Source organism: Megascapheus bottae, chromosome 6, assembly GCF_031878675.1.
Source record: "Megascapheus bottae isolate mThoBot1 chromosome 6, mThoBot2.hap1, whole genome shotgun sequence".
Taxonomy (NCBI): Eukaryota; Metazoa; Chordata; class Mammalia; order Rodentia; family Geomyidae; genus Megascapheus; species Megascapheus bottae.
Genome location: NC_143514.1, coordinates 3,767,110 through 3,909,915, shown reverse-complemented (window position 1 = coordinate 3,909,915; position 142,806 = coordinate 3,767,110). Strand labels below are relative to the sequence as shown.

Below are 142,806 nucleotides of genomic sequence, written 5' to 3'. Positions count from 1 at the left end.
TCCTAAGCTTACTCAAAGCCTGCTCATGCCTGTCTTGTTCAAGGTCACCTTAAAAAAAAAAAAGTTACTACATAATTTACTTATTGCAATCATGAGGTGGTATTATAAACTACTACCATTATAAATTACATTTTCAAACATCTGACCGTACAGGTGAAAATTTGTGTAAGTTGAGAAGTGCTCTAGTTTTACAAAATTGAAATTACATTCTTACCCAGACACTTGATTGAGAACACTGGGTTGAGGCTCCGTGGCGGTAACACCACCACAGATAGCATTGCTACTGTAGAGAATTTTCACACTAGACATGGTGTGCCTGGTTAAAAATATTCAGTTCTTGTGTAATGATCCACACTTCAGTCTTGTGTACACGGTCTGTGATTCTGAAGCAACCGGACTGTCTTGCTGCATACCGTTTCAAGTGCAGAGTTTCAGACAATGTAAGTGGCTTAGGTCCTTTCTTAGGTGCTGGTGACTCTTAAGACTCCAAGCCTCAACCAGCCTGTACAGATGACTTCTGCTCTGGTGGAAGCAGCGACTTCCTGCAAAGGCTTCTGAGGGCAAAGGGAGCCCTGTTCACTGATATGTCGAGCAGTCCCAACTCTAAAGGCTGTCGGTAGAATTCTTCCCTCATCTTGGGAGGACCAAAGGTCAAGAAGATTGACCTCTTCTAGAACAAAACCACTCAATCAATTTAACTTCAGTTTTTTAAAAATAATACTAAGTGGGTATCAAAGTCAAATACATAGAAAGCAGGAAACTCTTTTCTAAATTGAGTGCCAAAGTGTTTCAAATACATCATATGCCACAATTTCCTTGTAAGCAAACTCGCTGAAGACCTGCAATATATGACAACACAATGTAGAAAGAAGTGTGACTTGATTTCCTTTCATCTTAATTGTGGAAACTATACTGCCTCTGGTATAAGGGCAAGTGAATTGTAATCTACTTGTAAATCAGAATTTGCAAATCTGCCTGCCTGTGTGCAACTGAGCCTATAAAATGATGGATGCTACTAAAGTTCTGGGGAAATTTTAAAGCAAAATCGTTCCACATTGGCTTAACTGGTCTTTCTCTGACCTTTCTTATCAGATGCACTGTTTTCTACTGTCCACAGGACTGGAAATTAAGATGAGCTCAGAGGCTAATGGGATCTTTCTACTTGAAACCTGCATTCCCCACCCTAAAACTAACACACACTCCTGCTGCATACTCCTGTTGAGTGAGAGCAGCAGGCATTTGGGGAGAGAGAGCAAAGAATTCTGGGGAATGTACAGAGGAGTTACAATGATGTAGCTTTCTCCCTCTCTATCTGAATAGAAACATGGAACAGGAAAGAGTGTAAGCTAACAACTGGGCCTATGTTAACAGCTGAATTCCGAACAAGTCTAGGCTGTGCACACTTTTTTCTGGAGAGCAGGGGACTGGGGCACCGTTTAGTTGGGAGTCCTTCAGACTAGGGTTCTGTCTAGACCTTGGAAACAAGATGGAATTGGAAATGCCAGCACAGGGAGTCACTACTTTGAAACCTATGGGTCTGAGGGTCCTAAGAAAAGCTCTTAAATTTTGTCAAGATGGTTCCCCCAAACCGAAAGAGGTTGTATCTGAAAAAGCTCTCCTGGCTCTGTGTTAAGGGGGTGTGGTCAGTGCCTGATTGCACCTGCAGACTGTCACCTGTACAAGTAGACTAGAATCATCACAAAGGTTTATTCCCTAAGAGATTTCAGTGGGGCTGCCAAATCCTTGTTTTTAGAATTGATCCTTTTCTGAGGCAGAAGAGAAACCTCGGTGGAGGAAGACAACCTTTAAAGTACATGAACAACCAAAGCTCTTCCTGAAAGACAGGAAGAGAAAGTCAGCAAGGCCTACCAATTTATCCGGGTGCTGCAGAGGAAGTAGGACCTTGCTAGAGAAGTAAAATAACCTCATCCTGCTCCCCCCTTCTCCTTTCCCTCCCCTGATTCCACAATAAGCCAAGGGAGTCCCCTAGCAGATTCTGAGTTTCAGCTCTTAAACGGCTCCTTTTCCAAGGAGGAACAAGGTCTGTTTCTTGACTTGGGGCCTTAGATGCTTTGTTATTGCAACTTAATTTTGTAGTTGCTTCTTTTCAGAGATTATTGGGAATGAATTGTTTCTTTTGTTTACTATCCAACAAACAACCTCTGCTAATCTTATATTTTATCTCCCTAACATATGGAAAAGCTATTTATTCTAGCCAATCACAATAAAGTGAAGAAAACCCCATTTTATGGAAAGGTATATATCACTAGTCTGCTGATCATTAAAGATATGATTACCAGTGAAAACCCTCTGAAGGTGGCACATTTATGCTTCCAGGAACAGATGGGGACACGCATTTTCCTTGCAAATACTTTTGAAATTGCTCTACTGGTAGCAGTATAAAAATGATATACAGATGCCAGGGCCGGCATGGCCAGGATGAGTGCGCCAGATTTACACAGTAAAGCCTTCACACGCAGGCTGTCAGTTTTGATTGATCTCTACTATACCTCAGGAACTTGTTGACTAGGTAGAGAAACAGTGCAAATAACTCACTGTAGCGAGTCAGATAATTCACGCAACCAATCGGTCTGCTTCACTTTCTGACTGTGACATACAAGCCTTCATTACAAAGATGCATCACTTTCCAGCTTGAGCAATATTCAATGTCAGGAAAGAAAAGGTATTAAAGCCACACAAAAGGAAATCAGACTATTGCCGGATGGTAAGTTGTTTTGGTAATCGGGGCCAGATCCCCCTCTAGTCTAAGTCCGACCAGAGCATTCAGGCCCAATTGTCATTATCATATTGATTAAAAAAAAAGTTCATCATAGTGCAATTTTAGGTTTAACGCCAACGGATTGGGAAGGAGCAAAGAATTATCCCACAAAAGCACAACATTCTTACCGCAGGGACGTTTCCCTGTTCCAGTTCATTGATGGAGTTGATTAAGTTTAAATGAAGCAGACGCTGGATAAAAGTAAGGGTATTGACCACTGGGCACCGCGATCCCTGCTTGAAAGGACCTGATACATGCAGAAAAGCAAGATTTGCTAAATGCTCTAATCTTCAATCAAATCTTACATCAATACAGACAAAGTTTGGTAATGAGAGATTCAATGAAGCATGTGGGAGAAAGAATTAATCCTCTTGGTCTAAACTGGCTTCAACTTTGAAGCTTGCTCCGAAGGAAAGACAGTTATCTAAATGCTAAATAAGAAACTTATTGTACTTTTCATGGCATGCTAATCTTTTGTCTATTTCATCTCTATTATATGTATGCTCATAGACTGCAGTTGTCATGGTGATTATATCTAGCCACACTCAGGGGGATGGTGGTGAGAAGCCAGTTGCTGAGGTAGAAAAGACCCCCACGCAATCCACAGGGCAGAACAACTGGGGAACTAGACACTAGACTTCTCCCAGGCTCTTCCCACTGGTACTAAGGACGCGTGGACCCTTTCCTACCTCACCTTCATTGCTCCATATTGGTTTGCTAGTTCAGAGAGGATTCTTTCTTTCCCTCCTTCCTCCCTTCCAGCCTCCCTCCTCTGTCCCCAGTTGCAATCCAGCCAGGAGGAGAGGACAACTGCAGAGCTAATAACTAAGAGAACCAAGGCTCCAACACTGGCTGGCTGGTCCTGCCTGCCTCTACCCAAGGATGGACAGTTAAGTCATCTGAGCCTGACTGCCAGAGGGTTTGAATACCAGAGGAGCAGCCATGAAGTTCCTGCTGGCAGGAGGTAGAGGCTATTGGGTCACCGAGGGCCTTGGTCACCAAAGGTGACCCTGGGCCCTTTATGTGTTTTACAAAAGTTGCCAAATTAAGACAGGATTATAACTGCTGTAGTCCTTGTCAGGGCTGAAAGGTTGGGAGCCTCGAATATGCCCTGGCAGTGTTGATGAAAAGCTTAAAAAGTAATAAAAGGGAGAAAAGAGCGAGGAAAGTAACATGTATAACTCTTATTAAAGAGAAGAGCCACAGAGAGGTTGTGAACTTGAATCACTGTTTGAACTTTAATTTGTTCATTAACAGGATTTGCCCCTCACTGAGAATGTTATTACTTCCCGTTGCTGCTCAGCAACAACTCTGGGCGTCATGGAAGAGTCTGGCAAAAAGTTAAATGCCTGGTAATTAATTCATTTAATTGAAAAAATAAAAAAGAAAGAGGGGGGAGAGGGAGAAAGAGAGGGAGCGGAGGGAGTGAGGAAGGGGGAGGGAGAGAAGGGAGGGAGGGAGAAGAGGGAGAGAGGTCCCACTGCAAACTCAGAGGCAGAGGCTGGAATCTGCGTGGGGGTCTCTCTTGGGAGAGTGGAGGCTAGTCTCTGATTAAGTCCCTTCACAAAATGAATGCCCACAGTACCCTGCAGACCTCTTGCCCTGCCCCTGTCCCTACCTGGCAGGACTACTTTGGGTGGTTTGTTATGGTGGCATGGATGTCAGGAATTGAATAAATAGCCATAAATCTTTCATTAAAAAATAGGGAGTCTTTTACCTCCCCCTCCCTTCCTTTGGGGGGACGGCTCTATTTCCAGGCAACAGTGAAATGGGGAGGGACAAGAGCCACATGTCTGTGTCCTAAACCTCCTTCTAGAATCATGTTTCCTTTCCTCCCTGTCCCAGCCTGTGATTTAAATAAATAGGCTCAGGTCATGGAAAGAAATGAAGCACACTCCTTTGCCCTTACTCAGAGGACGATGCCAGTGTGCTTCACTTCTGACGTCACAGTTTCTCTGTCACTCTTCTCCTCCGTGAGCTTGCCAAGCACTGCTCATGGGCCTCCCTTATGAAGTGCATCCTCCTTCCAGGGCAACCTCCCTGCCAGGCACCTCCAGGCTATCCCAAAGTCAGAGGGAGATCAGGCTATCCTTTCCTAGTTCATGTTTAAGACCTCCCACTGTTTGGTTTGCTTTAAAAAAAATTGGTGTTTATATAATCACTGTCATTTTCTTTGGAAGTAAAATCACCTACTCTCTCATTATGAAACTGCTATGGACAGTAGACAGAAAGAAGAGAGAGGGAAGAGGTGAAAAAAAAGGATGTGAGGCAATAGAAGTGAATTCTCTAGAATTCTAGAGTTTTTGTGTTTGTGTTTCTAATGACATCTCTCAGAGAGGACAGAATTTTATCACCTAGTTTTTACTATTGCCAAATAAGGTCATTAAGTTGCCTGGCAGGGTCTTCTTTATTTATCTCAAGGCCTCTTTTAGGGCAATCCTAACCTCAAATTCCATACAGCTATAAGTGGTACCCAATAAAGATACACTCTCAATCTGAATTAATAACACAAAGGAGAAAGGGATTTTCTTAAAGTCTGTATAAGCTGAAAGAAACTCAGAGGTTTATTTAGCATTGTTACTTCCCAGCTCTTATAGTCCCTGAATGCTGAGGGAGTTCAAGTTTCCCAAGTTATTAATGTATTTTAGTGTTATTCTGCACAACTGACATTAAGCTTTAGAAGACTACAAACAACAAACAAAAATCTCCTCTCCTTACCCTACTGCTGAGCAGCAATCGGTCAGCAGCTTAGGAACCGAGGTCTGACAGCCCTGTACTATCCTAGTCTAGAACCCGATCACCTCCCAGGCTCAAGTGGGTTCCTTGCTTCTTCCACACAGTCTTCAAAATGCCTTGAGAGGAAGTACCCCAAATTCCCCCTTTACTCCAAAGCCTCCATAATTCTGATGGTAACAACCAAAGGGGCCTCAAGCCTTCTACCATCCCCTTGGGCACTAACTGACATTTCTAGCTTGTTTTCTATGATCTGCTTACAGGCGGCAATACAGCTCTTTAGGCAAACAGCTCTCCAGCTGTCCCCTGAGAACATGAAATGAATTATCTTTGTTGTACTGAAAGTGCCAGGCACCATGTTAGGCCTTCCAAGGATCATTCCTTCGATTTAATGGGATGAGCGCAACTACACCAATTTTCAGTCTGAAGGAACTGAAGCTACAGAAGTCAAAGTATTAGGATGCTGAGGTTTGTCTGTCAGGTGCAAAAAACGGCGTAATTTCCCCCTCTGGCCTACTCCTGCCCTGCCATTTGGGTCACTTCTTCCCCTTATGTAGAAGTCCCACCTCTACCGAATGGGAATCCCACCTGGCCTGCAAATCCAGAGACAGCTCCCATATCTGTCTCACAACCTTCATGCCTATTCTTGGCCGGTCAGCTGAACCTTCGTCATCACTGACCCTATCCCTCGTTGACACTATCCTCTGCTGCCCTATGCGATCACTTCTTTTCTTTTTTATTCAATCCCCTCCAGAGCAGAGTCTAAGCTCCTTAAAGATGACAATTTGTCACCATTCATTTCTTTACATTCCTCCCCCTCTCTCTAAGCCCCATATCACATTCCTATGTGCTAAACACTCAGCTCATACCTAACCCTAACAAGCAAAATACTGTTATTGCCATTCTGGAGAGAGAGAAACTGAGTTTCAGAGAGATTAGAAACTTGGCCCAAGCTGCCTGGCTAGGAAGTAGCAGAACAGATATTGAAACACAGACTGTCTTGATGCAAGGCCCCTTTTCCTTAGCCATCACATTACACTAGCTCAAATGCCTCCTGCTCACACAGTGTGAATTAATGAAATGTCATGGTGTGTAAGATACTCAATAAACCTTTAGAGAACAACTCCTCTAACTATGACCTCAGAGAAAGGGCACTGCTTTTCCTCTTCAGCTGGTTTGTTCCCTTTCCACCTCTCTAGGAACCACACCCAATGACCCTCACTACATTCTGTGCTGGGGTTGCTAGGAGACGGGGGGGGGGGATTTCCTTTGCTACTATATCCTTGGCATCTTTCAGTATCCAGAGGAAAAACAGGAGAAAATGAAAGACACAAATATTAATTTTTTAAAATGGCCTGCAAGGTCTTGTGCTTCTGCAGCAGAAATGGGTTGCTACCATGGAAAGAATAACAATTGTTTGTTAGGAAATGTGTTTCTAGCTAACAATTTAGGCCAAATTGTGAAACTCAAGCCAGGAAGACCTTTTTAGAATACAACAATCAAAGCCCAGAGTCAGGACCGATTTTACACAACCTTGTCCCATCAGTGATCAAGCTTACAGATCTAGGCTTGATAGATAGTATTAAGGAAGCCATCAAAGTTCTTTATGTGCAACAGGTCTCTAGGAAATGAAAAAAGAAAACACAAAACCTCTTGAAAGCAATAAAGTACTTCTGCATCTGAGGACTCTCAAGGATCATTTTACTTTCATTTGTAGCAGGACAATGCAAGGGCTACAAACATTACCTTAACCTATAAAACTTGTATTACAGTACACAAATTGGGCATACATACAGTACTTTGGAAACAAAATCCTTGCCTTTACTTCATTTCAGAGGAGGATCAACTGCTCTGTGAATTACAATTGGTGGACATTACTGATAGACACATTAACTTTCTTCCACTGGATGCTTTGGAATTAAGGACAAGCGCCCACTTGTTCTAGATTCAGGATCCACATGGGAATTTCATAAACCTAAGGTCAAGAACCTCCCTACATGAAAGAGCTGGGCTTCCAGCAGTACCCATCAGACTTATAACCACACAAACCACACTAAATTCCCTTGCCTCTCCTGAAGCTATGAAGAGTTCATATTTAAACTCAAATTTTAGAATATTCTTGGTCAGGGTATTTCGACAGCACTCGCAATTGTTTCCCCCAAGGGTCACTGTTTATGAAGGGTTTTCTGGGCACTTGCTCTTCCCTAACACTCCTGAGAGGAGCTGTTTTGTCTACCTAATAGACACACAGAACAAGGGCTTCCCATGGAAAAGATCTATAACTGAATCTGGCCTCCTTATTTGCAGACCTATTAGTCAGGTAGAATGGACCCCTCATATCCAGCGTTCATTTGGCCCATTTGTTCTAATTTCTAGGCAGTAATCGAAGTCATCCAATTTCCAGGCCTTATAAGTGACTTATAAGGACATTATTTTTGTCTCAACTATGTAGTCAATCTTCATGGCCCACTGAATCTAGGATAAGAGAGGAGAACTTGTTGGGGGACTGCTGCCCCAATCTCTTGTCTTCTGGCTGATGTTCCCTATGTAAAAGTCCCATCATTTGTAAAGTCAGTTTAATCACAAAAAGTTTCTCATCTTTGTTCAAAAGCCTTTATCTCTCCTGTTCAACATGGTGTAGATTACCAACAACCTCACAGCCCTCTAGATAATAAAGTAGGGGCCGGGAGTTTGGCCTAGTGGTTAAAGTGCTTGCCTAGCATGCATGAAGACCCGGGTTCAATTCCTCAGTACCACATACATAGAAAAAAGCCGGAAGTGGTGCTGAGGCTCAAGTGATATGGCTCTAGCCTTGAGAAAGTCCAAGGACAGTGCTCAGGCCCTGAGCTCAAGCCCAGGAGTGGCAAGAAAATAAATAAATAAATAAATAAATAAATAAATAAATAAATAAATAAATAAATAAAGTATTAGACCTCAACTCTTAGAAAAATGCCTACTCAACTGATTGTATTCTATCTGCTTATCTTGTTCTCCTCAGTCTTCAATTGGGAGCCGAATTATTTTCCCAAATTTTAAATGGCTTTCTGGTGGTTTTTAGATAACCATGATAAATCCTTCTCTCAAATGATTTCAAGTAATTATGATTCAAAAATTTCATAGACTTTCTCCTTCCGGACTCTTTTTTCTTTGCATTTTTCTACACCCTTTCTCATGTTTTGGCTTTTGAAGAGCATAGTAAGAAATTCACTAGGTTAGCATTTCATGATTCTAGCTGGGTATTGGTGGCTCATGCCTGTAATCCTAGTTACTATGAGGCTAAGATCTGAGGATCATAGTTTGAAGCCAGCCTGGGGAAGAAGTCTATGAGATTCTTATCTCTAACCACTAGAAACCCGAAATGGAGATGTTGCTCAAAATGGCAGAGAACTAGCCTTGAGCAAAAAAGCTTAGGGACAGTGTCTAGACCTTGACTTCAAGTCCCATGAATGAAATGTTCGTAATTCTGTGTTTGTATAGTAGATAGTGTATTATAAACATAACAGTAGTACAAAGTGATTCCATTACATATGTACTTTGGTGTCTAAGTTCACAATCAACTACTAAAAATTACAAATGTTTTAGCTCTCAGCTAGACTTCACTTATACTCAAGAGATGTTAGAATTTCTTTGTAATGGTAGAAAGCTTTGCTCACTAGATTAAATACAGGTTAAACCTATAGATGAGTATGACTCTTAAATTTCAAGGAACATAGTTCCTTGAACTGGTAAATGTAATTCACCAATTTGATGAATTACGTACAGCAATCATTTAGCTGTGATATCTTGATTATTTTGCATACTTTAGGACTCAATAGCTTTTAGAATCATACCAGAATTGTACATTCTCATAAAATCCAGAATCAGCCGGCAAAACTCATGACAGCACTTCTTTCTAAAATAATGTGTCCATAGTGCCAAGACAGTACCATACACATATGTATGTGACTATTAACTTCGTAACTCAGTGCCAATTGAAGAGAAATGATACTGTCAAATAAGCACTCTCAATGTTGTACTGTGGCAGCTGCTCTTATTCCAATAGTGTTGCCCTTGTTCAAATTATGAACCTACTATGTTGATATACTGACCTCAGAACTAGTGTAAATGGCACTCAAAAAACCCATCCAATATTCTTTCAACCTGGTTTGACTTCAAATGCCTCTGTTCTCTGACTTGAGCACTGATCTTCTACTTAAGGACACTGAAACACCCTAAAAGAAGACTTGTTCCCTTCCAAATTGGATTTTAAACAAATGTGCTGGTGGATGCTGAAAAGTGTTCAGTCAAGAGCTACAAATGAGGTTTGAGTAACAGACATGTGATTTTAATATGTGACAGCCTTCCAAAATGACTAGTTGGGTGAGTATACACTAAAATGTATATATAGGTTCTGGTATAGCTTAAACGGACACATACTGTTATATGTTGGTTATAGAATTTTAGCCCTACAAAACAATATTAGAGTTGGGCTACTATTATTCCTAATATCTTGGCTTCCCTATAGTGCTTAATAAAATTATATATTAAGTGCATTTTGCAGACTCCATATGTTTTGAGAGTCAAGGATCAAGGCACTGATGTAATATAATAAATAAAAGGGGTAAATATACAGAGTATTTTTATTTCTATTAAACCAATTAACTTGAGCATGATTACTTGGGATGTATTTTGCTTGCTTGATTTGATTGCAGAAAATTCTAGTTCACCAGTTTTTTTTATGCTGTCCCTTAGCCTGAGCTCTGGGCTTGGGCGCTATTCCTGGGCTCGTGTTGCTCAAGGATAGCACACTACCACTTGAGCTACAGTGCCACTTCTGGCTTTTTATGTGATTAACTGGGGATAAGAGTCTTATGAACTTTCCTGCTCTGGCTGGCTTTGAATCACAATATCCGATCTTAGCCTTCCGAGTAGCTATGATTACAGGCATCAGCCACTGGTGCAAGGCCAGACTGACTTTTAAAAATATATGTATCCTTGACTTTTAATTTAAAATATAGCATATATACAGTCAGTCCAGAATGCCATATAAGGACCAGGACCTTTTTGTTTGATTTTTGCCAGTCCTGGGGCTTGAACTCAGGGCCTGGGCACTGAGCTTGGGTTTTTCTCAAGGCTAGCCCTCTACCACTTGAGCCACAGCACCATTTCTGGCTTTTTCCTATATATGCAGTACCAAAGAATTGAACCCAGGGCTAGGAAAGCATTCTATCACTAGGCCACACTCCTAGCCAAGGAACATGACTTTTTAAGGAAAACTACATAATAAAATAAATGAAAAATACAACATAGACTTCCTCCAAACTTGTTAAGTCTTTAAATTTTGTCTAAAAAGTTTTCGAGACAAAAACAAAAATCCTGGCACTATAAATTAGGGACAAGCTAGAGGAAACCTTCTGATTCCTACTTTGAGTCCCCTGTATTATATGTAGGTAGTCAATACATAAAAGACCACAGTTTTTACCTCTTCCCTAATAATATTCCTTGAGTTTCTCATCATTAGGATCAAATATACATTTTTAGTTGGTAGACACAGAGGTAAAGAAAAATGTATCTTGGGGTCAATATACAGAGAAAGTCCATTGTAAAACTAACTTCCACAGTTAGCCTCCTACAGAATCTGGTCCATTTGCTTATGTTTGGGTTTGACTTTACATTTAACTTTTCCAATAGTTTCAGCTTTAGAAAGTTTGATCTTAGAAACAGAACTTTCTCTGCAAGTTACAATGGACGGCTTGAGGAGGTCCACAGGACATCCCAGTCCCTCCCTGTGTAATGGTAGAATAGGAATTGAAGACCCTCTTGCTTCCTATGGAGGCTTTGATGAGTCCAACGATAAATACTTACAAAATGATAAATGTTACTACCTCCCTTTAGCATTTTGAGAGATGTCAACCAAATACAAAGCAAAGCATGTTTAGTGTGTGAATTAAAATGCCTCTTACTGGTGTCGATTCCCTCTAAGATACTGTGTGGAGAAGAACAGCTTTATATCTGATCTGTCCTTCCAGAACTCACTTCGCACTTCATAATAGCTTGGTGTGACGGTTGCTGTCAAAATCTCCCGCGTGGAAACATCCCTGCCCTAGATTGACACAATGGATTAGAGTGACAGAAGACTAAAAAGAATCACAAGCACTCACTCCGTGCTGGGCAGGCAGGCTGTGAGCCGTTGGGGTAGACAGTGGTCAGAACTGGAGGGACAAGGCCCTCTCTATCCCATGCTGGACTTTAGTGGAGGAGAATGAACATGGCCTGGGGTGTCTCGTGGGCTGGGCTGGGGACAGACAGAAGAAGCCACAGGAGAAAAACGGTATTCTCTCCCCAATCAAATCCCATGCAGGGATAAGCTGGGCTCGGCGTGGGGTCGGGTCGGAGGTGGGTTCTTCTGCAAGATCATACCAGGGAGGCACGCTTGCTTGCTGGGAACTGGCCCACTGAGGACAAAGGGTCAGAGGGCAAGGCCCTTGGGCTGGAGGGCGGGTGGGGGGACAGATCCAGAACGGGCCCTGGGGCTGAGGGGAAGGGCGGAACCCGGACACCCAGGCGTGGCCTCAGCGAAGGGCCAGGCTGGGAGCGCCAGGCCCCGCGCCCCCGCCGCCCGAACCCCAGCCCGCCGGCCTGCCCAGCCCCGGCTCCGGCCCAGCCTCCCCCCGGCCCGGCCCACACCGGAGGCGGCGTGGGAAGCAGGCCCGTGCGCGGCCCCCGGCGCACCAGGCTCCGCGCCCGCCCTTTCCGCTCCCGGGACCGCGGCGGCCCCGCACAGGGGGAGCCGGGGGCCGCCCGCCGGGACACTCACCTCAGAGGGCCGTGCGGCCGGCCGCGGGGCGCCCGCGCCGACCAGGAAGGGCGCGGGACGCTACGAGGAGCAGAGCCCCAGTCCGCAGGGCCCGCACCGCTGCCGCCTCGGCAGGGAGGGGCGGAGAGACGGAGGAAGGGAAGCTGGGAGCGAGGGCAGAAAAGACGGAGGGAGGCCCAGAGCCCTCCACCGTCCAACAGGCGCCCCGCAGCCGCCACGCGCAGACGCCGGGTGCCCGGTCCAGCCCCACCCCGCCCCAGGCCCCGCCCCTCCCCTCCCCAGGCCCCGCCCCTCCCACTACGGGGTCCGCTCAACCACGCCCAGCGCGCGGGCCTCGGCCCAGCCCGCCTCTTAGGAAAAGCCACGCCCCTCAACGCAGTGGCCCCGCCCTCCCCGCCCACCAGCGCTAGGCCACGCCCCCTGACCTCTTCTCCCTTCCTCCTTCCCCGCCCGCGGGGTGCAAATCCTCCTTCTCGGAGATGGAACTGGAAGCGACGCGAAAACCTTTTCCAACAAAATGAGCTGTGATATCCTTTTGATGGCTATAATTTATTCCAAATCGTCCCTGGACTGAAACGATCAATTAGCAGCCCGAAACGCACTGTGAAGTAAATTGTCACACTCTCTATTACAGGATGGTTATCATATATTTATAAGGTGTGTTTTCTGCAGTCAGAACCAGCGAGGTGTTGAGCGATCAGTCATGAACGCACTTCTTCAAAACAGAGAGAGAGAAGCCTCAGCATTGTGTGGCAAGGGAAAACTTATGACAGCTCTCCTGGCCCCCACGAGTCCCCTCCCCCCACCCCACCTCGGGGTTCCACCCCGTGGAGGGAGGGAGGGCCGCCCCAGTCCTCCTGGAGGAAAGGCCTGCTTGGGTGTGCACACACAGCAAGCACAAGGAGGCCTCTCCCTCGGGCTGTTCCCCCTTTCTTCTAGACTTCGGACAGACTGCGTGTGTCTCCTGGGTAAAGAGATGTCTCCTGGAAGAGATGATGTCTGAGTGATACAAGGTTTACCCAGGGAGAGAATAATTGTATTGCCACCGGAACTCTTCTGTTTCCCATAAATGAAATGACACCAAACTCTCAAGAACGTTCTCACACATGTTGATTCACTTTGGTGGGACTTAACCAAACTGTGGAAGCTTTATTATTTTCCTCACTATTATTCATAATTCTGAGTTTCCCCTAACAAACTTAACATCCGCTCCCAGGGAGCAACTTTATAGATCATTTTTAGAAGGGTTCTAGTTGGCATCGAATTAATCATTTTTGCCTGAAATATAGAACTCCAGAACCCAACCCACTAATCTTAAGAAATGTTTAATAGCTCATTCTCCGTGATGATAAAGTTGTATTTGTGCAGAATGAGTCACTAAGTATGAGGGTAACATGCAGAACGGGCACATAACATTCTCAGATTGATGGCCCTCCCTCTTCCTGGGTGGTCCAGTCTGTGAGGCCAACCCTTGAAAATTGGAGAGAAAGGTAATTTGGACAGGGGAAGACTTTGGGTTGCAGAGACAGCAATGCTTCTCCCATAGTCTAGAAAGGTTCCATGTTCTTCTTCCAGGAAGCAATTGGGCTAGGCTAAGGACTGATTTCACTTGAGCAAACAAATGTCATAGCACAAAGCTAGACACAGCCCCTTCACACAGTACCTTTAGCTAAACAACTAGCTAATATCTATGAAGCAATACCCTATGCCAAATTGGGATTTAAGTACTATACACTATTTTATTTCATCCTCTCAACAATTTGGCCAGAGAAGGTTCTTTATTCCTCCAACAAGAAAACTGAGTCTTCCAGATATGTAAGTAATTTATCAAAAGTTACATACCAGCAAGGCGATGGTGGCTCCCACTTGTAATCTGAGGACTGCAGTTCAAAGCCCAGGCAGAAAAGTCCCTGTGAGATTCTTATCTCCAATACTACACAAGAAAGCCCAAAGTGGCCCTGTGACTCAGGTGGTAGAGTACGACTAGCCTTGAGCACAACAAAGCTACGTACTTAGTAAGTGAAGACCTGAAATCCAGGTGAACTGTGTGTTAGCTTTATACCACTGTGTCTGAGGACCTAAGAAAACAACTTAGTGAAGGAAGGATTTATTTTTGGCTACCAGTTTCAGTCTATGACTCCAGTGAGCAGTAATAATAAGTAACAGTGAGCAGTAAGACAGAAATGGAATGTCATGGCAGATGAAAGCTGCTCTCATAATGATGGCCAGGAGGCAGAGAGGAGAGAGAGAGAGAGAGAGAGAGAGAGAGAGAGAGAGAGAGAGAGAGAGAGAGAGAGAGAGAGAGAGAGAGAGAGAGAGAGAGAGAGGGGGGGGGGGGGGAGGGAGGGAGGGAGGGAGGGAGGAGGGGGGGAGGGAGGGGGGAGAGAGAAAGGAGGGAGGGAGAGAGAAGGAAGGAGGGAGGGAGGGAGGGAAGGAGGGAGAGAGAGAGAGAGAGAGAGAGAGAGAGAGAGAGAGAGAGAGAGAGAGAGAGAGAGAGAGAGAGAGAGAGAGAGAAAGGGCCGGGGACAAACTATATCCTTTAAAGTTGTGTCCCTAGTGATCTGCTCATTCCAACCCCACCCCATTTCCTACAGTCTATTTAGTTCTGTGGTCTGCAGTTTCTATCCTCCTGATCAGAGAAATGCCTTGGATTATGACTTCAGGACCAAGCTTTCAGCAATGAGACCTTAGGGACTCATATCCAAGCCAGAGCAGTCTCCAATGCTCTGGTAATCATCATCATCATTATCATTATCAAATATTATTATATAATTTTATTCTCCATTCAGTAATATGTCTCAAAAATGTAAGATGATTATCACTTTAGTTGTTGTTCAGTGACAGAAAACTCATTGCATAGTCCAGGATGGCCTCAAATTTATAATCCTCCTGCCTCAGCTTCCTGAGTACTGGGATTACAGGTGTGTAACACCAGGCCTGGCAAAAGTTTAGGATCTTAATTTGATTTCTTTCTACTAAAAAGGTTTTAGGAAAGCTGACGATAAAATGAGAATGGTGAGTTATGAAGGTAAAAAGTAAAAGCCACAGTGGATATATCCCTGACCTGGATAGATTGCTTGTATTCTACTCTTTCTATATCGTGTGTGTGTGTGTGTGTGTGTGTGTGTGTGTGTGTGTGTGTGTGTCCCAATACTGAGGATTGAGCCCAGGGCCCAGGTGCTGTCCCTTAGCTTTTTTGTTTGCTCTACCACTTAAGCCACAGCTCCATTCAGAATTTTTGCTGGTGAGATTAAAAAGTCTCAGACTTCACAAACTGAGCAAAGCTTCAAACCATGATCCCCAGGTCTCTGCTTCCTAAGTAACTAGGATTACACAAGTGAACCATGGGCCCCTGTGGTTTATTTTTCAAAATATCACCTACCGTCTATCCAAAGAGATTTACCCAAGGTAAAGCTGTTAAGCTGAGGGGTTAGGAAAGGGGAGAAAGCCAGAAATGGTAAGGAAAAAAAACCACAGTATTTTGGAGAGGAGCCTCAAGTGGGAGCCCCTTGTAGGCCAGAGGTCCTGGTCCCAGCGCCCAGCTCTGACAAGGAAGTGCCGCTTCGTAATGGACTTTAAATTACCAACGTTGCTAAACTCTCCCCTAATAGACTTGTAAAGCTCTGCTTACTACCTTTTCCCTCCCATCATGTAGAATTTGTAATCAAGAGCCCAATTTTGTCATTTGGAAATACTAATTATCTAATCACGGCATGCTGCACAACGTACTTGTCTGCCCAATTAGCTAGGACAATTATTAAAATTCAGAGGCCTAATTATGTCTCAATTTAATGCTGGCAAACTTGCATACAGAGCAGTAATTAAAATCCTCTTTCTCCCTGTGCCTTTAGGGTAGGGATGATTAGGCTTTGTCAGGGGGTGTGCTGAAGCAAACCAGTCAAGCGTATTGTGCTACATGACCCGGCATTGTTAAGTATGTCAACATATTAACCTGAATCCCCTTCAGCCCTCCACAGAATCGCATTGGGTGGAGGAATAAAGGAGCAAAAATATGAGGCATTTTATTTTTAAACACACACACACACACACACACTCCTTTTAATTAATGCTACGAGAATTCTGATGAATCCCATGCTTTCCTAAGTGCTGGAAGACACAGACTCAGTTCATATAATTATTAGTAAACTTGCTCTTGTTAAAATTACTTTTTCCCCCTCATTTGGAAAAATAAATGTTTTTTTGTGGAATATATTGGAGGGCAAGGATAAAACCCTAGTTGATTAGCTTCCAGGAAAAGAGTTGAATTACTAGCTTTGATGATGGAACACTAGTGAACACTGTCATCAAATCACACTGGAGGTCCTGAGGGTAGGGGTCAGGGGGCGGGGAGTGAAAGCTAAAATTTAATAGCTGAAATGTGAATAAACGTGGAACATTTTAAAAATCATAATATTGAAACAAATTTAAGATATTTATCTTTGTAGCTCTTTTACATGGGAAATCTGAAATCAAACCAAGCACAAGGAAATCCACACATTGTAACACAAATTAATAAAAACAAAAAAAAGCTCACCCTGCTTCAGAAGCCTCTCAATATGCGACAACCCAGACAACGTCCTCGCTGCTAGTATCTAAACCTCTTCTCCATGTATTAGAGTCACAAAAGCCACTAAGACTCCTGAGTTGTCCTCTAAATCCTACCTTTCTCTCAGTGATCTTTAGAAACCACGCATGTGTCCAGTGAATGGAAGTCAGGCCAGCCCCCTGATCAAGTGATCTACAGTAAAACTTTTTTTTTTTTGGTTGCTTCCAAATATCTTGCTGCCCAATTAAACTTTCAGAGAGCCAGACACATATGTGCACACACATGCACGCTTAGTGCCTTACCTGGCGAGAACTTGCTCTCAACCTTTCTTATTTTGGATCATACAACCATCTTATGACCCAGTGGACAAGGCTGGCAGCATCTCCATCTGCTGAGGTGAGGCATAGGACTCTACCTCCCACTTTTGGGCAGGCCAAGTTTAATTTTCTTAGTTCTACTTGTGGCCCACTGCACCTGAGACAGACGGCTGTGAATGAGACACCAGTTAGGGCTGCTTGGTTTAGTTAAATATCACCCACACACCCTGAGATCCAAGTGTGGATGAGAGCACAAACTAAATGAGACACTTAGCGTACACTTTGTACCAATACCCAAGACAATCTGCCTCCATCAGTACGTATGTGACGCGTCTTTAGTTATATTTGCTCAGATGAGTTGCCTTTGGCTCATATTCTTCCTCTTTACGTTTTTATAGTCTGCACATAGGTACAGTTTCATCTGGTAATACAAGCAGAGTCGCTTCTTCCTAATTTTACTCTGGGTAAAATAGGATTTGTTTAGGGAAATTCTGGCTGGTGCATAGTGTCTGAAAAAGGCAGGGACTATAGATACACTCTACTAGAGGTGGTTGTCTGGAGCCAGGACAGGCCCCTAGACACTTGTACTGGGAAACCAGAGGTGGTGGCCCCACCATGAGACCTCCTGGGGAGCCTGCCCTGTGTCTTGAAAATGGCCTTGCTTCCAGTCTCTTTGGATGGCAGACTGAAGTGCAAATCTGTGTTCTGACTTGTTCCCGTGCCTGTCAGCATGTTTTCCTCCTGTCAGCAGCAATTGACTGGTCAGGCTCACCCCTGTACAGCAACTGTAACAGCTCATTGACAGGCTAGTGACCCAGCTGGACCTGATAATGGAAAACTATTGATTTTTGTGGGCTCCACGAATCTAAAATGAACGACCGATGTAATGTCATCAATGTCTCGGATTCTGGTAACCCAAGGGGAAAAAGTTTCAGGGATTGCTTGTATTTCCTAACCATACAAGCACTGAGTATGTGTAAAAAGGAAGCCCATTCTTGCCTTTTCCTTAAATGACTCTGATTAGTCCATCAGGACTTCAACTCAAGGCTTACCATTAAAAACAAAAACAAGAAGAGAAGAAGGGAGGGTGGGAGGAAGGAGAGAGGGAGGGGGGAGCTGGGAATCAAATCCAGGGCCTTACCCATGTTTCATCCTCAGACTCTCTTATTTGTTATAAAAACAAGCAGACAGGAAAAGAACTTGGGAGCAAGTCAACTATATTAGCTAGCAGACCTGATGTATGAAATTATGATAGCTTGCTTCTGCTTGCCTCTGTTAATTTGTTTGTAGTAGAAAAGAAATTTTGAAAATAAGGTCTGGGGTGTGTGTGTCTGTGTGTGTGTGTGTGTGTGTGTGTGTGTGTAAATCTTACCTTTGTTTTCCTCTTTTATTCCATGACTATTTCAAAAACCTGAATATCTTTAAAACGAAGAGCCAAATTAGCAATGAATTGGAGTTACTTTTTCCCAATTTACAAATTCTGAAAATTCCATATTCTTTGCTGAGTTCTGATGGATAGAAAGCCCATTAATGGTCCCTGCCAAAGGGAACTTCCTTTGGGGAAAGAAAAAAAAAAAGCTGAGGGAAAGTTATTGATCTTGTCGATGCGACTCAATCCATTTAGTTCACAGCCTACTTGTGGTGAGAACATAATCATCTTAGAGTGCGGATCAAATTCAGACATCCTAAGAACACACTTCCAGGGGCCAGACAGATCAGAAGATCAGAGGGTGCAGAAATAACAGAGCTGCCTCCCTGTCCATTTGTTCAAAGAAGGTTAGAGAGAGCAGCCTCAGCAAAGAGCCAGAAAGGACACACCCCAGGACAACAGGTTCACATGTGTCTGTTCCCAAGATGCTATCTCACCTCCCGCCTCCCTTAGCGGTCTCTTATGGCCCCGGATAAGCTTCATCCTTTGGCCAGCCTTCACCTAGGTTTCTGGCACACTCACATTTGCTGTTGGATGCTTATTAATAAAGACACACGTAGTTGAGACCTGACAGCCATTAAGCTAGACCTAAAAGAAACCCACTGGCATGTGTACTTTAATAAATATCAAGTGCTTTGTACAGAGAGTACAATATTCCTCTGATCATGTGATGCCTGCCTTATGGCCAGTCAAGGAATCAACAGGTCAAATAATAGAGAATAAGGTCTTGTGGTCATATGTCATGTACTTAATATCTAGTCACTGAACAAAGGGGCGTGAAAAGCTATTTTTAAGTACAAAAAGATAAAGGCACTGAACATGAATGAAAGTCAACTATACAGCTCATAAGTGGAGATGGGGAGGAGGGATTGGGAGAGAATGAGGGAACAGAAGATACTGTATGACAGAAAATGGACCTGACTCCTGTCATTGTAATCTCTCTGTGAATCACCTCTATAAAAATAAAGTAAATTAATTTTTAAAAAGATGAGGGAAATGTTTTCTAGTTTATAACAGATTTGTAAGCAAATAATTGAAAGCCAGAGTTTCTGTGTAACAGAGTGCAAGCTCTTGCCAGTCCATGAAGTTTTGCCTGTCTGTGATATACAAAACAAAACTAAGTTCACGTGGTTTTCTTGTTTGTTAGTTCTGCAGTTTTGAGGATCAATCCTAGGGCCTCACATAGGCTAGAAAAGTGTTCTATTCTTCTTCTGAAATATATCCCCAACACCTGGAGAAATTTTATAAAGAAAAACTTAACCCATTTAAAAGTCCAAGTTAGAGAGGCACTAGTGGCACTGTAATCCTAGCTACTCAGGAGGCTGAGATCTGAAGATCATAGCTCAAAGCTAACCTAGGTAGGAAAGTCCATAAGATTCTTATCACTCAAAAGGTAGAAGTGAATCAGTGGGGGCCCGGAGTTTGGCCTAGTGGTAGAGTGCTTGCCTAGCATGCACAAAGACCCTGGTTCGATTCCTTGGTACCACATACATAGCAAAAAGCCGGAGTGGTGCTGAGGCTCAAGTGGTAGAGTGCTAGCCTTGAGAAAGCCCAAGGACAGTGCTCAAGCCCTGAGCCCAAGCCCAGGACTGGTAAAAAAAAAAAATAGTGGATCAGAGAATCAAGTAGTAGAGCATCAACCTTGAGCATAAAAACTCAAGGACAGTACCCAGGCCCTGATTTAAAGCCCCAGGACACCCCATCCCCCCACCCCGAGTCCAAGTCATATTTATTTGGGGTATCACATTTAGTTATAAATAATATTGATAAGAAATGATATATGCAGGCCGGAAGTGTACCCTAGTGGTAGAGTGCTCACCTAGCACGTATGAAGCCCTGGGTTCAATTCCTTAGTACCATATACATAAAAAAGCTGGAAGTGGTGCTGTGGCTCAAGTGGCTCTAGCCTTGAGAAAGCTCAAGGACAGTGCTCAGGCCCTGAGTTCAAGCTCCAGGACTGGCAAAGCAAGAAAACAAGGCAACAAGGAAGAAAGGAAAGAAGGAAGGAAGGAAGGAAAGGGAGGGAGGGAGGGAAGGAAGGAAGGAAGGAAGGAAGGAAGGAAGGAAGGAAGGAAGGAAGGAAAGGAGGGAGGGAGGGAGAAAAAGAGAGAGAAGGAAAGAAAGAAAGAAGAAAGAAAAGAAAGAACAGAAGGAAGGAAGGAAGAAAGGAAGGATATATACTTTTCATTAATATCCTTGCTTTTAAAGGCAAAATATAAAGTGAACGTGGGAAAATCATACAGCCATTCTGTGACAAAAAAACTACAACATCTAGGTTGAGTCCCTTTCTCAATGGTGTCAAAGAATGAGCCCATAGACAAAGAGGAAGGAGCAAAGCACCAAAAATGCATTGGAGAAAAGGCCAAAATCATGAAGATACCAACCAGCTATTTATGCACCTGCTTAAAATTAAATCCACTGCAACCATGTAAATGTCAACAAATGCAGACTGTTCATGATAGTGACACTGTACGACTGCCACAAGTGCTTCGGCAAGCAGTACACTAAGATCCAGTCATTCATTCCTTTGAGGTTTTCTTGTATATTTTGTCTTTAAAATAGATGTTCAAATTCACATCTGTGATTTTAGTGCACTGTTGGAAGATGGGATCTCAATCACTGAATTTTTTTTTTTGCCAGTCCTGGGCTTGAGCTCAGGGCCTGAGCACTGTCCTTGGACTTTCTTAAGGCTAGCACTCTACCACTTGAGCCTCAGCACCACTTCTGGCTTTTTGCTATGTATGTGGGGTGCCAAGGAATCGAACTCGGGTCTTCGTGCATGCTAGGCAAGCACTCTACCACTAAGCCAAACTCCCGGCCCCGTTAATCACTGAATTTTAACTTCAAGATAGCTTTTTACTGCCCACATGTTTCTTAGTCCCTGCTCTATTTAATACCAGATTTATTATTAAGAGGAGTTCTCTAGTAATGGGAAATAAAAGCAAAACCAGTTTTCTTTCTTTAGATTGAAATTTTGTTTGTAAAATGAAGATTTAAATACCGAGTGTCTTACTCTCCTTTGTAACTTGTAGAGTTGAATATGTTAACCATAATCCTGCTGTAACTAGTTATTTTATTTATTTATTTTGCCAGTCCTGGGGCTTGAACTCAGGGTCTAGGTACTGTCCTTGGCACTTTTTGTGCAAGGCTAATGGTATGCCACTTGAGCCACAGTGCCACTTCTGTATTTTTCTGTGTATGTGGTACTGAGGAATCAAACCCAGAGCTTTGTGCATGGTAAGGGAGCACTCTACCACTAGGCTATGCTCCCGCCCCTGTAATTAGTTATTAAAAACATCATTTCTCCTACCCTCCTACCCTTCTTCTCTACCTCTTTCCTTTCCTTTCCTTTCCTTTCCTTTTCTTTCCTTTCCTTTCCTTTCCTTTCCTTTCCTTTCCTTTCCTTTCCTTTCTTTCCTTTCCTTTCTTCCTTCTTTTTTTCCTTCTCCTCCTCCTCCTCCTCTCTTTCTTCTTCTCTTCATCCTTTCCTCCTTCTCCTTGTACCATTTTTTTTAATGGGGCTGGAGTTGGGACTCAGTACTTGACTCATACCAGGAGAGCTATACCCACTGAACCCCTAGTTGGCACAGTGTTCTGTAACCAAGAGTAACTCTCAATCCAGTCTCTTCTTTCAAAGTCTCTCCTCTTCAATCTTTCAGAATGCTAGTGGTTGCAAAAAAAAGGGGGGGGGAATTTTTTCATGTTATTTCACAAAACAGGATTGGGTGATGTGGAATTCCAGGATTCTCACCAATATCCCAAGTTTTTTCCTTACTTCTCTTTGGCCATCTCAGGATGCTTAATTGTTCTTTACATTTTCTTTCTTCATGGTGCTAATGTGGTTGGCCACACATTATAAATGAAGATGATACTATCCAGAAACAGAAAGGGGACAGTCTTCTGTTGAGTGTCCCTTTTAAGGCCCAAGGAACTCTTTTCTAGGTATCCAGAGTTGTGTCATGGGCCTATGCAGATTAGGTGTGCCTGGCTTATTAGGCTAATCCATATCCCTCCTCTAGTAATAAAGATGGTAATTGCTCTCTCGGAAGTATGCCATACCTGAGAATAAATTACACAGGAAAACCCCTAAGTTTTTGTCAATAAGGAAGGAAACGGGACATGTGAACTTTGAGTAACTGTGCTGTTAGCACCTGCATTTAGAAGCCAGCCATCATGTGAGAGATGATGAGATTCAAAACTCATTAATAAGCCGGTGACTCACTCATGCCTGTAATCCTAGCTACTCAGGAGGCTGAGATTTGAATGTTGAGGTTCAAAGTCAGCCTTAAGCAGGAAAGTCTATGAGATTCTGGCAAGAAGAGGAAGAAGGAGAAGAAGAAGGAGAAAGAGGAGGAGGAGGAGGAGGAAGAGGAAGCAGCAGCAGCAGCAGACTGCTAATAGCAAAATATCACACATAGTATAATAGGATGACTACTTTCTTCTTAACTTTGCAATTATGGCAATAATATCTACACTTTAAATACCATACTGGGTTTTTAGCCAGGGCAATAAAACAAAAAACAAAACAAGGCATTTGAAAGGAAATAAGTATTCATCTTTATCTTCATTTACTGGTTTAAAAAGTGGAAAGATACATAATTGTTGTACGTCATTGACACCTTAATCTTTCAACATTTTCCTCTAGTAGGAAATTCCATCTCAAAGTGTATTGTTTGATGAGAGTGTATCCATTTCAGTTCAATTTTATTGACAGCAGAGAAAACATTTTTCCATCATTTACTGTCAAAGTATTTAAGACTTTGATTTTTAAAGTGAGTTTCCAGTAGAGAGCATATAGTTGGGTCATATCTGTGTAGTGAGTCTCCAAAATCGTCCTTTAGCATTTCCTGTAGGAAATTTCCTGGTAACAATGTAATAACCTCTGTATTGTTTATCTGAGAATGCCTTGATTTCTTCTTCATTTATGATAGGTTGTTTTACTACACATAGGGATTTTTTTGGAACCAATCCTGGGCTTGGAACTTAGGGGTTGGGCATTGTCTCTGAGTTTTTGTTGTTGTTGTTGTTTTCCTTGTTTTTATTTTTATTTTTAAATCAAGGCTAGTGCTCTACCACTGAGTAACCCCTCCATTTCTGGCTTTTAGTTAACTGGAGATGAGTCTCATAGCCTTTCCTGCCTGGATTGGCTTTGAACCACAATCCTCAGATCTCAGCCTCCTGAGTTGCTGGATGACAGGCGTGGGCCACTGGCACCTGTCTCTCTCAAGCTTTGTCACTATTTGGCACATTGTTATCCATCACTTTTGACCAGTACAACCAAAATATTTGCATTTGAGTGTTTCTGTAAAGGCCACCTTTGTGCAGCTTTAACACTGCATGGGTGCTGAGGTGAACTAATGAAGAGCATTTCCAGCTAGACTTCTTGGAAGCCACAGACTTTTTGCAATGCTAGAGCTCAGGCCCTGTGCATACTGGGCAAATGTCGCCCTTTCTTTTTAAAGAGCCAATTTGCTTTTATTGGTGCATATCAACTCTATCAAACAATAGATTTCATGATGTTTCCACACATGCAAAAAATATACTGTTGTCATATTCTGTCTTCATTCTCTCTTGTCCCTGTTTTTTTTCCTGCTGCCCCTCTGCTACCACACTTCTTTTGGGAATGAGGTCCATTATTCTCCTTCAGGTAATTACTATTTTTCCATACTGAATTATTTCAAATATTGCCGAGCAATTGGGATAGGACCAGGGTACATTAAAATGTCACGGAGCTCATGGTCTGCTGAAAACCTTTATTTTTACTGTTCTGAAGAAAAGAAGGAAGGAAGGAAGGAAAGAAGGAAGGAAGGAGAAGGGAAGGGAAGGGAAGGGAAGGGAAGGAAGGAAGGAAGGAAGGAAAGAAAGAAAGAAAGAAAGAAAGAAAGAAAGAAAGAAAAAAAAAAAGAAATTGACCCAGAGACTTTTTAACCAGTTTGGGCATTGCTTTTATGGAGAACATAAGAGCTTCTCACTCTGCCATTCTCACTGACATCATCCTTTAATGAGTCCCTTTTACTGAATAGATGCAGCAGAAGTAATGGTGAATGTCTCCCAAGGCAAGGTCAGAAGAGGTGATGCAATTTCCACCTTGGTCTCTCTTGAGACACTTACCCTGCAACGAGTGATAAATGGTGACAGCCACCATTTTGGAAGAATGCCCCATATGGAGGGGCTATGTGACAGTGTTAGAGACAACAGCCTAGAGACATAAGTCCAGCCGCAAGCTAGTATTTACTAGTGCACCTGTATCTTCTGGGGGTCCTGCCACTTTGTGCTACGTGGGGTAGGGCTGAATACTGGCCACTGACTGAGCTGGCTCTCAGCAATGTTACTATTTTGTACTCTTTTAAGTTTTAGAGTCACACACACACACAACAGTTAGTAGACAGGTATCTGAAAGAGGTGTGTATTGATGCCCACAAACTTGTTCTGGTAGTAGCTTGGGGTAGAAGCTAGAAGGACCTCCAGGGAACTGTTAATAAAAGGGAAATGTTCTCCAAATTGCTTCTAGTAGAAACTTAGTCACCCTCAAGGAGACTGTTGAGAACAGATTAAAGGAAAGTGAAAAAGATGTTACTGAAAATTGAAGAGAAGGGGACCTTTGTGGCACAGAAGTGATGGATCAGTTTTACTCCTGCAGATACGAGGGCAAAAAAATACACTGTCATTGTTTTTAAGCCACTACATTTAAGGCTGGCTTATAACACACTAAATAATTGAAATAAAATGGTAGTTTTAATTTGCATTTCCCTGACGACTAGTCATATTTAGTATCTTCTCACATACCAACAAGCTATTTATATATTTTCTTTTTTAAAGTATCTGTTCAAATTTGTGCCCATTTTTTAATTAGGCAATTTATTTTGTAATTAGTTGCAAGAGTTCTTTTTTGTTTTGGATGCAAGATTATTATTTTTTGAAGATATATGCACCGTGGCTGTCTCCATCTGGACTCAATTTGGCATTTCTCTTCTTTCCTTTCTTCTTTTTTTTTTGTTTAGGTGGTAGTACTGGAATTTGAACTCAGGGCATCATGCTTGCTAGGCAGCCACTCTACTGCTGAACCATACCTATAGCCAGTTATTTTAAGGAGAGTTTCGCTTATTCTGTCCCTATCCCTACCCCTAGGCATGTGCCTAGACCACAATCTGCCATTTTTGAGGCGAAAACAGGCATGCACCACCACACTCTCTTAAGAGAGAGTCTCATGATTTTGATGCCCAAGCTGGTCTGGAACTGTGATCTTCTAGTTCTCTCTCAGCCTTCTGGGAAGTGAGGATCACAGATGTAGACCACACACACTGCTAGGGATTGAGAAGGGGATCTCATGAAGTTTTCTGCTCAAACTGGTCTCGAACTAAAGCTGTTTCAAATCAGGCTCCTAAGTAACTAGGATTGCAGGCATGAGCCCCACCAGTGCCCAGTGCCCAGCTTACATTATCTTAATGTTGACTTCAGAAAGGCTGAAGTTTTTATTTTTTCTTTTTTTCTTCCTTCCTTCCTTCCTTTCTTTCTCTTTCTTTTCTTTTGTTTTGCCAGTCCTGGGGCTTGAACTCAGGGCCTGGGCACTGTCCCTGAGCTTCTTTCACTCAATGGTAGCGCTCTACCACTTGAGCCACAGTGCCACTTCTGGCTTTTTCTGTGTATGTGGTACCAAGGAATCCAACTCAAGGTTTTCTGCATGCTAGGCAAGCACTCTACCACTAGGCTAAACTCCTGGCCCCAAGCCTGAAGTTTTGAAAATCTTAAAAAAGCAAGATTTATCCTCCTTCTGAGTAGTTTTAATGTTCCCCAAATGTTTCAGAAATGTTCTAAAGCAGGGGCTCATTGTTGCCATTTTCAGATGATGAAACTGAAAGTCAGAGAGGTAAACTTAACAGTAAGTCTTTTAAAATGAAGTTAACAAGAAACAGTGTCAGGGATTAACACCAATCAACACCAATCTTCACCTTTTATTGCAATACTCTCCTGCCAAGCCTACATTAGAAACTAAACCTTGGTTTATTGTGACTGGAGAAGCCACCACACCTCTACTAACAGACCTCAGCTGCTTCAGCAGGAAAATAACACTTTCATTACAGAAGCACCATGAAGACACTGGTAGATGAAAAGATATTGCAAACTGACTATCACCTTGTCCTTATCTACTGAAACTATGGTAAGGAATTGGTTTGTTTCCTTTTACTTGTTCATTCTTTTGGGGGAAATTTGGTTTTTTTTCTTAACCCTACCAAAAATGCTAGGAAGTTATTTTTTGCCTCACCTTTTACCCTCTTGGATTATTCATAATTTCTAATTATTTGAGGACTGGGGATCAAATCCAGGACCTGGCACATGTTAAATACATTTTATTATTGAGTCCCATTCTCAGTCCTATAAACGTAACCTAAAAATGTATATGGCACACGTGACTCATGCCTGTAAGCTTAGTTGGTGGAGGCAGGAAACTCTGTGAGATTCTTTTCTCCATGTAAACACCAAAAAAGCTAGAGGTGGAGTTGTGGCTCAAGTGGTAGAACACTAGCCTTAAACTAGCCCTCAGGCCCTGAGTTCGAGCCCCAGGACGAGAGAGAGAGACAGAGACATAGAGACACAGAGAAGCGAGAGAGAGGAGAAGAGAGGAAGGGGGAGGACGGAGAAAAGAAAATGGCATTCACCATTCCTTTATAATACTAAGGCTGCTTTTGTGTTGAAAATTGAAAGGTATTCTTCTTACCTTTTTATGGCCTTTTAAAATCTGTAGATCTCAAAGTAGTAGAATGCCAGCTATGGTCAAGCAGGCTGAGTGAGCTCAAGGCCCGAGTTCAAGCCCCGGTATTCACACACACACCACACACATCTGTTAGAAACAGCTTGCTCAGACAGAGAACACTTGTGCCCACCAGTGGAGTAGAGCAAAGAGCTGGGCAGAGCCAGGTCCAACATTCTCTGTTGACTGTGCAGCTGTGGGGAAGTGGAGGATTATGGGAGTGAAGGCTGCTTCATGGCAGGAAACTCCACATCACCATAGAAAGACAGGCACTTGCCAGCACAAGACCCTTTCTGATGTGTTCCACGGCTATAGATCTGCACACTCTTGGTGTTACATGTCTTTTTTAGACTCTAGTTCTTTATTTTGTCATATGATGTCTGGATATAGAAAATACTTTGGATTAGAAATCCTAAGTGTTTCAGGTTAATGAGTTGGCTATCTTGGTTTTTAGAAATAGATCATGTACTTTAAATTGCTTTCTACCATTCTGTTACCAATAAGGAAGAGGTGAGTGTGCTTTTATGTTTTACTTTATTTTCGGTGGTTGCGTATCTCGTAATTATTATTTTTTGTCAGTCAAATGGTTAAATGCCAGATTATATGACTCAACCTAATTACACTGTGAATAATCTTCTTTAAATGAGATTTGATTGAAATACCCAATTTGCTTCCGTACTGCTACTTGCTTGCCGCTTTTCCCTGCTTCTATTCGCGCGCACGTGTGTGTTTGTGTGTGTGTGTTTGTGTGTGTAACTAATACCGCTTCCCTTCTGTTTTTCTGCCTCACTCCATGGCTACTTAATGATTATTTCAATCTCTCCTGCAAATAGTTAAGATATCAGTAGTTTCAGAAATGTCACTAGACCACAGCCCTTTCCAAGCCCTTTCCACCATTGGATGGAGCTGTTTAAGAAACAGATCTCTAAACTAAGGCAAGGAACTAACATCTACCATCCAGAGACTATAAATGTTCTTCCAAGCCATACATAGTGCCACCTGGTGGCTCTACACATAAATCATGCCTTTCCTTTGGGCTTCCCTTTATAAAAATTTGGGGATATGAGAAACAGCTCCTGATTGGGCTCTGCCAAGGTTTGTAAATGACACTCTTATTCTAGAAGTGGCCCAGGCCTGACCATGTCTTTAACAACTTTCAATGAGGCAATGCCTCTGAGGGTGTGATGTGATCTGCCTTCTGGCTAGAACTCTCCTTCCAAGCAAGAGTCCATAAGACTCCACAAGAGACATGGCAGAGGAGCACTTGTCAAAATCCATTGTAGAGATACCCTTGGCACCAAGGGGAGCTATTCCTCACTCTAGGCCAAACTTGAAGTGTGTTGGAAACACTGTCATTTGAAGCAATTGGGGAAGATCTCCCCAATTGGAGTGAAGCAATGACTCCTTTAGTGATGCCTCTCATCCACATGTGGTGTTTCCAACTCTGGGCAAATCCAAAGGACACTGCTTCTTGGCACCTACAGTGGGAATGGAGCTGGAATCAGACTGTAAAGAACTATACATCTTTCTGTACAAAGTCTTCCTGTTCAAGATTCAGTTCCTTTTCTTTTAGTATATGAGGGGAGGTGGTCCTACAACAGTACCAGAAGGCCCTATGGCACTACCTAGATATAAGGTTGACTGCTGCGTCCTGTCCTCTTTTTTCTGTCATCTGTCAACCAAGTCGGAATCAGCCAATGAATTTAATTCATTACCGAATAGTAAAAGGACTGCAGCAGTGACTCATAGGCAGAAGACTGAGTTGCAGTCTCATTAACTGTGCCAGGGAGAAATTTAGTGAAGTACTAAGTCTTGCATAGGACGTTGGGTAAGTATTATGCACACAACACTAAACTGAATTAAGGGATCAACCATCAAAATTTTATTAGGACCCCAAGTGTTGAGTTCCTTTGGGCTTCAATGGGTTACCAGTGGTAAAATGAGAATTTCATTGCTAATTTTTTTTTTGGTGGGTCATGGGATTTGAACTCTAAGGCCTAGGAGCTGTCCCTGAGCACTTCAGCTCAAGGCTACCGTCCTACCCCTGGATCCACAGCTCCATGTCCTCCTTCCTTTCTTTGGTGATTAATTAGAGATAAGTCTCAGGTTCTTTAATGTCCGGACTGGCTTTGAATTGCAGTCCTCGGATCTCAGCCTCCTGAGCAGCTAAGATTACAGGTATAAGCCACCGTGCTCAGCACATTTCTAAATGTTGTTTCGAACTCCTGTCCAGCTTACATCAAATAATTATTAGTCTTATTCAACAGGCTCTCCTCACCAACAGAAAGCACTCATCAACTACTTATTAAATCCAAACATACTAATCATTGAATATAAGCCTGGGCAATGACATTGTCATGAATGTTAATCACTGTTGTGTAGCAGAGAATGAAAATCAATCCCAGTGTGAACCAGTGGGCATGTGACTTTGCTCTCCTTTAAGCTGTAAAATAACAATCATACAACAGTTCTAAAGCCCAATGAACAAGCATGCTATATAAATCATTAATATAAGCATAAGCCATACCATGATTGGCAAGATTGCATCTTAAGAATGCATTGCTTTTTCTCCTAAAGCTCAGGGGAGGGTTTGGAAACTTTTTTTCTTAAAAACAGGAAAAATTCGGAAGTAAATGGTGAAAGCAAAGGGAAATTCCTGACCTTATAAAGGTACTTTGTAGAGAAGAACCCAGTTTATTTAGATATTCTGTTCTTAGGAAAGGCTAATGTAGTTTCTTTTACAACAAAAATGTAGATAGGGGCCGGGAGTTTGGCCTAGTGGTAGAGTGCTTGCCTAGCATGCACAAAGACTCAGGTTTGATTCCTTGGTACCACATACGTAGAAAAACACTGGAAGTGGTACTGTGGCTCAAGTGGCAGAAATTCCAAGAACCCTGCCCAAGGCCCTGAGTTCAAGTCCCAAGACTGGCAAAAAAATACTGTAGATAAGATACACCATACCTGCAGTCAGGTCAGAGAAAAAGATGAATTATAAACAAATGTTGTGACAGTTGTTTTTTTCAAAGATTACATCCAAGAACGGAAATTAAATGTTTCGAGTCGCTTTTATCCAATAGCAGGGTGTTTCTCAGTGTGTTATGAGTCCTTTAATCACTAAAACATTAAAACCCAAAATACCATATGCGCTCCAGTTTTTTGTGTGGTCCTGCAGACAAGGTGTTACAATGTCTCCAGGGCTTTGTTCCAAAGCTCAGGCACAAGTGATACTCCTATTTCCACCTCTCAAGTAGCTTGTGTTCAGTTGACCGCTCCTTGGAAATCAGTTGTTGTCTGTAAAGTGAAATGATTTCATTTCTGTCATGGGACACACCTGGGCCTGGATGACACTAATACAAAGCAATCTGGAGGAACTGTCCTGTTAATAAAGATTTGAGGATGCAAAAACTAATAGCTTGTATAGAGAAGCAGGCAGCTTTAGTTTACCCCAAGGCAGAAGGGAGTTTTACTTGGTTTCAGCAATCGTTTGTTCATTGTATGAGTGATACTTTTCAACTGTTTGGCTCTGTATACATGTGACAAAGGATCCCTGGTGAATCGGAGCAACAAGAGAGATCAGAAGGAACAGTACCAATCTTACCACTGAACTGAAATGCTATAACTTGGGTATCTGTAACCAACCCCACAAGTTTGGTCTAGAAGATGGCAAATATTTCCTGGTGCCAAACTTTTGAATGTTTTCATTGATTCTCAGGGTTCAAAAGAAAAAAAAATTTTTTTTTGGTCGTGAGGCTTGAACTCAGGGCCTGTGCTCTGTCCCTGAGCTCTTTGTCTTAAGGCTAATGCTCTATCACGTGGAGTAATAGCTCCAATTCCAGTTTTCTGAGGGTTAGTGTTCCTGCCCAGGCTGACTGTGACCTGCTATTCTCAAATCTCAGCTTCCTGAGTAGCTAAGATTATAGGCGTGAGCCACCAATGGCTGGCTGAGGACATATTTCTTAATAATTGCTTGAATGAAGCTCTCGAGTTCTAGTCTAAAACACCACTAATATCTCTCAGAATCTGTCAGCAGAAAGTTATGTCTTAGTTGGACATACTGGTCTTAGGATCATCAGAACCCAAGCTCTCCATAGTCTACAGCCTCTAAGCAGCTCAAGTCAGTGGGTGTTCTATAAAAAGCAAGTAGTCTATGGATGCCAAATGTTTGTTTAAAAATACTCTCCAGGAGGTGGCTGCTCCCAAAACTGAACACAGAGATGCCAATCTATCAGTTAATTCAGAATTGTGTCAACTAGCAAAACCAAAAATGAAGGCTACTTTGCTATCCCAAAGCAGTTTCCTGTGAATTTAACTAGCTCAATGCTGGCACTGTCACAAGGATTCATATAGTCTCTTCTCGTTTCTGAGATTCGGTTTTCTACTGTCTATCCAGATCAACAAGTTACTCTTCCTCTAGGTTTTAACCAGGCCAAAGTTAAAACAACACATATTTTGCAGGACAGGGGAGTTTCTGTACATTTCACCGGGTAAGATTCATTCACTTACCCGTTTCACTTAACTAGTATTCTTGCTCATCCTTTGCCCCAATCTCTTGTATTGAAGCTCAAGGCCATTTCTAATGGTTTGGTACTCAGGGAAGAAAAAACTGGTCAATATCTTCCTATTTATATGTGGGTGGGGTCAATTGTTAGACTAGATGATGTGTTATCCTTTAATAATTAAATGTCTATTACTTCGCCTAATGCTCTTTCAAATGTTTGTGAACCACGAATGAACCACACTCTCAATCCAACATCACACACTCATCAATTTCACTAGTTTTCCAGGGCAGGAGTCCGAGTGACTAGACATTGGAAACTATTTGTATTATCACGCTCTCTCTGCAGTCTTCATTCGGTATCATTGGCTCTACAGAAATTCGGGTCAGTTCTCGAAGCACAGACAGTAGGCATGCTCCAATGCTTAAAGCTCTTAACAAATCTAGCTTAGTAGGTTTACCCCAGCATTCTGGGCTGTTTTACCTTACTAGCTGTTTTACTTTTCACAAACATGTATTCACATTTCCTGTTTGATGTCACTTTGAACATTCTGCCTCTCACTTGTGATTGTTTTCTGTCCTGAAAAAAGCTGTGTCTTAATTGCTTTTATTAATGGCGGTTCAATCCTCCAGTTATTTCCTTATTCTAGTAGAGGGTCACAGCTTTCTACAACCATATGAAGAAACCATACGGTTTTTCCCTGGTTTTTCCCAGCATGGTCTTCCTCCTCGAGTGTCATGCCATCTTGTCATGAAGAGCAGCACCAGGCAGCACACTCTTATCAGGATCATCAGGGGCCTTTCTATGTGCACTGCTTTTAAATTTGGGGAAAGGGTTGATCATGGAGCCTGAACTCTGGGTCTGGGAACTGTCCCTGAGCTCTTTTGCTAAAGGCTAGTGCTCAACCACTTCGAGCCACAGCCATCACTTCCAGTTTCCTGGTGACTTAACTGGAGATAAGTCTTAACTTTCCTGCTGGGGCTGGCTTCTGAAATCCTCAGATCTCAGCTTCCTCAGCAGCTAAGATTATGGGTGTAAGCTACTAGTCTCTGGCTTATACTGCTTTTAAAATGATAGAACACATAATAGTTTCCTTCCCTCTCTAAAGCCAGCAAAATACTTAAGTCTGAAGTATAAGCGAAATGCTACAGGAAAAATACTTTCCACTTTAGGGAAATCATCCTGTTCCTCCTAGAATTCTTTTACTTCTAGAATTATCAACAATCCTGAAGGGACCCCAGAAGATTCTATCTCAGGGTGTAGAGAAACTGGATGACCTTTCCTCTGGAACATGCCTCAAATCAGTTTAAGATATTTAACATGGGAACCTTGAAAAAACCTCTCACTTGGCATATTTTCTGGAAATTGTGACAGAACACAGAGAAACAAAAGTTTTTGCTTGAAGTTCCTTGCTAAAAAAAACTCCTGTTTGAAAGGTCCAATTAGAGTTAGTCACTAAACCAAGAATATTCCTTCTGTTATATTTGACAGAAAGGATGAAAGTATACACTTCTCAATTTAAGTGGACAGTTGAAGTATTTCCTTAAGCTGTGGATTTGATATAGAAAATAAGATCAATGCATGGTTATAGGTCTATCTAGAAGACAGTTTTAATAATGTACACCAACAAAGTTTAAAGAATATAAATTAGGGTGATATTCAGCCTTCTTTGTTATAAGAAAATGATGTGTTCACATTAAGCTAATTTGGTGCATCACGCTGGTGTCATTCAGTAAGATGAGCTCCCCGAATCAGGGGCCAGATGGCGGATGCAAAAGTCTTTTGGTAGAATACATCTCTATAAAGGATGATGTGGCGTTGTATTTGGTGACCAGGCTGACACTGAATGCAACTCAGTCACGGTATTTAAATCACATTAAGACTTTCTTTTATTTATGGCTCTTCTTGTGATTTTATCCGGCTTTATGTCTAATTGCTATAGCCTCCATGTGGTAATAGGATATGTGACCAGCTCTGCTTTTTATCTCTGCCAGAATGAACTCTGAATTTCCAGAACATCCCACAAGTTAGTTTCACAAACTAATTATAATGAAGCATAAGCTTAATTAAAAGGATATTACTTTTATATGCCATTCTAAATATTTTTTATGTTATTTAGGCCAATTACATTAGTGTTAGTGGGGGCACTTTTCAGTTTTAATAACCTAGTATTACGAGGTGAGAGGACAGACAAGAGGATGTGTGGGTCCAGGTCTCACTGTTAGGAAAACTAACATCAGAACAAATTCAGAGTTTTAGTTTGGTGAAGGCAGCGAACAACCCAGAACTAGAAATCAAATTAGGCTAACTGGGTTAGCAGTTAGGATAACTACTTTTCTCTGTTTCTTCCAGAAACAACCATAGATTTCGAATCTGCTTTCATCCTTGTCACTCTTTGAGCCCTCACCAGTTGAGCCCCGTCAGAAACACATTTGTTTCTGTATTTACACATCAAAACAGAAAATAATAAGCAGCACTAACAGCCTGCTAGGTATGGGGACTGACTTCATAACCTAGTGCTCCCAGGAAGGGGCCAGGACCATCGAGGTGGGGCTTACCCCTGGCAATCCATTAGAGGAAGGAGCATGCCTCTCTTGTCCATCATCACCAAGGTGGTCAGCTAAATTGATCCTGATGTTTCCTTTGCTTCCAAACTTCGAACTTCTGTGGAGCTTCAACTCAGGGCCTGGGTATTGTCCCCGAGCTTTTGTGCTCAAGGATATAACTGTACCACTTTGAGCCTGACTTTTGACTTACTATTTAGTGTCTTAAATCAGCAGAAATAAGATGTCATACTAAAGGAAATACACAATATCAGATGTTTAATAAGGAGATGGACCTTTAAAATTATGCCTGTGGGATTGTTTTTTTTTTTTCTCTGTAAGTTTCTATCATTATTTTGAATGGCCTTAAGACTTTGTTGCACTGTCTTTCTAGGTGAGAAGAAATTTTATGAAGCTAAGAGACTGAATCATCTCCCCAAACAGCTTAACTATATAAAGTATTAATGAGTTCTGGAAATTCACAGTTGACTTTTTTTGAGTCAACTTGAATTCAGGGCCTGGGTTCTTTCCTTGGGCTTTTTTGCTCAAGGCTAGCATCTTACCATTGAAGCCATAGCTCTACTTCTAGCTGTCTGGTAGTTGACTAGAAACAAATCTCATAGACTTTACTGCCTGGGCTGGCTTGGAACCACAATCTTTAGACCTCAGCATCCTGTGTGAGCTACCAGGGCCTGGCTCAGTCTTTCATTTTTTTGTGGGTAAACCTTTGGTTCTGAAAATGCATGGCAATAGGTATTTCAAATTAATAGTTAAGTCATTTTAAGCAAAGATAAATGTAAGGAAAAATATCATCTAAAACCACTCTCCTCATTAGAAAAAAAAGGAAAAGAAGGCAAAAGAAAATGATGGAAAACAAATCACGGAATTAAAAAAAAAAATACTCATTTTAAGCTAGATGCTGGTGGAGCTCATACCTGTGATCCTAACTACTCAAAAAGCTCAGACATGAGGGCAGAGGCTCAATGCCAGAGGTTTAAAACCAGAAAATTCCATGGAACTGTTATCTCCAAATAGCTGCCCAAAAGCTGGAATTGGAATTGTGGCTCAAGTGTTAGAGAGGGTCACCCTTGTGTCATGATGCTAAGGGACAGCAGCTAAGTCCTGAGGAGGTCAAGTGCCAATACCAGTACAAAACAGGGAAAAGGGTTCTGGTAAAGAAGCTGAATTAATCAAGGTTTGTTGATCAACATGACATTTCTAGGCAAACTACACCCTGTAAGGACAGTAACCTAGCAAAAGTACAAATTTAAATCAATGAAACAGAGCGTGGACTGTCTCCACCAACTGCAAAAATAAGAAATGCTTCACTTATAGACATTATAATTTGCTTTAAGTCTTTTTTTATTTAGAGATTTTTTTTTTTCTGGTAAGGAGATATACCATAGGAAAGCAATTTCACTGACAGTGAGGTATGTATATACTCTACCAAAATACTCCTTATTTTACCTGTTTTTAACTTTATTTACATATTAGGGAAAGTATCAATGCATATCCTTGGTTCAACTCTTATTATATTAGCCAAACTACATGAAATTAAATGAAATGGTGCTTGCATACAAAACTGTTATTTGTAAGGGAATCTAATTTCAGATTAAAAGAACTAACTTTTGGAACAAGTTCAGAAGAATAATTACAACCTATCATGACCAAGACACCCGCACCATATTTTCCATTCCTCACAGCACATTTATTTCAATAATTCCTTTATGGAGGTTCTTAGCATGAGCATAGTGTTACACAATTTTTGTACATATAATCACATCCAAAACAAGTTCTAAATTTAAATTGTAAACATTCTCATCATATGTAGAAATATTTTGTGTATTAAGTTTTGCTAACTGATCAAATTTGGAAGATAATATAAATGAGAAAGCCTATTCTAAACTGTGTAGTGAGCATCATTATTAATTACATTTCTACAATGTTAAATAAAGTAAGAGGCAAACCTGTCCTTATAAGCATGTCAAATTTTAGGGAAAAGTGTTAAAAAGAAACAAATCTGTTAACAAAAAGATGTCTTGCCATAAAGAACATTAGATTTTTTTTTAACTCTATTATGATACAAAAATGGAAAGGGTAATAGCATCTTTGTTGACAAAGTAGGAGGTAGCATGGATGCACCACTTTATCGTCTGAGAAATGCAACTGGAGTAAAGACTATTTCCTTACCACAAATAATTTCCAGAACTATGTACAGATTTCTTTTAGAAATACTTGTTTAAACAAATCTCCCTCCACTTTTTAGTATAAAAAAAACCGTTCCATGTGATTTTAAAAAAACACTTACACATCTAGTTAGAATAGTACTCTGCCCTATTTGAGTGAACAGTCTCAAACTATGATGTACATGATATTTAATGCCCTACGTTGAGTGAATTTAGTTAGCAGTTCCTGGTATTATACAAAACACTAAATACATACAAACAAAATATAATATCTTGTTTTTCTATGCAAGTCTTGTGGGGAATCAACAGAGTTTTGGGTCTGGTAACACTGCAGAAAACACAATTTTCCTGTAAGTCTGTCTATAAGGTTCCATGGGTAACAGTTTATAAATGGCTCTTAGATGTAAGATTGTTTATTGAGCAAACCCAGTGAACCAACTTCACAAATTTTAAAAACACATCTTCCCCCTATATAAAATATATAGACTACTTACTGTGTTAATTATTCAGTTTGCTCTGATGTCAGTGTAATTCACTTTTCCCCATTTTCCTGCTTTAGTATTTATAAATGGATAATTTAATGTGGCTTACAAAAAAAAAAGACAATTTCAAATATACATCCAATTCAAATTTGCTATTTGAAAGGTTTCCTGGTTCTATGAAGCTGCTTCTGCCATTAGTAGAGAAAATGAAGTTTCTGTAATGGAGGCTGGCTTCTTAAGTAGTGATGTGACTTCCACCATGCCAGCGCCAGTCCGTGGAAGATTAGCGTTTACAATGTGTCGCTGTAAGTGCTTAATCCAGTCTTCCTGAACAGACAGTGGTCCTCGAAAGACTAAGCCACAAAACCTACAGAAGAAGTTGACAATTGTTTTCTTATCATAACAGATTCCATTTAAAACCAATTCATATACATTCTTGAAGCATAAGAAGTAAACTTCAAGGATGAACAAATATAGTAGTGGCAATCACTAGACTCTATTGAAAATGAACCTCTACAACAAGAGGGAAAAACTAGGGAAAAGGGAAGGGGCAACATTGTTCAAAAAGAAATGTTCTCATGGGGCCAGGAGTTTGGCCTAGTGGTAGAGTGCTTGCCTAGCATGCACGAAGACCCAGGTTCGATTCCTTGGTACCACATACATAGAAAAAAGCCAGAAGAGGTGCTGAGGTTCAAGTGGTAGAGCTCTAGCCTTGAGAAGACCAAGGACAGTGCTCAGACCCTGAGCTCAAGCCCAGGACTGGCAAAAAAAAAAAAGAAATGTACTCATTACCTGACTTATTTTACTATGAAACCCCTCTGTACAAATAGCTTTATAATAATAAAAAATTTAAAACACAAAACAAATAATAAAGCCACCATTTATGTATTATGAACACACACACACACACAAAGAAACAAACTTCATTATATACTATTTATAGCACTTGTCTGTCTGACAAGTTTCTAAATTAAGCCAGAATGACTGAATAGCAAAATTCCTTATCATTTCTAACAACTCACTTTTATAAACCATAATATAACAGAGGCCTTAGCCTAACATATAAAACTTGATTAGTTGCTAAAGTAAACAATAGTATATGATGAATTAAGCAATTTTTTTTGGGGGGGGGCAAGTTCTGGGCTTGAGCTCAGAGCCTGAGCACTGTCCTTGGGCTTTCTTAAGGCTAGAGCTCTACCACTTGAGCCTCAGCACCACTTCTGGCTTTTTTTTTTTTCTTTTCTGGTATTGAGGAATCGAACCCAGGTCTTCATGCATGTTAGGCAAGCATTCTACCAGTAGGACAAACTCCTGGTCCCAAATTAAGTGATTTTTAGGTCTCTCTCCTGAATACAAAATTCTATATTATCACCTATAATACAATCCAGTACATTTTGTAAAAGTAGGTGCATTATTTAAGTAGAAATCAAATACTCTCAATGTCTAATCATTTAAAGTCATTTGCAACAATTGCTCAAAAACATGTCAATCTAAAGACACATCTCAAACCAGAATCCCTTAAACTAAACTGTGACTCTGCATCCTCTTGTGAGCACATATGCAAGCTGTGCATATGAGGGAAAGAAAATATGTTCCAAATAAGCAGGAGAACTTAAGACAGTTAAAAAATGAAACCAAACCAAACACAACTAAACACAGCCGAATGCTAATTTTAGCTCCTCAGGAGGCAGAGAACTGGAGGATTATCTCTTGAGCCAGCCCAGGGAAACCCATCTCACCATGGAAAAGGTGGGTGTGGTAGTGTCTTGTGCCTGCCATGCAGCTATGCAGAAGGTTTAAGTAGGAGACTAAGGTCCAGGCCCACTTGCGGTTAAACCTGAGACCTTAACCTAAAAAACAGCTAAAACAAATAAGCCTGGGGACACAGCTCAAGTGGTAGGGTATTTACTTAGTGTATGGCCCAGAGTTAAAACCCAGTAACACCAAAAACCAAAACACGACAACTAAAAAAAAAAAAAAAAAAAAATCACTGTTATCATAGTATAATAGAAGTTTGAAACTAATGTACTTGATTAGTTGCCAAAGTAAACAACAGTATTATGACAAGTCATGTAAAATTTTAAGTGTTTCCTAATGTACAATTATACCTTGGCCGCTAAGAATGTATCTAAGCCACAAATTTAAAATCCCAATGCTTCAAAACAAAATCTGAAGAAATCAGATCTGGCAATAAGAACATACCTGCATCGGAGAATGTAAACCTCGTCAGCACCATGAGGTAAGGTTAGCATTTTCTTCTTGCTTCCAGATCTCGATCTTGATTTCTTTTGCTTGCAGTCTAAGGCTAAGAGGGAAGAAAAAGATTTAACATTCCTTATATATTTTTTAAATATAACTAAACAACACATTTTTAGAGCAGTCACTGCATCTAAATAGTTAAAAGTGTGCATTCACATCCAACCAGCATGAACTAACTTGCATATACATGTCATTTGTCATATACTTTTTTAAACCAAATAATGCAATATCATAGCAAACTAGAAACTAGAAGAAAAAAATAACTGAATAATGAACAACTAGGCTGGTCAATCATTACAATAAACATAATCTTTACTTTTGGTCACATATAATTTTAAAATATGATTAAATCTTTCATATTTTCAAAAAATTATAACCTTCTAAGATCATTAGGTTTGCATCTGATTACCACTTAATTAGGTATGTCTAACATGTTCTATAAGCTGAGTAGTACCTCAACATAATATAAAGTTCAATGAAAAAAAAATCAACTTCATGCAATTCAAGGGTAAGCAGAGCTTTACTTTCCCCCCTTTTTAAAAACTCAAATTGAATTATAGATACAATTATGCAAACCTGTAAGTTTCATCAGAAAATAAATATAAATCTACATTATCGCATATTAGTTTACAACTGGAGCCAGAGTTTGATGTTATTTTTACTTTTTGTTTCATTTTATGTTTTTTTTCCAACAGCTTTTTTTTTGGTGGATCTTAGGGCTTGAATTCTGGGCCTGGATGCTGACCCTGAGCTCTTCAGTTCAAGGCTACTGCCCTACCCTTGAGCCATAGTCCCACTTCCCATTTTCTAGTGATTAACTAGAGGTGAGAGTCTCAGGGTCTGTAGTGCCCAGGCTGGCTTGGAACCACGATCCTCAGATCTCAGCCTGAGTAGATAGGATTACAGGTGTCAGCCAATGCCCTGGCCCAACAGCTTATTTTTAAAATGTGACTTAAAAGGAAAGTGTTCTTACTCTCAGGGTAGACCAAACACCTTAATAATGCTTTTTAAATGCAAGACTTGACTTTTTCATTTAAGCATTTATTCCAAAATGTTTAATTTTGGAAAAAGGTATTTTGTAAGTTAAATGGTGAGAATGTCATGTAAGTCTCTGAATACAGCTACAGTAATCCCTCAGCCAACGGGATAATAGTAATCCAGGGTGGGGGCCGGGAGTTTGGCCTAGTGGTTAAAGTGCTTGCCTAGCATGCATGAAGACCCGGGTTCGATTCCTCGGTACCCCACATACATAGCAAAAAGCCAGAAGTGGTGCTGAGGCTCAAGTGGTAGAGCTCTAGCCTTGAGAAAGTCCAAGGACAGTGCTCAAGCCCTGAGCTCAAGCCCAGGACTGGCAAAAAAAAAAAAAAAAATAGTAATCCAGGGTGTTGCTGCTCAAGGAAGAGAAGGCAAGAATTTATCTATGGGGCCCCAAAGGGCCACAGTTACAAATGCAACTGAAGAGTCACTCAAATGGCTTTTCTTACACAGCCTGCGAAAGCCTCTGAACATTTTCTGAGCAAGTGAGAATAGCAACTAGCTATTCAATGATTTTGTGAAATGAGTTGTTACAAGTCCAGATTCCACAAGGACTGCTATCGTTATAAACCAGTGAAAATATTCCTTATGGTAGTTACAGTCCAACATTAACAAACACCATAGAGAAAATCCAAGCCTTAAGATGCCTAAATCTCATTGAAGTCACTGGTTTTCATTTCTTATTACCTGCCTGTTTATGAAAGTAACATTCAGGATCCATCACCTTTTTCTGTATATCTGTCAATGCACAGCTACGCCCACATACTCTGGTTACCTTAGATGTAAATTCTAGCTTTTGTTTGTAGAATCAGGCTCTTCACAACTAGTGCAAAGAGTAAAGTGTCACCTACTTTGTTAGTAGCCTCTTTTTCCTAGTGACTGTGGTGAGTAATTTGAATTTAAGTGAATTTTAGTGGTTCACACTGGAAAGAGTCCAGAGAACTCAGAGATAAGTACTACTAGATGTCAGCTCCTCTTTCCACCTATAAGGTAAACAACACAGTCCTGCCACTGCAGTGTGGAACTGGAACAGAGCAAGCATTTGGTTTGTCAGGAGATTACAGGTAAAACCTTACTTTGAACAGCTTGCTGGTTGTCAAAATTGCCATACTGCATTCAATTCCTTTTAAAATGTAAATAAGTTACTGTAGAATACAAATAGAATACATTATAACAATACTTAAAAACAATGTTCACAGAATGCTAATGTTGAGGTATAAAACAAATTGAAGAAAAAAGGTAAGAGTGAAAAAGTATGCAAAAGAATGCTACTGGTTACAAAACATTTAAGTTAAATTTAGATGCTGTCATATTTTAGACTTTAAATGACAGAAATAGGGGGCCCAGAGTTTGGCCTAGTGATAGAGTGCTTGCCTAGCATGCACGAAGACCAGGGTTAGAAAAAAAGCCAGAAGTGGCGCTGTGGCTCAAGTGGTAGGGTTCCAGCCTTGAGAAAAAACCCAAGGACAGTGCTCAGGCCCTAAGCTCAAGGCCAGGACTGGCCAAAAAAAAAAAAAAAAAAAAAAAGAGAGAGAGAGATGGAAATAGTTATTTTCTGACTTGAAGATGTATGGACTCAAGCGGGCTACTTGATGAATGAGCAGATCTCAATTTTAAATGTGAATACCACTGTTTTTATAATAATTAATATTTGAAGGTACTATAACTTGAGGAAGGAGGGTAATTCTGCCAGCATGTGATATTATTTCTGGGGTTCTACTCAGAGAACTTCATGCATTGTAAAGTTTTAGAATCTTTTACATAAACTTATGATATTAGTCTTCAAATACCTCTTTGCATGGTTCATCTATCATTTTAAACTTTACTAGTCACTGAAATACTTCTAATAAACTGAAATAGGAATATATTTATTTTCCAAATACTAAGTTTCTATTTCTGTGATACTAATCCATGCATTAAAAAATTGAGTGTTTAATATGTTATTAAACTATTAACATGTATACAAAGGAGATATCTATGTGGCATCTCTTTATGAAAAGACCATATACATAAAATGGTCCAAAGGAAAAAGAGGATGTACGTATTATGTCTAACACACATCTTTACTTAATGGATTTTATCCTATCTGGAATGAAAAGCAATTCTGTTCTGGAATCACTAGAACATTAACTATAGAGTGAATATCTAACATATTCAATTTAGTAAAATAGAACTCACCAGTAGTCAAAGGTGTAATGAGTTTTATATGATCAATCTGTCAAACAGCTAAGTTTCTTACAAAAAGTCTTTTTTTGGTAGAGCTTTATTTTCACTTACCAAAGTTTTGTTTTGTTTTAAAAAAAAAAACTCCACATATCTTTTTCAATTTTCTAAGTTTTTCAACCTAACATTCTAGCTACATATAAAATATGCAAAACTATATTAGCTTCAGAAATCATTATCTTCCCCGTACCATAACTGTTTCTTTTGAAAGGAACAAATCCAGTTACTACGGTGTCTACTCAGGCTGGCAGAAACTGGATTAACTTCATCTAGAAAACTTACAGATCTTTTTATGAAAGAGCTAAACTACTACTGTGAATATTACTTGAGAAGGGTGAATTGAGTGGTTAAGGTCACATACAATACACCTTTCAGAAAAAGTTGATTTGGTCCAACAGAAATATAAAAGAAAATTACAACAGACTATCAATCCTCCAAAAGAACAGCATACAGCTATGTTATAAAATACAACATCCAAAGAACTAGATTTGTGGGGGGGAAACCCACCCAGACAATAGTATTAACAATAGATAATACTACACAAATTCAAGCATGTTTTCTGACCTACCATTTAATTTTATACAAAGGAAGAAGTTAATAAACAAACCCTTTTGCCTTTTCTACTTTTCTGCCCATTATGTACAATTGTTTCAATGATTTTTTTTAACCTTCACTGTACAAATGTCTATATAGAAGGAGGATTTCCTGAAAACACCTGAAGTTTTCTTTTTAATCACATCACAACTAAATTAACATTCACAAAGTTACTTTTATTTGCAATTATGTTCCTGTGCCCAATGAATCACTTAGAAGTGGTTTGGCCAGTTTCTTCTTTAATAGTTTGTTGCTGTCTCTGGTGGAGTAGTCCTTTATTTGCTGTTCCAACACAATGACAGACTAGGTAAACTGGAAACAGTGGAAATGTATTTCGCTAACCACTGTTCTGGGAACTGTGAAGTTCAGGAATGAGTGTGGTACTAGCACCTAGTTTGGGCCTTCCTGATAACTCACTGCCATATGGCTGAAGGGTAAGCCAGCATATGCAACATGGGGCCCTCTCCTTTGGTAAATAATTCACTTCTCTAATAACTGCATTAATCCATTCATGAGATCAGAACCCTAATGGCCTAATCATTTCTTAAAGAGCCTCAAGTTAATATTCATACAATGGGGATAAAATTCCAAAATAAAGTTTTGAAAGGGATAGCCAAACTGCAATATTCTATCCATTAACCCTCTCCCATCTCAAGTCCTTCTCATATACAAAATACATCCATTTCATCCTAAAAAGTTTTTAGCATCAGATTAAGAGTCTAAAGTCCAGTATCATCTAAGTAAGGCACAAGTAGATGATTCATTCCTAGGCAAACCTCCTCCTACTTCCAAAATGAACAGACAAGCATCAGCAACACTCTCATTCCAAAGAAGAGAAGAGAATAATTGGTCCCAAACAAGTCCAAAACTTAATAAAGAAAACAACATCAATTCTTTACTCTCCCAAATTATCTTTCTTCATATGCTACCTCCCCCAAACACTGAGGTGTCTGAGCCCACAAAGTCATAGGTAGCCCCCATGCCTATATCTTTGCTAGGTTTAGCTCAGGCTTTAGCTCTCTTGGGCAGTTTAGTGCCTGTAACTCTCCCAGGCTGGAGCTACATGATGGAGCCCAGTCATCCTGGGGTTCTGGAGGCTGCCTGACTTCCATAGCGCTATTGGGCTACTAGCTACTAGCGCTACTGCCCTAGTAATGGACTCTGCAGCACTTCTGCCCATGTCCACTAGTATTGCCCAAGTCTCTGCCTGGGCACCCAGTCAGCCCACAAAATCTCCTGAAATCTAGATGGAGGAAATCAACCTCCACAGCTCTTGCATTCTGTGGGCGTGAGCTTACCATTTGTGCCTTCTGGAGCAGTAGATCCACCGACCCACATGGGAAAAATGGAGCCAAAGCTACCTACCAACAACAACACAGGGAGCAAAGACATGCATCAAGCTTCTAATACACATGGCAATCTTTAGTCATTAGTATCTTTCCTAAACTCATGTTTTCACTGAAATTTGAATTTACTGATTTGTACTATTTCTGTTCTTATAAAAATGATACTGTGAGAATAAAGGAGAAATATGGGGTAACTTTCTGAATAATTAATAAATACTATGGGAACTTCATTTCACAAAGTTACTAAAGGATGCATAATTATTTCTGCTTGCACCTGTTAATATGTAGACTACCTATTTCTCTATTTTCCATAAACTGATTCCTCTACCTGCCCTCATGTTTTCTGTTTTTATATCTTTATATAGCACATTTAAGAGACCATCCTAATTGCTGCTATGTTGAGAAAGGTGTGACAGAAGAAAGAAATCTCCAGTGAGACATTCACATTTAATTATAAAAATCTCTTCCTATCAAATTCATGCAGAAATACTTAAAATACTAGATATATCTTGTGCAAGTAAGGGACAAGACCTAAGTGTTGCTAGAGCTCAGTGAATTTAACAGTAGCCATATACTACTATCATGTTTTCATTTTTTACATAGCCAGGCTGTGATTCCCCCCCCCCCCCATCCTTGCTTTATCTTTTTTTTTTGGCCAGTCCTGGGCTTGAGCCCAGGGCCTGAGCTCTGTCTTGGACTAGTGATCTATCACTTGAGCCTCAGTACCACTTCGGCTTTTTTTATGTATGTGGTACCAAGGAATCGAACCTGGGTCTTTGCACATGCTAGGCAAGCACTCTACCACTAGGCCAAACTACCAGCCCTCAAATCTTTATTTAAAAGGCAGTTCTCCATGTATTCTACAAATTCTTTAAAACATTTATCTCCAGTAATGATCCTGGTGAAGAAGCCTCAGTACAAAATTACCTCCAGCAATTCAGATTACCATTCTGTATATTCTACCTGATTCCTCATCAGTCCAATTCAATTTCCTTATTTCTTCTACTCCCAACTTGTGTTTTTGTTTGTTTGGTCAGTCAAGGGGCTTGAACTCTGGGACTAGGCGTTGTGCTTGAGCTCTTAAGATCAAGCTAATGTTCTACCTATTAAGCCACAGCCCCAATTCCCCAAGTGATTTTTTAAAAATAAACTTCTGACATTGTAACTTCTTTAGCTATGCCTCATCCCTACACAGAACCCAAGGTCTTATGTGTGCTAGACAAGTGCTCAGCCACTGAAGCACACACCCTCAGCTCTTAATTTCTTGATGTCCTAAAATTTCAATAACCAAAGTTAATGACAGTAAAAGTGGCAGTAATTCTTGGCTATTAGTAATAATAACAACTAAATAATACTATTAAAATTTCCAGTATAAGAAAAGCAAAGAGAAAAAATCTAAAACACTTAATCTACACTGTATCATGAAATTTATGATCCCCCCACCTCCAGTTCTGGGCTTGATCTCAAGGCCTGAGCACTGTCCTTGGACTTTCTCAAGGCTAGAGCTCTACCACTTGAGCCACAGCACCACTCATGACTTGTTTCTGTGTATGTGGCACCAAGGAATAGAACCCAGGTCTTTGTGCATGCTAGGCAAGCACTCTACCACTAGGCCAAAAAATCGCACCCTGCAATTGTAGATTTTTAAATGAAAACTATGAAACTGTAGAGGAAATTAAAATTTCAAAAGAAAACTACCAGTAGTGCAGTTTACATTCATCAGAATTAATCCGTGAAAAAGCTTTCCTTGAATTCACAACATAGGATATAAAATAAACCCTATGGAAATAGTATATTAGATGAAGATCCATTTGAAAGACTCAAAATAGCTTTCCAAATGATTTATTGCTCAGGACATTGAAACTGTCAAGCAAGTGAAAATAAAGTGGGTCAGTTTTGGACAAAATTATAACCTATGATATTTATTCTTTTTTGAAAATTTAACTGTCTAAACATGACTATCTCTGATAATGCCACAGCTTTTCTAGTTTCCTCACTAGATCTTTTTGCTATTATACTTTGAATATAACCAAGCAGGTTTTTACTATTTAGTTTGGAGGTATCTAAGCTTTTTCTTCAAGAGTGGATCAAGCAATTAGAAAAGCCCATGAATGGAGATGGATTAAACGGGGAACACATATAAACACAACAGACATCTTATGAAGAGAGGCTTTATTCCTATTTTGTCTTTACGCTGCTACAATTTTGGGGTATACCCGTACTAAAAAGTTATCAACTTGTACTTTATTCTTCAAAAGAACATCTATACACATTCTTGGAAAAAACTGATGCTTTTAACTCACGGGTATTTCTTATAACCTGCTGGTATGAAAGATTTCATTCAGTTCAACTATCCATTTTCTGAGTACAATGTATTGTGATCAATGTCACCTCTCCCATCATTCTAATTAGAATCCTTATTTATTCAATGTCACTAGAATGTTCTCCAGTTTAACCCCAACTTGATTGTTCTAGAATTCTCAAATGTTCTCATTCTAAAATAAGAAATCTAAGGAGTCTCTATATATGATAGAGAATAGTTATTTAAAAAAAAAAACTTTTAAGACAGCCTTGATTTGAATTTCAGCTTTGCTATTTACTAACTGTATAGGTTCAAACAGATGCTGAATTTCTACTAGTCCCAGTTTCCAATGAAATGGAACTGCAACACATGTAAATCAGACAACTGTTTATAATTGTTAAGCATGTAAACTGTATAGCACCATATCTGATACACAATAAGTTTTCAATAGACATATTGTGATAATAACAATCCTAATAATGATTTCCCATTTCTGCATTTTCTTATGTCCATTACCCCCAATATCTGCAGTTACCTTCTAAGCCTGATGATGGTGGGGTTACATGAAAATTACCTCATAGAAGCTGCTCTGATCCAGTAAAGTAAAACCTTCTCTTTCCCTCTCTCATTCTCCCCCACCCCCTCTCTCCCAGTCCTAGGGTTTGAATTCAGGGTCTGAGCACTGTCCTTGGGCTTTCTTAAGGTTAGAGCTCTATGTGTATGTGGTACCGAGAAATCGAACCCGGGTCTTTGTGCATGCTAGGCAAGCACTCTATCATTAGGCCAAACTCCCCCCCACCCTTTAATATAAATGGTCAATAGTCATCCTGGTTCTGTGTACATCACATCAAGGAATAAAGCAAACAAGCAGAAGAAAGACACCAGTATGTGTACAAGCATTTCTTTGGCAGCAAGAACATACTGATGCAAGTCACAGGACATAAGTAAGGAGAAAAGGGTGGGAATACCCAGAGAGAGCAGGTTAGAGCTTAAGAAAGAAGAGAAATAAAAAGAGAGCTTTAGGCAAAAAAGATTTGTATACATACATTTTGAAAAAAGGGGGTATCTTAAGATGTGAGAATGGGGAGTTGCTGAAGCAAGATAGCTTAAAAGACTACAAATGAAAGAGCAAAGAAAGCATTTTGCAAGCATACTACATATGAACGAGCTTAACAAAATTTTCACAAGTAAATAGTGTGAAGAGGAATCTATAAGGCTGGACTAGCCAACCAAAAATAACACAGAAATGTGCATGTTAAAATGTATATTTATTAATCTAGATATAAAGAGTACTTAAAATATATCCAGTTGTCAAAATGGGCCATTATTAAGGCTTCTCCCTTCAAAGAGCTGATATGTAGACTAATAAAAATTCAGTTTGCATAGTTTTCTAATCTCTTTTTTTTTTGGTGGGTCTTGGGGCTTGAACTCTGCCTGTGCACTGTCCCTGACCTCTTCAGCTAAAGGGACCATCCTACCCCCTGGGTCTGGGTGTTGTCCCAGAGCTCTTCAGCTCAAGGCCCTACCCTTAAATCAAGCCCACTTTCCCCTTTTTTAGAGGTTAACTGGAGGTAAGAGTCTCAGGTCTTTTTGTGTCAGATCTCAGCCTTCAGAGTAGCCAGGATTACAGGTGAGAGCCACCTGCCCTTAATCAATTCTACGTGTTTAAAATCTCACTCTTGTCTAATGAAGTAGTTTTTCCAGATAGCATTTCTATAATCCTTTTCTCTCTTTAACCAAAGAGGTGTCTTTACTGGAATCTATAAATACAAATTTTAAAATAAATAGTATAATTGAAAAATCAGGGCCGGGAGTTTGGCCTAGTGGTTAAAGTGCTTGCCTAGCATGCAGGAAGACCCGGGTTCAATTCCTTGGTACCACATACATAGAAAAAAAAAAAAAAAGCCAGAAGTGGTGCTGAGGCTCAAGTGGTAGAGCTCTAGCCTTGAGAAAGTCCAAGGACATTGCTCAGGCCCTGAGCTCAAGCCAAGGACTGGCAAAAAAAAAAAAAAAAATCAATAAAGTTCCATATCTCTCTAATGGGTTTATTTTTCCCCCCAATCTAGTCTAAATGAAATCAGATGAAAAAGAATTACTTGCTTAAAATACTAACAGTTTATAAGTTGTTGAAATTTCATGTGCTTTCAGACTCAACTACTGCTCACCTAAAGAAACTCTAAATATTATCTGAAATAACACCAATCTGGTGTTAATCTGTATCAAACCGATTTGCTGGGATATCTGTTCAAACATACCTGTACCAGTCAAAAGTCCAGTACTCTTCTTTAGTGCATAAGTGGATGGACAGGCTAACAGCACTTGTAAATACCGCATTGCAATGAACACATGTTCTAAGCTTCACAGGCATACCTATCATTCAAAAGAAAACTATAATCCAGTTCTCACTTCAAAAAGTGAAATTTTCTTAGCTTAAAGTATGTAGAAGAGTACCACAGGAAAGATGGTTGTAAAAACATTCACTGAATTAGCTTAAGTGAAAATAAGAAGAGGGAAGGAAATAGGTTAACTACAAGTAGTCTGCAGTCAGTATTTAGAGCTAGTCCATGTGCTTTGGAAAGAAGAGGAGTGACTAGAAACTAGATTTAGCACCTATTATCGATTTCTGGAAGATTTCTATGTTACACAGATCATTTCTTAAACTTACTAAGACACGATCATGTGATTTGAAAAGCATGTTGATAAGTTTCAAAGCTTGCAACATTGTCAATAAAAAGAATTTAAAAAGTCTAGTTGATAAAGTGGTAATTAAAATGTTTTACCCATAAAACTGTAAAAGGCTCCATACTAAATTAGGCTTTCTGATGAAGGCTGGGAAAAAAGGTGGTAAAACACACCACTGAACAGCTGTTAGACACAACGTTTTATTCAGGGCATTTATATGTTCATTACTCTGAATGCGCAATCAATAATGGAAGTTAATTATTTAAAGTTTTTTTTTGCTAAAATCTTTGTGCTAAATAAATGATCAACAAGCTAGCATTTTAGTTTTCACAGGAAAGAAAACACGCCGAAACAGTACGAAACTCATAACTTCTCAGACAACCCTTACTCCTCCAACATGCTTCAAATTGTTTCTTGAACATCATTATGACAGCCACAGTTATTAGCACACCTTGGTCACCACACATAACACTTCTTCCCCTACATTTTTACCATTCTAAATAACATACTGGAAAACCACATATTTTGAAAAGACTCTACATGAAAGAAATCACACTAATAGCCAGAAGATCACAGCATTTTTCAGACTAAGTCAAAACTGCATTACAAATATCTGGGATATGCCACAATGTCTGCCAAAAATAAATCAACATTATAGTAATTTTTTTCATTACCAATTATTGTTCAATACTATTACCTCAGACACTCACCTTAGATCTCTAATCATGAGACCATATAGGTAAACCTTCAACATGCTCAACCTCCAAAAGAAACCTACAAAGAAATTTAAAATTCTTCTAGTGTACAAGTATAAACCAGGTCTAAGAATACCAAATAAAGTTTGGCTACTTTATTTGCCAAATCATTTACCTACAAAATACTCCTGCCTACAAAATATTCCTGTCAAAGAGAAAAACTACTAGGAGTGGTACACAAGCACTAAGGTGAACCCCCTGTTCAGTTCCACAATGTCAAAATCTAAAAGTCCAAGCAAGTATGTTTTACAATCACAAAAGTTCTCCGATCAAATTATCCTTCAATACAGCAAGGAAAAGGACAGAGAGAGGCTTTTTTTGGGGTTATGCACAACATACAACAGACACAAATCTCCTAGGTTTAAGGTAATTCTTTTGTTTCACCTAAGCAGTGGGAGAACCAAAAAGCTAAATTCAGAAAACATTGTTACTGTGGAGCACTAGCAAAAACATGGATACAGGTTTGTCTTTTTAGTAATGTTGTGCTTTTGAACAACATCAACCTCCCACCCACAACCATCCTTCAACAATAGAAAATTTTATTTTTACAGACCAGCTTTTTATTTGGGGTGTGTTTATTTTGCTTTTGTTCTCACCTTACATTCAGACCAAGAAATGAGGCACAGTGAGTCAGTACTGACAGACATCAACTGATCAGTTATATAGAACTAACAGTAGAATAACCAATCTGTTCTGCAAAAAAAGCAGCTTATATAAGATTCTGAAAAAGTACTTTGAATAGTCCATAAGAAGGCATAATTGAACTGTGTTTAAAATTACATGACAAATGTCCTCTTACCTGAATGCATAGTCAAGTCCATTTTTTGTGGCTGATACATCAATGGACTATCTTCACTTAGAGGAAGAACACATTTCTGAACAAATCTCTTTCTTGCTGTCTGATTGTGGGCCTTTTGAGGAGAAATGGCAGAGCTTCTTTCTTCCCCCATCCTTTTATTTTTAAGAAGTTCTATCAGCGTCAGAGATTGATTCTTTCTTCCACTGGACAGTTCAGGTTTTGTTTCCTCATAGTCATTCAAAAAATTCAGTCCATCTTCCTCTGATGCAGACACTGACAGAGCTTCAGTCTTTAGGCCATTACGGTATGCTTCAAGAGGTATAACATTTTGAGACAGAAAGTCATCACTTGACCCAAGTTTTTGAGCTACAAATGGTCTGGGAATAATACGACGACTGTTCAATGCCTTTAAGATTTTTTCGTATTTTTCTTCATTCTGCATCATCTCATTCAGGACACAGATTGGAGATTTGTGAGCATCCCATTTGGTCTTTCCAAGTCTTTTCAGGTGGCCTCTAACATGATTTGATAAACCAATTTTAGTATCAAACCAACCACCACAGAGCTGACAAGTGTGTTCAGAAGAAGTTTCAGATTTCTCTATAGCTAAAAAACAATTTTTAAGAGGAAATATCAGTTTTTTTTTCTTTACAAATTAACCACCCTAAAATGAATTAACTCTGAAATACGAAGTTATATGATTCTAGTAAAGATCAAATTCAAACAAAAACTTTCAAATCCTCTGAATCTGAACACAGACTTAGCCCAAACTATCCACAGGAAAACTTACCTTTTCTAACTCGTTTCACAGGTGTCCCTGTGCCAGGTCTTTTGAAATGTTGCATTTTGTCACTTGTGGCTATTTGTTCTGGTGATACAACATGACGGGCCTCATAGCTCAATCCTGCTCTGTGAAGATGTCCCCGGACATGGTTTGATAGCCCGACACCTGTTTCAAATGTTGCTGGGCAATAAGGACATGATTTTTTTTCCAGAGACAAATCAGTCCAATGAAAGACAGAATTATGCTTTTCTGCACTTTCTAGATGCTGAGGATCATGTATGTCTTGTAAAAAGTTGTTAGGGCCAGCCTCTTCATAATACTCAAAATAAAAGCCATCATTCTGATGATAACCAAGAGCAGCGTCTTCTCCAGACTCTGGGCCTTCCACCTTGCTTTTAAATAGAGGGAACAGGTTCACGGGTTCTTGGTTAAGTTCACTGTAGGTTTCATCTTCTATGGCCTGTGTAGTGTAGTCACCCAGCTCAACATTATCCCAGGAACTATCATCTTCTGTTTCATAACTACCTTTCTTTTCTGCAGAATTAAGTTTCTGCAAAACAACAACAGTCATTTTATGTAAAAAATCTGGATAACTATCCAAGTCTTCTCCTTCAACAGAATTTCCCTTCTTAGAGCCTTTCACTACTCTTTTCACAGCTACGCGCCTGTGGTCTTTGAAGCTTTCTGACCTTTTGGTGTCGGGGTCATGTGGGTCTGAAATAAAACTATTGTGAGAATTACTTGATGATGAAAACAGATGTAAAGAATTTAATGGACTAACTTCTTTTTTGAAATGCAGAGGATATGATTCACCTGATTTTTTTATCATCCTGTAGTTTTCATATTTGTGTCTATATAAATAGTTGCTATTTACCTTGGCATCAGATTTTTCTTTTGTAGCTTGATGTAAATACTTAGGTTTTTGGTCAATGCTGCTTTTAGTTGTAACAGTCTTATGAGGAGTGTTGTTTGGATTGCACGAGTTTACACCTGACTGGGCAATGCTTTTCCGAGCTTTTTGTATTCTATGTGGCCGCTTATGCAATTTTGAAAAATTACTTGATTGTGAGCTTGACCCAAATGTTCGCTTGACATCTTGTTTTAAAGCAGAGTTCTTTGGAAATGTGGTTGACTGTTGTTTAACTAATGGTTTAGTGCCATCAGTATCTACTGGTTCTTCAAGGACATCATTTTTTCTTTTATCAAGACCAAGAGGACTACCAAATGAATCAACATTTGATGAGGAATGTAAATACTCCACGTGCTTTTTTAAAATATTTCTGGCTGAAGTGGTAAAAGGACACATCTTACAAACGTATGAAGTTGATTTTCTGGAAGATCCCGTAACAGAGTCTTTCACTGAGGTCTTTTTTTGTGTTTTTCTCTGGGTTACATCAGAATTGACTACAGGACATTTTACTGCTGCTCCATGGGCAATGCCTCGATGGCACTCCAGTTCATTTTCTGTCACCGCCATAAAGTTACACTCTTCACAGCAGTAGTACCTTTTGTCTTTTTCATGGGTTTTAGCATGCTGCACAAATGTTTTAGGACAATTGGTACCAAAGACACACTGAGGACACTGTAACCGCGCACTTCTTCCTTCATCTTGGAGTTCCTTCAATTCACGAATTTCCTCCATCAACTTCTGTCTTCTCTCTTGGTGAATGATCATATGTTTCAGAAGTGAATTGCGATCTCGAAATGTCCGTCCACATTCTCTACAAGCATATGGCCTTGGAACATTAAGATGACGAAAGTGACTATTCCCATCTAAATGATACATCATATGCCGGTGCAGGTGCTTTTTTTCCCTAAAATTCACATTGCACTTGGTACAGGGATAGAATGATGGCTCTTCAGTATTGAAAGTAGCAGGTGACTCAGAATCACTCTCTTCACATTTCTTTTTTAAGGTATTTGAAATAAAAGTGCTTGTATGAACAGGCGAACTGTCTTCTCCATGTTTATCTGGATTATAAATTAGATGTTGAAAAGCATCTACAGGTTCTAAGTCTTCATCATTTGATTCAGGCTTTACTTTTGGTATTGTATATTTCTTTGTGTCTACTGCTTGTACCTTTTCATTCTGTTCCAGAAAGTCAACTTCTACCACTTTGGATTTACTGGAATTAGAATCCCTGTAACAATCCTCTGTATAGCGAGTTATTCTGCTTACATCCATTTTCCGCTTTCTCTTTTTTTCCAGACTTACTTTAGAACGAATGGGAGCTTTATCTACTGTTTCTTCATTAGTCATAAGAAACTGAATGAATTCTTTTTGAGGATCCCAGTCTGTATCATTTTCTGACCTAAATTCATCTGTACCTGAGGAAATTCCTGTTAATGTGTTGATACAACCATCCTTTACCAATAAATCTTCTCTCTCCTCACCTACCTCTACTTGATTTATTAAAGTGCTATCTGACTTTATACTATTCCCAACTGAATTTTGAATGTCACAACCAACTGAAGCAGAGGTAGGTAGGTTTTTAATGGAATGGGTTGGAGTCTTAGTATGTGCTACATCTGATAACAAAAACAGAACTTGGTGTTGACTTGCACTTTGTGATGTAGAGAGCTGAAGATCAGTTACTGCCTTCAAAGTTGAACAAGATTCTGTTGTTGGATTATCCACAGGCTGTCCAGTGGTTAAGGAAACACTGCCTTTATTCATATTGGAAGTCTTAGTTAAGGAGGAGTGTGAAACTGGTCCATTAACAATAGCTCCTTTAGGCAAGGTAAATTTTTCACTAGAAACAACAGGAGCACCCGCATGTAGAATCAGTGTAGACTGGGCTCCACTTAAGGCTTTTTCAGATTTGTCCTTTGACAATTCTTCAGGCAGAGTCAAAGTAGTATTCTTCTGAAATGAAGTTTGACAATCTTTTGGTTTATGAACTCCACTGTCTTTCTCTGAGATAAAATTGCTGTCCTCCAGGAGTTCTTCTTTAGCACCAGTATTATCGGTGTGTATCTTCAAATCATCCATATTGTTGGCAAGCCCATTTAACACATTTAGTCTAGAAAATGGAAAACAAAAATTTAGATTTGCATGGGAAAATACTATTAGAATGTATGGAGAGTTGAAAGTGCATGTTACTAGCTTTATTTTTACTTTATATTTCAAGATCCTAGTAATTCTCCCAGCATGAAGAAACAGTGCACAAAAACTGAACCACTTAAAAAGTATTTCAAAGGTCAATATTGTTGTTTCTGTTATGTATACAATGTAAAATATACTACACTCAAAAAGTTAAAACCTCTTCTATAGATTGTTAATAAGAGAAAATTATATACATTTACTAGTGGCAGACACTATATTAAAGAATAACTTAATATATCATATATTACAGAGAAGTACAGGTTTTATCACTCTAAGTTTATTCCAGAGTAAAGTAACAAAACTGCACCATACAAAGCTATATCTGTATAAACATATCTATCAACACCAGCAACTCGTGTTAAAAAAAAACAACCTAGTAATCTTTATTTTTACATTGCTTAAGACTAATTTGGTCTTGAGATGTTGAATGTTCTAAGAGTATAACAACTATATAAATGCTTTATTCACAAGGTCTTAATCATTCCTTAATCAAATTATTCATAGTTCTAAATTAAGGAAGCTAGAATTAATGAAGTTTTGTTGAAATTTTGAAATCCCAGAATCTAACTTTTCTTTAAAAGCCATTATACAACTTATGGTTTGACAGTCTAGTGCAGACATAAAGTTTTCTTACAATGAAACATCATACTTTATTTCATATAAAGATGCATTTTTGAAAATGTTGATGATATAATCAAATCATTGTTAAGAAGATAGCACAATATTTTAAAAGAACTGTGTCTAGGAGACATATCATAGCTGTAATTTCTAACCTTAACATCAAGAATACCTTTATATCCTGATTTTATCCTTCTTGAAAATATAGCCACACTATACCTGAACTGCTGTCTTCTTGGAAGAATGTAAGTTCTGTGAGGAAAGGGAGTGCAACCCAGTCACCCTTGTATTTCTAGAACCAAGATAACAGTTTAAAATGCTAGATAATATTTGTTCAATAAAGGACTTAAGAAACATTGAATCTAAACCTGTAAAATCAAAGTTAAAGTTCCTTAAGATAAAAGAAAAACCATTTTCTTCCTATGAAATGTTCTAATACAAGTTTCATATGGTTCTGGTTGCAGAATTTTCTAAAAAATATTCATCCCCAAGTAATAAACATTGGCAAAAACTCCTGTAACACAGGACTAATACAGGTTGTTCATTCTGCAAATACTCATTGTGTACTTACTTGACTAAGTACTAGTACTGCTTTAGGAGAGATACAGTAAACAAGACAGAGTTTCTGTTCCTCAAACAATAAAATCTTCGTGTTTTTCTTTTGCAGTATATCTCATATTTGTCCATTCAGTAGAATGCTACTTTTAAGATTCTGGCCAGGTACAATGGTTCACATATGTAACCCTATCTGCCCAGGAAGCAGAGATCAGCAAAACTGTAGTTTAAGACCACTTGACCCCCATTCAATAAACAAGCCAGGCATGGTGGCTTACACTTGCAGTGCTATGTAGAAAACTTAGAAGGATCAGCATGAGACAGTTACAGGCACAAAGCATAAGACCCTATCTGAAAAATTACATGAAGCCAAAAGGACTGGATGCATGGATTCAAGTGGCAGAAGCCTTGTATGGTAACTATAAATAACCATAAAACTCTGGATTCAGACAAAAACAAGACAACAGGAGTTTACAATTCACTGTTTAGAGATTAAGACATTTTAAATAAACTTCTAGTTTTGTAGTCCAAATTTCATTCTTTGAAAAATATTAAATCCAGTTCAAGAATCAAAGCATTGTTTTAAATACATTTCTTCTGAATTTAGCTTAAAACAAGCACTTATACATCTTATTCTTTCCACTAAATATTTAGTATAACAATTATTACAGTAATTATACATATCTTTCTTAGGTATTATTTATATCAACAATCATTATTCCATCCCTCACACATTTTAGAATTCTGTTTTGAAATTGGCAAACTTCCAAAGTAATAAAAATAGACTTCCAATAAGATCATATTCAATGATATCACCCCAAAATGGTGCTAATATAGCACCCAGCAGGAGTTTCTACATCACAAACACTGAAGTTAAAAATGGGCAGCACATAAACATGTGTTAGGATGTAGTGTGCAAATGTCAATGAAAAGTGAGTTCTAGTACTATTCTACTGCCATTCCTGGTATTTCTCAGTATGGTGGAAGAACATCTTAATTATAACAATCTCATAAATTTGAAATTAATGACATTTTTAAAAAACTACCCTGAATGACACTTTCTGTTCCGTTTATTATAATCAGAAGTAGACAAATACATGTTCAGTCAATTTGAAAGGCTGTATTAGCTTTTCTCAACAGGAAGCAACGTTGCTAACGAAGTGGTAAATTCAGTGTTAATGAGTGGCTTCACTGTTACCACCTCAGAGGTAAAACCTTCCATGTTCTATGTTCCATCCATCTGTTCTGGTGTTAGAGGTTCAGAGATGGAACAGACGCTTTCCATTTAAAGCAACTTCATTCGTACCCCCTGAACAGCAGGGTGACAAACTATGAGAATACCATGTCGGCGCTGGAGACTGCTTCCTCATTACCAGAATGGCTTTAAAGAGCTTTTCATAAATGCACGTTTTGAAGACACCAAACTACTTTCATCCGAAACATTAAAAATATATGTATTATAAGCACTGTATCTATAGAAAATATCTAGCAAAATACCAAATATTATTAAAAATATTGTTTCAACAGACTAGACTCAAAATTTTCCTTCACAACATAGTGAAACATGGCTTAATCTTTAATTTAAAATTTACTTTTTTGTGGTAGCAATGTTTCTCTATTTTTTTAGCACATTAGTCTAACTTATTGCATAAGTTAGAAAATATATGACATCTAGTAATCTAGCATTTTAGAAACAATGAAAATTTCCTACTTTTCAAAATACACTCAAGTGTAAAATGTTCCAAATACTTTTGTCCTTAATAGCAGTAGTCAACATCACAGCTGGCAGAGATACAATGGGAAACAATGGATTATATCAAGCTCAGTAGCACTAAATAACAGGCCAAGAATTTTGACATTTACTTCCCTCAATTCAGAGGACTATCTAGAAAGCTTCTGACCTATAAGCTAATTTTATACTGTCATAGTTTTTCAACTAGCTCTATACAGTCACACATATGTACATACACACATACACACACATATATATAGCAAAGCCATCAATACCATTTTATATTACCATAACAAAAGTGACACCTTCGAGGACAACTATTGTTCTGTACATTTTAAAAAAGAGACACTAATAAATTTAAAATAAATCATAATACTACGTTGTTTGGAGTCCCTAAATTTAAATCCAATGAATTTACTGTTACAATTAGTCTTTGAAAACAATATTTAGATATCATTACTAAATCTTTCCTCATTCACTCATATATATATATATGTGTGTGTGTGTCTGTGTGTGAATACACACACACACAGTTTTCCTTTAACTGAATTTAAAGATGTTCTTTTAAAAATTCATACTTTAAGAAAAGCTGCAAATGGGAATTTAAAATCTACATAAAACATATTTCAGTTTCCAGACAATAATAATGAGTTCTACAGCTATAACTGCCTCTAGTTATATACTGTGAGCATTAAAAAAAAAAAAAGTACAAAGGTCAGATCTGTCTTCAAGATGACAGATCATCACTTATATGCCTCAAGCTAGACTTATTGTCTCGGAAATCTCAAACATCAGTATTTTTGCAAACTATCAGCACTTGCTATAACACCCTTACTACACTACATCTTGAGGTTACTACAGAAGAAATGAGGTGATAATTGCATATTAACATAATTATTCTGTAATCCCTCTGAGCAAGCTTCCTAGGTCACTCAGTAATTCAGATTAGATACAACCTTCCTGTCATCAAATCTATGCTGTCCACTTTCTGTTCATGAATAATTCTTTTTTATAGAAAATTAGCTTAATTCCATTCTTTTATGTACATTATAAATTGTATTTATTGCAAGTAGGTTAACATTTTGTGGGTCCTTATTACATAATGCCAACCTTTGTCATATAGCATAATTTCACACAAAAATATAGTATAATTTGCTCTTGTTATACATTAGTTTATTAGCAAGTATACTACACATCTATAAATAAATTATACTGTTGCCCACTAGCTGAATTACAGTTAATATCTGTCAGGTTTTTATAAAACCTATGTTCATTTAAACTAGTCTTAAGAATACATGACAACTTTAGTTAGAAATGTATGAGATTGGGTCAAGAAAAGAGAACCATTCACAACTGTCATCCTAATTGCAAAATAAATCTTAATTAGCTACATTTAAAGCAGTACACTATGCAGCCTATATAGTATAATACAAATTCATAAACCTATTTCTCATCTCGTGTACAGCCCATAAGGAGAGAGAGAATTCTACATGATAGAATACTTCTAAGTAGTATTCTGTTGTGGACATTACATTGAAAATACACACACACACACACACACACACACGGGTATTCAACGTGAGAATGACTGAAAACCATGCCATACAATAAGTAAAATGAAAAGACAACTTGGTATGTTTAGCATAACAACTCATACAATTAACAATCTTCAAATCATTTCATTTTAATACTTGACTGTCACATAGAAATCACAAGAAATCAATGTGTTCAAACCATATGTATATTAACTTAGGCTCACAATTTTAAAAACCAGAAAGAACCCTTCAACACTGCAAAGGGTTGCTTTACAAAAGAACGAGAATGGCTCAGCAGGTAAACTATTTGTCTGCTATACTATAGCAAGAATACGGGACTGAAGATCAAATAAGATGATTTCTAACATCCTTTCTAAAGTGTACCGTACATTTATATTACATCTTAACATTTAACAGTTTAAAATGATGAGTTAAAAAGTAGAGTGAGAATTGCACTACACACCCTTAATAGGCTCTTAAATTCATAATTGCATGAAATAATATATTGACAAGCTGACTAGCAATGAAAATATGGTAGTAAATGACTTAACACACTGAGGCCACAGAATGATGACTATCAAGAAAACTCAAGAACTCTGCTATGTGGAAAACTGATGTAAATAACTGCAAGGATGATGGGGTAAGGCTACACTACAAAGGCGTTACTTTAACATTTTAGCAAAATTATGTAACAATGAGAATCAACAGTAGTAATAATCAAATGTTCATTAATTAAAGCTTAATGTTGTAATGAAGAGCTTTGTAAATGGAAGAGGCAAGCCAATAAATAAATACAGCTGTAGCCAAAAGAGAATGCTAAGTTATATTAAGAATGAAATGGCTTTTATTGTGTTACTGTCATAAAATCAGAAAAAAGTAGGTGTTGATCTTGGCTATGACAGGGACAGGCACAGTGGCTCTAGCAAGAATCCATGTTAAAATTAAGTGTTGTGTATTTCCTAAACTTACCAAATGTTTGGCCCTACTTGTGAAATTAATACAGTGTAAATGTAGATGGGGGGGTACCAATCCAAGTTAGAATAGATTAATCTCACAATCCAAATGTGTCAACTTTGTCCTCCATTGACCAAGATTAACAGTCCTAAACAGTCATTTTACTCAATCTTTTGGTATTCCTCAGTCTAACATGAATTTGTTGTCTATGCTTAGTTTTTTGATGTTTATTTAATATGTTAAATATATCATATTTATAATTATACCTAGTAAGAGCCAAGAATGTAACCTAGTGGTTTGCCTTCTATGCCCAAAGCCCTGTGTTTGATTCCTCAATACCACATACATAGAAAAAGCTAGAAGCAGTGCTGTGGCTCAAGTAGTAGAGCTCCAGCCTTGAGAAAGTCCAGGGACAGTGCTCAGGCCCTGAGTTCAAGGCCCAAGACTAGCTGGCTCAATTAATTAATTAATTAATTAATTATAAATGTAGTTAGTAAGTCCATATGCTTATAGTCATAGAAACAGACAACATTCTTTTATAGTCATGGAAACAGACAATATTCTTTAAGTGGTGAGGCCAAGATTATATAATTATATATGCATTGAAATGAACTGGCTTCAAAAGAGAAATAATCCAAAAGAGGAGAACAAACTTCACTATTAAGAGCAATTTGCAGATCTCAGCCTCCTGAGTAGCCTTATAAGGTTACAAAAGCCTTAGTTTTTATGAACTAATATTAAATGTGAACTTTGTTTATGTAATCATTTATCCAAGTTAGTTTTCCTTTTCTGAAAATGGCAAAAAAAAGAAACCCCAAAATCCAATTATCTTTTAAGAAAACTGTTCCATAATAATTACTACCCTTCAATTACATTAAAATCTGTACAGATTATTTTTGTACAGCCAAACATAAAACAACATTACTACCTTACCAATTTACCTTGACGTTAATAATTTCTTTTTCTTTTTCTGTGGGTCATGGGGTTTGAACTCTGGGCCTGGGCACTGTCCCTGAGCTCTTGAGCTCAAGGCTACCGCCTTACCCCAGGAACCACAGACCCACTTCCCCTTTTCTAGTGAATAATTGGAGATAAGAGTCTCATGGTCTTTAGTACCCAGGCCGGCTTTGAACGGGGCTGGATTAGAACATGATTCTCAGATCTCAGCCTCCTGAGTAATTAGGATTACAGGTGTGAGCCACAGCTCCCAGCCTAAAGTTAATAATTTCTCATACCCTACATGCTCAGTTCTAGTTTTATAAGACATTTGTTTACTACATATTTGCATATTTATAAAATTTACTCAAATATTACATAAAATTATGTAATATTTAGAAAATACAAAGTACTTGGTAATAATCAAATGTTATAGCTCCATTCAAAGAATTAGGCTTTAAAGATTTTTCCTTTAGTTTACTCATATAAATAATGGCAAGATCAAAAAGTAGAACTTTTGGCCCATTAATTTTGACCCACTAGTTAAGTGTATATATTATATACTTATTATTTATTATTCTTTCCAATTATTTCCAATTAACTTGACCAGTGAAACCTAAATGTATTCAATAGAACATTACTACCTGGAAAAAGGAACTAAATCATACATAAAACTAGTATCACTTCAAGAAAATTTTCAATTATTGTTAATATTAATAAATTAAGAAGTATTGCTATTAAAATTGCTCCACATTATCTACCTTAGAAACTTACATGTGTATCTGTTGTATCATCAGTAAGACAATTCTACTCATAAAATTAAGAGGGTTAAGTAAGACTGTTGCACTTGACAACATGTTGAATAGACTTAACATTCACTGTTAAAGCTCCATGATCTATAATGCCACTGCCTTGTTTCATTTCTAAAATGCATGGAAGCTGAACTTTGTTCTTATGTTTAAATCTACTGGAGAGGCTAAAGCCATGCTCTCCTAGTTCCCTACAAATATGCTCAATGAAAAGTGGTTCAGGCCAACCTTTTAAAAATAAATTTATTTCTCAGCCTCCTGAGCAGCTAAGATTATAGCTGTGAGCCTCCTGTACCCAGCAAGGTTATTTTTGATAATAGCCATCCACCATAAAGAGAGTGGGAATTTGCTGTTTGGTTCAAACTGTCCAAGGTAACTTTGCTAGCTCATCTATTTAAGACCAGTGTGGCAACAGAGTGTAGAATGTGTTCAATAGGTTTACTATCCCATTCATGTATTCTTACTTTTGAAATTTAAATAAAATCCAACTGAACTCAAAAAAAAAAAAAAGAAAAAAAGAAAAGAAATTTATTTTGGAAGAGGACACCTGGTAACGTTACCATTCCTAAGGTACAATAAGCCTTACTGGCTAAAGGTTGAAGAGTAACTAGACTACAATAGCAACCTCTTTTTTGGGGGGGAGGGGGTGCCAGTCTTGGGGCTTGAACTCAGGGCCTAGGCACAGCACAGTCCTTGGGCTTTCTCAAGGCTAGCACTCTACCATGTGAGTGAGTCATAGCATCACTTTTTTTTTTCTCCTGTGTATGTGGTATGCAGGAATTGAATCCAGGGCTTCGTTCATACTAGGCAAGCACTCTACCATTAGGCCATATTCCCTGGTGTTAGAGCAAAGATTCCAAGAAATAATGTTCAGTAAGTAACAAAATAAAGGGATCTTTGCATTCCATGGAAAAAGAACATGAAATGGCCATTCAAGAATTAACAGTTTCAGATGCCTGAGAGTACCAAACATATGAAACTTAACATCGATTTAAAAATAAATCTCAATAAAATTAAAGAAAATGGACTAGGAAAGAGATACTGTGGCAAATCAAAGTCACAAATTAAGACAGACACAAGCAAGGGTTCCTGGAAAGAATAAAGAAATTCATAACAAGTACAATAAACCAGAAAAATAAAAACCAGGTTATATATAAAATATGAATCAGATCAACAAAAAGACTTAAGTGTCAAGCCAATGAAGATATAACATCAAAGTTTATAGTTAAAAATTCTTTTGAAGCCGAGCACAGTGGCTCGGGCCTGTAAATCCTAGCTACTCAGAAAGCTGAGATCTAAGGACCACAGTTCAAGGCCAGCTCACACAATAAAGAATGTGAGACTCATCTCCAATTAACCACTAGAAAAGTGGAAGTGGCACAGGGGCTCAAAGGATAGAACAGTAGTTTTGAGCTCAAGAGCTCAGGGACAATGCTCAGGCCCAGAGTTCAAGCCCCACAACCGACAAAAAGAAAAAAAAATTTATTCCAGAATCCTACAGAGAAAAATTAAATTGAAATGTGAGGACACCTAGAATCTTTACCATTTACCTATGATCTCAGAAATTGTTTTGCAAAGGTAGCATGTGTGTAGGATTATGCAAATGGTTGGAATTAGCATATAAGAGCATTTTAAATTAGTTTACACATCAATTAAATTTTAATTTTATTAATTCTTAATAGTGACTAAAATAAAGTACATGAATGTTCAAGCTAAAAATTAATCACTAGAAAATAAAGAGTTAAATACATATATTTAATATCCTTAGATTAAGCTGATACAGAAGAATAATCTGGTTTTGACAGGAAGCTGAGCAAATATTTTGAAATAAAAAATGCCAACAGGAATGAAATCCTTAATTGGTTCATTGAAAAGTATATACATATATGGCTAGAGTGAACTTAAATATTTTTCAGAAAAAGCATCTTCTCAAAAACAGTTAAAAAAGTTAAAAAGAAAACCCAGTACGAGATACATAGGATAGGGCCCCATATTACAGAAGAACAGGAGAATGAGCAGACTACTCAATAGAAAAGAGTATGAAGATTAATAAAGAATCACATAAATCTTTAGATTAGTGCTCAGCAAGATGAAGAAAAAGACATGACACTAAAAGGAAACTATAGAACTAAAAGGAAAAGTCCCCCCCCCCCCCCCCCGGCCAAAAAAATACAGCCAGGTGTTGTGGCTCATGCCTGTAACCCTAGCTACTCAGGAGGCTGAGTGTCCAAGCCTGGACACTAAAGACCAGAGACTCTTACCTCCAATTAACCACTAAAAAGTGTGAAGTGGGGCTGTAGCTCTAGGGGTAGGACTACAGCCTTGAGCTGAAAAGTTCAGGGACAACACCCAGGCTGGCCCAGAGGTAGTAGAGCAATAGCCTTGAGCTGAAGAACTCAGGGACAGGGCCTAGGCCCCAGAGTTCAAGCCCCAAGACAGACCAAAAAAACAAAAAAACAAACCAAAACGAAACAAATTATAAAGGCATAAGGACATAAGGACACCTTTAAACTTACAGGAGAAAATACTTTCTCTCTTTTTTGGGGGGTGGTGTGGAGTGGGGGTGCAGCAGTTGCTAATACTGGAGCTCAGGACCAGGGTACCATTCCTTAGCTTTTTCATTCAAAGCTGGCACTCTTACCACTTGAGCCACAGCTCTGCTCCTGGCTTTTTTGCTGGTTAATTGGAGGTAAGAACCTCATGGACTCTTGCCTGGGCTAGCTTTGAACCAGATCAGACTCCTGAGTTGCTAGGATTACAGGTGTAAGCTACCAGACATTGGCTGGAAAACGCTTTCCAAATTAGATTTGTCTGAAAATAATTCTCTAAGTAGACCATATTTGTTGTAACTCATCTATCCTCTCCCCTCTCTTCCATTTGAGTTACCAGTGTTAATAGTCTTATTTGTCTTTCTATTCTTTTTCATTATCCAAGAAACATATATTTGGAATTATACTTAGCATGTCATATTTTAGCCAGGCACTGGTGGCTCAAGCCTGTAATTCTAGCTATTCAAGAGGCTGAGATCTAAGGATCGTGAGTCAAAGCCAGTCCAGGCACTAAAAGCCTATGAATCTCCAATTAACCACCAGAAAACCAGAAGTGACACTGTGATTCAAGTGGCAGAGCGCTAACCTTGAGCTGAAGAGCTCAGGGACATTGCCCAGGTCTGGAGTTCAAGCCCCATGGCATGCGTGCGTGCGCACACACATCATATTATAATCTATACTTCCAGTTTAAAATGTACCTTCAAATAATTTCTCCATTTCTGTAGGAATATACATCTTTAATTCCAATGTATAAATATGTATTTCCTCAACTTGCCATTTTTAGTGTGATGGTGAAAACATGAACCTATTTTTTCAGCCCAGAATTTTCTAGCAAACCAAACTACTATTCAAGTATAACAACAACATAAAGACATTTCTGAACAAGATTCCAACCATTTACCACTAACATATGAAAGTATAACTCAGGTAATCTTATCAAGGTAAGAAACTTGCTATGTATTCAAGAATAGAAAGAAATGGGTAAAAGGGGAAAAAATGAAGACATAAGAGAGCAAGAAACAGTAGCAAGAAGTTAAGAGTCTAAAACATACTATAAAATCTAGTTAACTATTAAAAAATGATTTACATGAAGTGAGAAAGACACCAAAAAATAGTTCAACATGAGAGGTTAAACTAATGGTCACTGAATTAAAACAATAATAATAAAATGAAAAAAAACCTGCACAAACAAATGTATTAAGATGTTAAGGGTAGTGAACTAAAACAATAAAATATAAATTTCTAACCCATGGGAGTAAACAATGGTAAATCTTTGATTAATCCAATAAAAATATAAAGTACAATGAAAGAACAAAAACAAAACAAAATTGAGAGAGTATAAAGTTCAAACAAAAAATACATTGGTATTTATATAATGTAGAAATGAAAAGTTCATGTGTTGAGCAAAATATATTCAGATTTGTTTTGAAGTCTGCCTTGTATGTTTCTGAAAGCATCAAACACAGGCTGAAAATAAGGCAATGAAAAGATAAATTTGACACATTTATGTCAAACAAATGTCAAAAAAAGGTATCTCCACTATCATAAAATCAAACAATATTTAAGACACAAAAGCAGTGAACATGAAGCATTATACATTAATAATGGTATATAATTAACCACGAAGATATATTATTCATGCACCTCTCCATACAATCAAATGGTTGCAAATAAAAACCAAAACCTTTTGTAAGTACAAGAATAAATTGACAAAGGTAAGTATATAGAGTATTTTAATAGCATATAATCAATAAGATTTATTGCATAAAATGATGTGTAAGTTGGAGTACATACACAATGAAAATATTAAAAGACTTATCAAGGGGTACTGAGTTATAAATAACAATTTCCAGTTCCTAAACTTCTGTATATAATATTTCTTATAAAATAGCTGTGAATGTTCCATTTGCAACGTTGTACTCCTAAAGCAATCTTTTTAAAAAATTAATTAATTTTATTTTCCTGGTATTTCCTTGAAGAAATCAAGGTGTAACACTCAGTTTTCTTTCTCTAGTTGATGCTTTAATCTTCTGAATCATTCCTCTAGTCCAGCTTTTTGCTGGTTAATTGGAGATAGTTTTTTGTACATTTTTGTGCTGGGGCTAGGTCTGCACAGTGATTTTCCAGATCTGTCTCTTTCAGTAGCTAGGATTACAGGCATGAGCCACCAGTACCTGATTTGTACCTCTCCATTAAAAGAATATCCTTTTATCACTTTTATTTCCCAACCCAAATTTATCATCTTCCTTAAATTAATTTTTATTTATATATTTTGGTGGGTCATGGGGCTGAACTCTGAGCCTGGGCACTGCCCTGAGCGATTCAGCTCAAGGCTACTGCCCTACCCCTGAGCTCTTTAGCTCAAGGTTACCATCCTTCCCCTTGTGCCACAGCCCCACTTCCTATTTTTTAGTGATTAATTGGAGGTAAAGAGTCTCATGGTCTTTAGTGCCTGGGCTGGCTCTGAACCCCAATCCTCAGATCTCAGCCTCTTGAGTAGCTAGGATTACAGGTGTAAGCCAATGCATCCGGCTTATATTAATTTTTTTGACTGAGCTATGAAGACCAGCTTTGTTATATGTTACTTGGCAGATGTTTTCTATAAATGAAATTAAACTTACAGTATGAAGATTATGAAAATATTAGACTATAAGCATGTCATTTGATATATATATATACATATATATATAGAAGCATGGTGTAAATGTTTTCTATAAACCAAATTAATTAAACTTACAGTAGGAAGATTATGAAAATATTAGACTATAAGCATATCATTTGATATATAGATAGAAGCATGGTGTAGCAAAATAGTAGTTTTTAGGATATCATTTTCAATCTCACCATTGGCTAAGTACTTTCATATATTATAGGATGGCAAGAGCACTGTATCCCTAGGTAAACTAACACGACTCTGATTAAGGGATGGGAGATAGAGAGTGAGGGATGGGGAACTACCTTTGGTAACCACTAACTTCTAGAACACAACACAAGAGAGGAGCTTCCTGGTCATAATAATGAAAACTGGGCTACCCTAAAATCAAGACCTTCTTTTCATCCAAAGGTAACATTAGGAGGGTGAAATTCAAGCCAAATCCCAATTTGCACAATGGAATAGACAGTATTTATTTTTTAAAAAAACTGATGAAAGAGAGGAACTTCACAAAAGAGGATCCTTAAACACCAATACATTCATGACATTTACTATTTGAAATGAGGCAAATGCAGTCTCTGAAAGGACCAAGATGAATACCAAGCACTGGTGAGGACCCAGAGCAAGAAGGACCACCATCTGCAGTCCAAGAAGTCATACACCCCAATCCTATAATAACAATTCCTTTGTGTCTAAGTTTAAACACACAGACATCAACAGTCCAGAGTCTGCTATCGATACGCACCCACCAGAACTGTTGCACATGTACACAAGAAACATGCAATAGGATGCTCATAGCAGCGTTATTTAACCCAAAAGTCCCAAGTTAAAAAAGTGTTTTACAATCATACAGTGAACTACAGGCACTTTTGGAAACATTTAAAAATCTCCCAAACACAAGGATGAGCAAAATAACCCTCTCTCCCCACTTCCTCTCTTTCTCTCTCCCTCCCTCTCTCTTCCGTGGTGGTACTGGGTATTGAACCCAGGGCTTCAAGCTTGTTAGCATTTTAGTTATGATCCTGGTTCAATTTCAGTTTTAAATAAGATATGATGAACCATCTTTAATATGCTATATATGTAACCTAAAAAACAATACTACACAAATACTTCACCACAGTTTTAGATATCAATTATTTGGGAGTAGCACTATGTCTGGGAACACAATAAATTCTCAGTTCTTATATTTCAGTTACACTTTGTTCAATTAAATAAAATGACTTTATAAAAATCTTAAAAAGAATTATCAGAGACCAGGTGCCAGTGACTCATACCTATAATCCTAGTTACTTAGAAGGTTGGGATCTGAGGGTCATGGTTTGAAGCCAGCATAGAAAGGGAAGTCCATGAGACTTCTCTCTCGAATTAACCACCAGAAAACAGGGTCAAACTAGTAGAGCCCTGCCTTTGAGCGAAAAAGCTCAGTGACAACACTCAGGCCTTCCCTGAGTTCAAGCCTTATGACTGGGGCTGGGGGAGGGGCGGGAAGGAGGGAGTACAGGGACTTATCTGAGCTTTCTAAAAATTGTAGGAAGAAAATTAAGCATGATAAAATTTTTTGTTTTCCTAATATTACCTTGATTACCTTTTTTTTGGGGGGGGGGCAGTCCTGGGCCTTCAACTCAGGGCCTGGGCACTGTCCTTGGGCTTTCTCAAGGCTAGAACGCTACCACTTGAGCCACAGCACCATTTCTGGCTTTTTTCTATGTGTGTGGTACAGAGGAATCGAACCCAGGTCTTCATCCATACTAGGCAAGCTACTCTACCACTAGGCTAACCTTCTGGCCCAGACTTGATTACTTTTTAAAAATTCAGTTTTTGGCTGATGAGTACAGTCATGACATTCAATGCACATATGGAACGAGGAAACCTGATGAGATGACTACCACTGCGACAGGTGGAAGGGGTGACACTGACCAACATATAGTCTATACATACATTGGCATGTGGAACTGAAATCCATGGTACAACTATAATGCATACCTTGTAATATGCTATAAAGTTAAAGATACATTTCTAATATTAAAGTATTTTTTACATTTAGACTAAAAGTACTAAGACAATGAATGAGAAAGGATGTCTGAAGGTTTCTATCAAAAATTTACACCCTAGGACCTGGAGTTTGGCCTAGTGGTAAGAGTGCTTGCCTAGTATGCGTGAAGACCCGGGTTCAATTCCTTGGTACCACATATATAGAAAAAGGCTGAAAATGGTGCTATGGCTCCAGTGGTAGATCACTAGCCTTGAGAAAGCCCAAGGGCAATGCTCAGGCCCTGAGTACAAGGCCCAGGACTGGCCAAAAAAAACAAAAAGTACATACTAAACTATGCCTTGCTTTGATTTTTATATTCAGTAACATTCTGATAAAATCCTACTTTACAGTAGTAATATTTATTTTATTTATAAAGAATCAAATTCTTAAAATATCAAGTTGATTGTATCAAATAGTTCCCCTCTGAATTTAATCATTTATGTTTAATGATGTGTAGTTAAAATTTAGTTCATTTTTAAGCTGTGTACTGCCACCAAGTGGTAGCATTTTCCCCCCAAATACCCTGAAGTAATGAAACTGTTAAACTTCAATATTATATGAAATAGAAAAAAACACCTGAAGTAATGAAAGTTATATTTCAATATTATATGAAATAGAAAAATCAATCTTATAATTTTGGTAAAAACTTAATAATAGCCTAATTTTTGTCAGGGAGAATTTATATAGTACCTTATTACAGTTAAGAGATTTTGAAACTTCCTTGGAAGACAAGGAACTATAAATATGATGCCGCACCTGTTTGGGGGGGTGTTGCTTATTATATTTTTAAGTCTACATTTCTCAAAAAAAAACCCACACAATTACTTTAGAAATTAGTGAAACACATCTAGGACTATCCTAGCAGAGGATTACAATAGCACAAAACCTAGATACATACAGTCATATAGGATGAGACTAAATGAAAGGATTCTAGGGTATGGAAACAAGAGCTTTATCTTGAGTTATTGTTGTTCTTAATGTACTGTTATTTCTCTTCTCCTTTGTTGCCCTTTGGTTAATCTCATATTATTACTGTATCTGTTACCTGGTATATTATATATACGTTTATTTGTTAATTTGACTAGGAAAGGGGAGGGGGAAAACAAGATGATTGGGAGGGGGTGAGGGAGAGAAATGGGGACAAAAGAAGGGGTATCAATATGTGAGAAGTAATGCACCTACTATCTGGTGAATATAACTGTAACCCCTCTATACATTATCTCAATAATAAAAAAATAAAATGAAAAAAAAAGAAATTAGTGAAACACACACACAGGCAACTAAAAAATAGTTTCCTAATAACTTGTTACCTTTGTTAAGTATGGGAAGAGACTAGAAACAGAAAAAGGAAATTTTTGCTCTTTAGTTAATATCTGTATTAGTTTACTAATATTAGTGTTATAACAAGTACTACAAGACTGGGTTGCCTTAACAAGTTACTGTCCCACAGATCTGGAAGGTAGAAATCCAAGATACAAGTTATCAGAGTGTTGGTTCCTTCTGATAGTTGTGAAGGAAAGATCTTCCAAGCTTGTAAATAGTTGCCTTTCTGTCTACACATCACCTCCCTCCATGAACATCTTCATGTTCATATTTCCTCATTATAAGAATATGAGACACCAAGTGCCCGTAGCTCATTCCTATAATCCTTGCAACTAGGAGTGCTGAGATCTGAAGATATCACAGTTCGAAGCCAACCCAGACAGAAAGTCCATGAGATACTTATCTCCAATTAATCAGCAAAAAGTGAGAGATGGAACTGTGGCTCATGTGGTAGAGAACTAGTCTTGAGCTAGAAAAGCTGAGAGGCAGCACCTAGGCCCTGAGTTCAAGCATCAGGAATGGCACAAATCAACAACAAAAAGAATATCACTTTGAGCCAGGGCGCCAGTGGCTTATGCGTGTAATCCTAGCTACTCAGGAGGCTGAGATCTGAGGTTTAAGGTTCAAAGCCAGCCCGGGCACAAAAGAACCTGAGACTCTTTATCTCCAATTAACCCCTAAAAGGGGAAGTGAGGCTTGGCTCCAGGATAGAGTGGTAGCCTTGAGCTGAAGAGCTCAGGGACAGTGTTCAGGCTGAGTTCAAGCCCCCTACTGTTTACCTGAGTTTCCAGGTAAGCTCACACTCTGGAAATAGGGAGGTAAGATTTTAACATAGTGGAAGGGGCATAATTCAACCCAAAACACTGAGTATCTGTATTTAAATACTTCAGTATGTTTTTCCTACTTTAAGAGGATATTAATAACTTTTTTCATAAAATACTACCAGAACAAATAATAAATTTTAGACGTTTATGTGTAAAGTACCAAAGGAATTCAGTGTTTATGTCCAACCCAATTAATTACAATGAACTTAGACTTCATCTCCTGGTACTCACAGTAACCTACTTACTATTTTTTTTTCCAGCCCCTGAGCATTGCTCTTGGGCTTTCTCAAGGCTAAAGCTCTACCACTTGAACCACTTCTAGCTTTTTCTATGTTTGTGTTACCAAGGAATTGAACCCAGATCTTTGTGCATGCTACGCTAGCAATCTTACCACTTGGCCAAACTCTCAGCCCCTCTTTGCTATTCTCTGACCATGCCCATAATACTTTGGCCTCATGTTCTCTGCCTTTTAGTTCCACTAAGAAATATATGTACAGATTAGTTCTTTCACCACATACTGAACTATCTCCTTCTTAGTTCTTCCTAAACTATCCTAAATAGCACTTGATGTTCCTCTTATTGATGATGTTTTTCTTCATCATACACACAGAATATATGGATTACCAAACTAAATAATTGCTTTGTTTCTTGCCCCAATTTCAAAGTAAACATTTCTTGAGGATAGACATGTTTGGTCACAGACATCTCCCTGGTATCTAAAATAGTATCTAATGTGGTCAACACTATTAGTGACTACTTTCTTGTAATAGTAGAAAGAAATCTAAATAGTATCTTGGATTTCTGCATAGGTGCTAGTCTTTTACTAATCATTCTCTATACAGTGGGAAGAATGAAATGTTTAAGCTATTCACTCCTGACACTTTTTACTTTCTCAACAGTAATTTTAAGTAAAAATTACTTAGCTTACTGGGCCCTATCTTGCAATTTCCTCAGACAACTTCTCAGTGATCCAACTTGTTAGACCTCTCAAATTCACCAAATATATTTCTCATCATAAAGCACGGTCTGGAAATCTCTGCCCTCTTCTCAGCTATCCATCATCCAACTCTGGTCAATCTTATTTCATAATCTACCACCACCTAAGCTTTAAATGTTACTACCCCAAACCTTCCTCTACACATTGACAAGAACTATTTTCTATTTATTTTTGAACTAGCATACATTTATAATACGAAAGGGTTTCATTGTGATAGTTCAACACATGCATACAGTGTACTACAATCAAATTCAAATTTCCCTCTTACATTATTCTTCCCCCTTCTTGAATTTTTGCTTTTTTGTTCTGTTTTATTTTGCTTTTCAGCAATAAATACTAAGACTTAAACTTGGGGCCCTTGCTTGCTCAGCTGGTGCTCTACCATTTGAACCATACTTCTTGGTATTTTGGAGATCATCTTGTAGACTGGGTTGCCCTTGAACCTTGATCCTCTGGATCTGAGCCTCCTGAGATTACAAGAGTGAACCACAGGTGCCAAAAACGTCATGAATAAACATGTAAGTCCTTTGATCCTCCTTGTTCATCAGTCAGTACCCCTCCCCTTCCCTCCGATTCCCACTGACATATCCTTAAATATTCATGCAGAGCTACTCTCAGATATCCTCTCAAAAGCATTGATTAATGTATCCTTCCCAAATGAACTAAATTCCATGAAAACATCTTTCTAGGTTCCAAAAGAAAAGTAACCATATTTTCTTTTGTATGTATGTTTTTTGCCAGTTGTGGGGCTTGAACTCAAGGCCTGAACACTGTCCTTTGACTTTTTTTCTCAAGGCTAGTGCTCTACTACTTGAGCCACAGCATCACTTCCAGCTTTTTTCTATGTACGTGGTACCGAGGTATCAAACCCTGGTCTTCGTGCATGCTAGGCAAGACCTCTACCACTAGGCAAAACTCCCGGCCCCTGTATGTATGTTTTAAAGCAACTAGATAGTAATAGAAAACCTAAAATAAGGGATACACAAAAAAGTAACAACTCCAATAAACATAGGCTTGAAATCAATGAAATTATAAGAAAGCAAACTTTCCTTTTATTAACCTCAAATCATCAGACACACTTGTTTGTGTTAGATCCAACTGGAAGAAATGACTTCTTCCCTTGGCTCTCTCCCACTGCACCCTGGAAATCCCCGCCCAGCACCTGTAACCCTGGCAACTGGCATGCCTGGGGGCAGTGGGAGGTCCCCACTGAGGCATTTCCCCATCCTCTGAGATCACATCCCCCTATATAATCACTCACTTACCGCCCTAAGTTCTCTTGCTCCCCCCCCCCCCCCCCCCCGACTTCATCTTGGGTGGCAGCAGCAGGAGCCTGCTCTTTCCTCAGGCAATAAACCCTCTTCTCCTGAACTGCGTGGAGTTTCCTTTGGCAAACCTTACATTTGGTGGATGGGGGAGAGGGTCAGGAGTGGTTGGATCCCCTCTTTTCTGGAGGGTCAATCCGCCTTCTGCTCCATTGAACCAGAGAAAGGAAATTCCACTCCAGGACTCTGCCTTTCCCATTGCTGGAGGTGCATTCCCTACAATATTTCCTATCTGCACCTGGTGAGTGACTCCTGCCTGCAGGCCTCCTTTCTGTCTCCTTTAACCCACCCCTGCCTAGGGCTCTCTCCCTGTGTCTAGTTTAAGACCCCCCCCACCCCCCAACATGTTCTGGTGAGATTGGATTCCCCCTCCCCCCAACAAAGTAAATTTCCCACTCAACATCCTTATTGACTCTACCCGATGATGTCCTCACTGACTCTGCCCCCTGTCCATCTCACTGACTCTGCCCCATGTTCAGTAACCCCACCCCCTGATGTCCTCACTGACTCCACCCCCAGTCACCACTGACTCCACCCCTCCCTGGTGTCCTCACCTACTGGACCCCCCACCCATGTCCTCACTAACTCTTCCCCTACCTCCTCACTGACCACCCCCACCCTCACAGACTTCACTTCCTCTTAGTGTTTCTTATTACAATAGGGTCTCATCAGTCTCACTCAAGTCAGGACACCCCCTTGGGATATCTTCTACGCTCTTTAGATGTTCTTCTACTCAGAGACTCCATAAAGCCAAAACGGCTCATCTTTTATTGCAATTATGTCTGGCCAAAGTATAGGCTAGATAATTGGTCTCAATGGCCCCAAAATGGGACTTTGGATTATAATATTCTCAGGAATTTAGACAGTTTCTGCCGACGCAATGGTAAATGGCCAGAGGTTCTATATGTTCAGGCTTTCTTTGCTCTCCATGCTTGCCCTTCTCTCTACCAATCCTGTTCAACTTCCCCTATCCTCCTGGCACAGGGGCATCCTGTCCCTGCCAAATCACCTACGAGCCGGGAGCCTCTTCCTAACCCTAAAGTGCCTGATCCCCTACTCAACACTGAAGACTCTGTTTCTCCTCCCCAAGCTGAACCTTTCCTTCCTTCTCTTCCCCCTTCATCTCCTTTTGACTCACCTCCTGCTATTCATACTTGATCTTGTACTGGTAGCTCACAGCCTCCACCAGCCTCTTTATATCCTCTGCGGGAGGTGGCAGGGGCAGAAGGGGTCATTCGTGTGCATGCCCCCTTTTCAATGACAGATCTTTCCCAGACTGAGAAGCGACTAGGATCATACTCCCAAGATCCCAGTAATTATACCAAAGAGTTTAAATACCTTGTTCAGACTTACGACCTCACCTGGCATGACTTATATACAGTCCTGTCCTCTATCCTTACCTCTGACGAAAAGGAAAGGGTTTGGGTTGCAGCCTAGGCACATGCTGATGAAACCCACCGCCTAGACAATACTTTCCCAGTAGGGGCAACAGCTGTGCCCAGGGAAGAGCCCAAATGGAATTATGAAAATAATGCTCCTGGAAGGGTTAGCAGAAACAGGATGGTAACCTGCCTGGTAGCTGGCCTCCAGAAGGCAGACGTCCATGCAGCCAACTATGATCAACTAAAGGAGGTTACCCAGAGACCCACTGAAAACCCTGCCGAATTTCTTGATCGCCTTACAGTGGCACTCCAGCGTTATACTAAGCTGAACCCAGAGTCAAAAGAAGGTATAATGGTCCTTAATACCCATTTCATTTCCCAATCAGCTCCTGATATTAAAAAAAAGTTGAAAAAGGCTGAGGATGGCCTTCAAACCCCTCAAGGAGATCTGGTGAGCCCGGCCTTTAAGGTTTTTAACAACCGGGAGGAACAGAGAAAAGCTGATAAGGCTGCCTGTAATAGGAAAAATTGCCAGCTCCTGGCTGCTGCCCTTCGGGCTCCTCAAAGAAGAAGCGCCCAACACACACCACCCAGACCATGCTTCAAGTGTGGCAAGGAAGGCCACTGGGCAAGGGCTTGCCCTACTCTACAACCACCATCTGGATCCCGCCAAAGTGTGGACAGCTGGGACGCTGGGGAGTCGACTATCCCTCCTCCTCTCTACAAGGTGGGCCAGTCCCTCCCATCCCCCCACACATGGGGAGGAGCCCAACTTATCCAAGATACTCAGCTTGGCAACGGAAACGTGATGGTGCCCAGGGCCGCTGGATCCCACAAGCCTCACAATGGAGGAGCCCAGGGTGTGTCTCCAGGATGCAGGCAAGCTACTTGTATCCTTTCTTTTGGATATGGGAGCCAGTTACTCATTGTTACCTGAGTGTTCCAGCCTGTTTTTTCCCTCCCAGATCTCCATGGTGGGTGTAGATGGCCTTTTTACTTGCTCTGTAGAATAGATAACTTTCCTTTTTTTAACATTCCTTTCTAATCTTACCCCGCTGTCCCATATCCAAGGCTCCCTCAGCCCCTTAAAGCCCTTTTCCTTCTCCCCCAATTTTGCCTGAGGATCGAGTCTTTCTTAAGACCTTAATCTGTCTGGTTTACATCCTAAGTGGACAGGCCCTCATCAGGTCCTGCTGACCGCTCCCACACAGTTTAGCTCAACAGACAGCCACAGTGGTTTCTTCTGTCAAGAGTGAAAAAGGCTCCTGCTCTTGCCCCTTCTATGATGCCAAGGTATCTTGCATCCCTGAAGAAGATGGCACCCCTGCCTCTTAAGACTTCTTTTGAATTTCATCCAGAGGACACATATGCACGTTTACTACCATGGAACTCTTACTGCTCCTTCTGGATGGACAGCATCCCTGCCTTCTACCCTCAATGTCCACGCCCCTTGTCAGCAGGAAGTAGCCAGAAAGAGTCTGCGCCCCTTTACAATTATCAGAAGGCGGGAATGTTAGGTCCGACTGGAAGAAATGACTTCTTCCCTTGGCTCTCTCCCACTGCACCCTGGAAATCCCCGCCCAGCACCTGTAACCCTGGCAACTGGCATGCCTGGGGGCAGTGGGAGGCCCCACCAAGGCATTTCCCCATCCTCTGAGATCACATCCGTTTCCACTGTGTCTATACCCCTCCCCCTATATAATCACTCACTTCCCGCCCTAAGTTCTCTTGCTCCCCCGACTTCATCTTGGGCGGCAGGAGCCTGCTCTTTCCTCAGGCAATAAACCCTCTTCTCCTGAACTGCGTGGAGTTTCCTTTGGCAAACCTTACAGTTTGTACATAGCCTCTTTAGCTACCACTGTGTGGACAAAGTTACAAGCTTGTATGAAAATTCATCTTTGAAATCAACTTTAAAATTGTATGGAAAATTATGTGATTCGAAACTGTGTAACTTTCCTCAAATATATGTGTATGCATATATATATATATATATATATATATATATATATAAATATATACAGGGCCGCGAGTTTGGCCTAGTGGTTAAAGTGCTTGCCTAGCATGCATGAGGACCCGGGGTTCAATTCCTCGGTACCACATACATAGAAAAAAGCGGGAAGTGGTGCTGAGGCTCAAGTGGTAGAGCTCTAGCCTTGAGAAAGTCCAAGGACAGTGCTCAGGCCCTGAGCCCAAGCCCAGGACTGACAAAAAAACACAAAAAAACAAATAAATATATACAGACATATCAAGTGTTTATAATTCTCCATGACTTTTTTCTAAATACTTTGTATTTTTTAGATATACTAAATATTTTATTACAAGTTATTATATTGTAAAGGTGTAATTAAATGAGTATCTAGCACAGATCACACATGTATACACATGCCTCATCAGCAGTTATCAATAAATGATTTATAATTTTCCATAGGTATATAAAAGAACTTTTATGTAATGAAAACCTTAAAAGGCTATATGTGATGTGATATAAAAATCAAAACATAGTATATTATTACATTGAGAAAAAAGGTGACCCCTCCAAATTAAAAACATATCATCTAATTTCTTTTTGAACTTTACATAAGCACTCTTTTAATATAGTTCAGTTTTGGAGGTGGGTCTCTCACACTTAACTGCTCTATCATTAGCTTTCTAGTGAGTACACAAGACCGAACCATGATTCTGACAGTACAAACTTTTTTCTGTTTCTTTGTCACAGTAAATAGGAATGAATGGCAAGTATATACATGGATGGGATGGTCAAGTCTCTGACTTCAATTTTCAGCATCCAAAAATCTATAGCATAAACAATATACAATAAGGCAATAACTTCCCCAAATATACATCTTTCAGATGTACTAATAAGTTAGACCAATACTTAATAGTCATAACAAACCAAAAATCACAACTCTAAGCAATGCATTACATCCTATTACTATGTTCTGAAGATATTATTAAATAATATTCATTATATACAAGAAAATATTTTGGCTTGGCACAGTGGCTAATCCTAGCTACTCAAGAGGCTGAGATCTGACGATCATGGTTCCGAGCAGCCTGGGCACAAAAGGACCTGAGACTCCTATCTCCAATTAACCTCTAGAAAACGTGGAAGTGGGGCTTGGCGGCTCAAGGGTAGGGAGGTAGCCATGAGCTGAAGAGCTCCGAGACAGCGCCCTGGTCAGCCCGAGTTCAAGCCACATGACCCACAAAAATAATAATAATAATAATAATAACAATAATAAACAAAAAGACCAAGAAAATATTTTGAACTCATTATTACAAATCTGTGTCTCTCCTCAAATTTTAAACTGAAGCTCTCATCTCAAAACCTTCATAGATGACTGTATTTGAAGGTCTTTAAAGAATGAAGTTAAAATGAAGTTATTAGGATGGGCCCTATTTCATCCTTAAGATAACCTTATGAGGAGCCCTAGGACATACAAAAAGATACCAAGGATAGAGAAAAAGTCATAAGGACAAAGCAAGAGGAAAGCCATCTGTGGATCAACCCTGTATGGCAAAAAGACAAATCACTACTGGTTAAGAGCCCATTGTCAATTTCCCTAGAGATTAAAGAATAGCTTAACTTCCAAATATGTTATAAAGAAGACATACAAATCTCCTTTCAATCCATGTAATTATATTTTTTTTGTGCCAGTCATAGGGCTTGAACTCAAGGCCTGAGCACTATCCTTGGTCTTTCTCAAGGCTAGAGCTCTAGTACTTGAGCCACAACATCACTTGTGGCTTTTTCTATTCATGTAGTACCGAGGAATCAAACCCTGGTCTTCGTGCATGCTAGTCAAGCACTCTACCTCTAGGCCAAACTCCTGGTCCCAATCCATATAACTGAAAATTTAAATTTGGACCCCTTAATTTCTGGGTCGGAGATAGTTCTAAATTACTATTAAATTCCCAGATGTGCTTCAGAAAAACTTGGGAAATTCTTTTAAGAGAGATACCACACAACTCCTTTCCTGGAATTTGATTCATTCAACTTTACCAAGATTTCCAGGGCTGGGAATGGGGCTTAGTAGTAGAGTGTTTGTCTAACATGCATGAAGCCCTGGGATTGATTCCTCTGTACCACAACAGAAAAGGCCAGAAGTAGCAGTGTGGCTAACGTGAAAAAATGCTAGCCTTGAGCAAAAATGAAGGTCAGGAACAGGCCCTGAATTCAAGCTCCAGGATTGGGAAAAAAGAAAAAAAAAATTCAGGTTTGTTTTTAACTACTCCATATAATTTTTCTTTTCCCTGGTCCTAGCGCTTTAACTCTGGCCCTGGGCACTGTCCTTGTGCTCTTTTGTCCAAGGCTCGCACTCTAACTTGAGCCACAGTACCACATCTGGCTTTTTCAGTTATTAATTGGAGATAAGAGTTTCAGGGACTTTCATACCTGGGCTAGCTTTGAACTATGATCCTTAGTCTCCTGAACAGCTAGGATTACAGGTGTGAGCCACCATATGTAGGATCTAGATCAGAATTATCTAATATGTATGCACTTGAAGGTTGTTGGGTTTCTTTTTCCAATTTTAAAAATACTGATTCTTAGTCATTCTAAAATATTCTAATCTAAGTCATTGTGGCAATAGAATGTATAAAATCTAACAACAGAATAGCTATAATAAAGGATAGTCTAAAACCCATGTATCATATCATTATGTGTTGTGATTGGGAAGGACACACAACCCAAAACAAAGACATACACATGTTTTTAAATAGAACAATACCACCTACATTTCATTGAACATACTTTCCTTAGTAATGAAGGTTAAGAGTAAAATCATTGCAGTGGCTCATGCCTGTAATCCTAGCCACTCAGGAGGCTGAGATCTGAGGACTGGGATCACAGTTCAAAGCCAACCCGGACACTAAACATGACTCTTATTTCCAATTAACACTAGAAAACTGGAAGTGGCACTGTGGCTCAAAGGGTAGGGTGGTAGCCCTGAGCTGAAGAGCTCAGGAACAGTGCCCATGCCCCAGTGTACAAGCACCACAACGAACAACAAAAAGAAGTAAAATCATATGCTACCTTATGGTTCATTTTAGAAATCATCTATGAGTCTTTTAATGATCAGGAAGAGATTGAGAACAAGAAAAAAGTTAGTGCCAAACAGAATTCAAGAGCAAATTAATGAGTATACAGTGACCAACAAGGACATATTCCTGGAATTGATAGTTTAACACAAAAAATAATGTAACTATATCACACACTGACAAAAGGAAAGGCAAGAAACACATGACCATGTCAATTGTACAAAAGGACAGGACAAAATTCAATGGTTAAACACATTCAGCAGATGAGGAGTAGAGACTACATTAGCATATGAAAACAGTACACGAAATGACCACCACTAAATTCTACGTACTGTTGGTAAGAAGGTCAAGTCAAATAGCAAAACTACTACAGAAAACAATACCATGGTTCTTTGGGAATCTAAAAATAGAATTACCATATAATTAAGCAATTCTACTACTTATGGGTACATAATCAAAAGCAGTCTCAAACAGAGACCCATTATGTAGTATACACCCATGTTCGCAGGAGCACCAGCCGCAATATTCAAAATAAGGAAGAAACCAAAGAGTCCATCAATGGATAAGGTGAAAAACAAAATGTGGTACATTCATACAACGAAATATTATGCAGCCTTAAAAAGAAACTTGACAAAATGCTGTAACATGGATGGATTTTGAGAACACTGTTATGAATGAAAGAAACTGTCCATATGAGATAATAAAATCCAAGGAGAGTGAATGAGGACCAATAATGAGTCTGTGTATTTTCTACAATAACTTAAGGGAGGGATGAATAGATAAGCGTGTGAGTGAAATGACCACATATATGATCAAATTTAATGTTTAATTTCATGTTATCACTTCAGAAATTATTTTGCTATGATCAGAGAATAGTACTAGAACCTTCTGTAACAAGACTCTGAAGCTATACTACTTGATTCAAATACTAACTCATAACTAAACAAATTGTTACTTAAGTCTTACTAGCTACAAATGAAAACTGACATAATATTTATAGCAATGCTGATATTATACATGTTAAGTGAAGTAAATCTGTATTTACCATGGTTTTGTTAAACCAGGCAAAAAGCTCCTGAGAGCTTGTTATTTATACAAAGAGCAAACATCAAACTTGTTAGTTTTTAATCTGGCAAAAAAATAAAATAAAAAGAACCTATTAACTACAACTATAGAGTATAAAAAAATCAGCATTTTTATCTTTTAATAGAGAATCTTCGCACCTTGCTAATGATATCACCTCAAGGCAGAAAAAGAATCTGAGCTTCCTTTGATAAGCTAAACTTCAACAGAAAAGCTGACTTGGTTCTGACACTAGTAAAGAAGACATGGGTAAAAATATACTTTCATCACAGTGATTGCAGCAAAATGTCTATGTATAAACAGCAAGAGAGGAAACTATTAATTAAGAACATGAGTTCAAAAACTTCTGAATGCTTAAGAATTTAAATTTGTCCTTAAGGAGTTCTTAATGTTTGGGGGCAAATAATATCTGTAATTTTTTTTTTTGGCCAGTCCTGGGCTTGAGCTCAGGGCCTGAGCACTGTCCTTGGACTTTCTCAAGGCTAGAGCTCTACAACTTGAGCCTTTTTCTATGTATGTGGTACCAAGGAATTGAACCCAGGTGTTTGTGCATGCTAGGCAAGCACTCCACCAGGAGGCCAAAGTCCCAGCCCTATTATGTCACTTTTTTAAAAGTTGAATCAAGTGGTCTTAAGATTAAGCTCTACCCAATCTGGGCAGAAAGCGTGGCCTCATGGTAGAGTGCCCTGCCTAGTATGCATGAAGACCTGGTTTCCATTCCTTGGTACCACATACATAGAAAAAGCTAGAAGTGGTACTATGGCTCAAGTGGTAGAGATCTAGCCTTGAGAAAGTCCAAGGACAAGGCTCAGGCCCTGAGTTCAAGCTTCTAGACAGACAAAAAAAAAAAAAAATTATCAATGTTAAACAGAATGAAATGAAAGTTGAGAGTAATGGAAACAGAAAGTCAAGATAAAACACATGCTCTATGACAAAACAACACAAAAGACCTATAAGGAACAGAAGACAAAAAAGTAGGCAAAGGGGTTTTAGCTTAATGATGAAAGAATGGGACTTGCATTAGAATTAAAAAAAACCTTTGAACCCACTTTTAGACAGCAGTATCAAAATAAACTTATTCTAGTTAGATAAATAAATATGTATGTGAGAAGGGGAATACAGTGGAGAAGGTATTATATATGAAAAGAGTAATTAAAGGACAACATATTGCTCGAGTATGTGACAGATAAGCTCTTCTAATTCATAACCTTCATACTCACTTTGGCAATATATATATTATACACATATATATTTAAAAAATTTAAAAACCATACAGACTATTAGCAAGGCCTTTGGGCAGGGATGATGTGCAAATTGACAAAGCATTCCATTTTTTTTTAAATGAACAATACTCAAAGTCAAACTATTAAAAATAAAATATGATTAGATATTACAGAATTGTTAGACCAATATCAATTGAATGTTCAACTAATATTTATTAGGGATCTCTGCCAAAAACTGTTCTTGGGGCTGAGAGTTTGGCCTAGTGGTAGAGTGCTTGCTTAGCATGCACGAAGACCTGGGTTCGATTCCTTGGTACCACATACATACAAAAAAGCTGAAAGTGGTGCTAAGGCTCAAGTGGTACAAGACCAACCTTGAGGAAAAAGTCCAAGGACATTGCTCACACCCTGAGTTCAAACCCCATGGCGGGCAAAAAAAAAAAAAAAAAAAAAAAAATCCAGCTCTCACATATACCTTTTATTCACCATGGTTAACCTGAAGATTTCAGGCTCATGTAACCTAAATTTTGTTGTTCAAGGTGAAGCATGTTTCTATTATCAAAATTATTATTTATTTCTATTACTATAATGTATACTAACTACTATAGTGCACATACTATTAACATAAATTCAAGACATAACACAATTTACTCTAATTTACTCTTTAAGTAGCAAAATATTTTTGGTAAGATTCTTATCATAATAGTATAATTTCTCACTAACGGGATTAAATATTTTTTAAGAATATGCAGTAGTCAGGTATGGTTGTACATACTTGTAGTTCCAACAGATGGAGGTAGAGACAGAAGTCTCAAAGTTCAAGGTTGGTTAACTTAGGCTACAGTGAATTCCAGGCATGAGCTACATGAGACCCTGTTTAAAAAGTGAAAGAAGAAAGGGGAAGGAAGGGAGGGAAGGGAAGGGAAGGAATGCAAGAATGACATGGGAGGAGGAGAAGGGAGAGAAAGGAAGGGAAAGGGAAGAAAGGAAGGAAGGGGAGGAAGAAAGGAGGCCAGAATCTCTGATAAAGAACATCTATAAGGAGCAAAATCATTCTCAATACTCTTTAGATAGTATTAACAATAAAAAAAACAATGTGTGAGAAAGGAAGATTTAATATTGATGACTGTCAGATATCTCTCAAGTTAAGAGGCCTCATATACAGACCTAAATGATATCTAACATTGTAACTCTGATGTCCTGAGCTGTCTGAAGTTCAAGGAACAGTTACACTAAATTATATTAGTGCTTGTTCTCTCCAAATCTTCTTTATCGAAAAATAGTTTTTGCTGGTATGAGTTTGAACTTAAAACCTCATACTTGCTCAGCTTGTTTGCTCAGCTGGTACTCTACCACTTGAGCCACACCCGTAGTCCAGTATTTGCTATTTTGAAGAGAGTCTCATGGATTTTTCTGTTCTAGCTGACTTTTAACTGTACTCCTCCAGATCTCAGCCTCCTGAGAAGCTAGGATTATAAACATGAGCCACCAGCACCTGCTACCCTTCTTTACAGTTCCTAATTGTGAATATGTCACAAGTGAGTGGGACAGAAAAATAAATCAACCTTAAAATCATCCATTTTATTGTCTAAATCTCTCTTAAATCCTCCCACATCTTTCTAACCTCACTAATGCCACTCTAAGGTCAGCCAGCATCCTCTACTTCTAAACTGAGTATACTAAATACAATTAGCATCACCTGTGATCTGTTTTCCACTTTTTCACTAGGTTCTTTTACCAGAACGAAGTCAGGGTGTAGTTCAAGACAGTATCTGAGGCCCTAGGTTCAATATCCACCACAACAAAACAAAACACCTACAGATCATCCCCTTCTCATATTTAAACTCCTTCAATGGCTTCCCATTCTACTAAGCTCAATAAAATGACTCCAGTCTTGTTCTCTAGTTTTATCTCTTCACATCAGCCACCCATTCACATTCCAAGATGAACTTTATGCTATTAAAAAAAAATGTATTTCCGGGGCCAGGAGTGTGGCCTAGTGATGAGTGTTTGCCTAACATGCATAAAGCCCTGGGGTCACTTCCTTGGTAACATATACACAGAAAAAGCCAGAAGTGGTACTATGACTCAAAGACAATGCCCAGGCCCAGAGTTCAAGCCCCAGAAATGGCAAATAAATAAAATGTATTTCTTTCACTTCCACTAATTTTACCTTTCTCTTACCTCTCTCATCCTTTGTGTATGCCATTTCTTTTTCCAACAGTCCTTCCCCCAAATTTTATAAGGCATAAACAGTTCCTCCAAGTTTTAGTTTGTCACTTCTTGGAGGCTTGATAATATTTCCATTCAGTCATTCCATAAAAATGTATTGAATGTCTACTATGAATTCTGTTAATAGGTGCCTGTATATTAATAAAATGTGCAGTATTCTTGCCTCCAAGAAGAGCAGAGGCCAAATCACAACACTAATGAAACACACAAGACTGCAATTACACATTTTTGTCATATTTCCTCCAAAGGCTAGCAGTACCAAGTTATTATAGTCCCAACTATAATAATCAATTCATAAACACTAAATGAATCAATAAAAAAATAAGGAAATACTGAGCATAGATCATGTGACAGAGGAGTACATAGTCCTCAGCTGGGCTTGAAGATCCCGAGAGGCTTCAATATTGGCTATAATGTACACAAGCCATGAAGACTAAACTTCTAATACTGTCTCGAAAGTTACCCACTTGACCTCCAGCCAGTCATTTATTTCTGAATCTCGTACCTTTAAATGCAATACTGAAACAAGTAATTTTATTAGTATAGGACTTTCACAGCATTTCTCAATGGACTCAAAAGCAGGTTTGTTAATGTAAAAAAGGTTGAAAAAAATGGAAACAAATAGAGCTAATAGTGAATTGCTATATAAAAACAAACTTTAGTGCATTTAAGAAATGCCAATGAATTTGACAAAATAAGTGTTCAGTAAAATGAAACTTTTCTACAAAATAATTTCTAAAAATCAAAATGAAAGCATTGGTTCATGCCTCCTCTGCCCTTACTCTCCCAGTCAATATTTCTCCAATTGGAATTCTGTTCGTGGGGCCAGGAGTTTGGCCTAGTGGTAGGGTGCTTGCCTAGCATGCAGCAAGACCCAGCTTCAAGTCCTCAGTACCACATACATAGAAAAAAAAAAGCTGGAAGTGGTACTGTACCTCAGGAGGTGGAGCTCTAGCCTTGAGAAAGCCCAAGGACAGTGCTCCGGCCCTGAGTTCAAGCCCCCAAACTGGCGCAAAAAAATAAAAAATAAAAAAAATAAATTCTGTTCTTTATGGCCTATGGCCTAATTCAGATGAGGAAGAGGTACCTAAAATACTAAAACAGATACATCTATAGACCTCTGAAGAGGGGGAAAAAAATGAATCTAAAACCTTGCAGAGAGACATGTAAATCAAGTAGTTTTAAGGTTACATTTCTCTGGATCCTCAAACCAACAATATAAGCACACTTCATATTCAAGATGAAACAAAAAAAAACCTCAACTTCTGTATTTGGTAATAATCTAATAAAAAAAAACTCTTATAGGGAGACAGAAGAATAGATGAGATGGGGTCAATGACCAACTCTGTGTTCAGCCTTCATGACAGACATTGCACTGAGGAAAAGAAACAAATTGATCCCAGTGGGGAAGAAACTCTTCTTGCTTTGGACTTGCTAGAGGGCAATCAAACTTTAGGCATAAAAATCCCAGATGATTACAACAGCCAACACAACTAGCCAAGTTTCAAATATAGAAGAAAAAACTAAGCAAAATGCCCTAAAATTTGAAGTGCTTCATTTCTTTAGAAAGTAATTAAATATTACATATTTAGAATGATGTAACAAAATGTCCAAAGATACTTTTCAGCAAGTAACAAGCTTCCTAAGCTATAGTAATTTTTTTTTAAATGCTATCACAGTTCCTTAATATCCTACTCGATCTTTTTTTTTTTTTTTTTTTGTGAGTCCCAGGCTTGAGCTCAGGGCTTGAGCACTATCCTTGGGCTTTCTCAAGGCTAGAGCTCTACCACTTGAACCATAGCACCACTTCCAGATTTTTCTACCACCGAGGAATCCAGCCCGGGTCTTGGTGCATTCGAGGCAAGCACTCTACCATTAAGCCAAACTCCAGGCCCAATCTTCTCCTCCTCTTCCCCCCACAGTCCTGGGGCTTGAACTCTGGGCCTAGGCACTGCCCCTAAGCTCTTCAGCTCAAGGCTAATGCTCTACCAGTTTGAGCCACAGAACCAGTTCTGGTTTTCTGGTCTCACAGACTTTCATGCCCAGGCTGGCTTTGAACTCTGACCCTCAGATCTCAGCTCTGATCATTTTTTATCTTTAAGAAATTAGTCTTCTTCACTTTTTATATGTGACCGATTTTCTTAATCTTCTGCTCATAAAAGTCTAACACATCTCTTCTAATCTTCATATTAAATAACTAGCAAAAATCCACAAAGAAAATAACAACAAATATTTCAATCTCCATAAACTACATTTATGCCTTTGCTTGGAAATAGTAATCAAAATCAAATCAATGAATGGGACACCCAGTCTCAAGGTTTGACATTAGGACTATAACTAGACATTCCATCTCAACTGGATTGAAAGATACAATACTGCTTCCAGAATGTTCTCATTGACTCCTTCCGATAGCTAACAATTGAAATGGCTATGTCCCTATCTGTTTTTAAAATTTTTTAAATTATTTTATACTCACTGAATGCAGCCCAAGCACTAGGCTAAGATAAATAAGACATGAATGGTGCCTACCTTCAACAAACTCATAGTCTAATATAAAAAAAGACCAGGACTTGGGGCCAGGAGTTTGGCCTAGTGGTTGAGTGCTTGCCTAGCATGCATGAAGACCCAGGTTCGATTCCTCGGTACCACATACATAGAAAAAAGCCAGAAGTGGTGCTGGGACTCAAGTGGTAGAGCTCTAGCCTTGAGAAAGTCCAAGGACAGTGCTCAGGCCCTGAGCTCAAGCCCAGGACTGGCAAAAAAGACCAGGACTGGCTCAAAGCTCATATTTGAAGTAACAATGAAGTCAAAGGGTACTGGCAACTGTGGAAGCAGGATATTGGGGGATTATAACAATACATACTCAGGAAAATTAAACTGTAAATATAAAACATCATACTAGTTTAGTCACACAGTTTGAGCAAGGCTACCTTTTATTCTGCTGGTGCCTGAGGAAAATGGAATGGTCTCTGAAATAACCTAGTAAAGTTGGCAAGTGGGGCCAGAGGCTTACAGAACCCAATAAAATTACAGAATAAACAATGAATAGGAAATTAAAATATTATTACTCAGCAATAAGATAATAAACTGGATATTCACAACATGGATCAAAAAAACATTGAAAAAGTTAAACAATGAAAAATGTAAGAGTACATACTTTTAAATTCTACATACATAAAATCAAGAATGTTAAAAGTAAACCATGCTCATGTAACTTCTCAAGGAAAGGCAATTGGATCAGAAAAAAACCTTCTATGGTAACAAAAATTTTGTGCACCTTAATCTCTGTGGTGAGTATATACATGAACATATACATAAAGAGTCAGCTTTATTCTTTTTTTTTTTTATTTTGTCGGTCATGGAACTTGAACTCTGGGCCTGGGCACTGTCCCTTAGCTCTTCAGCTCAAGGCTAGCACTCTACCCCTTGAGCCACAGTGTCACTTCCAGTTTTCTGGTGGTTAATTGGAGATAAAGAGTCTCCACGCTAGCTTTGAATTGCAATCCTCAGATCTCAGCCTCCTGAGTAGCTAGGATTACAGGCATGAGCCACTGGCATTTGGCTCAGCTTTATTCTTTTAAGTTTTACATGTTACCATATTTAAATATATTAAGACATATTTGTGGTAGCAGTATCAAATTTCTAAGTAACCAAAACAGGTTAGATATTCAACTAGCAAACAAAAAGCTCTCAAAAAGTTTCAAATACAAATTCAGCTTTTTCTCTACTTAAAAAAGTAATATAGGCACGTGTTCTTTACAATAGTGAATGCTATAAAAATAAGATGCTGCCCAGGCCCCTGTGCCTGTAATCCCTAGCTACTCAAGGGCTGAGATGGCAGTTCGAAACAGACCCAGGCAGAAAAGTCCCTGAGACTCTGATCGCCAACTAACAACTAAAAAGCCAGAAGTGGAGCTCTAGCTCGAGTGGTAGAGCAGTACTAGCCTTGAGCAAAAAAGCCCAGTGCCCAGGCCCTGAGTTCAAGCCCCAGAACAAACACAAAAACAAATAAACAAACCCTTCCTGTAGAAAAAGAAAGTTTACCATTAACCAAAATAAAAAAAATTTCTTCTACATAGCAGTACTATAAGGACTAAGAAGCACTTAATAGAATCCATAATACCAATACAGTAACTCTATAATTACCACTAGTATTATTACTACACTAAAAAGGAAATTTTTGCTTTGAATAAGCCTAAATCACTAATATTACATTATTTCACTGCATATTTCTGAATTGTAGTGTTTTGCATCCTAGTCATAAAAAATACATAAATAAATCCAGGTATGCATGTGAAAGTCTATAATCCCATCTACTCAGGTGTAAGGCAGGAGAATCATAATTCAACGCTGGTCTGGAAAAAAGTTGTCCAGACACTTCAAAAACAAAGAGGATGGGGTGTTTGGCCTAGTGGTAGAGTGCTTGCCTAACACACACAAAGACCCAAGTTCCTCAGTACCATACACACAGAAAAAGTCAGCAGGGGTGCTGTGGCTGAAGTGGTAGAGTGATAGCCTTGAGTTGAAGAGGTCAGAGACAATGTCCAGGCTCAGAGATTAAGCCCCATGACCAACAAAACAAAACAAAACAAAAAAAACAGGTGTGACAAATATACACACCAGCTATTAGGAGGCAGATGTTGTGGTCTGAAGCTTACCAAGCAACAGTATAAGACTATGAGAAACAAACTATAGCAAAAGTGTTAGGGACATGGCTCAAGCTTCAGAGTGCTTGCCCTGAGTTCAATCCCCAGATCATCATCAAAACAAAACAGACAACAACAACAACAAAAAAACCAAGATAAAAAAAAAAAAACCAAGATAACTAATTTCTAACAATAAAACATATGGTGAGATCAAAATGACTGTGAACTTATCAACATATTCTTTTTTAATTCTATTGATATTCCAAACCCTTATTCACTAATTAGAAACATATATTTAGCATTTCATATACCAGGCCAAAAATTAATGTAAATCACAATCCAGTTTTTTCTAACTTAACAGACTTTACAAAGCTAATCAAAATGCTACATTAGAAAAGTAGACAAATCCACAAGAAAAACATTTTCAAAATTTCATAGTTATGAACACTATATTAACAGAAAGAAGTCCTAATTTGGAATATTTTGTTAACAGAAAATGCAAGTAGAATTCGTGAAAGTGGTCATATACTGCATCAACTAAGGAGTGCAATGAAGCAGTTCCACAAATCTCATACTAAAGTGGTGAGTTCAGTTATATCAACTCAATCATCTAAGATATTAGTCATTGGAAACTTGTATGTTAAAAGCAACCTCAACACAAAAGAAAAGCTAAGAATTTAGTTCTGCAATCTCACAGTTTTTTGTTTGTTTTTTACTTCTATCAAATCAACTGAATTTTGTCCAAGTGTTAATTCATACTAAAACTTTTACTACGTCTCCTTTAACTCTAAACTTGAAGTCATATATTTAAAATGTAAGTTTATTTCGACCTTGTAATATTCAACAAAGTAGACCTCTACTTACCTAGACTTTGTCTTATTAACATCTCGCTGTAAGAACAGTCTCATCCGAAATGAAATCAAATCTGAAACAATACATGTAAAAATTCATCATTTCGTTTTTAGTGTCAGCAATGCTTTTTTTTAATGGGGGGGGGGCAGTCCTGAGGCTTGAGCTCAGGGCCTGAACACCTTCCCTGGGTTTTCTCAAGGCTAGAGGTTTAACACCTGAGCAGCACCACTTCTGGCTTTTTCTGTGTATATGGTACCAAGGAATCAAACTCAGGTCTTCAAGCATGCTAGGCAAGCATTCTACCACTAGGCCATGCTCTTGGCCCTCAGCAATGAATTCTTACATCTACAAATACACTATTCTTTTAAAGTGCAACTGACAAGTAAATATTTTCTTGATAAAACATCTGAGAAACCGTTCAATTAAATTATGACCATTTTAACTTTCAGGAAATTACTACTAACCCTAGTACCATTTTTTTTTTAAGGAACAATAATATATTCAAATGAGAAACATTATAGATCTCATTTAAAACTTTTTTTCATATATTTTTATTGTAATTAATAGAAGGGTTACATGATATTTGCCAGATAGGTGGTGCATTAATTCCCATACATTGATACCCTTTCACATGTCTTGGTCCTCATTTCCCTCCTCCCCACCCCCAGCCCTCATCTTGTTTTCCCCCCTCCCCTATCCAATTTCAAATAACCAAATACAAATATATCTGATATATCAGGTAACAAAGTGAGATACTGTAACAATATGAGACAACCAAGGGACAACAAAAGAGATGAGAGATAACATAGTACCTTAAGAAGGACAATCATTCTTTATATGGCTTTTGTTTCAATACCCTGGAGGTCCTTTCAATTAGCTTCATACTATATGGCCTTATGTATCAAGATTTTGCTCTATTGCAGATCTCTGCTAGTAGAGCCCAAGGTTTCTACTGATTATGACAAATGAGCAAAACCATTGAGCCTAAGTTCCTTTGAGTCTGGCTTACTTCACTTAATATGATTTTTTCTAAGTCTTTCCATTTCCTAACAAATGGGGCGATGTCATTCTTTCTGACAGCAGCATAGAATTCCATTGTGTACAAATATCACATCTTGTTGATCCATTCATCAACTGAGGGACATCTAGGTTGGTTCCATATCTTTGCTATGGTAAATAGTGCTGCAATGAACATTGTTGTGCTGGTGGATTTAGTATGTCCTTGTTTCTGGATAATTGGGTAAATGCCAAGTAGTGGAATTGTTGGGTCACAGGGGAGGTCTATGTTTAGTCTTTTGAGGAACTGCCATACTGCTTCCCATAGTGGTTGAATGAGTTTGCACTCCCACCAACAGTGTAGTAGTGATCCCTCCTGGCCACATCCCCTCCAGCATCTGTTGTTATTAATTTTCTTGATCCTGGCCATTCTACCTGGAGTGAGGTGGAATCTTAGAGTTGTTTTGATTTGCATTTCTTTTATGACCAGAGATGTTGAGCATTTCTTCACGTGTCTATAGGCCATTTTTGTTTCTTCTTCAGAAGACTCTAAGTCTTTGGCCCATCTTTTAATGGGATGGTTGTTACTTTGGAGATAAGTTTTGGAATGATTCAATTTTTTGAGCTGTTGATATATTTTAGATATGAGGCCTTTGTCCGTTGTTTGGTTGGTGAAGATCTTCTCCCACTCTGTAGGCTTCCTGATTAGTTTACTAGCTATGTCCTTTGCCATACAAAAGCTCTGCAGTTTAATGCAGTCCCACTTATCCAGTCTTTCTCTGATTTGTTGTGATTCTTGGTCCTTATTAAGAAAATTTCGACCTGTGCCAAGAAGGTATAGTATATTTCCTATTCCTTCTTGTAAAGTTTTCAGTGTGCCGGGTTTTACCTCCAGGTCTTTGATCCACTGGAGTTAATTCTAGTGCTCCCTTGTCAAAGATTAGGTGGCCAAAGGTCTGTGGTTTAATATCTGGGTCCTGGAGCTGATTCAAAATTTTGGAAGGGTAGCAGGGTATAAAATTAACCCTCAAAAATCAACTGCCTTCCTCTACGCCAACAGTGAGAGGAATGAGGCAACAATCAGGAAAGCAACTCCTTTTGCAATAGCCTCAAAGAAAATAAAGTACCTAGGAATTACCTTAACTAAGAATGTAAAGGACCTTTTTGATGAAAATTTTAAAATCCTGAAAAAGGAAATTAAAGCAGAACTGAGGAAATGGAAAAACCTCCCATTCTCCTGGATTGGAAGAATCAATATCGTGAAAATGACAATCTTGCCAAGGGCTATCTACAAATTCAATGCAATACCCATCAATATCCCAATATCATTCTTTAAAGAAATAGAAGACGCAATCCAAAATTTCATATGGAATAATAAAAGACCCCGTATAGCAAAAACACTTCTTAGCAGAAAGAACAGCACAGGAGGAATTTCAATACCAAACTTTAGACTCTATTACAGAGCTATAATTATCAAAACAGTTTGGTATTGGCACAAGAACAGGCCTGAAGACCAATGGAATAGAACTGAAGACCCAGATATTAAATCACTTAAAACTTTTATTAAAAAAAAAAAAAAAGGAAGAGAGAGAGAGGAAAAAAGAAGGAGGGAGGATGGATGGAGGGAGGGAAGAGGCAGGCAGGCAGGCAAGAATTGGAGCCGGGAGTTTGGCCTAGTGGTAGAGTGCTTGCCTATCCTTGAGAAAGCCCAAGGACAGTGCTCAGGTTCTGAGTTCAAGCCTAAGACTGGCAAAAATAAATAAACAATCCCAATAAGTAATATTGCTTCATTATTTTATATCAGTCACCCTAACGCCTTATTTCCCTCAACTGTAGAAAAAGTATGTGCTTAAGTTACTGTAGAAATAAAATCTGTATTTTCTGAACTATACTGTGGACACTGAGGACAGGAATTTCATTTGATTTGTTTCAGAACATTTGGGTCAATTAAGGAATTTAAATTTTCTTTTGTATCCCAAAATGTATTTGGGATATAGAAGGTAAGCAAGTAAAAACACAAGTTACTTAATTACACCCTCAAGAACTGAAAAACCTTGAAGTACCTGGTTAATTCATAAACACCTAACAAAGACCAGAGCAGTGCAATGATCTGTTGAACTAATGAAAAAAAAATTTTGATTAGTACCAAGATTTTTTTTTGAGCATTTCCATTCTTGAAGAAAGAAATTGTGAACAAGAAAATCTACTCTAATTTAAGTACCAGCCTTATGAAGAAAAGGGAAGAAAGGAATTTAATTAAAGTACTAATGTTAATGATTTAGCTGGGTACTGCTAACTCATATCTGTAATTCTAGCTACTCAGAAGGCTAAGATCTAAGGATCATGGTTCAAAGTTACCTAGGTCATACAAATCTATGCAACTCTTATCTCCAATTAACCAGTAAAGTCTAGAAATGGAATTTGGCTCCAGTAGTAGCAAGCCAGCCTTGAGGAAAAAAAAAAGAAGCTAAGCAACAACACACACCCATGCCAAGTTGAAGCCCTAGTATTAGCAAGTCCACTTGCAAGTATGAGAAGCTAAAAAATTAGCCCACCAAAAGTTATGACATCCTCATTCCTGAACTGTTACTTCACATGATAGAAATATGCTACTTCAATTTAGTAAAATATGAGAAAAAGATTATCCTGGATTATCTGGGTAAACTCTAAATACAAACACACATAACCCTGTTAGAAGGTAACAGGAAATATAAAACAGAAGGCAACACAAAAAACAGAAGGCAGTGAGGACAATTCATAAAGATATGAAAATGCTGGTCTCAAAAATTGGAAAGATATGGCCAGGGGCAGAAATACCAGCAGCTACTAGGTTTAAGAAGCAATGCAAATTCCTCCTCTTAGCACCTCCAGAGACTAGTTGTTGTCAAACACCTAGATTTTGGTCCTGTAATAACTTTCATTTCAGACTAAGGTCTCAAGGAAATGAACTGGTAGCATCTTACATAAAATGCATAATGAACTGAACAATTATATTCCGCCTTCTAAAATTCATATATTGAAGCCAAACTAAATTTGATAGTACTTGGAGAAAGGACATTGCAAGGGGCAAGGATGAGGTCATAGGATGAGGCTATAATAATCTGATTGGCGGCTTTATGGCAGACATACAGAAAAGAAGGGCCACCTTTGAGGAGAGAGGCATTAGGAGAAAACAAAATTTGCACATTAATCATGAAATTCCAACCTTCAGGACTATGAAAGTTTTTTTTAAGATCATACAAGAAGTTGATAGAAAGTACTTTTAACTCCATAAGTATGATATAACTGGAATCTCAGTAATCACTAGAAAGGGTCCCAGAAAAGAGAACACTCAAAAATGGCTAGCCAGCTGCTTTTATCATGAGATTTTTAAGACTATCATGAAAACAACAAATTCCAATTAAGTCCTATAATATGTCGGAACAATACTATCTATTGAAACAAATTTCAGGAAATGGAAATATGGGTTTTGTTGTTTGGTTTTGCTTTTTGGTGTCTTTTTTAGGGTAGTCAAAAGAGGTACAGGGAGGGAGGGAGGAAGAGTGAACAAATGTAGTCATGATATTCTATGTGAGAAATGAACTATGCAACTTGCGGGCAGGAATAGGAGAAAGACACTGGGGGAAAGTGAAAGAAGGGGTAATACTATCCAAAAAGAACTATACTCATTACTTATGAAATGGTAACCCCTCTGTACAAAACCTTAATAATAATAAAATTTTATTTTTAAACATAGTGTTAAGGTCATCAAAACAAAGTCACAAGGAACAAGGAGGAAAAAGAACTAAATGTGCTACCATGGAATAAAAAACTTAAAAAAAAAAAAAACACCAACTAAAGAAATCTAGGTTAGGTGCTAACAGTTCAAAACTGTAATACTAATTACTCAAAATGTTGGGATCTAGAGGACTGAGGTTCAAAGACAGCCTTGGCAGAAAAGTCTTCCAGATTAAATTTCCAATTAAACCAGCAAAGAGATGACATGGAGGTGTGGCTCAAGTAGTTGAATGCTAGTGGAGCAAGCTAGCCCAGCAAGTTTAAGACTAAATTCAAACCCTTGTAGCACAGCGTACATATACACCCATGCACAAACATTCCCAACTAAGGAAATCTGAATCACCTATGGTATAGGTTAATAGTATTTTGACAGCTCTAGTTTACTAATTGTAACAAATGTATAATAATAATGTAAGATACTACCATTGAGGAAAAATAAGAAAACATAAGTACATTATAATATCCTCAAATTTTCTGTAAATTTACAATGTTTTAAGGAGTAATGCCTTCTAATTTTTTTAAACACATTGAAGAGATGAAAGTATTATAGAAAATTAAACAATGACATTTCAGAAAAGGCTTCAGAGTTAAATTAAGAATTTCACACACATAGAAATCATTTTGTTTAAAAAAAAATAGAGTAGGGATTGAGTCACCATGTAGCTAAAACTGGCTCCAAACTCCTTAATCTAGATTTAATCTAGATCTTCCTGTCTCCATCTCCTTAATGTTGGGATTACAGTAATGTACCACAACATATGGCCAAACAGTTCAGTCTTCTTTTTTTTTTTTTTTTTAATTTTTTGTTTGGTCCTGGGGCTTGAACTCTGGGCCTGGGCCTGGACTCTTCAGCTCAAAGCTAGCACTATACCACCTTGAGCCACAGTGCCACTTCTAGTTCATTCTTAACAAAAATGAACTAGTTGGGAATTAAGAAAATGGATAAGTACAAATGAAAATTAAACAATATATCAAAGTTTGTGGTATACAACAAAAGAAGCACTAAAAGTGAAGTTTGCAGTATGTGGTATCCAACAAAAACAGTACTAAGACAGAATAAAAGCTTACATTGAAATAGAAGCCAACTCAAATGAACAACCTGAGTTTCCATTTCAAGAAACCAGAAAATTAAACCAAAAGTTAGCATTGGGAAGGGAAGGACAAAGATTAAAGCACAGATAAATAAAAATGATAAACCAAATTGACAAACCCTTACAAAAGGAAGAAGACAACTAAAATCAGAAATGACAAAAGGAACACTACAATGTCAAGAACATTATATTTGAAGGTTATGAACAAGTACATTTATTGGAAATGGACACATTCCAAACAACTACCAAAACTGAATCATAAAATTAATAAATTAAACAAAATACTTTCAACAACCAAATAATTAAAGGAGATTGGATGTGATGATACAAAAACACACAAAAACTCCTTCCTGACAAATGCCTGGGATTAAATGGTTTTCTATGAGAATTCTATCAAACACAAAGAATTAACACTAAAGCACCTTCAAATTCTTCCAAAGAATTAAGGAGAAAGAGTGGGAGAAAAGCATAGAAGGAGTATCATCCATGTTCAAGAAGTACTCATTACCTGATGAATGTAACTGTAATCCCTCTATACATCTCCCAGACAATAAAATGAAATTTAAAAAGAAAGAATAAAAGAGAAGAAATACTTCAAATTAATTCTATGAGGTCAATATTATCCTTACTACAAAACCAGATTGGGGGGAAAAAAAAAAACTGAACTATGGTTTAGTAGCTTTGATAAATGACGCAAACATGTTATCAAAAAATTAGCAAAACAAATCAAACAGCATTTTTAAAGGATTATTCACAGTGGCCAAGAGAGTCCTACTCAGGGAAGGTAAGGATTACTCAACATACAAAAGCAATCAATATAATCAGTCACATTAATAATTGGAAGGGAGAAAATCATATCACTATCAGTTGATACACAAAAAAACAACAAAATGTAACACCATTATTTTTTTTAAAAGCACTTTATTTTTTTATTGTTGGGGTAACGTAGAGGGGTTACAGTTACATTCACCAGGTAGTAGGTGCATTACTTCTCACACACTGATATCCCTTCTTGTGTTTTTGTTCCCATTTCCCTTCCCTTACCCCCTCCCAATCATCTTGTTTTCCCCCCTTCCCTTTCCAAAGAGCAACAAAAGAGAAATAACATGGTACATTAAGAACACCAATCACACAAGATAAAGCTCCTTTCCATATCCTAGAGATCCTTTCATTTAGTCTCATCCTATATGGCATTATGTACCTAGGTTTTGAGCTATTGCAATCCTCTGCTACATAATGAAAAGCCCACAAGTTAGACAAACATATATTCATTTATTTCTACATATACAAAGGAAAAATAAAGTTTCACTTTCTTTTGGCCAGTCCTGGACTTGGGCTAAGGGTCTGAGCACTGCCCTTGGGTTTTATCAAAGCTAGATAGAGCTCTACCACTTGAGCCACTTCTGGCTTTTTTCTATGTATGTGGTACCGAGGAATCGAATCCAGGTGATTGTGCATGCTAGGCAAGCACTCAACCACTAGGCCAAACTCATGGCTGAAAGTTTCACTTCTATGAAAGGAAAAAGGTAAAGACGCCCACTAACCATTTCAATTCAAAGCAATACTAGAAGTTCTAACCACAAAAATTTGGCATTCACAATTTGGAAAACAGAGAGTAAAATTATCTGTTTACAGATGATATAATCTTACATGAAGTAAACCCCAAATATTCCACATAAAAAAGAGCTAAGAAATGAATTAAAACAGAACAAAAAGCTAGGTGTGGTAGCTCACATCTGTAACTCTTAGCTACTCAAGAGGATGAGATCTGAGGATAGCAGTTCAATGCCATCCTAGAGCACTAAAGACCGTAAGACTCTTGTCTCCAATTCACCACTAGAAAGAAAACGGGAAGTGGCGCTGTGGCTAGGGGTAGAGCAGCAGCCTTAAGCTGAAGAGCTCAGGGAAAACACTCAGGCCCAGGCCCAGAGTTCAAGTCCCATGACTGACAAAAAAAAAAAAAATTATTTACTGAAATAAAGATATGAAAAAACAGATATACCCCCATATTTGTGGACTCAAAAAGATGTCAATACTACCCAAAGCAATATACAGATTAATGCAATAACTATTCAAAACTCATGAGTTGTTTTATGAATAGGAAAACCTATCCTTAAATTTATGTAAAATTTCAAAAAACTCCTAGAATACAGAGGGGAAAAGAATGCCTAGATATGACACCAAAGGTCAACAAAAGCAAATATTAACAAACAGGACTATATCAAACTTTCAAACCTCTGAACATCAATGGAAGCAGTCAAACAGAGTAAGATGACAACTTACTGAATGTTAATTATGTGTCAGTATTCAATATATCAGTGTTCAATTTATCAGGGTCTCATACTCAACAGGCAAAAACAAATGACCTAATTTTAAAACTAAGCAACTTCCAAAACAATTTTAGGTATTTAAAACAATTCTCCAAAGACAAGTATAAAATAAAACAAGGCAAAAAGTTCTACAGATTGAGTATAAAACAAGCATTATCTACAAATGTTCAGCATCACCTATTGCTGGAGAACAACAAATCAAAACCACAATGATATTATGGCCACTATAAAGTACACATACACACACTCGCGATCACGCACATGCACATATGTAACAGAAAATGAAGCGGTAGTAGGCTGTAGAGAAACTGGAAACCTTGGTGCACTGTCAGTGAGAATACAGAACGGTATAATCCTTCTTGAAGACACCAGGGCAGTTCAAAGTACTTAATACAATTGTCATGTGTTTCCCACTCACTATACCAGGTTGAATTCATGGCTTCATGCTTATTTGATCTGCTTGTTCAACTAGCACTCCTCCAGTCTATAGCTTCTTGCCAGATAGTTTGAAGACAGTCTTGAAGATTTTTTTTAATCTACACTGTTTCGGAATCACAATTCTCTGGATCTTCAGCCCCCTGAGTAGATAGGATTACAGCAGCTTTATTCACAATATTTATAACACAGAGGAAATCCAACTATTCATCAATGAATAATATGGATAAAGGAAATATAGTACTGCATACATATGCAGTCTTTTAAAAATAAGAAAAAGAAAACTTTTTTAATGATCACTTTAAAATGATGTAAAGTGACCTGACGACCCACTTTCCTGCCCCTTGCTGTCTTTGACCAAGATTCTCAGATCTCAACCTACTGAATAGCTAGGATTACAGGTGTAACACACCAGTGCCCAACAACTTCCCCCCACACTTTCCAAAGACTGTCCTAGGGCCTGAACTCTGGGGCCTGGGCGCTGTCCCTGAGCTCTTCAGCTCAAGGCTAGCACTCTACCATTTGAACCACAGCGCCACTTCTGATTTTCTGGTGATTAATTGGAGATAAGTCTTCTGGCTGGCCACTATAAAGTACACATACACACGCTCACACTCATGCACGTGCACACATATAACAGGCTGGCTTTGAACTCTGATCTTTTCTTGAATATGCAAGTATTCGATGTACCTTTGATTAATGGAAAGTGATGTATGCAATTACTCTTAATTTCCTCTACTTATTTTCTCCCATTCTATACTGACTTTTCATGTTGGACTTACAAGTGTGTTTTAATTTTTTTAGTTTTCTCCCACTTTATTAGCTCTTTTTCTTTTCTTATCAGTCATGGGGCTTGAACTTGGGGCCTAGGCCCTGTCCAGAGCTCTTTTGCTCAAGGCTAACACAATACCACTTGGAGCCACAGGGCCACTTTCAGTTTTCTGGTGATTATTTGGAGATAAAGAGTTTCATGGACTGTCCTGCCTGGGCTTGAACCACAATCCTAGATCTCAGCCTCCTGAGTAGCTAGAATTGCAGGCATGAGCCACCAGCACCCAGATTACTATCTTCCTCCCTCCCCCAATCCTGGGGCTTGAACTCAGGGCCTGGGCACTGTCTTTGAGCACTTCTGCTCAAGGCTAGCACTCTACCACTTGAGCCTCAGCAACACTTTTGGCTTTTTCTGTGAATCCAGGGCTTCATACACAATGGGCAAGCACTCTACCACTAGGCCACACTCCTGGCCTGGAGGATCATTTTCAACTTTATTTCCCTTCTATTAAAACTATTTACCAGGCACCAGTGGCTCATGCCTGTAACCCTAACGACTCAGGAAGCTGAGATCTGAAGATTAAGGTTCAAAGACAGCCCAGACAAGGAAGTCTATGAGACTTATCTTCAATTAACCACCAAAAAGTCAGAAGTGGAGGTATTAACCTTGAGTACAAGAACTCAGGGAACAAGCCTATAATTCTAGCTACTCAGTGTCATGATCCTGCTCCCAGTGTAAACATGTAAAGAACAATGAAATATCCTCTATACAAGTAGCTTATATTAAGTTAGTGAAAATTTTAGAAAGAAAAAAGGAACCAGTGCTTAGAGATTTGGGGGGGAGGGGAAAGTGTCACTATAGTATGAACAATCTGAGCCAATGACTTGATAAACCCTAAAGTTTCCAATTGGGTTTTGTTCCTTATCTCCTCAATCAGTCTACTATGTAAAACTGATGCATTTCCAGGATCACTTCTGGGAGCAGGATCATGACAACCAAGATTCTCAGAACCAGAGAAGCAAAGTTTGGAGCTAATTTCCAGTTCAACATGTAGATTTCTGTTCAGTTCTCCCTAACTTCAGGTGGTTGTCTTAACTTGAGCTATACCTAAGAAGTCTTCCAGTTCACTGCATGAGAAGAAACAAGGTAAGAAACCTTTTCCTAGCCCCACAACTGATATTTGTCATATACACTTTTACCATTTCTAAGGGAACACAAGTTTCAACAAGAACAATCTAAAACCAATTCTAAGCCTTTCTCGCTGATAGCAGAAGTCAGCTTTTTGTATGAAGTTAGTTACTGCCACTTATTTTCCTACTACTCAGGTTTCCCTTTTGTGATGACTCTTCTGGTTTCCTATGTCAGTGGGGCTTGAACTCTGGGCCTACGCACTGTTCCTAAGCTCTTCAGCTCTAAGCTAGTGCTCTACCACTACGAGCCACAGTGCCACTTCCAGCTTTCTGGTAGTTAAGGGTATAAGAGCCTCTTGGACTTTTGTGCACAGGCTAGCTTTGAACCTTGATCCTCAGATCTCATACAGGTGTAAGCCATCAGCACCCAGCTTTATGACATTTTTGGTTGATTTTTTTCCTTTTTTTTTTTTTGGTGCTTGTACTGGGGCTTACACAAAATTTACTTACACAATTCTCTTTCTCTCTCTCTCTTTTTTTTTTTTTTGCCAGTTCTGGGCTTGAGCTCAGGGCCTGAGCACTGTCCTTGGATTTTCTCAAGGCTAGAGCTCTACCATTTGAGCCTCAGCACCACTTCTGGCTTTTTTCTATGTATGTGGTACTGAGGAATTGAACCCGGGTCTTCGTGCATACTAGGCAAGCACTCTACCACTAGGCCAAACTCCCAGCCTACACAATTCTCTTATATGAAGTTCAAATTCTCTTTGCGGCTTAATATATAACTTTAAAAGGAAAGATAACAGGAATTTGAAAACAATTCTTTTTTTGGAAACAGTTTGATATATCTTATTACATAAAGTATACTATTGAAATCTTTGCTACCTCAATTTTGATACACAAAATTGTGAAAGGTGAATAAAAATCTAAAAAGACTGGTGTGAGTGTGATTGGGAGGTGAAGAATTACAGTGTGATGACAGCCTGGCAAAGTTACTAGGGGACCCTAGCTGAGAAACAAACCAAATACAAAATAACTGAGGGCACAGTTCAGGCAGCAAAGTCTGTTCTAAACAAAAGCAATGCCCTGATTTCCATCCCTAGTACTACAAACAAATAAACTGGTGTTACCTACTGCTCTAAAGATGCTCTAGTGCTTATTTTTCAGAGCTCTTTGTTAACTGCACAAAATTCAAGCCTGATTATTAGTCAGTAGATTTGAAAAAATCTTTTTTTCCATTCAATTGCTTTGGCCTTAATTATTCTGATTTACTCTATCAATAATACAATAGTCACTACTTTAGGTGGGGGGAACAGTCTTGGGGCTAGAACTCAGAGCCTGGGCACTGTCCCTGAACTTCTTTTTGCTCAAAGCTAGCACTCTACCATTTGAGCCACAGCACCATTTCCAGCTTATTCTGTTTATATGGTACTAAGGAATCAAACCCAGGGCTTCAGCATGCTAGGACATTAAGCCACATTCCCAGCTTTAGTCACATTTTTACTATTCAGTTTTTTTTTAATATTTAGTGCAACTTTGTCATTTTTTTAAATTTTCAATATTTCTGTTATTTTGTTATTAGGTAAGCCTCATAAAAAACATAGCAAGAATTTTTTTTTTTTTTGGCCAGTCCTAGGCTTGGGCTTAGGGCATGAGCACTGTCCTTGCGTTTTTTTCTCAAGGCTAGAGCCCTAGCAATTGAGCCACAGCACCACTTCTGGTTTTTTCCTAAGTATGTGGTACCAAGTAATCGAACCCGGATCTTTGTGCATGCTAAGCAAACACTCTACCACTAGGCCAAACTCCCGGACCAGAAAGGATTTTTAATGGGGAGGAAGAAGAGGTAAAAGTCAATGCTGGTTAAATTTAAAAGCAACTATTGGCAGGGTTTTTCAGGTAAATAAACTTGCTGGGAAAGTTGGTGAGTCAGCTTAGAAAATAAGATGAATGAGGATGTAGTAAGGCACATACAGGGTGTGTACTTAGGGTGCCATTTATTTCTATTACTCTTAACAACACTGCTACCTTAAAAACAGTGGTTGCACATCATAAGAAAGAAGTCTGAGAAATAACTACAATGAAAACTCACTCACACTTCCTTCCTAGAAAAGTTAAGTACAATGGATTTAGAATAACCAAGTGTCCTAGTTAGCAGCCCTTGTAAGTAGCGATGCTTAGTTTTAATTTTTAGCTTACAGGTGGTACTCAAGGCAAAGTAAGCAAGGACTGTAAGGAAGAATTCAGAGCAAAGCCTTCAGGAAATCTACACCCTTACCACTAATTCACTAGGATAATCAGGGAACAGCAGCTGTTTGCTGCCTCTACTTCTCACAACTACTTAAAAACAAAGCCCAAATTTCAGAGCTATGTATCTTATTTCTAATTGCCAGTGACAGTAGTGGGCAACTGTTCTCTTGCTTTAGCTCATTTGCTTAAGTCAGTATCTAGGAGAGGCCCCTATATTTAAACAGATTCCCAGAGCTTCACTGTTCACATCTTTACTAACTGAAGCAAAACCTACATTACCTTCAAGAATGGCTAAAATGTGGGCCAGGAGCATAGCCTAGTGCTTGTACGAAGACCCAGGTTCAATTCCTTGGTACCACACACACAGAAAAAGCTGGAAGTGAAATTATGGCTCAAGTGGCAGAGTGCTAACCTTGAGCAAAAGGTGTCCAAGGTCAGTGCCCAGGCCTTGAGTCCAAGCCCCAAGACTGGCAAAAAAAAAGTAAGTTATACTAACACATTACTAAAACTTTTTATTAAAACTCAACTTCCAAATATCTATTCCATGATTTTAATTTTTAAGAAGCAGAAATATTCAAATTATATTACTATTGTAATTTTTCAAACTTTTCTATTTGAAAGATGATCTTTATTCATAAAAATTATAATACATGTAGGGCGCTGGTGGCTCACACCTGTAATCTTAGCTACTTGAAAGGCTGAGGATCATGGTTCGAAACTAGCCCAAGGAAAGACTTGGGCTAGTCCCCATGACTTTGTAGGTGGCTACTCATCCTATTTCTTCATATAGCTGTGAGTCAATAACTATCAGTAGAACTCTTTATCCAAATTTCTAATCCAAACTTTAGATCAGTTTGTCCCTCCCCTCCTCTCTTTCTTTTTTTTTGCTAGACCTAGGCTTGAGCTCAGGGCCTGAGCACTGTCCTTGGACTTTCTCAAGGCTAGAGCTCTACCACTTGAGCCTCAGCACCAATTTCAGCTTTTTTTTTTCTTTACGTGTGTGGTACTAAGGAATCGAACCCGGGTCTTCATGCATGCTAGGCAAGCACTCTACCACTAGGCCAAATTCCCAGCCCTTATTGTTTCTTTTTTATTGCATTCATTTAAAACAGACCAAGAAAAATACTTGTACTCTACAAATCCACCTCTAAAGGTGATTTTTTTTTAATTCTATTTTGTTATCGGGGTAATATATAGAAGGGTTACAGTTATACTCATCAGGTAGTGGGTTCATAACTTCTCACACACTGATACCCCTTCTCATGTTTTTGTCCCCACTCCCTACCTTCTAAAGAGGATTACTTTTTAACATGTTAAACAGTCTCTTCTCTTTCCACGCTTTTCATATCATTTAACTTCAATGTAGACTTATTTTTGCCGTGCTTTATTAATCCACTCTTACAAAAGAGCATTCACGTTATATCTTATGTCAGTTCAGTACACCTCAAATGTAACACAATTTAGTGTCCAAGTTGTTTCTTATTTCTGAGTTGTGCAATTCTACCTATAGTAAAAGTTCCAATCTGGTTTAACTGACCCAGCTAAAATGAGTTAAAGAAATACAATCACAGAAACAAGATTTTTCTGTATACGAAATGTCAAATCTCTCAAAGCCACATTTAAATATAATTTCAAAACATAATACATTCTTAAATGAACTTTTCAAGGCACAGAAGTATATTCATAAAACTAATAGTAACATTCTAATTGTTTTGTGTTTGTATCTTTCTAAATTTAACCCCAAAAAGCTCCACATAAAATTTTAGTATTCTGGAGATAGAAGCATACTTTTTCAAAGTCTAATCAATTTTGCTTTAGCCTTCTCTTTGTCAAAAAGCTGTAAGAAAAGGTGAAATAAGGCTTTGATATTTCTTCAAAACAACTACTAGAATTCTTAAGGCAATAGTATAGTAAGATAACTTATTCCAAAAGATAAAAAAATTTGTATGGAGCAAAAATTTTCATTCTAATGAAAATTCAAAAGTTCAAAAGGATCTATAACCCCAAAATCTTTTCAAAGCAATTTCTGTAAGGTATATAAAACATACCCAGGCCAGGAGTTTGGTCGGTGGTATAGTGGTTGCCTAGCATGCACGAAGACCCAGATTTGATTCCTGGGTACCATATACACAGAAAAAGCCAGAAGCAGTGCTGTGGCTCAAGTGGTAGAGGGCTAGCCTTGAGAAAGCCCAAGGACAGTGCCCAGGCCCGAGTTCAAGCCCCAGGACTGGCCAAAAAAATCCATTCTTCAAAACTAGATAGTGTGAAGATACATATTTTCATTGTGTACATTTGTAACATAAAAGTCATATTTCTGGAAGAAATCCTTTCTCCTAAAGCACCACTTACTTATATATAAAGCCTCCATTGATGTGTTTGGTGAACTATAATGCTATAACTACTGATTCCAATTGGGAAAAAAGCAGAAACAAACAAAAAAAAAACACTTCTTCAAGAATCATGATCGAGGATTCCATTTTAGTTCTCACTTGATAAAGTCTCCTTCATGGGCTTTCACCATTCAAACTGCTATGCAAGTCTGAACAAAAATATTTTAGTCATTTGTACATTAAAAACATCAAAATCTGGCCAGGAGTTTGGCCTAGTGGTAGAGTGCTTGCCTAGTATGCACGAAGACCCGGGTTCGATTTCTTGGTACCACATATATAGAAAAAAAGCCAGAAGTGGTGCTGAGGCTCAAGTGGTAGAGCTCTAGCCTTGAGAAAGTCCAAGGACAGTGCTCAGACCCTGAGCTCAAAAACAGGACTGGAAAAAAAAAAAAAAATCTGTTGAGCGATGTATACTTAACTGTAAAAAAAAGAGGGCAACAGGGGCCAAGAGTTTGGCCTAGTGTAGAGTACTTACTTGCCTAACATGCTCAAAGACTGGGTTTCAATTCCTTGTTAGCACATACATAGAAAAAAAAAACAGAAGTGGTACAGTGGCTCAAGTGGTAGAGTGCTAGCCTTGAGAAAACCCAAGGACAGTGCTCAGGCCCTGAACTCAAGGCCAGGGCTGGAGACAGATATTGAGAGAGATTGACAGATAGATAGAGATAGAGATAGAGATAGAGATAGAGATAGAGATAGAGATAGAGAGAGAGAGAGAGAGAGAGAGAGAGAGAGAGAAGAGACCAATTTATTCTTACTTCTATGTTACTAATAAATACTCAAATACCTTATTAATCAACCTGGAATGCCTGAAAGTTACCACTCAATACTCAAATACCTTATTAATCAACCTGGAATGCCTGAAAGTTACCACTCATAATGCCAAGAAGCTACTATTAAAGAGGCCCAAAAGGCACCTACAGAAGAAGACAAGTCCATCTCCACACACTCCTAGCCAATGTCATGAAAGCCTGCCAGGCAATGATGTTATCTGGGGGGGCAACTCAAATCTCTGCATTCTAAACAAGTTTTCAGGTCAGCCTCTAAAAAGTTGCCATTAATGAAAACTAAGAAGCATCTATCCAATCTTGGCAAAAACCTCACTGGGGGAGGGGGTGCGGGATATAAGAGCCACAGTAAATAATCATCTGCTTTACCCCCAAATTCACACAACAAAGCCAAAGACACAGAAAAGAGATTCAAGAGCCAGCTCTTACTACCCTTGTAAAAGAGGACACTTAATTCCACAAGCAAGTTCAGAAATAGGAAAACTAATTCATGATGATCAGAGGTTACGAGTAGTTACTTCTATATAAGGGAGAATAGACAGGAAGAGGCACAAAGTTCTTTCAGTGCAGGAAATTTTCTGCATCACGATCTAGGTAAAAGTTTCTGGTTGTATTCACATGGAATAGTACTCAATAGTAATTTTAAGATTTGTATATTTGAGTGTCTGTAGGTCACAGATAAATAATTCACCAATCAAAATAACTTTCCTGGGGCCGGGAGTTTGGCCTAGTGGTAGAGTGCTTGCCTAGCATGCACGAAGACCCGGGTTCGATTTCTTGGTACCACATATACAGAAAAAAAGCCAGAAGTGGTGCTGAGGCTCAAGTGGTACAGCTCTAGCCTTGAGAAAAATCCAAGGACAGTGTTCAGGCCCTGAGCTCAAGCCCAGGACTGGCAAAAAAAAACAAAAAACAAAAACAAAAAACAAAAAAAACACAACTTTCCTCAACTTTTCCACTTTCAAATAAATATAAACTATAATCACAAGGCACCAATAAATAGATGGAAGTCTTTTCTTTTTATCTTTAGTATTTGTGCCAGCATTTTCTTACACTGCACCATACTAATTCAAAAATCAGTCACACTCCAATAACATATTACCTGTTCACCACTCATACATGTACACACACCAAACCAAATTCTCAAACTGCATTCAAGTCACTCTATTACCTGGCTTTAATGTCTAACTCCTACTTTAACTCTCATTAATTCCCTTAAAAGCTAATTCTTCTCAAGCATTTGGTTTTCTCAGTCATCCTTTAAGGTTCAATTTTATTTCCACTAATTCTTGCTCTATACACCTAAAAGACTGCCAGTATCTGCCCTATCCAATACAGTAACTTCATGGCTACTGAACTTCAACATAGGGCCTCTAAGTCACTCAGACTGTTTATGGTTGGTGCTGTAACAACTAAGCCATGCCTCCAGCCCTACTTTTTGCTATTTTGGAGTGAAGAGTCTCAAAAACTTGTGACCAGGACAGCCTTACACTGTGATACTCTGGATCTCAAGCCTCCTAAGTAGGCAGGAGCCAATGGCACATGGCTTATGTGCCCCTAATTTCAAAAGCTACAAATGAATATTGACTTTTAGTTAGGCCCTGGTGGTTCACACCAGTAATCCTACGCAGGAGACTTAGATATGAGGATCAGGGTTTGAAGCTAGCTAGCAGAAGAAGGTACATGAAATTATTATCTCCAATTAACCACCAAAAGATAGAAGTGGAAATGTGACTCAGGTAGTAAAACACTAGCCTTGAGGAAAAAGCTAAAGAATAGCACCTAGGCCATTAGCTCAAGCCCCAGGACCAGGACAAAGAAAACAAAATGCAGGAATAGCATTGTGTATCATCATGCCCCATCTAGTTTTAACATCACTGTAATGACTAGTAACAAGGTGAAGATATTTCTTTTCTTTTCCCATTTTTAGTCAGTCCTAGGACTTGTACTCAGGGCCTGGGCACTGTCCTTGGGCTTTGAGCCACAACACCACTTCCAGCTTTTTCTATGTATATGGTACCAAGGCTTTGGGCACGCTAGTCAAGCACTCTACCACTAAGCCACACTCCCAGCCCAAGGTAAAGGTATTTCAAGGTGTAAAAATAAAAAAATATTTTTAGATGGCTATAACTGAATGTCATCTACATTTTACTTACATTCAATTCTGAGTTAAATGTCCAGCCAAAGAATACAGAGAACATAAACTGTAGCAATCCTAATGCACTAGGAACTTATTCTCATTAAACCTGAGGGATTTTTTTATCTTACTCAATAAAGAAAAAGCGCTTTTATTTTAGCCAATATCACTGTACCAACGTCCAGAAGCTAAGACAAAGAGCCTTTTTATGGTGTTATGAATAAACAATATGAGCAGTAAGACACTATTTGAAGTAAGAGAAGGCAAAAAAATGTTTTCATAATGCTAAGCTTAAAAACTAGGGGATAAAAACTTTCAAACTATCTAATCAAGTAGAAATATAGACATACACAAAGACAAGGAGACAGAATATAAAAGGTTCACCTTCAGAATCAGGATACATCCAGGTTCAAATCTAGATGTTCCACAATTTACTATGAGTCTAAAGTGTTTCCTTCCGTGCAAAATGAGCATATATGCCTCACAGCATGATTGTAAGAAACAAACAGTAGATATTTTAATTATGTAATTTGTCAGTGTCATCTCCCTTTAATTCTGATGATTAAATAATGGTATAAAATTATGGGTGACTTCTCAATTTTCTACATTGCTCAAAATCTTTTATACACATGAGATGATTAGCATATCTTCATATAACTCATGTGAATTTAAATTATCCTTTTTTTTTTTTTTTGCCAGTCCTGGGTCTTGAACTTAGGGCCTGAGCAGTGTCCGTGGGCTTTCTCAAGGCCAGAGCTCTACCACTTGAGCCACAGCACCACTTCCGGCTTTTTTCTATGTATATGGTACTGAGGAATGGAACCTGACTCTTTGTGCATGCTAGGCAAGCACTCTACCACTAGGCCAAACTCCTAGCCCTAAATTATTTTCTTAGCACGCATAAAGACCCAGGTTTAATCCCTCAGTACCACATACATAGAAAAAAGCTGGAAGTGGTGCTGTGGCTCAAGTAGTAGAACTCTATCTAGCCTTGAGAAAGTCCAAGGACAGTGCTCAGGCCCTGAGCTCAAGCCCAGGACTGGCACAAAAAAAAAAAGTACCAGTTACGTTGAACATTACAGTCAAGAAATCTGTAATATTTATGAACACATAATATTCTAAATAAAATAAACACCATGGAGGATTAAAATGTTGATCTTTTTATAAAAAGCTAGATAAATAATTGTCTGTCTGGCTCTCTAACATGTTAATGTGGTACAAAAAGTATTCACAGGGTTGGGAATGTAGCTCAATGGCTCAGCATTTTCTAGACTTTTAGTTCAATCCTCAGCCCCCTTGCCCCACTGCAATAAAGTGTTTACCATATTTTTCCTATTTAAATAATATACTTGCTGAGGAAAGCTTACTACACAAAAACTATATCACTAATCAACCAAACTCTAGTAAAAATCAATTTTATGGAACTAATCATTTACCTATACTTTTATTACAGCACCAAAACTCCAAGAATCCTGAAATGAGAAGAGTACATGTGCAGAAAATCCAACCCTGATACAGTGTCACTTTCCCTCACCAAGAGAAGTATGCTCTGCAACTGCCTCTGCTTTAGTAGGCACCTCTCTTTCTCTTGGGAAGTTACATCCTAGAACTTTAGTTTTCCTTGATAAGGTATCTCAGTGTCAGAAGGGTTTCCTGTTGTTTTTATTTATTTATTTTTTTTGCCAGTCGTGGGGACTGAACTCACGGACTGAGCAATATCCTTGGGCTTTCCTCAAGGACAGTGCTCTATCACTTGAGCCACAGCACCACTTCTGGCTTTTCTATGTATGTGTATGTATGTGAACCCGGATCTCCGTGCATGCAATATACCACTAGGCCAAATTCCAGGCCTCCTTCCTGTTTTTGTTATTACTTGAGATAGGGTCTCTCTGTGGTCCAGGGTGTCCACAAACTCACAATCCTTCTGCCTCAGTCTCCCCTGTGAAGGGATCACAGGTGTACACCACAACACCTGGCTGACCTCTAATCTAACATTTTGAATTTAAAAATGCAAAAGCATACTAACTCATCATCAACTACACAACTCAGTTTTGGCAAAAGAGAAAATTAAAGAGTAGCTAGGTGCTGGTAGCTCATGCCTGTAAATCTTAGCTACTCAGAAGGCTGAGATCTAAGGATCATGGCTCAAAGCCAGACCAGGCAGGGAAGTCTGTGAGACTCACAGCTCCAATTAACCACCAAAAGCAGGTAGTGGAGTTGTGGCTGAAGTGGTAGAGCACTAGCCCTGAGCATAAAAAAAAAAGCCCAGGAACAGGCCTGAGTTCAAGCCCCAGATTCAGCACCAAAAGAAAATTAAAGAACTGAGGCCTTAAGAGATGAGAAGACTTCCTTTCAAAGTGGACTCCAGCTCCCAGAAAAAAGACTGGGTTGATCTAGTGTCCCATTACCTTCTAGGTCTCATGTGGTACTTGTTTGTTTGTTTTTGCCAGTCCTGGGCTTGAGCTCAGGGCCTGAGCACTGTCCTTGGACTTTCTCAAGGCTAAAGCTCTACCACTTGAGCCTCAGCACCACTTCCGGCTTTTTTCTATGTATGTGGCACCGAGGAATGGAACCCGGGTCTTCATGCATGCTAGGCAAGCACTTTAACCACTAGGCCAAACTCCCGGCCCCACTTGTTTGTTTCTTTTAAGAAAGGGAAGAGGAAAATACTTAAGCTAACCAGTAGGGTGAGCTAGTGATAGAATCAAATTCCTCAAAAGTTAATAGTATAAATGGCTTGCACTATTAAAAGTAGCTGGTGAGAAAGAAAACTGGAAATAGCACTGTGGCTCAAAATGGTAGAGTACTAGCCTTGAGCTGAAAAACTCAGGGGCAGCCTGAGTTCAAGGTCCACAACCAATATCCCCCTCCAAAAAGAAAGTAACTGGTTACTTCTAAAAAACATTAATCAGAACTACCACTTCTAGAATTACTTCCACTAAAGCAACAACCTGTTAACTTTTTTCTATACTTAAGTGTGAAAAGTATTTTTAAAATAAATAAAACTTTGAGTACCTAAATTATTTCAACAATCATTCATTCTCATGCCTTATTTTACAAAGCTGATTTGTTTAAAGACTTGAAAATTCTTTAACGTGTTTGCTAAGACTTAGTGCTCTATAAACTATGGTTAGATATTTCAACATGTCAATTTCTGATTTGCTATGCATGCCTTACTACCTGACTTTTCAGTCAGGTAGAAAGACTAAGGAAACTCTTCTCACAAAAATAAGATCCAGGGTGGGGAGTTTGGCCTAGTGGTAGAGTGCTTGCCTAACATGCATGAAGAACACCACATACATCCTTGGTACCATACATAGAAAAAGCCAGAAGTGGTGCTGTGGTTCAAGTGGTAGAGCGCTAGCTTTGAGGAAAGCCCAAGGACATTACCTAAGCCCTGAGTTCAAACCCCAGGACTGGCAAGGAAAAAAAAAAAATAAGATCCACTCGCACTACTAAGCCATGTATGCATGTTCTAAGTAAAAGAATCCAAATACTCAATCTTTAACAAGAGCCTTGAGGACAATGGACAGATAGAACTGAATGGTCTCTGAAGGGTCTTCATCATCTTGTGACTCTCTGTGAATCTTTCTTTTCCCTTTCTTCCACCCATTAATCTCAATTCAACCAAAACTCTCCCTTCTGTAACATGACTAAACCTTGGAAAAGCACTTAAGATTTCCAAGTGACAGACTCACTTTATAATTACAAACAACCTCAGAATATCTTTCTTAGAAGACTGAGTGTAATTAAATATACTCACATAGTGTTGAAAAGCATGAGCTAGCTTATTTACTTTCTTAGGGAACTCAGCAATTTCAAAGCACCCAAAATGATACTGAAGAACCTCAAAATAATTTAACTATTTTTGTCAACTTTTACAACAAAACACATCACTGTAGTATCTACCTTACATAATATTCCTAATTTGTTGAATTTCCTAACAGATTTGTTGTTGTGTAGCAGTACACAAAAGTCATTTCAAAAAGAGGCAGTCTGAATGGCATGTTTATTATCCACCCTAACCACCATCACAAAATGAAAATTACCAGGAGCCACTGTTTTCAGTGTTTATCTCACATCTTTCAAAGCAACTGGTAATAACAGCAACTATCTTAGACTTTCCAAGATTATTAAGCATTTAGAGGTTTCTTTAACATTTATATTTCTATGGCTAATATGCTATTGGAAAAAAATCTCAAAACTCATAAGCAACAGTGATTTGACAGTAATTAACACGTATTTCTCAGTAATACTGGTTTTTTTTTTTTAACCATTATAAGGGGTAGATTTGCCCTTCATCCCAGCAACATGGCAAATGATAGATATTGGAGGAAAAGTTTCCATTATGCCACCAACTTAGCTGTCCTCAATATACTGTAAAGGAATTAAGTAGAGTCCTTCCTCTGTGAAATTGTACTATTTTACTAATGTTAATGGATCTTCTCTTCAACAAGATTGTCCTCTCCCCAAAAAAGTTTCACAAGGGAAACTATATACCTAAAAAGAAACAAATAAACTGCAAGTCTTAAGTAATAAAAAGTGAAAATGTCATTTTGAACGCAGAAAAAAAATCTAAGGAACTTAGAGATCTGAGTGTGTGTAAAAATACCTGTAAGTGGGGCCAGGAGTTTGGCTTAGTAGTAGAGTGCTTGCCTAGCATGTATGAAGACCAGAGTTTGTTTCCTAGGTACCACATACATTGGGGGGGGGGGGGGGGGAAGCTGGAAGTGGTGCTTGGCTCAAGTGGTAGAGCCCTAGCGTTAAGAAAGCCATGACAGTGCTCAGGCCCTGAGTTCAAGCCTCGAGACTGGGGAGAAAAAAAAAGTTCTTTTAAGTAATTCCAGTAATGCCAAATACAAAGCAGTTATTTGGGAATTTGCTCTTCAGTATGATGTAAGGGAGTTTCAAATGCAAAAAAAAAAAGAAAGAAAAAAATAAAAAATCCATAATTTTTAACAAATACCAACCTGTAATATTAGTCATCATTCATGTTTAACTTGTTAAAATATAGCTAAACTAAAACCTCAAATCTTAAACGAGCCTCTTATCTTGAAACCTCCCAAGATATAATACTGCAGGTATCAAATTTCCTGGAGATTTACAAATGTCACTGAAGGCAAAGAAGTTGTTGCCTTTGAGGAACTTTTTGTTTTGTTTTTTTTTTTGTTTCCTTCTTACAGGACTCAATAATGTAACTGCATTCCTGAAGAGTGGGAATAAACTACTGCAAAGAAGCCAATCTAATTCATCTCCCAGATTCAGTAACGTCGGCATTAGGACTGACCAACAGATATGTATGTATGGGTATTTCTGTTGAAACATTAACTCACTTATAGAAGGGGACCACTGTTTCCGCCCTGGTCCTTAATTGGCTGTGTATACCCTCCCCCATCTCACTGAGTTTAATGACCACACAAAATACAAAAGTTTTATAACAACATCTAACAGACCTTCAAACCGTTCAGGCCAAAACACACTCTGTGTCTGTGTCTCTCTTTTTGTCCACTAATGGTGGCTAAAACCACAGATGGGTCCCAACTCAGGGAGTCATCTGTGCAAGTCTGGGAACCAGAAAGCTTTCCAGCTCCACCAACTTAAGTTTCCAATCACTGAGGAGGAGGGTCTGTCTGGGACAACTCATCTTCAGGTTTTCGGGGAGCAGTCGAGCACACCTGCATTTTCCTCTGGCTGAGACTAAGCTCCCAGGGACACAAAAAGGCCAGGGAAGCAGACCTGGAGAGGCAAAAAGCTAGACACCCACCAGACCCCGGGGAACCCCGACATGGCGAGCCATTTACCTCCGGTGGCGGTGCAGCGGCTGCCAGGGACCAGCCCGGAGCTGCTGCGGGACGGGACGGGACGGGAGGGGAGCGGAGGATGGGGGGCGCTGAGTCGGGCCGCGCCCGGGGAGGGATGTGAGTAGTTCGGGCCGGGACCGGCGCGGGGGTGGGGGGGTAGAGTCGGGGCAGAGCAGCCGCCAGGGAGCGGGGCGCACGGATAGGTGACGGCTCCCCCCACCGACCGCCCCGTTACTCGGACTCAGGGCACCGCCATGGTGCCCGCCAGGCTCCCCGGGCCGCCAGCCCTCGGCGCCTTCCCGCGGGCGCGCACGGGCCCGCTCGGCTCCGGGTGAGTGGAGAGGAACCCCCACCCCCCACGTCCAGGGCCCGGCTCGGCGCCTTTGTGTCCGCCGCCTCGGGCGCCTCCGACGGCCGCGGCCCGCCGCCCGCCCTCCCCCGCCCGCGCCTCTCCGCCCCCCGCAGGTCCCGCCCCGCGGCGGCCGCCGCCGCTCACCTCAGGCTCCGCGGCCCCCGGCGGCCGCCGCCGCCGCCGCCGCCGCCTCCCCGAACCCGGGGCCCGAGCTCCCGGTGCGGCACCAACTCCGCCTCCTCGGCCGCCGCCGCCATCTTAGCCTGTGCGGCAAAAGGCGTCCTTTTGGATGGTGGGGACCCAGCCCAGGGCGTAGCTCCCCGGGCCCGGGCGCCGGAGGCCGGGTTCCCCCGCCCCGAGCGCCGCCGCCACCCTCAGCCCCGCCGCCGCCAGCCCGCCCCCGAGGCCCGAAAACCCCCGTCCGGGCCCCCGGCGAATCCGACCAAATCACCCCCGAAACTCACAGTTTGGTGCCGTGTGCGTCAAACCCGGGCGACGTTGGGAGCGCGCGGCGTCCCCGCGTCACGCGCCGCTCCGTGCGCGGCTCGGCTCCGCGGCCCCCTCCGCGCCCGCCCGGGCCCGGCTCCCACGGCGCAGGCGCGCGGCTTTCCCGCCTCGGCCGCCCGCGGGCCGCGGGGGTGGCGGCGCGGCGCGGCGTGGTTTCCCCGGGCCAATTAGGACCCACCGGGGGCGGGGAGGAAGGGGCGCCCCAGGGGCACCGCGGTGCCCGGGCGGGGAGGGCGGAGGAGGGGGAGGACGAGGCCCCACAGCCCCCCTCCCCCGCGGCTGACCGGGACCACTCCCCTCCTCGGGTCGTTCCCACCCCAAAGTAAGCACGCTCCAAATATGGTGGTGACCCAACTCCGGAGCCCCGGACACCGGGCATGCCCGGGCCCTTTAAGGTGGAGCGGGCCTCGCCTCTGCTTTTCCACCGCCACTTTGCCCGGAGGCCTTTCATTTTCCAACAGCTGGCGAAGGCCGTCGGGTGCCAGGCAAAGCGGGGGGGTTTAGGATCCCAAGGACACCCATGGGGCCCACATCTGATGGCCGGGCCCAAAGCGTCCCGGGTGGCATCTCCAGCACCAGGACGGCTGACCTTTTCTAAACGACGGCCCTGGGTTGGATTCGCTTGGATCCGGTGAGGCACCTTGCTCTCTCTCTCTGCCTTACCCAATATGCCTGGGTTCTCCGAGTTAAAGTTATACCAGAGGCCTGGGAGATGCCCGTGAACTCTGCCAGGAGGCCATGGAGGATCCCGGGACGCTGCTTTCCTCCCAGGCCTTGGCCACGGCGTGCTGAGGGCTGACCTGTTACACCCCGAGATCTTCAATCGACTGCTCAGGCCTTAATCAACCCTTGGGCTTCTTTGAACCTCTAGTTTCTCATTGAAACCACAACAAGTTTTCATTAGTGGAGCAGCCATCGTGAACAATGATCCTTCAATCCCAGTATGTTATTGGTGCCTTCGTCATGGGCAGGCATGGATTCCACGCCACGGATATTTGACTACACCCACTAATGGCTGAGCCCTTGAATTTTTTTGCTGTTATGTACTAAGCATTATTTTTCCAACTTGTTTAATTTCATTCCAACCTAATGTGGAAAAGAGAGATTAGGTAATTTTCTCAGAATCCTGTAGCTCTTTGGGCTCTTTCCAAATACAAATTGCCTTCTTCATGTATACAGTACTGCCTGTTCCCTTCATCCCTCTGTCCCCCATTTATTTGGAGAATCCATTAAAACTGGAATTCTCTTGAGGGCACAGATGACACTATATGAAACACTTATCAGACTCATGTATGTGTGTATATGTGTGTGTGTGTGTGTATGCATATATCCACTTTGTACATCACCTCTAATAACACCTATTTGTGTGCGTGTGTGTGTGTGTGTGTGTGTGTGTACCAGTCCTGGGCTCGTGCTCAGGGCCTACACACTGTCCTTGGGCTTTCTCAAGGCTAGAGCGCTACCACTTGAGGTACAGCACTACCTCCAGCTTTTTCTATGTATGAGGAATCGAACCGGGGTCTTCATGCTAGACAAGCAAGCACACTATCACTAAGCCAAACTCGCCCCTACCTCTATTTTTTTAAGTGAAAAAATGACATTTTCTCTTGACTCTTGGACTGACAAATAAAAATAATATACATTGTGGAAATTCTTTTTTTTTTTTATTTGCCAGTCCTGGGCTTGAGCTCAGGGCCTGAGCACTGTCCTTGGACTTTCTCAAGGCTAGAGCTCTACCACTTGAGCCTCAGCACCACTTCTGGATTTTTTTCTATGTATGTGGTACCAAGGAATCGAACCTGGGTCTTCGCGCATGCTAGGCAAGCACTTTAACCACTAGGCCAAACTCCCGGCCCACATTGTGGAAATTCTTACATGTCACTACAGGTGTACTTAACACTAGCCAGTTACCAGTGGCTCATGCCTGTAATCCTAGCTATTCAGGAGGCTTAGAGCTGAGATCCAGAGTTCAAACCTGCCTGGGCAGGAAACTCCATGAGACTCTTTATCTCCAATAAACTACTCAATGAAGCTGGAAGCAGTGCTGTGGCTCAAGTGGTAAAGCACTCACCTTGAGCAAAAGAAGCTCAGATACAGTGTCCAGGCCCTGAGTTCAAGCCTGAGGACTGGCCAAAAAAAAAAAGCACTTGACCAACAAGAGCTCTTGTGTATGTACACCCACTGGCTGACATGCAGAGTCATCATATCACAAGCAGTTAACAACCACTCCTTATTTAGCAGTGTTCAAAAAATTATCTCCCTAATAAAACTAGTACTTTATAGTGGATATCAGCAAGTATTCTATAAGACTATAAAGAAATAATCATAGAAATAAACCCACCTCTGAGTACCAAAACTATTTTGTAGAACTATGAATAGTTCAGTATGTTTGTTATTGTGGTGGAGGTTGGGGGTATGTTTAGAATGAATAGAGAACGATGCAAATAAAAACAAATTTTATACTTATTTTTGTCCCACAGTGATCCCAACACAGCCTTACACATAGTAGGTATGCAGTAAATAATTCCATTCAACCCCACCAATACACTACTAGAAAAACAGTCTTCAGCAGCTCATCTGTAATCCTAGCTACTCACAAGCTGAGGTCTGGAAGCCAGCCCAGGCAGCAGAGTCAAAACACTCTACCTCCAAAATACTCAACAAAAAAGTGGACTACATGTGTGGCTCAACTTGTAGAGCATCAGCTTAACAAATACAGGGCCCTGAGTTCCAACCCTACTGCCAAAAAGAGGGGCAGGGGGAGAGAGATCCTTACAGATATCCTATGAACAGAACTGAATAAAATAAGGAGCTAGTTTTTTTTTAAATACCACATTTAAAAAATGAGTAAAGTTTGACTATTACCCAGGCAAAGTTAGTGAGATTCTGTTTTGAATATAAGTGGCTTTCATTGTCAAAGATTGTATGAGAAGTGGAGGTAATAGGTTCGAATTCTGAAGCTGCTAAAGGTAGCATAAGATCCTATCTGAAAAACTAAAAAAAGGACTTGGGGCATTACTCACATGGTAGACTACTTGCCTGGCAAATGTGAAACCCTCAATATCTAAATAAACAAATAGTGCACACCTGCGCAAAGATTTACACAAAGACATTGATTTGATCACAATTGTACTGGCAATAACCCCAGCTGGAAATAATCCAAATGCCTGTCAACAGATGAATGTATGAAGCCAGTCTCTCTCAAAAGCATCATCACTGTTTATGTGATGACTGTAGGAGGTGAAACTTAGAAAATGCAAACTAGACTAGTGACAGGAAGCAGACCAGTAGCTTGCCTATTGTGGAGGAGGAAGAGGCAGATGTGGGGGTGGCACTATGAAAAGACGTGATGCTAGTGGCTCACACCAGTAATCCTAGCTGCTCAGGGGGCTGAGACCTGAGGATTGGTTTAAAGCAAGCTGGAGCAGGAAAGTCCTTGAAGCTTTTTTGCTTTGTTGGGGTTTTTTGTCGTTGTTGTTGTTGTTTTGTTTGTTTGTTTGTTTGCCAGTCCTGGGCTTGAGCTCAAGGCCTGAGCACTGTCCTTGGGCTTTCTCAAGACTAGAGCTCTACCACTTGAGCCACAGCACTAGTTCTGACATTTTTCTATGTATGTGGTACCGAGGAATGGAACTGGGGTCTTTGTGCATGCTAGGCAAGCACTCTACCAAAAGTCCTCGAAACTTTTGTCTCCAATTAACCACCTAAAAACTGGAAATGGAGCTGAGGCTTCAAGTAGTATAGCACTAGCCTTGAGACCAAGAGCTCAGGGTCAGTGCCCAGGCCCTGAGTTCAGGCCCCACAATCAACCAATAAACAAACAAACAAACAAATAAATATGACACAAGGGGCCGGGAGTTTGGCCTAGTGGTAGAGTGCTTGCCTAGCATGCACGAAGACCCAGGTTGGATTCCTCAGTACCACATACATAGAAAAAAGCTGGAAGTGGTGCTGAGGCTCAGGTGGTAGAGCTCTAGCCCTGAGAAAGTCCAAGGACAGTGCTCAGGCCCTAAGCTCAAGCCCAGGACTGGCAAAAAATAAAATAAAATAAAATAATAAATAAATATGACACAAGGAAATGTTTGGAATGCTTAATTTGTTCATTATCTTGGTTGTAGTGACGATTTCATAGGTGATATATGTATATGTATATATATATATATATGTATATATCAGTGCTTACCAAAATGTTTTATACTTATATACTTTAATTGTGTCCAGTTTGTTTCTATATAAGTTTCAAAGAGAGTTTCAGAAAAACCTGCAAAAAAAAATATGAGAGTGGAGAAAGAGAAGAAGGAGTTTCTTGAAGAGGCAATATAGGAAGAGTATTGGAGAACAGGGAAGAAAACTCTGACATGCTTGTATCTGGGATGCCCTGCAGATGACATTCTTTTTTTTCTCTTCAGTGGTATTCATTTGGCCTATAAGTTGACAGCAAGGCTTTCTATACAAAGCAAGTGAAGGAGTTAAACAGATGGCTCAAAGAATGTAGAGCGGGTTTGAAATAGCTGCTGTAGAGAGCCTAGGCCCAGAATGCTTGGCATTTGGATAGAATTGGGGTTCTGATGATAAAAGACACCAAGAATAGGTAGGGTTGAGAGTTCGTGCCTAGCACGCATGAAGACCTGGGTTTGATTCCTTGGTACCACATACATAGAAAATGGTGCTGTGGCACAAGTGGTAGAGCACTAGCCTTGAAAAAGCCCAAGGACAGTGCTCAGGTCCTGAGTTCAAGCCCCAGAACTGGAAAAAAAAAAAGACACCAGGAATATACAGTATCATTCTTGTGACACCTTTCCGTGGGGTACATCAGTAGTACAGACAAAGAAACTGCACTCTCTTCTCAGAAAACATTTCCCAAGTCTAGTGCTAGTGGCTCACATCTGTAATCCTAGCTATGCAGGAGACTGAGATCTGAGGATTGAGGTTCAAATCCACGCCTGGCAGGAAAGGCCGTGAGACTCATCTCCAAAAAACCACCAGAAAACCAAAGGTAGAACTGTGGCTCAAAGAGGCAGAATGCTAGCCTTGAGCAAAAAGAGCTCAGGGACAGTGCCCGGGCCCTGAATTCAAGCCTCATGACCAATAATAACACCCACAAAAGAATGAAAACATCTTCCCAAGTTCTTTATTCTGGAAACACTCCATGGCATTTGCCCCACTATTCCTCATTCTTTCATTTAATGCTTTTGTTTGTTTGTTTGTTTGTTTATTTGTTTTGCAAGTCCCGGGGCTTGAACTCAGGGCCTAGGTGCTGACCCTGAGCTTTTAGCACTCTACCATTAGAGCCACAGCACCACTTTTTGTTTTAATTGGAGATCAGAGTCTCATGAACTTTCCTGCCAGGGCTGGATTCAGATAATGATTCTCCTATCTCTGCCTTCTGTATAAGCTAAGATTACTGGTGTGAGCCACCAGAACCCAGATTCAATGATTATTATTGGTATAGAACATGCAGTGGTCCACATATGCATTGCGCTTGCTTTCAGATTTCCAAGCCTGATAAGCAATTTGATCCCCCTCCAAAACCTTAAGGACAAAGCACTTTCTAATCATAGGTTACCCAAGGGTTCATACCAGATCCAGATCACTTATCTGTCACTCAGATGAGAGACAGCACATCACATGTCCCCATTTTCAAACTGATCTGTGTCTTGCTTCTCCTTTCCAGTATGGATGCTGTAAATTGGGAGAATGTGGCCAGCAATTTCAGGATCCATAATTAGACATCTGAGAGCAAAAAAGAAGGATATGAAGCCATCTGGTACACTCTCAGAAAAGAGAGGTATTTTCTTCCCATGAAATTCAGTACGCCTTCACACCAATCGTTCATTAAAGATGAATGCTAAGTTGCTGTATTATCAGGTTGGATAATAGATAGTCAGAAAATCTTTACATATTAATAAGTGCATTATTAGGGCATCAAATAGGATGAAATGTTAAATTTTCTCTTTATTCTCGTGAAGAGACTTTACAGGGGCTGTATAATTCAATGGTAGAAAACTTGCTTAGCATGTACAAGGCCCTGAGTTCAATTCCAGAAAGAGAGATAGACAGAAGTAGAGAGACATAAGAGATTAATCAGACAAATAATAAGTGAAACATCTGGAGGTATGTGTGAGGGAGGGGTGTACATTGTTAAGCTATTGAGTTCAGAGTGACATTACATTTGATTTCAGGGGACATAGTAACAGATTTTCGGTTTTTCGTTTGGTTTTGTGTTTTGGTGTCAGGCCTAGGGCTTGAGTTCAGGGCCTGAGCACTCTTCTTTTTTTGCACAAGACTACCATTCCACCATTTGAGCTACAAGTTTACTTCTGGCTTTTGTTGGTAGTTAATTGGAGATTAAAAAAAAAAATCTCAGCCAGGCATGGTGGCTTACGCCTATAATCCTGCTACTCAGGAGGCTAAGATCCAAGGATCAAGGTTCAAAGCCAGTATAGGCAGGAAAGTTTGTGAGACTCTTATCTTCAATTAAGCACCAGAAAACCAGAGTGGAACTGTGGCTCAAAGGATAGGGCAGTAGTCTTGAGTTGAAGAGCTCAGGAACAGTGCCCAGGCCCAGAGTTCAAGTCCCACAACCGACAAAAAAGATTTTTTTTTTTTTTTGCCAGTCCTGGGCTTGAGATCAGGGCCTGAGCATTGTCCTTGGACTTTCTCAAGGCTAGAGCTCTACCACTTGAGCCTCAGCACCACTTCCGGCTTTTTTCTATGTATGTGGTACCGAGGAATCGAACCTGGGTCTTCATGCATGCTAGGCAAGCACTTTAACCACTAGGCCAAATTCCCAGCCCAAGATTTTTTTTTTTTTTAAATCTCACAAACTTTCTGCCCAGGCTGGCTTTGAACAGATTGCAAGATTATAGGCATGGGTTTCTAGCACCCAGCAGTAAAAGTTTCTTTCTATATTTGTAAGATGTTTGGAATATTGTAAAAACTCCCACGGAGACGATTGTATGCTGCATACTGTATATGTTGCAATGGTACACCAGAAATAAATGCCTAACAGTAATGTAGAGAAGTAAAGAAAACATCTATTTCTATATTCTCTCTTCTTCTGTAGTTATCCCAAAACAGTAAAGCATAAATTATGCACAATTTTTTGTGCCAGTCCTAGGGCTTGAACTCAGGGCCTGAGCACTGTCCTTGGGCTTTCCTCAAGGCTAGAACTCTACCACTTGAGCCTCAGCACGACTTCCAACTTTTCCTATGTATGTGGTACTGAGGAATCAAGATCTTCATGCAGGCTAGGTAAGTACTCTACCACTAGGCCAAACTCCCGGCCCCTGCCTGATTTTTTTTATAGGAGAATAAAAACCATAAACTGTATCTATAAGGGTGGGTAACAGAAATTGGTGATTTGGGCTGCAACTCTGGAAATGAATTGTGATAGCCAATCTCACAAATAAGAAAAAATGTTGCAAAGAAACCCTGAAACCAAAAAGGCAACTTTTTCCACATTGACACGAATTTTACTTTGAAATGTCTTTATAATAGCTCCTAATAGAGAGTTCTTTTGTTTCTCTATGACAATTAGATTTTCCTAAGAAAGAACAAAATAAGAAAAGAGGGTTTTGCCTATGATATCTTAGAAGCGATAAAGTATCAGTCTCCCCATCTCCATGGATAACTGATATTTTCCTAATAGAAAAGTAATCATGTGACAGACATCTTCCTAAGGCAGAGAAAGGCAGGTCATGTGGTCAGGATTCTTGGATCATCACCATCCATAAATAAGTGTAAAGTATAAACCTAGCCAAATATCAGTGTTTTGCCTGCAGGTGTACTTGCCAGATGAAATATTTGAAATATTAACTGAAAATAAGACGAAGTTCATGAATAAGTTTCTTTAAAATTAAGAAAGTCAGCCACTCATGCCTGTAATCCCAGCTGTTCAAGAGTCTGAGACCTGAAGACCACTGTTCAAAGCCAGCTCAACAAGGAAAGTCTATGAGAATCCTATCTCCAATTAACCACTCAGAAGCCCAAAGCTTAGGTTCTACAGGTAGGAGAGAAAGGTAGTTGAGAAGTTCAGTCAGACCCAGAGTAAAACATTCTTGGAATGAGAGCAGACTATGGCTTAGGTGCTATAATTTTAGATGAATTTACAAAGCTGCTCCCTTGAAAGTCTGGAGAAATGTGAATGTTTACTTGTGTTAGGAGAGGTGATTGTACGCACAGGGACTTTGGAATCACGCAAGTTGGCTTGAAAACTACTGCTCTGCAACTTGTCATGTGACTTTGGAGAAGTCTTAGCCTTTGGTTCCTATGAAGTGTAAATCATCTGGTCTCTCACACATTCTTTTTCTGTGTGTTGTAGGATTTGTTGTTGTTGTTTGCTGGTACTATGGCTTGAACTCAGGGCCTCAACCATCTACCTTGGCTTTTTCCACTCAGTGTTGACACTTTACCACTTAAGCCACCCATCGGCTTCTGGTTTTAACTGGTTAGTTAGAGACAAGAGTCTCCTGGATCTGTCTGCACAGACTGGCTTTGAACTGCCCTCCTCACATCTCAGTCTCTTGGAGTAGCTAGGAAAGTGTCCATTTGTTTTTGTCTTTTGCTTATTTGTTTTATTTTGTTTGCCAGTCCTGGGGCTTGAACTCAGGACCTGAGCACTGTCCTTGGGCTTTCTCAAGGCCAGAGCTCTACCACTTGAGCTACAACACCACTTCCAGCTTTTCCATGTATGTGGAACCAAGGACTCGAACCCCGGCCTTTGTGCATGCTAAGCAAGCACTCTACCACTAGGCCAGACTCCCGGCCTTCCTTTTGTTTTAATAAGACTTGAAATCAAGCCCAAGCCTAGGCACTCAGAACCAATATTTAATAAGTGATATTCTGAATATGATTTATGTTGCATGATTTATGAATATGATTTATGTTATTGAACTGTTCATATGTGCCAGCTACTATTTCTGGTATAAAGAGAAGATGGACATTCATGAATGAGAGGTAGAAGTGCTCTTAGGGACAAGTGAGGGATGGGAATTATTTTTTCTTTGTTCTAAAATAGAAAAAGGAGAGAAAGGAGCATTCCAGGAAAATGGAACGAGGTTTTATTCCCCCTCCCCCCAAAAAAACTGAGGTGTAGATGGCAGAATCTAAATTGCCAGTATAAGAGAATACCTCTTCCTAAGCAGACAGTTACACCTGATGTGTAAAGCACTATTAGATTTTTCTTGTAGTTCCTTCAGTAAGTCCTTCTCAGTCTCTATCACAATGTTCTTCTCATTTGTCAGCACATTTTGGAATTCCTTGGATCTTTATCAGGTTCTTTTCTTGCTTAAAAAAATGAGGTCTTCAGTATCTCATCCATAGGCCTAATCTTTACTCTGATCTCAGGGTTTCAGCATCAGATGTTTATCAAGAACCTTGTATAGGTCAGGTACTATGTCTGGAACAAGGAAGCTTAGAAAAAAGCAACAAGGTGCCTTCCCGCATCTAACTCAGAACCTAGAAAGAGAGACAGAAGTCATCAAATAATCACACCTACAAATGAAAACTTATGAAAACCAGAATGAAGTAGATGTACATGATGCTTTGAAAGGACTTGGTAGCACAGAAAAGTTATGTCCGCCCTCCCCACCCCCCCCCCCCCAAATAATGATTGACCTAGGTGTGATGGTTGAACAGGAGTTAACACTAAGTTGGAATGAGGAAATGAGTTCCTGTCAGGGAGTAACACATTGTAGGCCCTGTGGCATTCAAGGCCTGAAATAAAGCCCATGTAGCTGGAGATCAAAAAGCAAAGGGTGACCTATAAAATAAGACAGTAGTGGTTGGTAGGGTCAGAATGAAGGAGGGAGCCTTGAAAGTTCTGAAAATGATTTAGGACTTTATACTAAAGGCCGCGGTTAAGGAGGAAAGTAGAAGGGAGTGGAAGAAAATACACAATCTGATTTGCATTGTGAAAATGGTGATGTGGATGCTGTGTACAGAGAAGGTTGGGAGGAGGCGAGAATAGATGTTTTCAGTAGTTAAAATGGTGAGAAGGCGATTGTGGAGGTAGAAGTGAGAGATGCTGTTAGCTTGGATCCGGGAGGTGGTAATGGAAATGGAGAGAAGGCAATATTGTCAGAGATATTTTAGACATAAAATCAATAGACTTTCATCTTACATTTTACTAGGAGGAGGATTTTTCTTTACTCCACTCTCCCTAAAGGGGTTTCTTTACATTTTCCTGGCTTCTATATGATCCATGACTAGGAAAGAAGAAAGGGGCTGAGAGAATCTACTTTTCTTGCCTTGTCTTTAGGACTTGCCTGCCTGTGGACAGTATAGGCTTTTGGTCGGCCTAAGCTGAAACTTTTTAATCAAGATGCTGTCCTTGGGGAAGAGGGCTTCAGTGTTTAGGTAAACCTAAAAAGAAAAAAGTATCATTCTATCCTGTGCTGTCATGCTTCCTCTCAGGTTTGTTTTCGATATATGTGCACATGCGCGTGTACACGTCAGTCCAGGGGCTGGAATTCAAGTACTAAGCGCTGTACCTGAGCTTTTCTGCTCAAGGCTAGCACTCTACCCGTTTTGAGCCACAGCTCAATTTCTGGTTCTTTGGTAGTTAATTAGAGATAAGAATCTCACAGGATTTTTATGCCCAGACTTGCCTGGAACTTTCGATCTTTTGCAGGCACAAGCCACCAATGCGCAGCTTCAACGTATTTTTAAATATACTAGGTGAAATAATCACTTTAGAAGGGGAAGATTGAGACCTTTTTTTTTTTTTGGACTATATGATCTAAGGATCATGGTTTGAAGACAATTCAGAAAAGTATGAGACTCATATCTCCAATTAACCACCAAAAAGCCAGAAGTAGAGAGGTAACTCTGAGTTCAAGCTGCAGGATCAGCACACACACACACACACACACACACACACACACACACACCACCACCACCACCACCACAATATTATCCTGCAAGAATTATTTATGATAACACTTTCAGAACCCTATTAGAATAATAACTAATGCAAAAGGGGCTCATGACACAAATGTTAGAGCACCTACATAGCAAGCACAAGGCCCTGAGTTCAAAACCTAGTACACCCCCAGAAAGAAAAAAAAAAAAGAAAATTGTTTTTATAAGCTAGAATTTATCTTTAGTCTTTCCTTGCTGTGTTTTATTGATAAAATAAATTGTCTTAGTGGGGTGAGATGGCTCACACCTGTAATCCTAGCTATTTAGGAGGCGAAGATCTGAGGATCATAGTTCAAAGCCAGCCTGGGCACTAAAGAACATGAGACTCTTATCTCCAATTAACCACTAGAAAACCAGAAGTGGTGCCTGGCTCAGGGGGTAGGGTGGTAGCCTTGAGCTGAAGAGCTCAGGGATAGCACCCCGGCCCAGAGTTCAAGCCTCATGACCCACAAAAATTAAAAAATAAAAATAAATAAATACATAAATTGTCTTAAGATGGTTAGTTGTTAAACAATGTCACCCAAATATTAATCTTAATTTGCCATAATTGTGGCTATAGCAAACCTACAAGAATTTTAAAAACATTTTAAAAAATATTGTTAATATGTTTTGAAATACTAGATATGTAAAGTAGCTGCTAAAAAAATGAAATAACGACAAAATGAACCTTCCTTCAATATGGAGTGAAAAATTTTTTTCTTTAATTTTTTTTTCTATTTGCAGAAGGAAAACACATTTTCACTAAGATAGAGTAAACCGAAGAAAAAGAGCAAGCAGTAGCCTGAAGATAATAAAATCTAACACTCTGTAGCTTCAATTACAGAACTGGTGAATAAGAAAGAGATAAATGAGACACAACAAATATAAACACTTTATATGTCGTATATTCAATATTTCATGTTATCAGCTTCAATTACAAAAAGAAAACAGAGCTTTCAGAGGAAAAAGGAGAAGATATAAATCTATAAACTTCTTCAACTATAAACATATATGCATATATATGTTTTTGGGGGGTTTTTTGTTCAGTTCTGGGGCTTGAATTCAGAGCCTGGGCACTGTCCCTATGATCTTTTGCTCAAGGCTAGCACTCTATCATTTTGAGCCATGGTGCCACTTCTGGTTTTCTGGTGATTAATTAGAGATAAAGAGTATCTAGGATTACAGGTGTGAGCCACTAGTGCCTGTGTTATAAATGTATTTTAAAAGGTGTCACAATGCTACTAATAGTCCATGAATAGAATTGAAACGTTCCCATGTGGCTAATAATAATTACTCAACATTAAAGGAATTTTAATAGATCAGTGGATCTATAGATCCATATGGGTCAACAGATCAATCAGCGAGCAATAATAGACAAAAAGAAATTTTATAAAAAGAAGAAGCCAGGCACACTTCAAAGCCAACCAAGGCAAGAAAAAGAAAGTCTGTGCAACTCTTTTTTTTTTTTTTTTTTTGTGGGTCATGGAGCTTGAACTCGGCCTGGGCACTGTCCCTGAGCTCTTCATCTCAAGGCTACCGCCCTACCAACGAGTCAAGTCCCATTTCCCATTTTCTAGAGGTGAATTGGAGGGAAGAGTTTCAGGTCCTTTTGTGCTCAGGCTGGCTTTGAACCTTGATCCTCAGACCTCAGCCTCCTGAGTAGCTAGGATTACAGGTGTGAGCCACCATGCCCGGCTGTGAAACTCTTATCTCCAATTAACTACCAATAAGCCAGAAGTAGAGCTGTAGCTCAAGTGATAGAGTATGAGCCTTGAGTAAAAATGCTCAGGAACAGCACGTAGGCCCTGAGTTCAAGCCCTAGGACTGGCAAAAAGGAAAAAAAGGAGATGAATGGTCAGGTTACTCACTCGTTAGAAATAGACTATATATATATATATATATATAACATTTCCTCTTTGAGCATATTATATAATTATATTTTATATAGCATTATATTATATATAATCATGATTTTATATCTTAAGACAGGGAGATACCCCTATGGTAAGTGAGTGATCCAGTTAATCACATATATCTTTAAAAATAGAGAATGGGACCAGGAGTTTGGCCTAATGGTAGAGTGCTTGCTTAGCATGCATGAAGGTTGGGGTTCAATTCCTCAGTACCACATACATAGGAAAAAACCTTAAATGGGGGCTGGGAGCATAGCCTAGTGTTAGAGTGCTCAGCTAGCATGCATGAAGTCCTAGGTTTGATTCTTCAGTACCACATACATAGAAAAAGCTGGAAGTGGTGCTGTGGCTTAAGTGGTAGAGCTCTAGCCTTGAGAAAGCCCAAGGACAGCACTCAGACCCTGAGTTCAAGCCCCAGGACTGGAAAAACAAAAATCAAAACAAACAAACAATAGTGGTGCTATGACTCAAGTGGTAGAGCTCTAGCCTTGAGAAAGCCCAGGGAAAGTGTTCAGTCCCTGAGTTCAAACCCCAGAAATGGAGAGAGAGAGAGAGAGAGAGAGAGAGAGAGAGAGAGAGAGAGAGAGAGAGAGAGAGAGAGAGAGAGAGAGAGAGAGAGAGAGAGAGAGAGAGAGAGAGAGAGAGGGAGAGAGAGAGGAGAGAGAGAGAGAGAGAGGGAGAGAGAGAGAGAGAGGGAGAGGAGAGAGAGAGAGGGATAGAGAGAGAGAGAGAGAGAGAGAGAGAGCAGAGAGAGAGAGAGAGAGAGAGAGAGAGAGAGAGAGGATAGCAGATGAAGAAGAAAGTTGCTGAAAGAGGAAGAGGGTTACCAAGTGAGAGAAGGATTCAGATCAGAGTTCTTCCATACAGGTGTCACTTTAGGTTGTAATTTGTTTTGGCAACTCTGGAAAACAAAACACACTAAGTTTTCATTTCTCAGCATTAGCCAATGGTTCCTGTCATTCAGGATTAACTCTAAGTCCCATAGCATAGTTCAAATATCTTATTATTCTGTTCCCAACCTACTCATCTTGCTTGTTCCCACATGCCCACCCTTCCATCTTCCTCACTCCTGACCCTGCAATTCTTTCACCTTCCAAATGTATCAACCTGGTTCACTTGAGCTCATTAGTCATGTCTTAGACCAAAAGCCACTTCTACTCTAGGAAGTCCTTGACTTAAAGAAGCAACTGAAGCCACCTAAGAAATATTTCTTAGCCGAAGTATTCTGATAAATATTCACTTATTAAATGACATATTTTTTTCATTCACTTAATAAATACTTACTGAGCACCTGAGTGCCAGGTACTGTTTTAAATGCTGTGAACTGTAATAGTTTAGTCACTCATGATGCTTCTAATCTAGTCTAGGGTAGAGAAGAAAATAGTAAAATGAAATAAGTAAGCATTCAAATGCATAATTAAGGTAATTTCATATTGTGGTAAGTACTGTGAGAGAGATGAATAGGGAGATGCAAGAATGTTTTGCTAGGGACAGGGTTGTGGCCTAATGGTAGAGTGCTTGCTTATTATGCACAAAGTCCTGGGTTGGATTCCTTGGTACCACATACAGAGAAAAAGATGGAAGTGGTGCTGAGGCTCAAGTGGTAGAGTGCTGTTCTTGAGAAAGTTCAAGGGTAGTGCCCAGGCCCTGAACTCAAGCCCCAGGACTAGCAAAAAAAAAAAAAAATGTGTTTTGCTAGATACAGGAGAAGCAATGTTAGATAAAGTGGTTTGAAAAAAACTTTGGAGGACTGGGCCTTGTGCTCATACCTGAAATCTCAGCTCGTTGGGAGGGTAGAGTTTGAGAGGATCATAGAACTAAAGGCAGATTGAGTAAAGAGTTATCAAGACCCCATCTGAACTAACCAAATGCAAGAGATATAGGTAGGAAGATCGTACACCAAGGTCACCAAGGCCAAAGCATCCATACCATGACTGAAACATAAAGGGTTTTAGTGGTAAAGCACCTGCCTAGTAAGTATGAGGCCCTGAATTTAAACCCCTGTACCCCCAAAAAATGAAGAGGAGGAGGAGGAGGGAAAGAAGGAAGGAAGGAAGGAAGGAAGGAAGGAAGGAAGGAAGGAAGGAAAGAAGGAAGGAAGGAAGTGGAGGAGGAAGAGGAGGAAAAAAGAAGAGGAGGAGGAGGAGGAGGAGGAAGAGATAGAAAGAAAAAGAAAGGAAGAGAGAAAGAAACAAAGGAGGGAGGGAGGGAGAGAGGGAAGGAAGGAAGAAAGAAAGAGAATACAAGCAGGCCGATTGCACAGGATAAGAATGAGCTGTCCACATGAGGAATAAGAGTTCAGTCACAGGAAACGCAGTGAAAAGATGCTGGAAGTTGGAATAACTGCAATAAGAAAGGATGTCAAAGCTGAGCAGACTAACTGTGGAAAAACACCCTAAAAATGAAGTCAAGTGTATTTGCCTCTAGATTGGCTAGGAAAGTCCTTCTTTTGGATTTTTTTCTTTGAGCATCAAAGCTTAGGAAGAGGGCCCAGGCTCTAAGTTCAAGCCCCAGGACCTGTACCCCTACACCCACATACTCCTAGACACACACACTCCCCCCACTCATACACACAAGAAAGAAAGAAGGAAAGAAAGAAATATAAAACTTGGAATCATCATCACACGGAGGAGACAGGTAGATCTCCAGGCCCTTGTCCAGATTCTCTCTGAACTCAGGAGAAACCTCAAGTTAGTTTATCTCATAGTCTGCCAAGTACCTCCTCCTTCAGCTAGCTTCCCTCCAGATTTCCAAGCCTTGGAGACAAGTATTGTGTAGTGTCTCTCTTCTCCTGGATACCCAGTATTTATTATATGGTGGTATTCAATAAATACCTACTGGGAAAATATTAAAATGTTGGAGGACTACAGATTGAGCTCCGTGGTACAGCACACATGAAGCATTGGCTTATATCTCCAGTATGGGAAAAACAAACAAACAAGTAAAGAAAATAAATAATGAAAGAATAGTGATCATGGAGCTTACAATATAGGTCAGACAATGTTTAATGAAATACATACATCTACATGTGTATGCACAAAGATATATCCCTGTGCAAGTATGCAAAGGCTACGATCTAAAACAAACCTATCAACTATTCTCAGTGGTGACCCAGGGAGAAGGAGTAGGGGAAATGAGAAAGGTTTTCATTTTGTATTTTGTATTATTTGATTCTTTTTCCCCCAAGAAAGCAGCCCATCCTTTTTGGATAACATTGCAAATTTTTTAAACCAATGAAACTAGATAAAAGGGCATTTAATGAAACTTTTTGAAGCATTCTTCTCTTGTCGAAGAGAACATAGATATTTTACTTCATATAACAAAGAAAACAGAAACTAAAAACAGAAACAGATGTTCTCCACTCAAACATAGAGAAAGAGGCAAAAAATAGGAGGACTATTCAGGAAAGATTTTGAAACAAAAGTAATCTCTTGGAATTTAATGTACACAAGCACATATGGCTTCAATTGTTTTTTTTAAATCAATTTTATAAATATGGAGGAGAAACAGAAATAACTTGAGAGTTTTTTTTGGCCACTATGAACAAAAAATGCATTTGATATCCATAAATATTTCAACAAATAGTATCCAAGAAAAAAATTCATAAAACAAACCACTGGAAAGCTTTCCTCAAATAGGTCAAGACTAACTGTGATTGATATAAAGAAGGAAGCTTTTAAGTGGAAAACCATGAAAGTGACTTTTTAATAACTCAAAGTAGCAGAAAATCAGTATATAATATCAATTATGATTTAATCTAATATAGGTGTTTCTACACTATACAAACTTTTGAGAAAATAGCAAAAGGAATGAATTTGTTGTCCTATATTTTTATATCCTATAAAACTTTCTGGGATAAGCCTCAGACTTCATTTTATTTTCCAGAAAGTGAAAATCATTTTATAAGTAGCAAATCACAAATGTAAAGGTTCTTATTTCAGGGGATTATGCTGATATTTTTATGCTTTATTGGTGCTCAAAGCACAAAGGAAACCAAGAAAAATTCCTTCCCAAAATATTGATGTTCAAATAGTTAAAATATAAAAGTTAGACATTTTCTTCTATAGCCAAACTCTGGAACAATCTATAGACAAAAGTATCATAATTCAGATTGTTCCAAACCTAAATTGTTCAGGAAGAGCAAAAGAAAGCAAAGACCTATTTAGATATAAATGAAGTCTTATAAATAATTTAGATAGAAAAATAGGGGGGCCGGGAGTTTGGCCTAGTGGTACAATGCTTGCCTAGCATGCACAAAGACCCGGGTTCAATTCCTTGGTACCACATACATAGAAAAAAAGCCAGAAATGGTGCTGAGGCTCAAGTGGTAGAGTGCTAAGCCTTGAGAAAGTCCAAGGACAGTGCTCAGGCCCTGAGCCCAAGCCCAGGACTGGCAAAAAAAAAGAAAGAAAGAAAGAAAAATATGATATCATGAGAAAAGAGAATTCTTACACACAATTGAGGGAATGTGAATGAGAATACTCAGTATAGAGAATATTGTGGAGATTCTTCACAAGGGAAAAAAATATATGTAGATTGGGTATCAGTGGCTCACATTTTAATTCTAGCTACTCCAGAGGCTGACAATCTCTAATTAACTACCCCCACTCTCCGACAAAGTCAGAGGTGGACCTGGACCTGTGGCTCAAGTGGTAGAGCACTAGCCTTGAGCACATAAGCTAAGTGACAGTGCCCAGGCCTGAATTCAAGCCTCAAGACCAACACACATGCGTGCACACACATGCACGGACACACACACACAATATATATTGCATACATATGTACATAATACATTGTACATATTGTATGCTACATCATATAATCCCACTATCCTATTTATAGTTATACAGCCAAAGAAAATAAAATGAGTATATTTAAGAGATATCTGCATTCTCATGTTTATTCTTGTAGTATTTACAATAGCCCATAGAATTTACCTATAAGCTCATCAAGAGAATGTTTTTAAAAAGAAAATATGCTACATACAACATATGTATGCTTCACATACAACATATATGCACATGCACAAAAATATTATTTGTTCATGAAAGGGATATTCTATCCTATCACTTCTAGCAAAATAGATGGAACTGAAAAACAATAAGTTAATGTAGTTAAATTAGAAACAGAAGAATTAATATCATGTTTTCTCTTGTATGTGGATGCTTAAAAAAGTTGATCTGAATGTAAAATAGTGATTACAGGAGGCTTGGAAAATAGGGAGAAAGAGGGTGAGAGGGAGTTGGATAATGAGTACCAAAGCACAGTTAGCTAAAAGTAACTTGCGTTTTCTTTAGCACCGTGATGATAGTTCACAATTTGTTCAAATAACTCGTCATATATTTTGTGCATAAGTAGAAAAGAGAAGCCAAACACAAATTAATAATAAGGAAATGGAAGTGTCAGTTCCCCCAACCCATGAGTGCATGCTGTACACATATGTTGAAGTATCACACTGTGTCTCATAAATATATACTGTTAAAAATAATAATTTAGGCCAGAATCCCTGCATTCCTAACTACTCAAGAGGCTGAGATCTGAAGATTGAAACTACCCTGGGCAGCAAAGTCTATGAGACTCAACTCCAATTAACCAGCAAAAAGCTGGAAGTGGAACTGTGGGTGAAATGGTAGAACACCAGCCTTGCGCCAAAAAGCTCAGATTTACAGCCCTAGTACTGACAAAAAATAAAATAAAATAAACACAATAAAAATAATTTGGGGCCGGGAGTTTGGCCTAGTGGTAGAGTGCTTGCCTAGTATGCATGAAGATCCAGGTTTGTACTACATACATAGAAAAAAGGCTCAAGTGGTAGAGCTCTAGTCTTGAGAAAGTCCAACGACAGTGCTCAGGCCCTGAGCTCAAGCCCAGGACTGGCAATAAATAAATAAATAAAAAATAAATATGGTTTCAGGCAACTGCAGAATAATTTTCCTAAACCTGAAATCCTTCATTTATTTTTCCAAGTTTGCTGTTCCACCTAGAAATCCATTTTATAATAGTTTTACCCTCAAAATAAAAAGGGGGTGGGGAGGAAAAAAAAAACTTGGGGCTGAAAATGTAGCTCAGTAATAGGGGATATTTGCCTAACATACCCAAGAGTTCAAATTCTACCCCTGAAAAAGAAAAAAAGGAAAAAATAATTAGCACTTATTTCATTAAAGCTAAGACTTCTAGAAGGAAATATCCACATCTTAAAGCAAAAAAAAAAATACAACCATGGTCCTTGCCAAGTTTCTACTGTCTTAATATATTTTCATAGCAAGTAACATATATGTGTGTGTGTGTGTGTGTGTGTGCGTGTGTGCACGCATGCGTGCGTGCAATCAAATGGCTGGAATGGAGCCGGACAGAAGATGGGGGAGGTAGGGAGGAATGTTGAGTTGGGAAGGTGTTAGATCATGGTTGTAGTGCCTAAATGCATTTCATAAATCTCCTTACAAAAGGTAAGGGCAAGCCAGGTATAGTGGCTCACATCTACTCAGGAGGCTGAGATCTGAGGATCGCGGTTCAAAGCCAGCTTGGGCACTAAAGTCCCTGAGGCTCTTATCTCCAATTAACCACTAGAAAACTGGAAGTGGCGCTGTGGCTCCAGGGGTAGGGCAGTGGCCTTGAGCTGAAGAGCTCAAGGACAGCACCCAGGCCCAGAGTTCAAGCTGGGGCAAAAAAATTCACACAGAGTAGAAGGCCATGTGTTGCTAGAATCAGAGGTGATGGAAGAGACACAGGGGAAATGGCCACAAGCCAAGGGATACCTGACAATCGAAGGTGCAAAAGAAAACGGATTTTCAGTTGGAGCCTCTGGGAGGAGACAAACCTGATAATGCCTTGATTCAGGTCCAGTGAAACTGGTTTTGGACTTCTGTGTTTGTTTGTTTGTTTTGAATTGAGTACAACAGCTGTTTGTCTGGCTTACTTGGCAGGTTATCACGGGAGCCACACTCTCAGGCCTGCTTCTTTGCTAGTTATTTTTGAAGATGGAATCTTGAGGACTTTTCTTTTGTCTAAGCCTCAAACCACCATCCTCCAGAGCTCAGCTTCCTGAGCAGCTAGGATTACAGGCATGAGCCACCAGCACCTGGCTGATTTTAGACTTTGAATCTCCAGACCAGTAATAGAAGAAAGATGTTTTGCTTGAGGCCTCTAACTATGTAGGAATTTACAGCATAGGGAACTAATATAATAACATGTAAAAGTCATTGCTTTGGAATTTATAACTTATGTTTCCATTATGGTGTTGGATCAAAACTAACATTGAGGCTTGTTTTTGCCAAATGTCCTTTGAGCCATGAGAAGAAATCTCTGCTCCATCGTTGGGATGCTTAAGGAAGGCAGGTGATGTGTCCAACAACTTCTTGGGGTTATTCAACTTTTAGAGGATTGTCCAGAATGCCTCAGTTGTGGGAGCAGACAATGTGGGTTCTAGAAGCAGTGGGGCCTCCTGTTTCTTGCAAGAAAGGGTATGATGCCCATAGGCAAGAACAAGAACAGCAAGATGCACAAGGACATCCAACCAAAGGCATCAGAAAACAAGCCAGGGTTGGAAAAACTGTTGCCTCCTATCTAGGCTATGCAGGCTTCCCATTCACCACAGAGGCCCTCCCTGAGGTCAGGGATGTGCTTGACAAGTGAGGGATTAAGCGGCCAGCTGCACTGCAGAACCATAGGCTGTTGTTTGAATTTCTGATTCCAGGCTGTAGGCAGTACCATTAAAATCTCCAGGGGCATCGTTGAAATTCTTTTTTTTTTTTTTTTTGGTCTGTCATGGGGCTTGAACTCTGGGCTTAGGGCACTGTCCCTGAACTCTTCAGCTCAAGGTTAGCTCCCTATGATTTACCACTTTGAGTCACAGTGCCATTTTCTTGTTTTCTGGTGGTTAATTGGAGATAAGAGTGTCACAGGCTTTCATGCCTGGGCTGGCTGTGAACTGTGATTCTCAGCTCTCAGCCTCCTGAATAGCTGGGATGACAGGCGTGAGCCACCAGCCCTCAGCTACATCCTTGAAATCTTGAGCCCCAAATACAAAAGTCTTCATAAGACTTCAAGTAAAAACAAAAGAGAACAAACAAAAAAAAAACATTGAGAATGTATTTGTGGAATAATTTAGAAAGCCACGATCCATACATAGACTGTAACTTGCTTCCATCTATCGAGAAGGCATTTTTTTGTTTGTTTTGTTTTTGTTTCTGCTTCGTTATGGTAACTATGAAACTGTTTGTGTTGTTTAGGAATATTAGGTTTGTGATTTAAATTACATTTGGCAGCTGAAATTCCTGAATTCAACTGATAATTGGATTTCCAGTTTCTAGATTTGGGGTTTTTTTTTGAAGGTTAGGCTATCCAGCATTCTGAGGACTGTGAAGGTTTTAATACAGTCTCAATGGTCATTTAAACAGGCTAGCAAGAATCTGTTATGAATACTTATTCTAAGTATGAAGCAAATGAAAAGATGTGCTGAGACATAATTCATTCTTTTTTTAATATATTTTTTATTGTAGTTAATAGAAGGGTTACATGATATTTGCCAGATAGATGGTGCATTAATTCCCATACATTGATACCCTTTCACATGTCTTGGTCCCCATTTCCCTCCCCCCTACCCCCACCCCTTCCCCCTATCCAATTTCTTATAGAAGAGTGCTTGGCTAATGGGTATTCTAGGCTTGGCAGCTTTAGAAAAGAGACATTGCTGGCAATGTGTAAGATTTAATTCTGGCCTATGCCTTAGTTCAGTGATCCTAAACTTTGCCACTCATAAGGAATACTTGTAGGGCTTATAACAAGAAATATAGATGGCTTGAGTCCCCAAACTGTAATTGACTTAGACTGGAACCCCCAAATGGGTATGGCAAAGACTGAAGATAATGCACAGCAAGTGCACAGCTAGTCCTCATTCTTTTTGGTGTTGTGGTTTTGGTGGTGGTGATATTTGGTGGAATTTGAACTCAGGGCTCTAGTATTTGAGCCACTCTGCCAGTCCTTCAGAAAAAAAAAAAGAAATCTGAAAAATTACAAAAACATAAGGAGCTGGAGTCCTGGCATTGGTCAGGCCAGGCTGTAGAAATATATACTAAATCACATAAATATGTTTCTTGCAATTATGAAGACTGTGAGGGCTAACACAAGGTGCTGGCAAGCTAAGTTTCTTTCTGAGACCTTTCCTTTAGCTTAGAGTGGTCGCCACCTCCCACCCTCCTCCCCAAGAGAAAACTGGGGTGGGGGGTGGGGATAGGGGTGGGGTAGGGTCGGAGCTCTCCCAATGGGTATGCCATGAGGCTCTGTGGTGTGAGTTCGCTGAAGTAGAAAACCTAGGCAGTCCTTCTGATCTCTTTCCCTGCCTCTCTCTTCAGACCCCCTATTCTCCCTCTTGCTGCTAGACAAAAACTTAGGAAAATGCAAATCTGGTCAGGTGACTTCCTCATTTGAGGCGCTTCCCACAGCCCTTAGCATGAGTCAGCTCTCAGCCCCACAGTCTGTGGCCTGTTTTTCACAGGCTGTCCTTCTTATTACTCATCCTCGGAATTGCTCTTTGTTCTCCAGTAGCCCTGGAGTGTCTTCTGTGGTCCTCCCATGCACACTGTGGCTCATCTCTAGGTTTCTGTGTGGTGATTGCTCTTCCTTCTCTCCTTCTGTGCTTTCCTTGGTCATTCTCACCCTGACCTATGAATCAGGCATCACTTGGTGTTCTTGTAGTTGCAATGTAAAGGAAAGGAGATCTAGAGTTTTTAATGGCTAACTTTGGGCTTCAGTAAAATGTCATGTTTTCTGTTGACTACGACTGTCAATATTGCTTCATGTTCCTGCTCTATGTTCTGAATCAAATGTCTGCATTCGTATGTACCAAACCGTCCTCTGCTGTGTGCTGGAGATCTACGATGGACCTTGCTCTAATGTACGACATGTTTAACATATTTCATCATCATGGACATTGTATTTGTTCCAGTGAAATGGGTGTCCCAGAGAGAAGATACAATGGTAGGGAATTCATGGCCCATGAAAATAAATATCATATGATTTGTGTTTTTTAATGGAGTCTGCTGCTTAGATCTATGCCATTTTATAATAATTCTCCCAAGAAACTCATTAAGCCTGGGTGTCAACTTACCAGGCAATACTATATTTCACCAACAATGGAACTGGAGCCCTAGAAGGCCATTAAAGTGAAATGAATAACTTAATCTCCTCTGTAAAATCAGCCTGGGATTCTAATTCACACAACACAGGGGGAAAAAAAATCCCCTCTCACTTCTATCCAAATTAACCCAATCAGTAAATGTGATGCTAAGCAATTATATTAGAAAATCTTTCCAGGAGATCGAATTACATCCAATCAATCCATGTTGGTTTAAATCTCCAATTCAGTTAGTTCTAGAGGTAATGTGTTAGGAATATTTTTTGCCATCTCTGGGTCTCTGGGTTTCTATGGAACACAAGGGCTACCCATAAACGTAGCATAGATTAAATGTATACACATGCGTTACACAATAGTGAAGAGTAACAACTATTTTAAAGCAATCAATGAGGAAAGTATTGAAAAAGAAAAAGAAGTGCAATTGTGTGATACTATGGGATCCGTATATTCGATCTTCTTCCCAATTTTCTGATATATATAGCTTCTAAGTCCTTTGAATCTCTGAAGTGATGTCTGTTGTATCCTAATGAGATGACTGATGACTGGGGTTCCCTAGATAGGATGGAGGCTGGTTGCCAGGGAAACAAAACAGATAGTAGAGAACCAGCTCCAATCCTAGACCTGTGGAGAGGGGAGATGGGCTAATGATTTAATTGACAAACTAATAAGCAATAATCTCATCACTTGTGCTAATATAATGAACTTTCCAGATATAGGTAGACAAAAGGACTGAATTGTGGAGAAAGGGACTCTCAGATAGCTACAGAGAGAGAGGTACCTGGAGGGTGAAGCACTGGAAAGGGCATGGAAGCTGCTCGTTCTTTCTCTCACTCCATTATCTCATTCATTCATCTGTATCTGCTGTACTAGCTATTATAATAAATGGGCAAATATATTTCTCTAGCAACTTAATCAAACAATGAGGGGGTTATGGGGACACTCATAAGAGTTGATCGGCTGGTCAGAAGTACATGGTACAACCTGCACTTGCAACAAGCATCTCAAGTCAGAGGTGGTCTCAGGACTGAGCCCTCAGCCTGTGAGATCAGCAGCTAACTCCAGGTAGGTGGTACCAAGACTGTATTGGATTGGAGGACCCCCAACTGGTATCTACTGGAGAATTGGGCATGAGATCCATTGAATCCCAGAACTGTTCTATGAGGTGAAAGTACAATAGGACAAACTGAGCTTGTCTTTTCATATATCCATAGTCATTTATGCAGAGTGCTGGTCGCTCAGCCTGAAATCCTAGGTACTCAAGAGCCTGAGATCTGAGGATTATGGTTTGAAACCAGTCTAGGCAGGAAAGTCCATGAGACTCATGTCCAACAGAATACTCAGAAAAAGCCAAAAGTGGTGCTGTGGCTTAAGTGGTAGAGTACTAGCCTTGAGCAAAAGAGGCTCAGGAATAGCAACCAGGCTCTGAGTTCAAGCCCCAGGACTAGCACAAAACAAAATAGAACGAACTGTGATGCATATATGCAGTGTGCCCAGGCTACCTTTGAAAGCTCATGGCTGAGTATCTTCACACTGTCAAATCATAAGCGTACATATAAACCCAAACCACAAATTATTTTCCCACAAAGGTTGTCAATATTCTACAAATAATAATTTGGCAACTATATACAGACATTTTCTGCCTGCCTGAAAAAAATAACCATGACTACCTAGCACCATTCAAAATCTTTAAGACATAAGTTTCTAGTCAACCAAATCTTATATTGATGTCCCAAGGCATGGCATAATGTAATTATAAAGGAAAGAAATTCACATTATTTTAGTGTTTTGACATGTCAGTTAGGTGCTTCTAGATTTACCCCTCCAACTATGTTATCAAGAGAAAGGTAGCAGCATCTCTTTTTTACCTTGTTAGGAAAACAGAAGCCTAGAGAACTGATAAGGATTTCAGCAGAGCCAAGATTCGAATTCAGGTTTCTTGAACTACCCATATTCCATATTCCGTAAGTTGTCTCTCCTGGCCCAAAACCTGTGCATAAAAAGCTCTGATAAATCCAGAAAACTAATGCATTTTTAGAAGAACCACAACATAGAATGTCAACTGAAATTGAAAACTTTTTTCACTTCCAACAAGGAACATTATTAAAACCCACCAAACATATCTTAGATGCTTCCAGTGTCCAGAGCCTGTGTCTTATACTTTCATGTATCTCTGTTGATGGTTAACATCGTAAGTGAGACTAACAATATTCCAACCCATAGTACTTTCATAACAATTAAATTCAATAACAGTGGAATGTACATGGTACAATACCTACAATTTCTAGTTGGCAATGACTATGTATTAGTTGTGGTGATTATGATGATGGTAAAATATTCTCATGCTATTTGGTGGAGAAATCGTATAAGAAAAGTCTCTCCCACTTCCCACTTCTGAAGACTCCTCCTCTTCTTCCCCCTCTTTATTCAAGACCAAGACATGAATCAGTCACAATGAGAAGACTCAAACAATAGACTCATTTTGGAGATTTCTGTTGTTCTCACAAGCCAATGTATTCAATGATTGAAGGGTGTAGTTTCATGGCTGAAGGTGTGAACCCAGACTATCTTACTATTTCTCTGTGTGTGTGCCATTACTGGGACATAAACTCAGGGTATGAGCACTATCCCTTGCTGCTCCTTAGTTTTTTTCTGCTCAATGCTGGAGCTCTTCCACTTGAGCTACACCTCCATTTCCAGTTTTGTTTTTCTGTTTTTTTAGCTGGTTAGTTGAAGATAATTACAGATGTTTTTGACCAGACTAGCTCTGAACCATGATCCTCACATCCCAGCCTCCTGAGTAGCTAGGATTACAGGCATAAGACACTTGTAGTTGACTATCTTACTTTTGATTCGTTTCTACATTTCAGTTTACAAAAGACAATTTAATGAAAGCATGCTTTCCAAGTGTCTTTGACTCCAATCTGGGGTTCGATTTTTCCATCCCTTCTTTGATTTTTTTTCTAATTTAAAACATTTAAGCTTTTCATTTTGCAAAGGGAAGGCACCTTGCCCTGACTTCACTAGAAGAAAATGAAACCCTATTACATTTTCCCAAAGTGACATCTCAAGGAAAAGCAGATCCCTGAACAGATATTATTAACTACTTACTTCTTTGAGACCTTTTCTCAGACAATTCTTCTGCTTAATCTCAGCTCTCACCAATAACCCTTTCCTCTTTTTGATCAAGTATTTAATTTCCTTGAAAGATTTTCTCAGATTCAACTATTACTAGAAGGATTTTCATTTTACCCCAACCCTTTAATGGCTAAATCTTGCATATCCATTATCTCAAAAAGAGGTATTTCTGTTCATCTAAGTAAATAGTTCAAGGATTTAAGCTTCTTTCCTTGCCTATTACTGCTGAAATGAGAAATTATTTGGAAATTTCTTTAGCTAAGGGATTACCTGGGAGGAAGAATCAAATAAAATTAAGCATTCATAAAAATCAATCTTAGACAACTCTTAGCTATCCATATTAGTATAGCTCAAACAATAGGTTACTGAAAACAGATAAACTCCCAAACCTGATTTTGGCTATTTTTTTACTTTTTTCATTAAAAAGTAAAATGATATGGTTTGGGCAGGTACTCCTACCTGTAATCCCAGCTACTCAGGAGGCTGAGATCTGAGGATTCTAGTTCAAAGCCATCATGGGCAGGAAAGCCTCTTGTCTCCAATAAACACCCCCAGAATGCCTGAAACAGAACTGTGGCTCAAGTGATAGGGGGCTAGTCTTGAGCAAATGGAGCTCAAGGACAGTGCCCAGGCCGAGTTCAAGTCCCAGAACCAACACACACACACACACCACAAAGATGCAGGTTAAATTTTTGGAAAGCCCTTTGTAAATTCACTTTTCAGATAAGAGCTAGCATTTTTCCCTAGGCCCGACTTGGGAGCAAGAATTTTCTACCTAAAGCCTACCTTATAGCTGAGCTCATAAGCACATGCTATCCTGGCTAGAGTCTTTCTCTCTTTCTCTCTTTCTCTCTTTCTCTCTTTCTCTCTTTCTCTCTTTCTCTCTTTCTCTCTTTCTCTCCTTTCTCTCTTTCTCTCTTTCTTTCTTTCTTTCTTTCTTTCTTTCTTTCTTTCTTTCTTTCTTTCTTTCCTTCTTTCTGCCAGTCTTGGGCTTGAATTCAGGGCCTAGGCACTGTCCTTGGATATGTTTTGCTCAAGGCTAGCACTCTGCCACTTGAGCCACAGCACCACTTCTGGCTTTTTCTGTGTATATGGTTCCGGGGAATCAAACCTAGGGCTTCGTACATGCTAGGCCAGCACTCTACCACTAGGCCACGGTCCTGGCCCTATTCTCCTAATTTCTATCTTCTGAACAGCTAGGATTATAGACATGGGCCAACACAATCTAGATTTAAGTTTCATTTTCCTAATAAGTGATTATCTATCTATCTATCTATCTACCTATCTCCCCTTTCTCTGTATATATATGTATATATATGTTTGTATATCCTTAGATAAATATCCATTGAAATCCTTTTTATGATTTCTACTTTCATTGTAAAGTTATGAGCTGTCTTATAGTATAGTTACAAGTTCCTGATTAGATTAATAGAGTTTTTTGAGTACTAAACATTTAAAGTTTGATAAAGTTTTATTTGAAATGAGTTTACATTTGATATCATATCTAAGAAATCTTTGCCTTATCTGAATTCACAATTTTTTTTCCAAGTTTCATAGTTTTAGCGATTGTTCTAAAGTCTGTGATCTTTTTTTTTCTTTTTTTTTTTTGCCAGTCCTGGGCTTGAGCTCAGGGCCTGAGCACTGTCCTTGGACTTTCTCAAGGCTAGAGCTCTACCACTTGAGCCTCAGCACCACTTCCGGCTTTTTTCTATATGTGGTACCGAGGAATCGAACCC

At 39.4% G+C, this 142,806-nt stretch overlaps 1 protein-coding gene, 1 long non-coding RNA gene and 1 other non-coding gene across 9 annotated transcripts in view; 1 reads left to right on the top strand and 2 right to left on the bottom strand.

Annotated features, from left to right (window-relative positions):
• The window catches only part of LOC150061226 (uncharacterized), a 17,264-nt gene extending 4,764 nt beyond the window's left edge, over window positions 1-12,500 (bottom strand). The window contains exons 1-2 of the long non-coding RNA XR_016535898.1: window positions 12,309-12,500; window positions 11,455-11,594 (exon numbers count right to left, since the gene is read on the bottom strand). This is a non-coding gene — a long non-coding RNA (uncharacterized LOC150061226). The remainder of the gene's footprint in view (window positions 1-11,454; window positions 11,595-12,308) is intronic.
• A 23,238-nt stretch (window positions 12,501-35,738) lies between these two features.
• Window positions 35,739-115,027, bottom strand: Znf644 (zinc finger protein 644). 7 transcript variants are annotated; one of them, XM_090334113.1, is made up of 8 exons: window positions 114,949-114,970; window positions 114,629-114,747; window positions 90,254-90,314; window positions 55,779-55,811; window positions 51,842-54,858; window positions 51,052-51,657; window positions 39,259-39,361; window positions 35,739-37,423 (listed from the first exon to the last, which is right to left on the bottom strand). In XM_090334113.1, the coding sequence occupies exons 3-8, from the start codon at window positions 90,295-90,297 to the stop codon at window positions 37,231-37,233; spliced, it is 3,996 nt and encodes a 1,331-aa protein (XP_090190239.1). In that variant the 5' UTR covers window positions 90,298-90,314; window positions 114,629-114,747; window positions 114,949-114,970; the 3' UTR covers window positions 35,739-37,230. The 7 variants fall into 7 exon arrangements, with proteins under 7 accessions (XP_090190239.1, XP_090190240.1, XP_090190241.1 ...); XM_090334118.1 differs by lacking the exon at window positions 114,949-114,970 and adding an exon at window positions 50,208-50,271 and having other exon boundaries at window positions 37,335-37,423; window positions 114,629-114,823; XM_090334114.1 differs by lacking the exon at window positions 114,629-114,747 and having other exon boundaries at window positions 114,949-115,027.
• LOC150061225 (U6 spliceosomal RNA) lies at window positions 82,521-82,625 on the top strand. The gene has a single exon (XR_016536107.1). It is a non-coding gene; the product is annotated as a U6 spliceosomal RNA (small nuclear RNA).
• Window positions 115,028-142,806: the final 27,779 nt, after the last annotated feature.

Excerpts from the sequence above, each read along its gene's own strand:
- Znf644 (XM_090334114.1), bottom strand. The coding sequence starts at position 90,297 with ATGAGACTGTTCTTACAGCGAGATGTTAATAAGACAAAGTCTAG. Across the intron at positions 55,812-90,253 it reads GTTAATAAGACAAAGTCTAG|AACTTACATTCTTCCAAGAA; the intron begins GTAAGTAGAGGT and ends CTTTCCTCACAG. Across the intron at positions 39,362-51,051 it reads GGACTTGACTATGCATTCAG|CCTTAGACTGCAAGCAAAAG; the intron begins GTAAGAGGACAT and ends CTTCCCTCTTAG.